Raw genomic sequence first — 120,602 nt, 5'->3', positions numbered from 1 at the left:
ACCCTCAGAAACGTCGCGGGGCCACCTGTTTCCACACGGACAGTTAACTGTTTCAGTATACGTAAGATGTGGTTTTATGATGTGATCCGGTGAAATGACCGCCTCCGTGGTGTAGTGGTTAGAGCGTCCGCCCGGAGAGCGGAAGGTCGTGGGTTCGATCCCCGACCGCGTCATACCAAAAGACGTTAAAATATGGTACTTGTTGGTCCCTGCCTGGCGCTCGGCATTAATGGGTACAACAAGGACTGGTCGGCTCGGGGTCAGTATAATGTGTCTGAGTGGGGTATTCATGCTTCACTGCGGCATGGTATCTCAGTGGGCTAGCACTATAAAACCAGCTTAAGTCTGGGCTAGTACAAGCAGCCGCACATACACACGCATGCACGTCGTCATATGAGCGAAATATTCTCAAGCACGACGTTAAACCCAATTTCACCTCACCTCCTGTGAAATGTAGACATTTATAAGCTGGTATAGTAAACACTGTTGAAAACTGGTTTAACTGAACGTACTCACTGATTGGGCTGTTACAACTGTTAACATAGCCGCCAAACCAACCTCACTCACCCTCCACTAAATATGATATTGTCCCTGAATGGTTCGTATCGGGGTACGTGTGGCGGCAGTGAAAGGCTCATTATGTGTTTGAAGCACTAGTAAAATATACAATTTGATGTTTTCAGAAGATTCTCATCTGACCCAGTTTTGAGCAATAAGCGCTGCGTTGCGGGATCGTATTACTTTTAAGAAAACACATTTCAGTCGCAACCACTAAACAAGGGAATTCTCGAAATCTCAGTATCTCCCAAGGGGTGGTATAGACAACTATCAGGATTTAATCTGCTACTGTGTTGTAACAACGCTTTCGGTTGTTTGATTGTTTGATGTGGTGGGGCAAGGGGTGGTATTACATGGGCGGATCCAGGAATTTTGAAAGGGGGGGGCTGAACCCCCCTCTGGATCCGCCAATGGTATAGACAACTAACAGGTGGAGCAAGGGGTGGTGTACACAACCAACAGGTGGGGCAAGGGGTGATGTAGACAACTAACAGGTGGAGCAAGGGCTGGTATAGACAACTAACAGGTGGATCAACGGGTGGTATAGACAACTAACAGGTGGGGCAAGGGGTGGTATAGACAACTAACAGGTGGGGCAAGGGGTGGTATAGACAACTAACAGGTGGGGCAAGGGGTGGTGTAGACAACTAACAGGTGGAGCAAGGGGTGGTATAGACAACTAACAGGTGGGGCAAGGGGTGGTATAGACAACTAACAGGTGGAGCAAGGGGTGGTATAGACAACTAACAGGTGGGGCAAGGGGTGATATAGACAACTAACAGGTGGGGCAAGGGGTGGTATAGACAACTAACAGGTGGTGCAAGGGGTGGTATAGACAACTAACAGGTGGGGCAAGGGGTGGTGTAGACAACTAACAGGTGGAGCAAGGGGTGGTATAGACAACTAACAGGTGGGGCAAGGGGTGGTATAGACAACTAACAGGTGGAGCAAGGGTGGGTATAGACAACTGGGGCAACAGGTGGTGGCAAGGGGTGGTATAGACAACTAACAGGTGGAGCAAGGGGTGATATAGACAACTAACAGGTGGGGCAAGGGGTGGTATAGACAACTAACAGGTGGGGCAAGGGGGTGGTATAGACAACTAACAGGTGGGGCAAGGGGTGGTATAGACAACTAACAGGTGGTGATATAGACAACTAACAGGTGGGGCATAGGTGGTATACTAACAGGTGGCAAGGCAAGGTGGTGGTGGTATAGACAACTAACAGGTGGGGCAAGGGTGGTATAGACAACTAACAGGTGGAGCAAGGGGTGGTATAGACAACTAACAGGTGGGGCAAGGGGTGGTATAGACAACTAACAGGTGGGGCAAGGGGTGGGTATAGACAACTAACAGGTGGGGGGTGGTAAGACAACTAACAGGGGTGGGTATAGACAACTAACAGGTGGGGCAAGGGGTGGTATAGACAACTAACAGGTGGAGCAAGGGGTGGTATAGACAACTAACAGGTGGAGCAAGGGGTGGTATAGACAACTAACAGGTGGGGCAAGGGGTGGTATAGACAACTAACAGGTGGAGCAAGGGGTGGTATAGACAACTAACAGGTGGGGCAAGGGGTGGTATAGACAACTAACAGGTGGGGCAAGGGTGGTATAGACAACTAACAGGTGGAGCAAGGGGGTGGTATAGACAACTAACAGGTGGAGCAAGGGTGCAAACTAACAGGTGGAGCAAGGGGTGGTATAGACAACTAACAGGTGGGGCAAGGGGTGGTATAGACAACTAACAGGTGGGGCAAGGTGGTATAGACAACTAACAGGTGGAGCAAGGGGTGGTATAGACAACTAACAGGTGGAGCAAGGGGTGGTATAGACAACTAACAGGTGGAGCAAGGGGTGGTATAGACAACTAACAGGTGGAGCAAGGGGTGGTATAGAAACAAACTAACAGGTGGGACAACAAGGGGCAAGGGGTGGTATAGACAACTAACAGGTGGGGCAAGGGGTGGTATAGACAACTAACAGGTGGGGCAAGGGTGGTGAGACAGCTATAGACAACTAACAGGTGGGGCAAGGGGTGGTATAGACAACTAACAGGTGGGGCAAGGGGTGGTATAGACAACTAACAGGTGGGGCAAGGGGTGGTATAGACAACTAACAGGTGGAGCAAGGGGTGGTATAGACAACTAACAGGTGGAGCAAGGGGTGGTATAGACAACTAACAGGTGGGGCAAGGGGTGGTATAGACAACTAACAGGTGGGAGCAAGGGGTGGTATAGACAACTAACAGGTGGGGCAAGGGGTGGTATAGACAACTAACAGGTGGGGCAAGGGGTGGTATAGACAACTAACAGGTGGAGCAAGGGGTGGTATAGACAACTAACAGGTGGGGCAAGGGGTGGTATAGACAACTAACAGGTGGAGCAAGGGGTGGTATAGACAACTAACAGGTGGGGCAAGGGGTGGTATAGACAACTAACAGGTGGGGCAAGGGGTGGGTGGGGCAAGGGTGGGTGATAGACAACTAACAGGTGGAGCAAGGGTGATATAGACAACTAACAGGTGGAGCAAGGGTGGTATAGACAACTAACAGGTGGAGCAAGGGGTGGTATAGACAACTAACAGGTGGAGCAAGGGGTGGTATAGACAACTAACAGGTGGAGCAAGGGGTGGTATAGACAACTAACAGGTGGAGCAAGCAAGGGACAACTGGTATAGACAACTAACAGGTGGGGGAGCAAGGGGTGATATAGACAACTAACAGGTGGAGCAAGGGGTGATATATAGACAACTAACAGGTGGAGCAAGGGGTGGTATAGACAACTAACAGGTGGAGCAAGGGGTGGTATAGACAACTAACAGGTGGAGCAAGGGGTGATATAGACAACTAACAGGTGGAGCAAGGGGTGATATAGACAACTAACAGGTGGAGCAAGGGGGTGATATAGACAACTAACAGGTGGGGCAAGGGGTGGTGTATAGACAACTAACAGGTGGAGCAAGGGGTGGTATAGACAACTAACAGGTGGAGCAAGGGGTGGTATAGACAACTAACAGGTGGAGCAAGGGGTGAGCATAGTATAGACAACAGGTGGAGCAAGGGGTGATATAGACAACTAACAGGTGATATAGACAACTAACAGGTGGGCAAGGGGTGATATAGACAACTAACAGGTGGAGCAAGGGGTGATATAGACAACTAACAGGTGGAGCAAGGGGTGATATAGACAACTAACAGGTGGAGCAAGGGGTGGTATAGACAACTAACAGGTGGAGCAAGGGGTGATATAGACAACTAACAGGTGGAGCAAGGGGTGATATAGACAACTAACAGGTGGAGCAAGGGGTGATATAGACAACTAACAGGTGGAGCAAGGGGTGATATAGACAACTAACAGGTGGAGCAAGGGGTGATATATAGACAACTAACAGGTGCAAGAGCAAGGGTGGGGCAAGGGGTGATATAGACAACTAACAGGTGGAGCAAGGGGTGATATAGACAACTAACAGGTGGAGCAAGGGGGATGATATAGACAACTAACAGGTGGAGCAAGGGGTGGTATATAGACAACTAACAGGTGGAGCAAGGGGTGATATAGACAACTAACAGGTGGAGCAAGGGGTGATATAGACAACTAACAGGTGGAGCAAGGGGGTGATATAGACAACTAACAGGTGGAGCAAGGGGTGATATAGACAACTAACAGGTGGATATAGACAACTAACAGGTGGAGCAAGGGGTGATATAGACAACAGGTGGACAAGGTGATATAGAGCAAGGGGTGGGGTGATATAGACAACTAACAGGTGGAGCAAGGGGTGATATAGACAACTAACAGGTGGAGCAAGGGGATATAGACAACTAACAGGTGGAGCAAGGGGTGATATAGACAACTAACAGGTGGAGCAAGGGGTGATATAGACAACTAACAGGTGGAGCAAGGGGTGATATAGACAACTAACAGGTGGAGCAAGGGGTGATATAGACAACTAACAGGTGGAGCAAGGGGTGATATAGACAACTAACAGGTGGAGCAAGGGGTGATATAGACAACTAACAGGTGGAGCAAGGGGTGATATAGACAACTAACAGGTGGAGCAAGGGGTGATATAGACAACTAACAGGTGGAGCAAGGGGTGATATAGACAACTAACAGGTGGAGCATATATGACAGACAACTAACAGGTGGAGCAAGGGTGATATAGACAACTAACAGGTGGAGCAAGGGGTGGTATAGACAACTAACAGGTGGAGCAAGGGGTGGTATAGACAACTAACAGGTGGAGCAAGGGGTGGTGTAGACAACTAACAGGTGGAGCAAGGGGTGGTATAGACAACTAACAGGTGGTGCAAGGGGTGGTATAGACAACTAACAGGTGGTGCAAGGGGTGGTATAGACAACTAACAGGATTGAATCTATTACTGTGTTGTGACAGGGGCTTCGGTTGCTGGATGTGGTGTGGTGGGACAAGGAGTGGTATAGATAACTGACATAGTTCCCCGTTTGGTGCCCACATTTTTGCTGCTGTAATTTCTACTTGTGTATCAAGCTGTTTGTACATGTGAAATTTCATTGTGATTGGATGGTGCGTTAAGAATGAATGGTATTGTAAATGTAAACCTCAACGCTAAATTCAAACCATTAGTTACCTCATTATCTTGTTCGTAGTTTATAGCCTGTGTTCAGCAGAAATAAATATGCTACATGATAACTGGGAGACGGAGTAACCATGCAATTACCGTGTTTGCTTCGTCGGACGAGGATCAGGGTTTCAGTTTTCCCACATGGGGGTAACGTGCGAAGCTTGTAAAAGCGACGATTATCATTCTCATTCACTAAATGTGTGTTTTTTCCTACATTTAGAGTAGTTTTCAAAAGAAATAAAAATAAAACCAGTATCCCCAGCTGAAACCAACCATCAACCCCTCGCGTATCTAATCAAGGACGTCCATATGGTTGACTAAGTACTATTCCTGTATCAGACAGTACATATCTACCTGATTTTCTCTCTACGCCACACCGACCCTTTTGATCACACTCTTTTCATTCGTTTTTCGCAGCGTGCGATATCTTAGCAACTAAGACGCTCTGATTAGAAGAAAAATGAAGGGTCGTCTCGAGCGCTTTCATGTCGATTGAAAAATATTGATTCACCTCTGGACAAATGTAAGTAGTAAACATGGCAGACAGAGGATCGAAACTAGTTACATTGTGATGATTAAAGCAAACTTTTTGCATGTATACTTCATACAAGCAGAAGAGGATGTTTGTATGCATTCTCTCGAAAGCTAACAGCCTTTGCACGCACCCTTGTGAATGTTTTTATCAGATCTCTCTGATTTATAATAGCATTTGATATTCAGTGCAAACTTGTATCTATCAATATTGATCGCGTTCTTTGTCATCCAGGATAGCGCGACGTTTAAAAGCAATGCAACATTTAATGCTATGTAATTATATATATTAAGGTAGTGTCTGAAATCGTTTATAGTCTGTACTTTTAACAATAGTGAAGTTATATTGGTGAAGAAAACTATCCTGTAGGTATTTCAGAATTTCTGGCGTCCTTTTTCACTACCATAAAACTGATAGACCTTTTCGAAAAAATAAGACCCACAAAACAAACTAACTCGAAAACCTAACACAACCAAATTTACTTGCAAAACCGACACTCATCTGAATAAAGAAACATATTGACCAGTTGGACACGTCATCTCAAGGACCCTTGAAACCATGGTCCGTACACCAGGATATCACCACAAGGTCATACTTAATACCCGAGACCATGGTGAATACGCCAGGATATCATCACAAGCTCATACTTAATCCCCGAGACCATTGTGAATACACCAGGATATCATCACAAGGTCATACTTAATTACCGAGACCATACATCACAAGGTCATACTTAATTACCGAGACCATGGTGAATACACCAGGATATCATCACAAGGTCATACTTAATTCCCGAGACCATGGTGAATACACAAGGATATCATCACAAGGTCATGCTTAATCCCTGACTCCATGGTAAATACAACAGGATATCATCACAAGGTCATACTTAATTCCTGAGACCATGGTGAATACAACAGGATATCATCACAAGGTCATACTTAATCCCTGAGTCCATGGTGAATACAACAGGATATCATCACAAGGTCATACTTAATTCCTGAGACCATGGTAAATACAACCAGGATATCATCACAAGGTCATACTTAATCCCTGAGACCATGGTGAATACACCAGGATATCATCGCAAGGTCATACTTAATTCCTGAGACCATGGTGAATACACCAGGATATCATCACAAGGTCATACTTAATTCCTGAGACCATGGTGAATACACCAGGATATCATCACAAGGTCATACTTAATCCCCGAGACCATGGTGAATACACCAGGATATCATCACAAGTTCATACTTAATCTCTAAAGCCATGGTGAATACACCAGGATATCATCGCAAGGTCATACTTATTCTCTAAAACCATGGTCAATGCTACCAGGATATCAACACAAGGCCATTGTAAATCCCTACTGCAATATCTAATACATTGGATATCCGCACAATCCCCCATTTCTCAAATCAATATATATCATTAGCGACGACTTGCCACGGAGACAAGGTCTGGCAAGCCCTCTATGTCCCAAACATACGAGCTGAGGCATGTGTCACAGTCAAACATCGATCTCGGCCTCTCTACCTTGGTGATTATCGTATTATTTACCTGTAATCATATAAGGAACACATCGACATCAGACTGTACGCTTCTACTGTGAAGAGTACAAAATAAGTTGAAATTGCCTCTCAGCAAATTATAACAATAGCGACAGACTGAAATACCATTTTACACGCATCTCAGCAATATTCAGCTATTACACAGAGGTGCTACGGTTGTGCAATAAATTGTTAGACCGACCAAGGGGTGTGCAGACATCTTGAGATGTATTCTGTCTAGCAGTCAAGACAGGGTGACGAGCCAGGGCCTAGATTTTCGAAGCTCTCTTAGCGCTAAGATAGTCGTAACTGCCATACACTAACATTAACTTACGACTATCTTAGCGCTAAGAGAGCTTCGAATATCTAGGCCCATGGCCTCAATCAGCCAGCAAGAGATTGGGCGGAAATATTCAACGGTGAACACAAGAATTGTCTAACTTATTTTGACAATTAACATTTTTACTCCGAGTGACCCGAGAATGTGTATGTAACTATGATGAAGTTGAAACAATGATGTTACATGTCTAAATATTCCTCCCATTCCATTATGTACCTCAACCTAGAGTACCAGCAGAGCATGCATGGGGGATCTGCTTGGAGCCATTGGAACACATTTTCCTATTATTTAGCGCATTCAAAGGGCTTAATATATTGATTTCAACGATAGCCTGCAAATCAGTATCAAACAGTGAAGATACCATTTGAGCTTATCCTGCCCCACCAGGGGCATCATTCAAACACATGGAAAGGCAAGCCAAACGCTCACCTGAAAATAACCACGAGAATATATGGTACAAAATAAGAAATTGCATCGGAGATGTTTCAACGCGTGGAGATATCCGTCACATGTCACATAAAACCTCTTTGAAAGCTTTACTGAGGCCTTGAATGTCGTAACATATTTTGACTGGGGTCATATTACCTGTTGTTAAATTGTTGGTAGAAATGGCATGCTGGATTATACAATATCTATTCTGAAATGTAGACACCTACGGCTGGACCTGCTGACATTAAGCCCGACACCCCACAGGGATATTTATGAAAGACAAATAGCTATACAAAACACAGCTACGTACAGCAGTTAAAAGAAACAAGTAATATTGCAAATTAACGTACAGTTCCACGATATTCAAAGTGGAAAACGTCTACCATTACTGCAACAAATGAGGTTTACAGATCTTAAACAGAAGGTCAAACGAGAAGGTGGATGACAGTTTATTAATCCTGTACATGCACAGAAGAGTTCGTCTCTACCGCCACAAGGAGAACGAACGTCACGGCGATGTGTTCAAGGCGTCGCACCGTTTGAAAGTGTCGACGTTGTGATTTGAGGTGAAATCGGTGACAATGTCGAGACACTTGCCAGGTTCTCGACCTGGTGCAACCTGGTGTGCTCCCCTAGGCCGAACGTGCAGAGTTGCGTCCCCTTGGTAATCCAGAAAGCTGTAACCGTCGGTTGTAATCCCGGTTCGCTCCAAGTATATTTCTAGATTTGTCAACACCATACTGATCCTTCGTGGAATCACTAAAGTGTTGAACGTCTGAGATATGACCTCCCCTGGCTTTCCTCCTGCATTAAGCTCGTAAGCTGTGATGTCATCGTATAACTGCTCAAAGTGAAACTCACTCACTCACTTCCTCATTTTTAAAGGCAACATTGCCAGTGGCGGATCCAGAGGAGGGGTTCAGGGGGTTCGGACCCATTTGGTTACTGCAATACGCTATAAAAGTTAGTTTCTATATTCTAACTAAACGTTCAATTGATAGAATTGTTTTTAAATCATCTTAAACGTTTCTGTCAATTTCGTCGTTTCCTCCCTGTTCGTCAAGCCCATCTTACCAGTTGGTAGACCAGTGGTGAAAGCGTTCGCATCTCAGAATTGAATCGGAACCAGTATACCAATCGTTAGATGCTTCATTGAACATTAGCTAGAAAACCTTTTCTGTAATCATCAGAGTCGTTTGTACGATGTCGACTACATATATATTGATAACACCGCTAAAAGGCGAGCGTATCTGGCTCCACGGTGGCCCCTGTTAAAACCACATTGTACTAATATCTACCGCTTTAATGACACTAAATTCCCATGTGGCAAAACAAGGGATCAAATATTCATCAGCAAAACAAATTGTATTGATCCTCCATCGACAAGTGTTTGTCTGAACAGTGTCATTTTCTGAAACTGACGAGAGGTTGATGGTCACGCATGCTTTGGCTGAAGTCGTAGTCTGACAATGTCTGGCGATAAAGCTCGCTGTTCACGTTGACCTTTCGTATCAGCTTGATTCCCAGACAATCGGCTCCTTACACAATCAGGTGATTGTTGAGGGTGAGGCATCGAGGTGGCACAAGGAATAGCATCGACATAATGGTAAGTTTGCATGTTGTATATCTGGACTGGCACGGTAAGGGCGGGTTGTAACTGTGTTGTATGGTTGTATTAGGGTGGGTTGTATCTATGAGTCTATGAGTAGTTTGCATGTTGTATATCTGGACTGGCACGGTAAGGGCGGGTTGTAGCTGTGTTGTATGGTTGTATTAGGGTGGGTTGTATCTATGAGTCTATGAGTAGTTTGCATGTTGTATATCTGGACTGGCACGGTAAGGGCGGGTTGTAACTGTGTTGTATGGTTGTATTAGGGTGGGTTGTATCTATGAGTCTATGAGTAGTTTGCATGTTGTATATCTGGACTGGCACGGTAAGGGCGGGTTGTAGCTGTGTTGTATGGTTGTATTAGGGTGGGTTGTATCTATGAGTCTATGAGTAGTTTGCATGTTGTATATCTGGACTGGCACGGTAAGGGCGGGTTGTAGCTGTGTTGTATGGTTGTATTAGGGTGGGTTGTATCTATGAGTCTATGAGTAGTTTGCATGTTGTATATCTGGACTGGCACGGTAAGGGCGGGTTGTAGCTGTGTGTGTATGGTTGTATTAGGGTGGGTTGTATCTATGAGACTATGAGTAGTTTGCATGTTGTATATCTGGACTGGCACGGTAAGGGCGGGTTGTAGCTGTGTTGTATGGTTGTATTAGGGTGGGTTGTATCTATGAGACTATGAGTAGTTTGCATGTTGTATATCTGGACTGGCACGGTAAGGGCGGGTTGTAACTGTGTTGTATGGTTGTATTAGGGTGGGTTGTATCTATGAGTCTATGAGTAGTTTGCATGTTGTATATCTGGACTGGCACGGTAAGGGCGGGTTGTAGCATGTTGTATATCTGGACTGGCATGTGTTGTGTTGTATATCTGGACTGGCACGGTAAGGTTGTATTAGGTTGTGGTGTTGTATCTATGAGTCTATGAGTAGTTTGCATGTTGTATATCTGGACTGGCACGGTAAGGGCGGGTTGTATCTATGAGTCTATGAGTAGTTTGCATGTTGTATATCTGGACTGGCACGGTAAGGGCGGGTTGTAGCTGCATGTGTTGTATGGTTGTATTAGGGTGGGTTGTATCTATGAGTCTATGAGTTGTTTGCATGTTGTATATCTGGACTGGCACGGTAAGGGCGGGTTGTATCTATGAGTCTATGAGTAGTTTGCATGTTGTATATCTGGACTGGCACGGTAAGGGCGGGTTGTAGCTGCATGTGTTGTATGGTTGTATTAGGGTGGGTTGTATCTATGAGTCTATGAGTTGTTTGCATGTTGTATATCTGGACTGGCACGGTAAGGGCGGGTTGTATCTATGAGTCTATGAGTAGTTTGCATGTTGTATATCTGGACTGGCACGGTAAGGGCGGGTTGTAGCTGCATGTGTTGTATGGTTGCATTAGGGTGGGTTGTATCTATGAGTCTATGAGTAGTTTGCATGTTGTATATCTGGACTGGCACGGTAAGGGCGGGTTGTATCTATGAGTCTATGAGTAGTTTGCATGTTGTATATCTGGACTGGCACGGTAAGGGCGGGTTGTATCTATGAGTCTATGAGTTGTTTGCATGTTGTATATCTGGACTGGCACGGTAAGGGCGGGTTGTATCTATGAGTCTATGAGTAGTTTGCATGTTGTATATCTGGACTGGCACGGTAAGGGCGGGTTGTAGCTGCATGTGTTGTATGGTTGTATTAGGGTGGGTTGTATCTATGAGTCTATGAGTTGTTTGCATGTTGTATATCTGGACTGGCACGGTAAGGGCGGGTTGTATCTATGAGTCTATGAGTTGTTTGCATGTTGTATATCTGGACTGGCACGGTAAGGGCGGGTTGTATCTATGAGTCTATGAGTAGTTTGGTTGTATATCTGGGTTGTATCTATGAGTCTATGAGTAGTTTGCATGTTGTATATCTGGACTGGCACGGTAAGGGCGGGTTGTATCTATGAGTCTATGAGTAGTTTGCATGTTGTATATCTGGACTGGCACGGTAAGGGCGGGTTGTAGCTGCATGTGTTGTATGGTTGTATTAGGGTGGGTTGTATCTATGAGTCTATGAGTTGTTTGCATGTTGTATATCTGGACTGGCACGGTAAGGGCGGGTTGTATCTATGAGTCTATGAGTAGTTTGCATGTTGTATATCTGGACTGGCACACGTAAGGGCAGGTTGTATCTATGAGTCTATGAGTAGTTTGCATGTTGTATATCTGGACTGGCACGGTAAGGGCGGGTTGTATCTATGAGTCTATGAGTAGTTTGCATGTTGTATATCTGGACTGGCACTGTAAGTTGTATATCTGGACTGGCACGGTAAGGGCGTTGTATCTATGAGTCTATGAGTTGTTTGCATGTTGTATATCTGGACTGGCACGGTAAGGGCGGGTTGTATCTATGAGTCTATGAGTAGTTTGCATGTTGTATATCTGGACTGGCACGGTAAGGGCGGGTTGTATCTATGAGTCTATGAGTTGTTTGCATGTTGTATATCTGGACTGGCACGGTAAGGGCGGGTTGTATCTATGAGTCTATGAGTAGTTTGCATGTTGTATATCTGGACTGGCACGGTAAGGGCGGGTTGTAGCTGCATGTGTTGTATGGTTGTATTAGGGTGGGTTGTATCTATGAGTCTATGAGTTGTTTGCATGTTGTATATCTGGACTGGCACGGTAAGGGCGGGTTGTATCTATGAGTCTATGAGTAGTTTGCATGTTGTATATCTGGACTGGCACGGTAAGGGCGGGTTGTAGCTGTATGTGTTGTATGGTTGTATTAGGTCTGTGGGTTGTATCTATATATCTGGAGTCTGTATCTATGAGTCTATGTTTTGCATGTTGTATATCTGGACTGGCACGGTAAGGGCGGGTTGTATCTATGAGTCTATGAGTAGTTTGCATGTTGTATATCTGGACTGGCACGGTAAGGGCGGGTTGTATCTATGAGTCTATGAGTCTATGTTTTTGCATGTTGTATATCTGGACTGGCACGGTAAGGGCGGGTTGTATCTATGAGTCTATGAGTAGTTTGCATGTTGTATATCTGGACTGGCACGGTAAGGGCGGGTTGTAGCTGCATGTGTTGTATGGTTGTATTAGGGTGGGTTGTATCTATGAGTCTATGAGTTGTTGTATATCTGACTGGCACGGTAAGGGCTATGAGTTGTTTTGCATGTTGTATATCTGGACTGGCACGGTAAGGGCGGGTTGTATCTATGAGTCTATGAGTAGTTTGCATGTTGTATATCTGGACTGGCACGGTAAGGGCGGGTTGTATCTATGAGTCTATGAGTAGTTTGCATGTTGTATATCTGGACTGGCACAGTAAGGGCGGGTTGTATCTATGGGCGGGTTGTATATCTGCTGGCACAGTAAGGGCGGGTGAGTCTATGTGTTGTATGTTGTATATCTGGACTGGCACGGTAAGGGCGGGTTGTATCTATGAGTCTATGAGTTGTTTGCATGTTGTATATCTGGACTGTTGGCACGGTAAGGGCGGGTTGTATCTATGAGTCTATGAGTTGTTTGCATGTTGTATATCTGGACTGGCACGGTAAGGGCGGGTTGTATCTATGAGTCTATGAGTAGTTTGCATGTTGTATATCTGGACTGGCACGGTAAGGGCGGGTTGTAGCTGCATGTGTTGTATGGTTGTATTAGGGTGGGTTGTATCTATGAGTCTATGAGTTGTTTGCATGTTGTATATCTGGACTGGCACGGTAAGGGCGGGTTGTATCTATGAGTCTATGAGTAGTTTGCATGTTGTATATCTGGACTGGCACTGTAAGGGCGGGTTGTAGCTATGAGTCTATGTGTTGTATGGTTGTATTAGGGTGGCTGTTGTATCTATGAGTCTATGAGTTGTTTGCATGTTGTATATCTGGACTGGCACGGTAAGGGCGGGTTGTATCTATGAGTCTATGAGTAGTTTGCATGTTGTATATCTGGACTGGTACGGTAAGGGCGGGTTGTATCTATGAGTCTATGAGTAGTTTGCATGTTGTATATCTGGACTGGCACGGTAAGGGCGGGTTGTATCTATGAGTCTATGAGTAGTTTGCATGTTGTATATCTGGACTGGCACGGTAAGGGCGGGTTGTAGCTGCATGTGTTGTATGGTTGTATTAGGGTGGGTTGTATCTATGAGTCTATGAGTTGTTTGCATGTTGTATATCTGGACTGGCACGGTAAGGGCGGGTTGTATCTATGAGTCTATGAGTAGTTTGCATGTTGTATATCTGGACTGGTACGGTAAGGGCGGGTTGTATCTATGAGGATGATGGTCATGTTGATGGTGGTGGCTGTGTCGTTGATGACACTCTACAGACTGATGAATCTGACTTTCATTCTCAGTTTAATGTTGTGTAAAACGAGCGAAACAGAAGATACACGAACAGTGACAGGAATATAGAATACCATGAACCAGGATTTATGAAAATATGTCAAAGTGCGCGTGTGCGCGTAAGTGTGCTCGTGTGTGTATGTGCTTGAGTGCATGTGTGTGCGTCGAACTCAGTTGCTTCGCTAGGGGTCTTCGTGGGTCGTGGGAAGTGGAATGGTGGGTTGGGGGGTGGGTCGAAACATATGCTGTATTCATTTATGTCTACCTATACTACTGACAACAGAAGGTTAGGTATATTATTGCTATTTGTACTAGTGTACACAGTGTGTGAGTGAATTCATCTTTAATGCCACATTGGCAATATTTCAGCCATACGACAAGCACACAGACTCCTGCATAGTTTACCGACTTGTCACAATTTCTCAACTGACTCAAATTAGGGCATAGAATGTATAAATCTGCCATTGTATATATACTCTTGAAAAAAGTAGGGGAACTTCATTTTTAATTTACGATTGATATAATTGGGAGATATATCGGAGTCAATCATTGTTGATATGATAATAATGAATGTTTGGAGAGTGCATCACCACAGTTGTTTGTTGGTACAGGAATCGCTCTTGAAAGATGATTGGTGTATGACGTGAAATGTGCATGTGTACGATTGCCATTTTCAAACAAAACAAACACTAACAGCTGTGTGATGCAAGATGATTGTCAAAATTAATGGTCTACAGTGACTTATCGACCTTGTTGATAACCGTCAAAATCAAGAATGACACCCAAAGCACGTGTATGGGGCGACTGCGTTTTGCACGTGCATCCCATATCGTTGGTGGCGATAAAGAGAAATGGTAGTGTTTCATAAGATGTCTTTGAGAAGTTTGATAACGCTTATACTTCCCATCCAAATTGAAAGTTCAGGTTCCCCTACTTTGTTTTGAAGAGAAAACATCACGCTAAATGGAATACGAATCATGCTGCAGCAACAATATGCACTTAAAAGCCTGTAACTTGGATTACCCGTTACTAATTACACAATATTTATCTTAAACAGTCAACGTTGGACCCAACGGATGTACTTAAGCTTCTTCGACGAACAAAGAACATTCGCAACGTCTGCATCGTAGGCAAAGTAGGTGTAGGCAAGACCTCGTACGCCAAGGACATCATAAAAAAAGCCAATGACAGTTCTCGGGGTGGTGCCAAGGTGGACAGACAGGGAGGAAGGAGGGGGAATGGAAGGGGGAACTCGTCCACATATCACGATGATGGTGGTACTGATAGTGATGATGAAGAGGAAGATGAAGACACTCCACAAGGAGTAACGACGTAAGTTTGTTAATCTGTTTCATTCATGTTTGCTGGAAAATGGGAAATAGCTCTTTGTAACTATTACTTTCTGTTACTTAATTTTAAAGGCAAATGATTCTTTGCGATTTACGTAAATGTAGGTAGACAATGAGTTTTGGCTATAGGCCCAAAATAGCTTTTTTCGGCAAAAATAGCTCTTCCCAAACTGTTGAATAATCCAGTTACCCGGTATATCGTATCCGTTGTTAAAATATATACACCCCGGACCCATTCGACATTAAACTATGGTTTTGAAAAATATAACAACACTAAAATAGATTACCCAATGCCATTTAGAAAGTGGTCAAATGTGACTCACGTTATATTTGGCATTACACGTCTTTCTCAGTGAAGTACAGATTCTAGTTCTCTTGTTAGGTTGAGTCCCATCTGGGATTCGAACCCACACTCTCAGAGTCACATAATATCCAACACACAAAGTCAGAGATCTAACCCACTCAGCCAACGCTATGTTGCTAAAACAGACGTCAATCAACTTACACCTTTTTATCATGATTGAAACAAGCAGCAATATCGCCAGTGGCCTTTGGACTTCCGCATGCTGTCCCAAACACAACAAGAACGTCCTACGGCACAAACACTTCCCCCAACGTCGTATTAATCAGGAAAACAATTATTTCAGCTGAAATAGTCTCGTTTGAATAAACTGAATGCGTTTTTTATTCTAGATACGTGCCAAACTCGAGTTCAGGAGAGAGCTTTTGATGTGTTGTTGGTTTTGAAGGTCATGCGCGAGATAAACTGTGTACAAAATGGAATCAGGATCCCTTGTGAAGTAACTTCGGTGTAGTTGGGTACACGTCAATGTGACGTCAGCATTTTATGAAGCTGTGCCAGTTTGGATTTATTGCACACAGCATTATTAAGAAGTACCTATTTTGTGGAGATTCACGCCTTCCCCAAAACAAGGGTGTTAACTACCTAGATAGTAATATAGAGTTAACTCCCTTCCCTCGGCCAGCTGGGAGATTCACACATAGACAATACTCAAGTAATTAATAGGCTTGGATGAAACATGCGAATCATTACTGTGTATTATTCCGTATCTCTTGTAATCAAATACCAAACTCAAATCGACAAACGCGTTTAATTTAAACACACTGGAAGACAAATAAGAAGTCTGATTGATTAATCTAATCGATATACTAAACAATAGGACCGTCGATGAATATACGGTAAGACCTGCTCATTACATAGGCACAAATCAATAAAATCGTTTGAAAGAATGCAGTTAAAGGTTTATTGATTTATACCGGATAAGAAACAGTGATGGCGCTCCTGTTTTAATTGTCATTGTGCAGTCTACCAACCCGACCCTTGTAGTTATGTGTTGTTGTTTTCTGGTTATGCATGAATGATTTTAGAGTAGGAGACCATGGCAGTGAAAACAACTCAGTTTCTGAATTAGTCTTACAAACGCTAAGACAAATATATCCAAGAAAGCCCATGGAAGTCTTAAATATGTGGTTAGTCTAGATTTCCACAGTTTCAGGTTGAAAATGAAGAAAGTCTCTGGGCTCCTTTTCATCATATTATTTCATCATTATTTATTAACCGTTTATTCTGTAACATTTGTTCATTTCATCAGTCTATTGGTGAATCGTAATGTGAACGTTATGCTCAGTACAGGAAGTTGAGAGATTTGGGGGCGGAAGTGTTATGGCTTGGGGTGCTTTCTGTGGGATTGCCCGTTCCGACTTCTGGTTATCCGTGGGAACCTTAATGCTGCAGGTTACCGCGACCAGGTGCTAGCCCCCGAACGTATTCCATTCATGACCTCAAATGGTCAAGGTCTGCACTTTCAACATGACAATGCCAGACCCCATGCAGCCATCTTGACCGGGAATTGCCTGCAGAAAGCAGGAATGAACGTTCTTTGCTTGCCGTCAAGGTCACCTGATCTCAATCCAGTCAAGCGCATCTGGGATGAGCTTAATTAATTGGTAGAGGTCTGCGCAGTCTCAGAAACCAACCCCAGAATTTGCAGGATCTTGGTGCTCCTTTGCAGGAACAATGGCGCTGACTCCCCAATAATGTGTTTACACGCATCAGACAGTCCATGAGCAGGCGCCAACGCACAGGGTGGCCACACACGCTACTGAACGTTTGAAACATCAGATTTAATTTCTTGTGACATGGCACTTTGTTTACGCCTTTTGTTGATACATTCTGTAACCACATGGAACCGGTTTTGGCATTGTCATTATTCTCAGTTCATCCTATCGACCATAACAAATAAATGATAACTGTATACCACATTCCTGTGCCGTTTCTTATATATATAATTTAATATGTGATTGTGAAGTTTCTAGTTTGACTCAGTATAGTAGATTTGTTTTTGTTCCTATCTTTACTGTGCTGTTTCTTGAAATGAGTATGGTAATGCCAGCACGATAAGGTGAGACACAGACAGGATGCTTATTCAGCCGTGTGTTACAACAGACAATGCAGGCTTTGGTTGTAGTGACTTGATACCAAATCTACAGGAGGCAGACTTGTGTAACATGACTCCCAATTCCGAAATTAACAGGAACGCCGTCCCACATAGAGAACGACGCTTGTCACGACTGACTGAACTGTTGTGTGTTTAGATACATTTCAATACGTTCAACCAAACTTCACTTTGTAAAACAGCTCCTGGATTCCTGTATGAAATCTAGTGATATAAATACCACCGCCAACTTAGTAATACAACTGTATTGCCCGAGAGGAAATTTGTTTCACACCTGATGCTTTGAAAAGATAACAATAGTCTTGTACAGGGGACAAACACATTTAGCAATTAAACATAGGATTTAAAGAGGTATTTGACTCAAATACAAACTAGCAGTAACAATGTATGCTGAGCCTGCTAAGTAATGAGGTAATATAATGGCGTTTTAAGGTGGATGGCAATTAGTGTTACTTATTTAAATTAGCAAATGAATGCTTTGCTGCTGTTACTTCTAAAACGAGGGGTTTAAAAACGGCGTCGGGATGGTAAAAATGTGTATTCAGCTCAGCTCGAAATGAAAGCAAATGTTTACTGAGAAAACAAAAGTTGAACTCATTAATAACATTGACGTTCATTTGGGAAGGGAAACATTTCGAAATATAGTACATGTATGTATCCACATCGGCACGAACTGAGCTCTTCTTCTTGCGGATCTGTTTCTTTATCCAGAATTTCTGTTCAAAATTGCGAAATGAAAACAAGGTAATTTGGCCAAGAGCTTTAACTGAAGCTTTAGATATACCAATGGTCTGACAGACAAAGCTGAACTGGACATAAAGCAGACCTATTCACCAAGATTTTAAAGAGGGTCTAACGTTCTTCTATCAAGGTTACAACATTCAAGGCCTCAGAAAAGCTTACGAATTGATCTTCAGTAACCGATGCTTGTAGTAAGAGGCGACTAACAGGTGGTCAGGCTCGCTGACTTGGTTGACATGTGTCATCATATCCCAGTTGCGTAGATCGATGGTCATGCTGTTGATCACTGGATTGTCTAGTCCAGGCTTGATTATTTACAGACCGCCGCCATATAGCTGTAATATTGCTGAGTGCGGCGTAAAACTAAACTCACTCGCAGTCACGTCAAATGTAGTTGCTACCCTGTGTTCAAGGTGCACCAGCGTCTGTTACGAGATACGGGATGATGACACTAAGCTGGTGACTGACTGGGACACAGACAGCAAGGAGTTTCTCATTACTCTCATTGACCCAGATGGTCACGTGGACAACACATCAGAGGTCACTTCCGCTCTCAGAATCACTGATGGATGCATCGTTGTTGCCGACTGCGTCACTGGTAACATGTTCAATTATATGTAAACAAATCAGCAAGTAATGCTTTTGCTATAAAAACTGGGAACGAGAGTGACACAATTGAAATCCATTTGTTCTAAAGTATAGCACAACATCAGGAGAACGGCGCCTTCACGTCCAGAGGATCTGCTAGATGTGAACTTGGGGAAAAAGAGTGAAAATAATAAAGATTAATCACGGAATCAGTATTAAGTTCTCGAATTAGTGTCAGCTATCAAGTTTCCATTCGAGGCACCTTAAATCACCAGACTTACATTATTCTGCTATTATTAGCGGTACTGGTCTTTTTCTACACATATACTCTGCAAAAATAGAAACGCAAAAGTGTTTTAGATGTATACTTCATGTGCTGCCTAAATAATGAACAGATCATAATCAATTGTTCAAGTTGTCACTGGCCGAGGTTCATCATGGTACGCATGAAACAATTAAATGTCTAGATATCTTGTATGGATCCATTAGAGTCCAGAACTGCCTAGCAGTGTCACCTAATGGAACCAATCATATTACGAATTGTATCCTTGGGAATGTTCACCCACTCTTCCTGCAGTGCTTCTGCCAACTGTTTCAGGATCTGTGGGTGGTGCTGACGTGATCGCAGAACATTCCATGGATGTTCGATTGGGTTTAGATATGGCGACCTTGTGGCCGTTGTCAGTCTTACCGTGTTGCGTCAGGCTGTGTCGTCATAAAAAAATGACGTTTGCTTGTTGCATAAGTGGAAGGACATGTGGCTGAAACATTTCATCTGTGTAACGTTGTGCCGTCAAATTGGCCAGGGTGTGTATCACGTCTGTTATACTAGTATGCGAGATGGTGGCCAGTCGTGGCATGTTTTCACTTGCTGTACAATTGTGATGACAGACAAAAGATAACCCACTGTTTTCATAACCCAACAATTCATGTTGCACCTTCATTTCATGTTGGTGGGTTTTGGCCGCTAAGATCCCACGTGGTTGCAGTTTTGTATGTCCCATCTTTTCGTATTTTTTTGCCGTACTTTATTCTTCACACACAAATCACAATCAACTCGACATGTGAAACTCATTTTTGATATTCTTTCGGTATTAATGTCAGGAAAAGTCCGTCAGAGATTTCAATTTTTTTTCTACTTTTGCGTTTCTTTTTTCAGAGTATATTTTTTTTCTATCTAGTAGTTATAACACTGTGGCTATGAGCGAAAAGAAATTCTATTTCTGCTCAATTAGTTCACATTGTCATACATGGCACATGACGTCCTTAACACGTCAACTTGATGTGAAGGTATAGGAAGTCCGACCGAGGCGCTATTGAAGCTGGCGTTTGTGGAGGAGATCCGCCCCGTGCTGTTGCTGACCCGCCTGGACGTGTCCATAGTGGAGCTGGACCTGGAGCCGGAGGAGCTGTACAAGCTGCTTACCAAGTATGTCTGGACTTTTAACAGGATCGTCGAGGTCTATGGCAGGCCGGAATACAAGGTAGGCAGCAAGGCATCATATTGTCAAGTATAGCTAGGTATAATAGTGAGTGAGTGAGTGAGTAGAGTGAGTAGGGTAGGGTGTGTGTGTGTGTGTGTGTGTGTGTGTGTGTGAGAGAGAGAGAGAGAGAGAGAGAGAGTGAGACATTGTACATACTAATCATAGGGGCACCGATGGTCCATAGTGTGTGCAGACTCAGGTCTGTTTTTGGGAGTTCATACTTCCCGGTTGTCCGCCAGACATCTGGACGATGACTGTGACTTTTGACCAATAAATAATGATCCTCGTCACCCCTCCCACACTGAGCTGAAACTGTGACAATACTAATACTGTTCACAGTGGCGTCAAAATCTTCCTATCATATTTGTATAATACTAGCGAAATCGCTGATTTGTATTACAATATCGAGTACAGACGACTACCATTAATTCTCGTAACCACGGCACACGTGAAGATCTGGGTTAGAACTGGTCTTCAGCAACTCGTGCTTGTCGTAAGAGGCGGCTAACGGGATCGGGTGGTCTGGCTCGCTGGCCTGATTGACACATGTCTTTGCATCCCAACTACGTAGATCGATGCTCATTGGTGATCACTGGAGTGTCTGGTCAAGACTCGATTGTTTACAGACCGGTGTCATACAGCTGGAATATTGCTGGGTGTGGCGTTAAACAACCAATAAGCAAACAAACATCTCCACGACATTGGTATATAACCTTGGTGACCAGTAGAATGTCATTACTTGTCACGTATCCAGATAGTATACAGTTTAAAGTTTCAGATGAAACGGATTTTTTTATTTTTACAACGTGTAACTGTTCCATAGCAATCGTTATGTGACTATCACTTCAGTTGATTCCTGAAGCTTCATTGCATTATGGGGAGTCGGGGTAGCATGGTTAGTCACCTGGGTTCGATTCCCCACATGGGCACAATGTGTGAAGCCCATTTCTCGTGTCCCCCGCCGTGATACTGCTGGAATATTGCTAAATGTGGCATAAAACTCCCCCACTCCCTCATTTCATTATGTGATAAACTCACACGTGATTTTATTTGTACCAACGTTCGTTAATGTCGCTTGTACCTTAGAAATGAATCAAATCAGCTAAGATATCTTTAAAACATATTTGGAGGTTCCCCTTACATAGACAAGAAAGTACCGTATTTATCCTATGCCTGGTTTTGAACGGAACTGCAGGCCATTAAGATCTCCCATGCAATGTTCAAGTACGACCTGTGCACATTTCCCGCTGCAGGTATCCCCTGGTGACGGATCAGTAGCGTTTGGCTCGGCATTGCAAGGATGGGCGTTCACCGTTCACGAGTTTGCCCGCATGTACACGGGGAAATTCAGGATCGAGTTCGATGACATGAAACAGAAACTGTGGGGTAATAACTTCTACAACCAAAGAGAAAGAAAATGGACTACCAACGAAAGCCCTAACACAACCCGAGGTTTCATACAATTTGTGTTGACGCCAATATACACAGTGAGCACTCCTATCTCAATCTGGAGGCCTTGAAGAACCCTCTGAAAGTTACTACTACCCTTTTTATATCAAATGAGGTGCAAACAAGCTTAAAAATATTTGGCTCCCTCTTTCCCGCTTCCCTAATTCCATTGCTGTCTGTAATCCTTAAGTCACTCGGGTACCATGTGATGTCGATTTAGGGAGATAACCGTTGCAGCGCTTTCAAAATCTATATATTCCCCCAATGTTTACGATAAATATATGTGATATTGTCATTTTTCTTATCGTCAATACTTCACGGGCTTGTATACACTACGTTCTTACGGTTGTGTCTGAGTATTCTTCTCACCGTCAATACTTCACGGGCTTGTATACACTACGTTCTTACGTTTGTGTCTGAGTACTCTTCTCATCGTCAATACTTCACGGGCTTGTATACGCTACGTTCTTACGGCTGTGTCTGAGTATTCTTCTCATCGTCAATACTTCACGGGCTTGTATACGCTACGTTCTTACGGTTGTGTCTGAGTACTCTTCTCATCGTCAATACTTCACGGGCTTGTATACGCTACGTTCTTACGTTTGTGTCTGAGTATTCTTCTCATCGTCAATACTTCACGGGCTTGTATACGCTACGTTCTTACGGTTGTGTTTGAGTATTCTTCTCATCGTCAATACTTCACGGGCTTGTATACGCTACGTTCTCACGGTTGTGTCTGAGTACTCTTCTCACCGTCAATACTTCACGGGCTTGTATACGCTACGTTCTTACGGTTGTGTCTGAGTATTCTTCTCATCGTCAATACTTCACGGGCTTGTATACGCTACGTTCTTACGGTTGTGTCTGAGTACTCTTCTCATCGTCAATACTTCACGGGCTTGTATACACTACGTTCTTACGGTTGTGTCTGAGTACTCTTCTCATACTTCATCGTCAATACTTCACGGGCTAATAAACACTAGGACTACGTACATCCACCACGTGTCCTTTTTTATCAATCATCAATGTTTCACACACTTCTGTACACAACATATTAATCACTCTATACAATCTAATCATCAATACTTCACGGGCTCATATAGTCTTTGTTCCTTTACCTTCCTCCTGTACTGTTGGCAAGGCTGTTCTCTGTATACCCTGGTCGAGTACATGAAGTCCACCCGTCCTCTTCTCCGCCGTGGTATTGCTGCAATATTGCCTTCACGCCATATTCCTTTCTCACTCCCACACTGTCAGCGTACATTTAGTTGTGATAGTCTTCGATATCCTGCTTGTATGTCGCTCATCTGTTTTAGTTATTCAACGTATGTACAAGGAACAGCCGAGATGATATCATCAAGTTCGCTGTCACCATGAACTTCTATCTCTCCGACTCCGAGAAACAACTCAGAAGAAATGACCTTTTACTTGTAGGTGATTTTACATTAATGTATAGTAGTAAGTGAAGTTGGTATAATTACACACACAGAACAGAACCGGTAGCCATTGCATTAACCAGCTTGATTTGTACAGTTATAATCATATGATCTCTTCCTCAAAGCATCATGTGTAGAAGTAACGTCTGTGATACATAGGGGATCATTATATATGACGTCGTTTTATCAACGTACTTCAGACATTACAACTTTGGTGTTTTGATCCTTGACCTTTATCATATGAATACCTGTGACAGGTACTTCTGAAGAAGTGGCTTCCCGCCGGTCAAACTCTCCTGAATATGATGGTGTTCCACCTGCCTTCCCCCGTCACGGCCCAGGAGAGGAAGATGGAGGTTCTGTATGAGGGAGACCTGACGGACGAGTGTGCCACCAGTACGTGTATTCTTCTGTCACTTCTTGCTAGGTCAATCCTTCAGAGCGCCCCTTACATTTTATAGATGCCTCAATCCTTTGATTCTTAAGCATAGGTGTCTCTTAATCTTCAAGCTGTTTGCTGACTAATATTCCAGTTTTATTTACCAGTCTCAAACCAATTCCCTTATGTCAATGACGTATTCCAAACCGATTAGGGATGATAGTATACATGCAGTATTTCTATGTATGATTCGATCTGCGATACATTCAGACACACTCAGCAAGATGTCCACATCTCCCACACCTTCATATATGAGGTGACTAGACAGGAGGGTGAATGTTTGGTTTGCCCGATCCAGTTATATATATGTGACCGTGATACGGCTGGACTATTGCTAACTGCTTCTACACTCGTTCAAATCCTGATTTGTCAAAATGAGAAATCTTTTTATGTAAAGATGAAGATTGAATTGTCATACATTGATAAACGATGGATGTTTGTGTCATGCAGGTATGAAGCAATGTCTATGTGTTCTGTGGGTATAAAGTAGTGTCTGTGTTCTGCAGGTATTTAGCAGTGGCTATGTGTTCTGCAGGTATGAATCAGTGTCTGTGTTCTGTGGGTATGAAGCAGTGTCTGTGTTCTGCAGGTATGAAGCAGTGTCTTTGTTCTGCAGGTATGAATCAGTGTCTGTGTTCTGCGGGTATGAATCTGTGTCTGTGTTCTGCAGGTATGAATCAGTGTCTTTGTTCTGCAGGTATGAATCAGTGTCTGTGTTCTGCAGGTATGAAGCAGTGTCTGTGTTCTGCGGGTATGAAGCAGTGTCTGTGTTCTGCGGGTATGAAGCAGTGTCTTTGTTCTGCAGGTATGAAGCAGTGTCTTTGTTCTGCAGGTATGAAGCAGTGTCTTTGTTCTGCAGGTATGAAGCAGTGTGATCCTAAGGGCTGCCTCATGATGTACATCACCCGTCTTGTGCCCTCGGAGGAGGACGGAAGCCTGTACGCCTTCGGTCGCATCTTCTCCGGTTCTGTCCGTTGTGGCCAGATGGTTTATGTCAAAGGACCGAAATCCATTACAGGGAAGAAAAACGAATCCAAAGAAGAGACCGTAGAGAGGTATTGTGGAGTTCAGACATTTTAGTTCGTATATCTATCGTCAGTCCAAACAGAGATTGTTATGTTGCTTGTTGATCCTTGAGGAGTCTTAACGCAACGTGAGTATAGCAAGAGCACATTTAAATATAAAATCTTCTGTACTTCTGAAAAAAGTTGTCATTATCAGACGACACAAACGGTCTTCTAAATGTGATATAAGTGCATTTTTTTTTGGTTCTGAGATGTGTTAAATGGCTGTGTTAATCTGTGTCCGTAGTTGAACTTCTCTGGTGTGTCTCTCCAGATCACCATATGCTATTCTGTGTTTAAGTTCTTGTTTGCGTTCCTCTTTCTGGAAAGGGCGAATTGGACAATTGTGAACCAATGACGTCATAACAGTAAGCCAATAATTACTGACAAGCTTTGACATATCCACATCTCTAAAATAATGAAAGAAACAAATAAACAAGTCATACCTCAACGACGGGATCAGCTTGCCCATGTGAAGGTCAAGGTTGTGGTTAATTGGTAGCTGCAAGGGTATAAATGAACATTCGACTACGTGGCAAGGTGACCGTATGTGAAGGTAATGAATAAACACGTATGACGTGTAAATTCGGTGCATCTCTGCTGGGGATTCTCTTTCCAACTTTCAAGCTCAACATCCGAGGTCAAAGTCCACTTGGTTATTATTCTAATGGGCTGTGTTTTAGTGTGGTCATGATCTACAAGGACGACCCAATAGACATGGACATTGTCCCGTGTGGAAACATCTGCGGCCTGTTGGGAGTGGACAAGCATCTGACAAAGTCGGGGACCATCACGACCAACCAGCACGCAGACACTATCAAGGTAGGTGCTTGACCATCACAGCGAACCAGCACGCAGACACTGACAAGTTAGGTGCTTGACCATCACAGCGAACCATCACACAGACACTGACAAGTTTGGTGCTTGACCATCACAGCGAACCAGCACGCAGACACTGACAAGTTAGGTGCTTGACCATTACAGCGAACCAGCATGCAGACACTAACAAGGTAGGTGCTTGACCATCACAGCGAACCAGCATGTAGACACTAACAAGGTAGGTGCTTGACGATCACTACAAGCCAGCACGCAGACACTATCACGGTAGGTGCTTGACCATCACTACAAGCCAGCACGCAGACACTATCAAGGTAGGTGCTTGACCATCACTACAAGCCAGCACGCAGACACTAGCAAGGTAGGTGCTTGACCATCACTACAAGCCAGCACTCAGACACTATCAAGGTAGGTGCTTGACCATCACTACAAGCCAGCACGCAGACACTAGCAAGGTAGGTGCTTGACCATCACTACAAGCCAGCACGCAGACACTAACAAGTTAGATGCTTGACCATCACTACAAGCCAGCACGCAGACACTATCAAGGTAGGTGCTTGACCATCACTACAAGCCAGCACGCAGACACTAACAAGGTAGGTGCTTGACCACCACTACAAGCCAGCACGCAGACACTAGCAAGGTAGGTGCTTGACCATCACTACAAGCCAGCACGCAGACACTATCAAAGTAGGTGCTTGACCATCACTACAAGCCAGCACGCAGACACTATCAAGGTAGGTGCTTGACCATCACTACAAGCCAGCACGCAGACACTAACAAGTTAGGTGCTTGACCATCACAGCGAACCAGCACACAGACGCTGTCAAGAGAGGCACTTGTTGCTTCATGTTGAAGTAAGTCCCATGCTAAATAATCTATTTTAATGTTGGCAGCACAGTTAAGGTGCTGATTGTATAAATAGTTTACGTCATAATGGGTCGCACATTTTGTATACCATTCATAATGTATGAGACTTTTTTAGTTCTAGCACGTGTTCAATAACTGTCACCTGTCTTCCATGCACAGCCAATACGATACACGGTGCCCCCAGTGGTAACCATGGCGATAGAGCCGCGACAGCCGCCGCATCTACCCACAGTGATGAAAGGCATCAAGCAGCTAGAGAAGATAGACCCCCGCCTTGAGGTAGAGGGGGAGGGGGGAAACAATTTCTGCGCGCGTGGTAATGTCGCTTAGCAGACAAGAATAGTGATGATGATGATGATGATGATGATGATGATGATGAGTGTTGTTTTACTCTGCCTTAAGCAGTACTCCAGCTATATCAGGTTGACCTATTAATCATTGGTAACAGACTAAGGCAGAGAGACCAACGACCCCACAGGAACCCGTTATCGGCATGTAGGTTAAACATGGACCATAGGTCTACACGCACGTCACATATATAAATATAAATCTTTACTCTATTTATATATGTGACGTGCGTGTAGACCTATGGTCTATGTTTAACCTACATGCCGATAACGGGTTCCTGTGCATTGTACACTAAATGATGATTATGATGATGATGATGATGATGATGATGATGATGACATCTGCAGACTGAGCTATCCAAGGAGGGGGAACTAAGCATCAGCGGCGTGAACGAGGCCCACATCAACCGAGCGCTGGAACAGCTCAGCCAGTTACTTGGCAAAGTCCAAGTGAAGACGAAGGGTCCCTTCCTTCCCTACCGAGAAACTGTGACAACAGAGTCGACAGAAATGTGCCGATCTCAGTCCCCCAACGGTAGCAACTACCTTTGCCTAAAGGCGCAAAACCTGCCCAATGGCATCACCGAAGACATTGAAAATGTAATGCTATGGTTACCACATACTGTTTCAGATAGTTTTATTCATTCATTCTACAGACTGAGGTACAGATTCATTCCTTAACAGTCATATATAAATACCCATATATTAATAATAATCATAATGTAATAATAGTATGATGTCCCGACACTGTTTAATGTGTAAGTATGATGTCCCGACACTGTTTAATCTGTTAGTAGAATGTCCCGACACTGTTAATGTGTACATATGACGTCCCGACACTGTTAATGTGTAAATATGATGTCCCGACACTGTTTAATGTGTAAATATGATGCCCTGACACTGTTTAATCTGTATGGATATGATGTCCCGACACTGTTAATGTGTAAATATGATGACCTGACACTGTTCATATGTAAATATGATGTCCCGACACTGTCAATGTGTAAATATGACGTCCCGACACTGTTAATGTTTAAATATGACGTCCCGACAATGTTAATGTGTAATATGAAGTCCCGACACTGTTAATCTGTAAATATGACGTCCCGACACTGTTAATGTTTAAATATGACGTCCCGACAATGTTAATGTGTAATATGAAGTCCCGACACTGTTAATATGTAAATATGATGACCTGACACTGTTCATGTGTAAATATGACGTCCCGACACTGTTAATGTTTAAATATGACGTCCCGACAATGTTAATGTGTAATATGAAGTCCCGACACTGTTAATCTGTAAATATGACGTCCCGACACTGTTTATTCTGTAAATAGGATGTCCCAACACTGTTAATGTGTAAATATGACATCCCGACACTGTTAATGTGTAAATATGATGTCCCGACACTGTTAATATGTACTTATTACGTCCCAAAACTGTTTATTCTGTAAATAGGATGTCCCAACACTGTTAATGTGTAAATATGACATCCCGACACTGTTAATGTGTAAATAGGATGTCCCAACACTGTTAATGTGTACAAATGACATCCCGACACTGTTAATGTGTAAATATGATGTCCCGACACTTTAATGTGTAAATTTTGGGAGGGCGTGTTCTGCTGTGTATAAAAGATAAAGAAAAATATATTTTCATAGACATACAAAGAAATTGATAATGACTGCTGTATTATTCATCTTAATATGCTGGAGAAGGGAGACACACAGAGATGATGGTGTGTGTTTCTTTGACTGCCAATATTGCGTTTAGCATGCAACATGACAATTAACAAATTAATGCTTTGGACAATGTTTTCCCACTATACAGCACTCTTGTTTGTGAGTCGGACAATCGATCCTGATATCTTTCAGCTAATCAATTTCCCAATGGGGGTTCAGGAGCGTTAACAGATTCACCATTTGTCCTGGGAGGACACCACTTTGCATTAACATTTAAAGCATAATTGAAATACTCAGTTCAGTTAAACCACTTCCGGCGTATCATAAACTTACGTATCACTCGGGAATAATCGATTAATCGATTTCTGAGGCATGATACCGCAGGCCTCCAACTCAATGTGATCTCACTGTGGTAGGGACAATGGTGGGTGTTGCAGGAGGTTTCATGCCTGTGTAGACATCCATGGGACCTATTCCCAAACCCATGCCGCCTTAAGGCAATTGTTGAAACTCCAGCTAACCATCGAGCAGAAGACAATAGGAATCCCGGCGTGTTTATTTGCTGGGAGAAATTAAATCGATAAATGATTATTTCATTGTGGTTTGAATGTAACTTCACGGACCATCAGAGACACTCTATAGGATAGATCCTAGACTGGAGGAAGGAGTGCCTGTTGACGTACGGTTGTATATGTCTACGTCAGACAGGAGGTCGTGCGTGTATGGACACTAGTATGACTCCTGACACCGACTACATGACTTTCAATTTCAAAAAGATCGCAAAAAGAGCACATATACATAAAGAAAATACTTATGCACCATTGCTGGCACGCTCCCGCAACTAGTAAACCTTGAAATCATGAAGTGATACCCTAAATTTACATCTTATTAAATATTTATTGAACATGTTAATTATAAGGGGTTTCCTTACACACAGGGCCACATCTTTATGGTCAAGTTTCAATTAGACACGTTGAACAGATACCCTATGGGTGGTGTTGATAGACGTAATGTAACGAAAAACGACTGGTTTTGTTACATTGGTTTGATCAAAGAAGACATGCACGTTTATAAAAAAAAACATAAGCTGCCGACAATAATCAGAAATACCTCTGTCAACGCCCTGTTAATGGGCTCAGTCTTGGACTTTGTAACCATGTATAAGAATATGTAGCTTTACTGCAATGGTATAGTAATAAATATTCCCATCTTGCAAGGCTAGATCAATTTTTGAAATGATGCAAATGCCCTCGATAGAGACCCCTAGCAGTACAGTAAAACGAGGTTCAAGTGGCACTTTTGGATTTTACGCCTCTTTTACCAAACCTTTAGCAACATCACGGCTTTGGACAACAGAAATGGACCTCGTGAATTTTACCTATTTCGGGAACTGAACCCGGACTTGGCTGGATGAACATAGGCTGAAAACAACGATTCTAGGACTAATACATAACTCCGTGACACTTATATCGCGAATGTATATACATAACGTATTTCGGCGGGGACAGTGAGATTTCTTATTTTTAATGAGCGGTTATTTTGCTTGCAGGGAGTCATCACCCCGTTCCAGGATGCTAGAGAACGCGCCCTGTACTTGGACAGTAAATATAGTATTGATCTCACCTATGCTAAGAAGATCTGGTGTTTCGGGCCGGAGGGCGTGGGGCTCAACTTGCTGATGGACTGCACGAAGGGGGAGCCCAAGTACCTACAGGACATAGAACCCACTGTGATTGCAGCTTTCCAGTGGACGACTAAGAAGGTAGCTAACTTGACACGCTAAGTCTATGATGTGTAAATGCCGTTTTCAACTGTATCTCATTACTAATATTATCAATTGTTTTAAAGATATCGGCATTATATTTAAAGATCTTAACAATATTTTTAAGATATTTTCAAAAGTTGAAGATTTTTCACTTCATATCTGATATTGAAAGCTGCATTACCGATATCTTGAAATAGCATAAAATAATTCAAGATGACTTGAAATAATATATACATATCTACAAACGCATTACAGATTTCATTAATTCGTATAAGATGTATTTGATTCAAATAGAGATATCGTTAATTACATTCAAGATATCTTCAGTTCTGACTGTGACTGATATCGTTATATCAATTGGTGATATATGTAATACAAGTAACAAAAAACAAATTATTCCGGTCCCCAAAAGGGTAAGAAATGATTTACAGATATCTTGAAATACTTCCGGCTACATATCCATTAATATCCAACAAACGGTATCGTGTGAGCTTGGCTCTGTCTTTACATCCCGCAAGTTGTTGGGAAAATCATTTCAAAAAGAGAGTTATCGCCCTTTCGAATAAAATCACCTAATCGAGATTTTTTAATGAGATCTGTTTTTAATTGCCGGGTATGTAAAATTGAATTTCGGATATCATTAAAAACATAAATTTGTTTGAATATTCAATTCTATTCTGATATTTACGTCTTTTCTGAAACCAATGATCACAGATATTGGGCTTGCCAGCGTAGAAACATAACCAATGTGAATCTGGGATTCAAACCCACGATCTAAAGCGGCCTTCACACGGGAAACTAAAGTTTGACAACTCATGTTAAAATTTTAAAAGTTGTCAAACTCGCGATTTCTCACGTCAAACACATGTTGTCAAACGTTCGTGTCATTTGAGCGCCATGTCTCTATCGGTGCGGTCACATGACAATTTTGTTGACTGCGATTGGTTGTTTCTGAACAACACGCGTTTGACAACACCGAAAGTTTGATGGAAAAGTTGGTGAGAATAGAGCCCGATCCTATTTCTCGACAACAGTTTGAGAACTCTGAAATTGGTGTTGGTGGCGAGTTGTTGGAATGTTCACACTCTCAAACTCGTGCTTTAGAGTTGACTTCGAAATCCTTCATAGAAAGCAATACAGGGTTGCGTCCCTTACCATAACCGTAACGTTGGTCTATAATCACCGCGTTTGAAGTCTGTATCATTATGGTAATCGTCCATGACAAAAGCTGAGTTATACCCAACTTACTCAGATACACATTGTGTAATCTATGCTGTGACACGTCGCCTGACTGAGGCTGTTATCCGTAGGGTGTGCTGTGTGAGGAACAGATGCGGGGGTCCGCTACAGCCTGCACGAGGTCATGCTGCACGCTGATGAGGAACAGCGCGGGAACAAGGAGATATTCCCTGCAGCCGCCAGGGCGCTAAGTGCAGCCACACTCAGAGCCAAACCAAGACTTATGCAGCCTATGTTCAAGACATACCTAGAGGTGCGTCCATTCTCTTTCTTTCTCTGTTCAGTGATGTTCTTAGTGGTGCTTGTTGTTCACATACTTACAGCTCATTGTGAAACTTTCGTACCAAGGCATTCTGTGAAACAAGGGCGGTGACATTTCTTACAAACTGCCTGTGAAAATAAATTCAACCATGACTTCAGTAAACACTGGATTGTGATTGGTTAATTAAAGTCATTCAGAGGTATATAATCACGTTATACAGGTCTCTGATTTTCCGTGCGCAATCATACATGGTTTACGGTAATGCACTTTTTTTTGTCTGCCCACCAACATGGCGGACACCAAACAACCTACCGATGCATCGATAAATTACGGCTATTTTGTACGAAAGCCCAATGCTGCCACTTTTGTAGCATAATATTTTTTTTCTGATACAATTCTCGTTGCTTCGAATATTTTACTTGTTACTTCGAGTATTTTCTCGTTATTTCAATAAGTTTCTCGTTACTTCGAGTTCTTTTCTCGTTACTTCAAGTTTCTATCAAAAACTTGAAATTTCAAATATTTTCTCGTTATTTCAAGTTTCTGTCAAAAACTTGAAATTTCGAGTATTTTCTCGTTATTTCAATAAGTTTCTCGTTACTTCGAGTTCTTTTCTCGTTACTTCAAGTTTCTATCAAAAACTTGAAATTTCAAATATTTTCTCGTTACTTCAAGTTTCTGTCAAAAACTTGAAATTTCGAGTATTTTCTCGTTATTTCAATAAGTTTCTCGTTACTTCGAGTTCTTTTCTCGTTACTTCAAGTTTCTATCAAAAACTTGAAATTTCAAATATTTTCTCGTTACTTCAAGTTTCTGTCAAAAACTTGAAATTTCGAGTATTTTCTCGTTATTTCAATAAGTTTCTCGTTACTTCGAGTTCTTTTCTCGTTACTTCAAGTTTCTATCAAAAACTTGAAATTTCAAATATTTTCTCGTTATTTCAAGTTTCTGTCAAAAACTTGAAATTTCGAGTATTTTCTCGTTATTTCAATAAGTTTCTCGTTACTTCGAGTTTCTTTTCGTTACTTCAAGTTTCTATCAAAACTTGAAATTTCAAATATTTTCTCGTTATTTCAAGTTTCTGTCAAAACTTGAAATTTCGAGTATTTTCTCGTTATTTCAATAAGTTTCTCGTTACTTCGAGTTCTTTTCTCGTTACTTCAAGTTTCTATCAAAACTTGAAATTTCAAATATTTTCTCGTTATTTCAAGTTTCTGTCAAAAACTTGAAATTTCGAGTATTTTCTCGTTATTTCAATAAGTTTCTCGTTACTTCGAGTTCTTTTCTCGTTACTTCAAGTTTCTATCAAAAACTTGAAATTTCAAATATTTTCTCGTTACTTCAAGTTTCTGTCAAAAACTTGAAATTTCGAGTATTTTCTCGTTATTTCAATAAGTTTCTCGTTACTTCGAGTTCTTTTTCTCGTTACTTCAAGTTTCTGAAAGAAAGTTGAAGGAACGAGAAAAATACTCGAAACAACGAGAAGGGGACGTCCTAAAACTCGGGCCGGGCCGAGCCGGGTCAAAGTGGGCCAAGTATATAATTGGCTACAACATTGATTATCGAAAACCATGTCTACAATTAATTAATCCAGCTTACATCCATGGCAATATGGGCAGCAGGAAGCCACACACATGTGTCATAATAACCTTATTACGAGTAAATCGCCTAAAACTCAGGAAGACGAGTGGCCTGTGAAAGTGGCCAAGCAAGGTTACGTCTAAAAGAGAAGTCGTTAAATGAAACAGGATTCAAAACGTATAAATACTTCAGTCAATCCCTATATACATTTCTGTCGGCCTGCAAAGGATTTTACAAATACTACCTCAGTTCACTGTTCATCGTATTTAAAGCATGCCCACAGGTAAATGATACGATCTTTCTCCCACACTTTGACAATTGTTCGGTTCTGTTTGGCCCGGGCCGTCAAAAGCTTCATAGATCTCACACACATGTATCTTGAATTTTGTTTAGATCCATAGATCAGTATTATATCTACCTTAATATAATTTTCAATGTTACAAAATGCCACATGTAAAGATTAAAGTGAAGCCCGTTTCCCCTCCATTCCAAACATATCCAGCCTCTATCAAAAGTGTTAAGTCTCTGACTTGTCCCGGGCCATAATAAGAAACTTAAACATCACACATGGATCCTGAATTGTAGATATATCTAGTTATAGCTACCTAAACCCTCTTTATGAAGTCTCAGATTGAAGTAATTTGAACGATCACGTTGCTCAAGCGGGGCCCTTAGCCTCATTCTCCACATGTCACAAGTCATCGGACCACTGTCATATGAATCCCTTTTCTCATATTTGTTTGGTCTGTAGCGTTCCATGGCAAATATCAAACCGATACCCATCGAATGTTACCATTTAAAAGTATGCCAGAAACACAGGCGAACAACCTGCCTAATATAAGGTAGTATTGTTGTGTTGTTGTTTTGTTAACCCTTTCACGTACGAATCATAATACTATGTATCATTCACACTCCGATATGGTTGTCAACATATATATGTAGTATGGATGCACTCAGTTCGTCCGTTGCGTCAGTTTTTAAAAGTAAAGAAAGAAAAGACATTGCCCACGCAAACAAACATGAAATAATAGCGACAAAGCGCCTTCCATATCCATAAGAAATCTCTTAGAAAAGCAGAGTCGATAGTAAACGTTCGGACTATATTATGAGTATTTGTAAATATCGAGTCTAGGCCAGACAATCAATTGGTGGACATAATGACAGAGCATATGTTTATGAATTACTAGATACCAGGTGTTCTCGAAAAGGTGTGGGTATCCTGTCCCACTATATGGACATCCTAGGGAATTGTTCACCTAGGAAAGATTAGGGAACGTATGGTACAAGTCTAAATAGGGAACTGCAACGTGTACCATTTGTCACTGGTGCAAAACATTTTGAGAATTTTGCTACCTTCTGTGATGCAAGTATCTTACCTTCACCGACTGCTTAGTGGTGGCAGATAAAGCAGCTGTCAGTTGGGACAGGAAAGAAGAAGATATGGTTTTAAGAACAAATCAACATCTCGCAAGGGGAAATGGGCGTATTTCAGAGACTAGCCATTTTGATTGACTCTGTTGGGAATGGAGAGGGAATAGGGCTTCATTTTAACGGACCAATCATCTTTACATGTGGCATTTTGTAACAATACAAATTGATATTTAGGCAGATGCAATACCATTCTATAGATATAAATACAATGCTGGATAAGGTTTAGGTTTAAGGTGCTTTTGGGAGCCCGGGCAAGACGGAACCGATATCATATAGCAACTATTTTGAGGATATAGAAAAGGGGGCATCACTTTACGCAACGTGTTTGCTTCAATCACTACGCAGTAACTCTAGAAAATTAACATAGCTGTAAGAGCTTTAACCTGTATTTAAACATGTCACATTTACCCGCTGACATTAGCCAATATCCACTTCGCATTAACATAAACGGCCTGTGCTGATTCTGCATGAGGTAATAAAGGTTAATTAGGGAACCTCAATATTTTAATTAAGTAAAGAAATGAAGTCAAAACACTGTCACTTCCTGCCCAGGGCGTCACACGCTAAGAGAAGTAAGTAACCTTCTCACATAGACATATCAAGGGAAACACATAACAACAAGACGGTGTCTTTTTTACGTGACTCTTAGTATGTAGTCATAGTTTTCTTTTTATTTCATCGTTAAACATACATTTTCAATCAAACTATACATTTGTGATGGCAGGAAGTGTTTCTCCCCAAATGTGTGGATTTCGTTTTAATATTCTGCAATCCATTTTTAGTAGTACCCGGTGACCCGACCGGGCCCGACTTTTCTTGGCCCGAGCTTTAGGTACTCCCAACGAGAAGTTAATCGAAGCAACGAAAAAAATAATTGAAGTAACGAGTAAATACTCGAAATTTCAAGTTTTTGATAGAAATTTGAAATAACATGTAAATATTTGAAATTTCAAGTATTTGACAGAAACTTGAAGCAACGAGAAAATATTCGAAGCAACGAGAAACTAATCGAAGCAACAAGAAAATAATTGAAGTAACGAGAAAATACTCGAAGCAACGAGTAAATACTCGAAATTTCAAGTTTTTGAAAGAAACTTGAAGCAACGAGAAAATATTTGAAATTTCAAGTTTTTGAAAGAAATTTGAAGGAACGAGAAATTAATCGAAGCAACGAAAAAATAATTGAAATAACGAGAAAATATTCGAAGCAACGAGTAAATATTCGAAATTTCAAGTTTCTGACTGAAACTTGAAGTAATGAGAAAATATTTGAAATTTCGAGTTTTTGATAGAAACTTGAAGTAACGAGAAAATACTCGAAGTAACGAGTAAATACTTGAAATTTCAAGTTTTGAAAATACTTGAAGTAACGAGAAAATACTCGAAGCAACGAGAAAAAACTCGAAGTAACGAGAAAATTATTGAAATAACGAGAAAATTATTGAAAAAACGAGAAAATACTCGAAGTAACGAGCACATAATCGAAGCAAAAAAATATTTGAATTGTAGCAGAAAAATATTTGTGCTACAAAATCACAGTGGCATACATACAAAAGTACTTCGCATTAGCTGCTTTCCGAATAAAAATTCAGCAAAACAAATATGTTTACGTTGATTCTATGTTATGTCAGAATAGATCCAGCAATAGACTGCTACATAATTTCCGTGTTATATTTATTATCAGCTTTCGTCAACGATATCGCCACTGATCTTGATCCGGTAACGGAGGATGCATTAACATCGAACGCCGAAGAAATGTTAATGCCTTCCGTCCACATAAATAAACAGTTTGGTTATCAATTCAAACAAAATGATATTTTGAAATTTGTTGTGTTTCAAATTTAGCGGTAGTAAAACACAATTACAGAATCTGCAAACCGTTCTGTTTAGCCCAACATATTTTTTTTCTAAAAGTATAATATCGTTGAAAAAGTTATTTAGCTTAGTCATGATCCCTCTTATCCATTACACTGCTTGATCTAAAGTAGTCTATTAAAGTATAATTAATTACCTTACCGTGTTTATGCCAGAGGTACACCCTCATGTCCTGATCCATCCTTTCGGAAATATCACCACAAATCTGGCTCTTTGACAACAGACTCGCGAACATGCCAGCGAATCCGATTCAGTTTGAAGCCACTAGGTCTCAAAACACTTTCCAAAATGTAGAAAATAATATCCGTAGAATCGAATTTGAGCACAAAGTACACACATGAGTGTGTAAGAGTCACCACAGCTGTCGCACGCAGACGTAGAGGTGCGTGAAATCGTCAAGTTGACAGGGCGCAAAATTCAACAGTATCTAAATTCGGTACAACACGGACTTCTCGTTACAGCAAAAGCGCCTCTACTCTTAAATTTTGTACCAGTACCAGTAATAATTAGATATCAAAGACTATCTCAGTTATACAATCAGGTTAACCTTGCGCAAACTGTCAGAGGCTCTCCTGTCGCATCTTTCCAAATTTGCACGTAAATGTAAACAATGACTTCCGAGAAAAGGTCAAGGCCATGAGGTTGCTGCCATTATTCTGGTGGGGAAAGGGTCTACGGTGGAATTTTCAAATGTGAACCAAGCTTTTTAAACTTATTTGATATATGTTTTCCAACTTATCAGTTAATGATTGGTGATTGATGCATTGAAAAAACAAAACGTGATTTGTTATTACTGAATCTGGAGTTTGTTAGTCATTGACGGTTTGCCACCAATCACCCCGTTTCGGGCGATGCCACTTGAGATTGGAATGCGAGGCCGCTTCACGTATTGACTCGTAACCAAAGAAAGAGCTCCACCTGAAATTGTTCATAAAATTGTCATGGTAGAATGGAGATAAACCAACTGTGTTGGAAAATCAGAGGTATATAAACAATTTAGAGCTATTATAATTTCGTTATATACCTCTGATTTTCCCACACAGTAGGTTTATCTCCTAAGTATACAACCATGTTTCATAGTGGCTTAAAATGAGAAAGAAATTATTATTGAGTTTTCGTGTGTCTAATTTCTTTTGATAGGCGGTTTATGTAATGACGATGTAGGTCAGTGAGTGAGTGTGATTTTACGCTGCTTTTGACAATATTCCAGCAATATCACAAAAATATGGACACAAAAAATTGGCGTCATTGTACCCATGCGGGGAATTGAAACCCATTCTTCGGCGTGACGAGCGAACGCTTCAACCACTAGGCTACCCTACGGCCCCGATAACGATATGTATCAGGTTCCAGCAATGTTATAGCAAGATCATGGCAACTAACCGAGTGTCAGTCAGACGCACCGGTAGCATTGCTTACGACTTCAATGACACGCAGTCACACATATATCCTCCTTTTATACATCTTTTATGCATATAAGACAATAGGGTCCCTGAAACGTCTGTGCTCAAAAACAAGTCAGAAGGGAGCATAAAATAAAAATTCATTTTATTTTTTCAATGTGGTCTAGTGATAACCAAACGTTAGTAGTTTGATAGTATTACCTTTTTTTTGTCCCTGTTCCAGTGCCCAGAGTCCGTCTCCCCGGTGGTGTTCGAGGTGGTCAGTGGCCGTCAGGGCCGGGTTACCAAGGAGCGGAGTGTCAAGGATTGGGACACGTACTACATGGAGGCTGACATCCCCGTCAGCAAGGCCTTCGGTGAGTGGCACACACAACCGGTATATGTACTACTGTCTCTGTGTGGCCTGACAGGGTCTTCCCTGTTTCAGTGTGGTCTGACAGGGTCTTCAGCAAGGCATTCGATGGGTGGCACATACAACTGGTATATATGTACCGCTTTCCCTGTCTCTGTGTGACCTGACAGGGTCTTCAATGTCTCAGTGTGGCTTGAAAGGGTCTTCCCTGTTTCAGTGTGGTCTGGCGCTTGGACACTTCCACAAAACATAAAAGGTGCTTCGTCTAAATGCTGTGTTAAATCATAGGAGTTACGTCCATCTTGGAGGAAGGTTCTATAGGCAGACGGGTTGTGTGCTTTGTACTGTCCGCGGTGATTTGCACCGTTGCTTAAAATCAAACGTGTTGCTTGCAGTGGATACGTGGCCATACGTTGGTATGAAGTGATGTCCCTTTTGTGGATCATGATACACAGACTACAATGGTGTATTTGATGTAGAAATCAGAGTTGGCTCAACTTCACTCTTTTTTCTAGGCTTTGAGTTTTATCTATCTTCCAGAGCATTGTCCATTATCACAATTAGAGCGGCCACCTTTAACATCCGCAATCTGTGAAACGTTCCCGATGTTGATGGAAAACGACGTCTCTGTCACACGATTATATAAAACCGCTTTAGACTAACCTGAATACTTAACATAGTGGTGGTACAGCTGGACACTAAAACATAGGACGGGAAACATTTACAGTTTTCAACTGATATATGAAGCAATGAAACAACAACGTGTTCATTTCAGGTTTAGATCAGGAGCTCTCGTCCAAGACTGACAACGCCGCGAGGCTAGTACAATGCACGTTCGGTCAATGGGAGACGCTAGCCGGCAGCCCACTGGACTACCGCTCCAAAACCACAGCTATTATAAGGGCCATTAGGAAACGTAAAGGTTTGGACCCGGAAATGCCGTCTGTGGAAGACTTCCTGGACTGAAGGGCATCCAGTGATTCAAGGAAGCAAGTAGACCTCTGGTCTCGAAGTCACGAGATATTTGTTAAATTGTTGTGAGCACAGAAGGCGATTTTTACGTTGAGCTATCTGATCACATCTTCACTTTTGAGTAATACGTCATTTCCTCTTGGCATATTTTCATAAGCAAACATAAATCTCTTGAATCGCCGCTGTATTACAGTTTAACGTGTTTCGCTTTTCTTTTGGAACTGTGTATATTTTACGTAGGGTATTGTGTGTATAAGATATTGGTGAACCAAATGGTTGAAGCGTTTACATGTCAACGAATACACGAGTACAACTCGAGAAGGGGATTATTGTCAACTGCAATGTTATTGTCGCAGATTATTAAAACTTCCTTGAACACCTGCTCACTGTTTCACACCATCAAGGTGTGTACATGTATATTGAAGTGACCCAGAAGTATTGGGCGATTCGATTTGCTGTGACGTCTTGTTTGACTTATCAAGTCCCAATCCCATGTAACCCATGTTCACCATCAGCAAACCTCCTGTGCTGGTCAAATCAAACACCTATTTCACACGTCTAGTTTTCGATACAACACAGCTGCTAAGCCAGCTAAGCTGCACCAAACGTTTATACAAATAAATGAAAGCCAAAATGGTCCTTATATGTGCATTTGTATGTATAATGCATCCATATGCATACATGATTTACCTCACGGCCCAACGAGGACATTTGTAACTTCCAGTCTGCAATTTTCAGAGAAACACCTGTAGCAGTCGAACCACGTGAGAGAGGGGTAATAAAGACACGTGTTGTTTGAGGTGTTCCGCTGTTTAATTAGGATATAAACGTACTGTTTGAACATCAGATCAATGTTAGACCGAATTGATAGTCTCAAAATGTCATTTGAAACGAAACGCGTCCAATCAAATTCGAGTATTTCACGTAGTCATGGTAGAATTATTTGTGTTTATCTGGTCCGGACTCGATGGTTCACAGACTACATGTCAGTAATATGTCATGATAACATCAACTCACTATACGGACTCTGATATACATGTATCATTCCGATAAGTGTTCAGTGTGCCGTGAATGACCGAGCCGATAACAGAGTATTGATTTCACCTCTTATATGCGTTTTCAGTCTGTCCATTTGTGGCTTATTAAACGGCCTGAGCTTAAAGCTTTTGTGTTTTCAAACATCGAACAGTGAAAGTTATATAATGGGTGAGTCTGTTGAGTTTAACGCAACTTTCAATTGTAAACTTGTTTATCGCAGCATTAACTGTATATACATAAGACTTAGGAGACAATGTATAGTTTTGATAATCCTATAGTTCAGTCACAAGAGAAGTTCCAAAACAAGTGACGGCATAACAGACCAAGTTAACTCGGTTCGCAACGAGACATCATTAAGGGACGATGGAAGCACGGTTGGTCCACTGGTCTGAAATGTCGTAAGAGTTGCGTCCCTTGGACATGCCTGACTACTAAGATAATGGGTTCGAACCCAAGATTCACCCTGAATATAATTCTCTACACCTGGGTTCAGTAACCCATGCTTGTCGTAAGAGGCGACTAACGGGATCGGGTGGTCAGGATCGCCGACTTGGTTGACACATGTCATCGTATCACTATTGCATAGATCGATGTTCATAATGTTGATCACTGGATTGTCTGGTCCAGAATCGATTATTTACAGACCGCCGCCATGTAGCTGGAATATTGCTGAGTGTGGCGTAAAACTAAACTCATTCACTCACTCTCACATCAAGAAATAACTGAAATACTATTCAAAGCTGCGTTAAACCATACTCACCAGATCGATCTTTGTAAAATTGCCTTTGTTCATTTTTTTTCAATATTCAATATTTACCAAGAAAAGTCATATTTATACAGAAGTAAATTTGTAAAATAGATTATCCGTATGTATAAAATATATGATATAAGTAATGCTTTATGTAAATTTCACTGTTGACTCCGCGTCAAAGATATGTCATTGTAATGTACTTTGCAGTCAACGTTTTTACAACCTGGCAAAGGATATCATGTATGCTGTTGAATAAATCATATTTTGTTTTACTGGAATCGTATTGTTGAATATTTTGTGAATGTAAATGTTAACCCTAACCCTAACCCGAACCCATATATAGGCAGAGGAAACTATTTCTTCGGGGAAACCCGCAACATATAACAAATTACAAAATTGGAGTGAGTGAGTTTGTTTTTAAACCGCATTTAGCAATATTCCAGCAATATCATGGCGGCGGACACCAAATGGGCTTCACACATTGTACCCAAGTAGGGAATCGAACCGGGTCTTCGGCGTGACGAGCGAATGCTTTAACCACTAGACTACCCCTTCGCCCGTACATAATTAGAGGTAATGTGCAATGTGAACGCTGGGGACGGTAGGTTTACCACTCGTGCAACATAACGGAGTTATCGGACTTTGAACGGCGGGTTCATATAAACTGAGGCAGTGAAGGCTTGGACTTTGACCATTCAGACAATTGTAAATTAACGCGCCCATCTCCAAGCGGCAGGGGTTGGAATGATTCACGCCTCAGAATTTTCGTCTGAATACGTGGCAGAAAACAGTATGACGGAGACTTACATCTTAGTTCCACTTAAATGTAACCATGGTGGGTTATGAAGAATTCCACAGCATACGTGAGTGACTGGATCTTATTGTACACAGTTGTAACTTAGAAAGTGTAAAGCTTCTAGAGGGGTGGAACTTGTGAGAAAATTTGAGCATTGTTGGTGTAGTGGCCATAACATTTCCTAATCTCGTGCTGGGATTCAAGCCATGGACCTTCTTATCTGAAGTCGGACGCCTTGTCCACATGAACCAAGAGTCTCACCCCGTCACCAAGCTGACATGGTAAGGATATCATCTGTGGGATGACGTCACGCCCTGCTGCATTGACATGCATGGTTAACATCAGATGTAATCCTCCTCCTTAAATTAACAACCAATCAATTTGCTTTCAGCTGCAACTGGTGTCGGAGGGAGAAGGTCAAAACGGGTTTAAATATAATTAAAACGGACTTGGAAAAGAGGAAAAATAGACACAACGCACAGCCATACATATACAAGTCATAACGCCACAACAAAAATGACAGAGCGGCCACTCAGAAAGATACTTACCCGACTATTGTTTGGCATGATTACACAATGCCATTCAGAAAGTGGTCAAATGTAACATATGTAATATTTGGGATTACACTTTCTAAGTAAAGTACAGATTATAGTACTTTTGGGTTGAGTCCCATGCGGGATTCGAACCCACACTCTCAGAGTCAGGCACCTAACCGCCAGCGTGGGTTCGAATCCCGCATGGGACTCAACCCAAAAGTACTAGAATCTGTACTTAACAAAGAAAGTGTAATCCCAAATATAACAAATATATTGTTTGGCATTAATCATAGTATATACATGGTATTTGAATCAAGGTAATATAAACTTTTGTTAGAATTTCACGACCAAATTCTGAAAAAAAGGTTATATTTAAAAAAAATAAAACCTTTTTTCATGATAAACCGATTTGTATGAAAAGCAACGATTTACATTTTTTCATTTTGGTACTTGTGGATCTGATGTTAGTTATGTTCATTAGCAATGTACATCCTTCATTTCAATATTATGGAACTGAGAGAAGACAAATCATACACTGTACAATATGATTCAAACTGCAATGACATGAGTTTGATCGTTTTGTTGTTACGAATAATCGGAATATGTCGAACTGCAGTTGTGTTTCATATATTTAACGGCTTTAAACTACCTTTATATATCATAAGGAATATCCATATCATTCGCCATTCATTTGAACTGATCTGGAACAGAGGCATACTTCTTTTGTACTCGGGGGTATCGTCCTGGTATTCAGGGTGAATAAAATTATTTTACGAGTTAACTGGTCACGGTGTTGCCAACTGTTGGACGGTTGTTTTACCACCCAACTTGTTCAAGCATAAAGGAGTTATCGGACTTACAGATATGGTTTCGTATTAACTATTCATTAACTATCGCATTAACAACGAATTAAGGGCAATAAATTTTGAGATTTGAGTATATATTTTTTGCATAAAACAAGAATGGTGACAGTTGGGTCATGTCATATACATATTTACTTAGACAAGCTAACTCGCTTTACATAAATATTCCAAAATGGCCGCGCCCATCGCGACAGCGAGAGAAGGTGGGGACGATTCACGACTTTACCCCCCGACTGTAGATGACAGTGACATAGATGTCAGTTATTCTATGTGTCTGTTCGTTAATTTTATGAGGATGATTAAATCTAGTAGTAGTATGTTACTCATGGCAACTGAATCTCCCCTGTTTACAAAGCTATATATAGAACAGACAAGCACTTTCACTAGATTCAGGTGGTTGAAACGGCCACCTAGTTGGATGGAGGCTAAAACGGCAGTAGAAACACGTAAAAACGGACAAAAAGCCATGGACTAAAGCATCACAAAATTAGATAAATAATCTTCGAATCTTCACTTCCATAAAGCTTACAGACTGCCAACTCAGTGTTTTTAATTCAATTGCACATATTGTATTGAGCATATTGAGAAAATAAAACATGGTGCATTGTTTTAGCTAACAAGGTCTACAAACACTTTTACAAAACATAAGAAACGTTATGTCATCCTAAGTCATCAGTACAAACAAGTAGACACCCCATAATATACATGGCAGATGCAATAGAACTCACACAGGTAGAACATTGAGATATAATCAGATGAAAAACAGAAACTGTATTTTTTCTGCATATATGAAACACAACAGTCTACATGCCAAGTTTATCCTGTTTTTGCTTCAGGCACAAATAACCCCGGGACCTGATGTAGTGACAATGGGGACAGTGGCTCGACGAATACAACTTGAAATATTGGTGATACTGGCAGCAACAGCGTATGTCTTGTTTGAAGCCTGGAGCACCTTCAGTGTACGATTATCAGCATGTGTTACAGGTAAGACATGATGAAGATGACTGTGGTTTGCTTGGTCCAATTATTATAGCTTCGGAATATGTGGCTTGGTCTCCAATATTTGATCAAATCATTAGGAATTATGTGCATGATTATTAGGGATTTTATGTTAATATATTTTCATAAGAGCAGTTTTTTTTCATAATAATAAAAAGGCATAGTCTTTGTGATAGACTGAAGTCGATACAAAACATGTTTCATTGGAAATGTTTTTGTTCATTAGTGTGCCTCTGTTGTCAATTTTTGACACTGACACTGAAAACCTACGTGGACAACCAGCAACCTCACATCAGGCAGCTGTTCAGGTAAACATGGTGAAACAAACCTTTCCTGATAAGTATGTATGTGTGTGTCTTTGTCTCTGTATGTCCCTCTTGTATCTGTGTACGACCAGTTTATCTTTAGTTTAATGCTGTGGTATTGACACTTTGAGCGGAACATTATGGATTAAATCTTCTGTTATTAATTTGTGAGTGCGACAAGATGTTATTGTGGTATTGTGAGAATTTCACATCTTTTGAGAGTGTTATGCTTAAGACCTATGCATTTGATGACTTTCCCAGTTGATAAGTCTCCATTTTCATTTATCGTAAGTGTAGCCTTGACAATCAGTTGTTCATGTTGTTTAGACTCAAATTAGACCAGACTGATTATAGTTTAGAGGTGTGTAAATGTGACATGTTTTCCAGATCAAAAGCAGACCTTGGCTACCTGTGTTCTATCCTGGTCCCACTGACTGTTGTAGCTGATCTGGTCTATATAGCTCAACACAATGTCTTCATCGACATGTGTGAGTATAGCCTCTCATCATCCCACATCATCCCCTAGTGGATAGGGTGTTCGTTGGTCATGCTGAAGACCAGGATTCTTTTCCTCACCTGTATAGTTAGTGAAGCTTGTTTCTGTTGTCCCCAACCGTGATACTGGTGGAATATTGCTAAAAAAATATGTGCTCACCCACTCTGTCTCATCTCAGGTCACAGTCTAATTCCTACACCAAATTGATGGAAATATTTCAGCCAAAAATATCTGTTCTACTGGAACCAAATCACTTTGATACTAGGCATTACTTCTTATTTGACCCGTGAATATCCGAGTTAGAATTGGTCTTCGGTAACCCATGCTTGTCGTAAGAGGCTATTAACGGGATCAGGTGGTCAGGCTCGATGACTTCTTGACACACGTCATTGTATCCCAGTTGTGTAGATCGATGCTCGTGCTGTTGATCACTGTATTGTCTGGTCCAGACTCACTTTTTTACAGACCGCCGCCATATAGCTGTGTGAGGCGTTAAACAACAATCAACCAATTTTCTTGTTGTGAATAAGACCTGTCTATGACTGTTGTCAGTTGATGTGATGTCACACCCTAGGGGCAGCACACCACCTGATACACATTATAAGTCAGCAGAAACAACATTCTAAGTAGAATCTAGAAATGGCCACTGACTGGTGACATGTTGTCCAATTGTAAGCAGCAAAGGGACTAAAAAATATATCGTACCTAAGGAAAACTATCAATACTCCATGTGAATGATCATTCATTCACTGTATTGTCAAACTGGGTCCAATGTACTGATTTGGTGTACAATGGTGTGTGGTGATATGGTTTGTTTACTGCCTAAAACTGATAATAATCTCAATCTTCCCTATATATCTGCTATCTTGATACATTGTATTCAAATTCATTCAATGAGCAAATGCCACATGATAAACTGAAATAAGGTTTTCTTCAGTGAAACAAAACATTCCTAATTAGGGCATCATTTTTTTTTTTATGTGTTTCACGTAGCCACCAAATTCTGAACATGGGTCAGTCGGTCGAAAAAAACAAAACATTAATAAAGACAAAATTATCTGAATGATGTTCTTGATTCTCATTTATTGTGATTCTTCTTTAGTTCTTACAATTCCTCTCGTTCTTTGGACTTGTGGCAGCAACTGATTAAAAGATAAATATTTTATATGACAAGGTGGTACGTTTTAGGTTCGAGTCCGGTGATGTTGGAATGGAAAAAAAATTGGGGGCGGTCGGCAATAAAATTGGAAGGGTCGATCGGGCAATAAGAAACACAGAAAATAAAAATGCTGCCCTTATGTTAATTGAAGGCTGATGGGATCACCTAAATGTTTGAAAACTTAATCTGCTTGCTGGTTTGAGTTATTTAACTAGTGAATTATCTCTATTTCTATTTATGTGTCAGTGGAATGGTTGGATGAGTATCGCAAGACACTGGACGACATCGTGGACATCTGGGGGCTGGATCATCAGCACAAGGCTCAAGTCTTTGACCGTGGGTAACAGCAAACATTTACAACATTTTCTGGCTAGAGTCAGTACTTTTCATATCTATTTACTATGCTTTTCTTGAATATTTTACATGAAATTGATTAGTGGATCTATTTGTCAGATTTGATGACTTGCTTGAATGTGTGCAATCATTGTTTATACTTTAAGTCATTGGATTGTCTGGTCCAGTTGACTATTTACAAGTTGCAGTCATTGTGTGGCTGGAATGTCACTGAATGCAGCATTCAACCACAAACAAATAAGCAGTAATACTTTCAACTTGATGGGTATTTTAAATATACGATAGAAAATATTAAACTTGGTTTACTTAACGTTCTTGGGATCAGCACCAATATGTTGTAGTTATGGTGCCTGGATATGTGATCATCAGATGTGACAAATCCTTGCTGTGAACAAGCCTGTCAGTCACCGTACCCATATATGTTGATTGTTGTTTATAAGATACAACCACTGGTCTATATAGTCAAGGGGGTGGTGGGGTAGCCTAGTGGTTAAAGGGTTTGCTTGTCACTCTGAAGACCCGGGTTTGATTCCCCACATGGGTACAATGTGTGATGTTCATTTCTGGTGTCCCAAGACGTGATATTGCTGGAAAATTGCTAATTATGTGTTGTAAAACCATACTCACTCACTCCCTGTATAGTCAAGGACTAATAACTTAACATCCACTTACATCTTCCTTAATCACTTGGAGGCATTCACCAGCAAAACTTCCTTGTGAGTCCACTTCAGCTGAATTGAAGCTAAAGTTAGGAACGAGGAATGTGGCGATGTCACTTCTGATTCAAGGGTATTGTGGGAAATGGGTGCAGGTATTTATTGCTGTACTATGAGGATACACTGGGTCAAGAGGTGACCATAATTATTATGTAAGGATATCAAGCCTTGGTCATACAGGCCATTGGTCAATAATATGAGCGACATGATTGTAGCTGTAGCATTGTACTCCTAGGCCAAATGAAAGGTAGCACCAAAATCAGGTAATATGATACACCTGGCTGTATCACCCATACTGCATTTCTTGACCATGTTGAGCACCAGTCCTTGTCACCGTCCATTAGACCATGTGGTTATACTCTTGCAGTTGGTCTATGAACATGTGGACACTGTTTCAACAGTGGAGTAAACCTTGTTTGTTTTTAGTAACTTGATACATTCTGTGGCTAGTTTCATATCAACAATAATTTTTGGAGGGTGTTGGTGTCATACTAATTTCTGAATAACACTTTTACTGCTCCTGTGAGGTCCTAAACGATAGGCGTGTTTCTAGCATTTGGCCTAGGACTAATTGCAGACTTCAGTGTACCAGCCCCTCAATAAGTCTGTTCAGATAGAGACCCTAAATCTCAGGGATGAGAATTTTCCGCGAGATTGGCAGAATTCCGGGAATTTCATAAGGCCAAGGGTCATTTTGTGAATTGTCCAAATCCGATAGATGCTAAACCCCTGGCTAGTTTTCAGAGTTTTTCTCAAAACTTCATTCTCATCCCTGAAATCTACTATGGCCTGCATTGTTTGTTATTTGAAATCTTTGGCAGCAGGTGTGTCGTGGGACCAAAGTTGAAAATGTACCTGTTAAGATGTGTTTTCAGATTCATACAAGTCCATTAGTTTGCCTTCCAAAGCTTCACAAGGTGACATTGCTGTCATGCCATCGTGAGAGGAAGCAAGAATAACAGATTCATTAACTAAAATTACAAAATATTTACTTTACAAACAACTTTAAGTCCATTCAAACAAACAATGTAAACAACACTCATCAATATGAATAAATACAACAGTCTCTGTTTTCTATAACAAACTGAAACCTATCATGAATATATACAATGACACATAGTATTTTGACAGTTTCAGGATTATGTAACCAAGACAACAGTCACACATTTCTCAGTCACATTGTTGCCAGTCAGATATATATGTGTGGATGTATCACAGAAGTACTGTCCTCACAGAAGTACAAATTGCGTCAGTCCTGAATTGTTCACTCCACCTTTTCCATTCTGGAAGTTTTCTGGGGGCCATATCTCTCCACGAAGTCAGACATGTTCTCTACAATGTTATACACTGGCTGCATCACCCTGTCCAAGATGGACTGGACCACGTGTGCCCATACCAGCACTGCCAAGAAAATCAGCCTTTTCAGAGTAGCCACAATGCCTTGGAATGACACTTCTTGGGGGGACCTTCCTGGCCTCAGCTTGGACACCTTCAAATGGTGCCAAAAGCGAGTGCCACAATTTGGCCAGTGTGTGGTAGCCCAACAGGAGGAAGAGGAAGACGTACCTGAGCCCCAGGTAGAATGTGCTCTTGATGAAACCCATTGTCTCTGTTTCTGAAACAAAATGGCGTTTTACTGTAATTTACCGAAAATGTATGTCAACTATTGGGCATTGCATTTGTACAATGACATCCTTTGACGAGTCAAATTTAACTATCTATGTGTACGTACATGGATTTGGTCAGACATATAGCTTGGATTCTACTTAGCGAGAAAATCCTACCATCTTATCGTACATACACCTGACACTAGAATAGAATAAGGACCCTTCGATAGTGGAACGTAGACGGGGGTGTGAGATAGCTGAATGAAGACTAGGGGTTGTACTACCAGTACTAGACAGTGGTGGACTGGCGTTATATTCAATAACTGAATACCGATCGGTTTTATATTAGTAGAACATCAATAGTATGAGCGTGCGATAGTTGAATTATGATCGGTTGCGCGTTCGATAGGGAAACATCAAAAGGTGTGTTCCGATAATTGAGTAAAGCCCAGCGTTGTACTATCGCTATTACTAAAGCCATTTTGCGGGCATATATCCGATATTTAAATGACAGGTTGAGTTACCTAAATTAAAATACAATGTATATATGACAAACTTGCTCACGCTCAGAATAAGTCATATCCATCGCTCTTCAAATCTGCTGAGTTAAAAAAATCACTAGGTGTGTTAGATAACACGATAACTGAAGGCGTTATGTCATGGTCAAGTTCATCGTCGTTAAAGTGTTATACAGATTTAGATCACAACCGACCATAGGCGGATCTAGAGAGGGGTGCGCACCCCCCACCCCACCCCCTTTGTGGTGAAAGTTTGTTAAATGACCATTGAAACTCTGGTGAAAATGAAGTGTGCACCCCCCCTTTCTCAAAAAGCTGTATCCGCCCCTGCATCCAACCATAGTTATTAATGTTCAAATGATACGTCAGACATAGGTTCTTCCACGATTATAGAACAGAACGTGTAATATATGATTTAGTCTTACCTCAGCTGAAATCTGTTTCAGGTTTGCTCACTAGGATTGAGAAGAAACTGAGCGCGATAACGTTAGTTGGGTATTTATAGTTGTTTTAGCTCGACAGGATTGTCTGGACTCCGAGCCACACGCATTCATAAATGCCCGGGTTGTCAATTTCAGCCGGGGAGTGACCATTAGTGACGTCACGTTCAGCCCCCGTGGAGGACGTGCACAAGTTTAGCACGTGCAATATTGATTACAGGATTCCAAAATACATCAAATTTTCAACTACAGCAGATATTTGTATGGTCTTGATATTGATGAAGTCATGTTTGATGTAGTATTTCAGTGGACGTAAGACGTTTAGATTCCTGTTTACGTGACCTTATCAACACACTCATTTCCTGGTCGTGACCCCACTGAGGACTTTAGACCTGTGATTGCTGTTGGGCGAAATTCTCAAGGGTTGTTGGATCAACTGATAATTATGCAAGAAACAGGCCACCTAGCCTTGCTCCAAGGCTGTACTGAATGCTGAGCCCATGGATGTATTGTAATTCTAGCCTTCGAGGTGGCAAGTCTGGATAAGCGGACAGTGACCTCAGTCTGTTAGTTATTATTTATTAGAAATTATCATTTTAACTATTGATTTTACCTTAGAGACTTGTGCAAGTTTACACGCCATCTTGCATGTCGCTTTTAGGATATGTCTTACTATTTCCGGGATGATTCAGGGACTTTATCATGGACTCTGATTCAGAGTTTGTCACCTTATTCCGTGTGTGCGAAGACACGTATTTGTCCCTGACTTGAAAAAATGGTTGCATTTTTCCTCGGACCTCGTTTTTGAGATGACCTTCTGCGTGTTTATGGTATTCAGTGATCAAAGCGCAAGTGACACACGATCGGTCAACGTGAATGATGTACAGCAAGTGAGCGAATACTGCTTTAAGCCGCATGAGCAATTTAACAGCTATTGCCGAGATCACTCAACGACTTATAACTTTTAATGTATCCTGATGGGACGCTCCAGGAAGGTGAAGACACTGTCTGACGGCACTGTTTTGCAAAGAAATATCCAGTTGAATGACTGACTCAGAAGTAAATAGTTACGGATCCGCTGTACACTGATATTTGTTTTTTAACTGGTATTTGTTTTTGCTACAAATGTAAATCTATGTACTCTTGCTTACAACCCGTGAAGATCCGGGTTAGAATTGGTCTTCAGCAACCCATGATTGTCGTAAGAGGAGACTAACGGGATCGGGGGGTCAGGCTCGCTGACTTCAGTCTTGGTTGACCCATGTCATCGTATCCCCAGTTGGTACATCGATGCTCATGATGTTGATCACTGGGTTGTCTGGTCCAGACTCGAGTATTTACAAACCGCCGCCATATAGCTCGAATATTGCTGAGTGCTGCGTTAAACACACAAATAAACAAACACACAAAAATACTTTATCTAAACTTGACACATCGTTTTCCTAATCTACACAACCATGGAGCAGTATTACTTGTATATCAACTTTGAACAATATAACAATCTATTCATTATGACACGTCGTCTCTATTAGAAGGGGCGGTGGGGTAGACTAGTGGTTTAAGGCGTTCACTCGTCACGCCGAAGACCCGGGTTCGATTCCCCACATGGGTACAATGTGTGAAGCCCATTTCTGGTCTCCCCCGCCGTGTTATTGCTGGAATATTGCTATAAGCGGTGTAAAACCATACTCACTCACTCTATTAGAAATCAGGGATACTTCAGTTTAAGATTTGTACATTTCTCAATTAGGCTCTTGACAAGTCCGACTTGGTTGATGTCATGGAGAAGGCATTAATATCTTGAACGTGCTTCAAGTTATAAAATTCAACTTGCAGAGGAGTTTTGTATCCACATTCCAGGTAATCCCGAAGATAGGTGAATAGTTAACTGATGAGAACTTTTAGCTTTAATTACCGGAAGGTAATGACTGAAAGTATCAGAATGACATCCCAACAGCCTCTCCACAACTTCGTGTTTACTTTATATTATCCAGTCGAAATGCTTACAAAGATAATTTTTCACCAAGTATATTCGAAATTTGTGACATGATTATGGAAACAACAGACTTGTGAATGTGTTGTATGAATGTATGGCCCTACACAGTGACCTAGGATAGGTCCCCAGTACCCCATGCATTACAGACCTGACACGAGGAGTGTGTTGAGTGACATAGAACCCTGACCGCGTCGGGCGTTTGCTGTTGATCATTGGTTTCCGTGTCCGAAACGCGAATATTATCATGTCGATAAGCTGGCTTATTGCAGACTGGCGTCAAACAACCACCCACCTGTTACCTGGCTATTTATTTCGTATCACCTTGAATGGTAAATCTAACGTTAGGCTGTGATGATAAGCGCCGTCACCCTACCCTCCATGGGCCTACACTACAGGAGTACTCACTTGAGTCAGTCTGGTCCTCGGACTTGCACGAAAAGAAGGACATGTTGGTCAAGCTGTTGGACAGATCTGTAACAGAGGGACAAATGCATAGGATATTTGTAAATGAGGTCTTGCATCCCGTACAGAGGACATCTGTACGTACCGTAATGTCCATTGCATCCGTACAGAGGACATCTGTACGTACCGTAATGTCCATTGCATCCGTACAGAGGACATCTGTACGTACCGTAATGCCCATCGCATCCCGTACAGAGGACATCTGTACGTACCGTAATGTCCATTGCATCCCGTACAGAGGACATCTGTGCGTACCGTAATGTCCATTGCATCCCGTACAGAGGACATCTGTACGTACCGTAATGTCCATCGCATCCCGTACAGAGGACATCTGTACGTACCGTAATGTCAATTGCATCACGTACAGAGGACATCTGTACGTACCGTAATGCCCATCGCATCCCGTACAGAGGACATCTGTACCTACCGTAATGTCCATCGCATCCCGTACAGAGGACATCTGTACGTACCGCAATGTCCATTGCATCCCGTACAGAGGACATCTGTACGTACCGTAATGCCCATCGCATCCCGTACAGAGGACATCTGTACGTACCGTAATGCCCATCGCATCCCGTACAGAGGACATCTGTACGTACCGTAATGTCCATCGCATCCCGTACAGAGGACATCTGTACGTACCGTAATGTCAATTGCATCACGTACAGAGGACATCTGTACGTACCGTAATGCCCATCGCATCCCGTACAGAGGACATCTGTACGTACCGTAATGTCCATCGCATCCCGTACAGAGGACATCTGTACGTACCGCAATGTCCATTGCATCCCGTACAGAGGACATCTGTACGTACCGTAATGCCCATCGCATCCCGTACAGAGGACATCTGTACGTACCGTAATGCCCATCGCATCCCGTACAGAGGACATCTGTACGTACCGTAATGTCCATTGCATCCTGTGCAGGACTGTTGTACGTTACGTAAAGCCACGCATCTCGCACAAGGGAACATTAGTATGTATCCGAAATGCCATATATACTGTACGAGTAAACATATGTACGTGGCGGTCACGCATCCCATTCAGAGCATCTGTACATAACCTAAAGACCATGAACATTGTACAAATAAAATTGCATGAAAGCATGCTCATTAAACTGGCTGGGTAAAGTTGTGTTAACAATGAAGTGGGTGAGTGGGCATTTAATGTCGCTTCTGCAATAATTCAGCCGTACACCGACGAAAACGAGTTTAATCACAAACTAATCATTGTCATTGTGACAAACCGGACCGATAATCTTGGTATCACGATCCGATAAGTGTGCATATGAGCTTTTCTCAATACGTAGATGCAATGTCTGCTTCAGCTGTTCATTATCGTGTGATGTTCCCACATTATCGTGTGATGTTCCCACATTATCGTGTGATCCCACATTATCGTGTGATGTTCCCAATACGTTTAGACAGGGGTTCCTCAAGAGACTTCTTGAATATAATACTTAAAACTAGACGTATCAAAGCTAATATCAACTTCACTACTTAAATGTGACGTTTCGGTTTAGTAGTATCTTTGTTAAACACGTAAATCAACAGTTGGATGGGATGGTTATACACATGTATCATTAATACCTGGCAGTTCAACACGTTCGCCATTTTATGCAGGATTATCTGTTCACATTATCTTGTATTTTGCATAATGCTTCCATTTAACTGCGACAGTTGTCCGGGTTGTGTTGGCAATACAGTCCGTATCGACGTATACGCATAACGTATCCATTACACGTTATAACGGAGTTCACGTTATACAGGGTAATTCATTCGTTTACGTTAGGTTTAACATAGAGCTCGCTGGAACCTCTATGGTGTCTGGATAACGCGCGGCTTATAAGATAGCCAGTTTCAATATTCCATTACGTTAACGCCAGGATAGTGAACCGATCAGTTTATGGTGTCTGGTTAGCGGTGGGCTTTTGAGACAAGCAGTTTCAATCTTTCATTATTTTTACATAAACTCTTGAGACCTATTCCGAAAATAATGCGATTCAAAACGTGATTTTTCTTTCTCAGGAAGAGGTAAACAATGACAAGAGGTTTAGTTTAGGACAGATCTGTAACGTAATCTAACCTCGAACACGTGACTCACGCTGTGCTATGTCCTCTCCACATTCTTGCGTCATCGTGGTCGACATCCTCACAATGGATATGCCCCTCTTAAGCGCATTCTTCTGGCCGATGGTCAAACCGAGATTTTCTATGTCCGAATCGGACAAGTCCAGGAAATCCTCTTCCAAGACGATGTTGTTGGTTTCGAGACTTTTCACGGTCTTTTTGTTTAGTTGCCATTTGTCAGAGAAATCCTTCAAGAAGTCCATCTCCATCGTGATGCTATCGTCTGCGTCTGGATTTCGGCTTGAGGCTAGAAGATGTACGCAGCGTTGTGCATATAGGGCAAGGTCAGGCGAGGGTCATCGACTGGTCAGCTGAACGGTCAACACTCCTCTGCATCAGCACAAAACCACTGGTAACCAGAAACCGGTCGCAGTGCAGGTTTTAGCGGTGTTTGTGTTTACGAGTCGCCGGCGTTACGTCACAGGTGTTATAGATTCTTGAAAAGCGTTGCGCAACTGACCGTAACACTTGCAGTGTTTTCGCGTATTGTTATTGGTAACAGACGATGGATGTGGTAGTCACTGGCCCATGACTGACACAACTCCGTGTCCTTAAACTCGCCACTAAGTTACTGAAATACGTTTAGCCTCAGGGGAAAAGATAGATCTCTCTTTTAGGTTGATGTAAGGGTTGCCATTGTTATGACGAGACTTATAACGGACCTACCAGCAACGTAGTTTCGATATATTGTGTAAATGAATATATTGTGGCAGTATTTATTTACCTGATTGAGCCCGGTCTTATGTATAAACGGCTTTGGCTTGTTATGTCCTTGTTAATAGCGTCAGCTTTAGAGTAGAAACGGGCTCATGCCGCGATTTATTATGATAATTAACTTGTAGCCGTCTGTCACAGTCGAATGTCCGTTTTGTTTCACAACCTGTTAATTATGTTGCAAGTAAGTGTGAAAAACTACCCGTTGTTGATGCGTTTTGTATGTGTATATAAAAATATATGAAATGAAAGGCTGATGTAGAAGGTGTCCATAGCAACCTATAAGTGGTCGTAAACTGTAGCCAACCTGACATCCACGCACACGAACTTCTGAAAAAACGTCCTACATGAAAAACACGAAAATTGGAAATCTATTGTTGCAAATTCCAATGCGTCGCATTCATACACCAAACGACCACGTTTGGCCTTCTGTAGGAACATGACCATTACTTAATAATTACGTACTTAACTTTACCGTATGGTTGCCGAGAAGTGTTATAGTTACATAAAGGATCCAGAAATGTTCAGGGGTGTGGGTTCGAAACCCCTGAACCCCACCTTGGCTCTGCCTTTGCAAAACATTTAACTTCAATGTGGTCTTTAGTCATTTTCAAAAGGGTTGGGTTCGAACCCCCTGAACCACCCCCTCTGGATCCGCCACTGAGTTAGACATTTGTGGTTTTCTGATTGACTGAAATAGTGGGAAGATTGAAGGTATTGTGTACCATATAGAAATCTCTGTCATAGTTGCTTTCTGAGAAAGAATATTCACTATTTACTGCAACCACTTTGGAAAACAGCAAAATGACGTCAGCTGATTCAGTTGGATGATCGATCGCTTGAGGCGATTGTCAGTTGGATTAATCCAGTCCAGTGTATCAACCCTGATTTTACAACCATTTCCTGACAACTACAGTGTTTGATATGAGTGATCCATTGACTTTGTTCAATGATTGCTGTTCAATAACACAGCTGGTAGAGCAGATATCTATATGATTCGACAGGGAAGGTATATTTCTAGCCGATGTTAAGGTATTTAACCATATCTCATTTAATCATATGTACATAAAGATGCACACTAATTGTGTAGACCAGGATGAATGTTTCCATGCATGGTCAAATAAATAATTAATTGTTTTTGTAGTAATATGAATCCATCATTAATACAGTGAATGTGACCTAATGGATAAAGTGATCATTTGCCAGAGAAGACCATTGTTCAAGTCAGCATGTGTACAATGTGTGAAGCCTTTATCTCGGGAAGGGGCAAGGCAATTTTCAAGGTCACTGCGACACTTTGAAGATTTCAGCATGTTATCCCAAGAACGGTTCACTGGGTTTTCTTCATAGACTTTCAGAATTCTCTTGAATGCTTTTTGATCAGCAATTTCTTTATTACTATTTTTTTGCATATTTCATACACCATGACATTCATGTCAAGGTCAAAGTGAGTCTTTAAAATATTTGTGTGTTTGAACAGCTGCAGATCAAGATATCAAGAGAGGTTGACTGATCATGTTTTTGTTGACATTTAACTTCATCTTAAACGACGACCTTCACTTTCATTACTTTTTAAGTTTGATTTGATAATTTGCGGCAGGGGATTATGTCACCTTAGTGACAACTGCTTGTTCTACCATGGACTGATAACAAGGGGGGCCCGGGAATAAACAGGTTCCAAGTATACATATGTATTACATGTTTCATGATTTACCAGTACCCATTGTACCAGATCATTGCTCGTGCTTTCAGTCACTGGTGTGTCAAGTCCAAACTTGACAGGAAAAATTTCCGCCCGTAAGCCCCGTTTTTTTATCATTGTATGCCTAAGAATAAATGGTTTTCATAGAAAGCCTACCTCAACCCTAACCCTAAACCTAATGTAAGACTTGGGTAATTGCTGTTATTGCATAACAATTACGTCTCACGGGAAAAGGGATGGGCAAGTGTGTCTATTACGCGAAGTGCTCCAGTCAAAGATGACACAACACAAAAAGACAGTAATAATATATATTGAAATAAAGGTCTTGGTAACAGAGTTGCAAGTTCCGACTGCACAGTCCAGGTGAAACCTAAAAAACAAGCTGGCTTGTTGTCACCTCGACAGTGCAGGCAGAAAGAGCCATTGTGCAAACACAATTATGAAAATTAACAATAATCCGACTGATATGTAGGATGTGACGACAATACTTAATAGGGGCAACAATATTATTAAAGGACAAATAAATACAATATTGGTACAAAAGTATATGTGCATATATGAGCACACAATCCCAAAGAGTATTTACATAAATACCTTTAATTACATAACCCAAAAGAATCGTCACACCCCTCCTATCAGAGGATTTACATAGGGCCCCACCTGAGGTGAGGTGAAGGTCACATTAATATTAAGGGCCAATGGGAAATATAAAATACATATATATACACAAAGTGGGGCAATATCTATACCCAACACATTTGGAATATATGATACAGAAAACCGGTTGATTGATATACACAATAGCCACGACAGGACACCTGGCCTGTAATGCGACACATGTGGCTAAGGGAAATGGGGTATGACTGCCTGTTGGATGATCATACTAGTCAATATGAGGCTAGCTCCAACAGAATGTCAATACACCCAGTAGGTACACCACTTGGGGCTACCCAGAATAAACACCTAATTGTAGTAAGTAAATTGACAGTATGTAATAAACGGATATTACATAAATTATATTACTACGATATGTAGGTATATTATTGGCCATATAATATAATACATTATATTATTATTGAATAAACTGTGACTTCACTTTCACATCAAGTGGGGGAACATACTAAAATATGATTGATATAGTGGCATGGTACCGGTAGTCAATGCTATGTTAAGATAACCATGAAGCAGACGACGGACCCTAGTTTTGTTTACATCCGGTGCAGCCATTTTGTAATGGAGCCGGACGGGAGCCGGAGAATGCCGAGGAGAGCCGAAGACAGCCCAGGCTGTGTGCTGCTCAGTGGAGAGGTCAGCACTGGTCAGTGAGCATGACCGCCACTAATTGGTTCCAGCTGACACCGTGATACTCCAACTGAGCACATGGTTTGGAAACAGGGACAGTGATACAGAGACTTTTTAATTTAGATTAAAATGGCATAAAGAGTTCTGTTGTTAGCAGCAACAAGTTGTAAATAAATGGAATTTTGAATTTAGCAATGAGCTAGAGACAATTTTGACTGGCAGGTCAAATAAGCAAATTAATGCTAAACACACAAAGTACCTTACTAAACTGAATTTCTAGATGAAAATATATTACAATGAGTACATGTCATTTATTCTTGCCATCGAGTGCACGTTTGGACAGTCACAGATGAGTGACCTTTAAGCCAGTTTGGCACAGCAAGAATAATTGATGACAGTGACCCAACACTTGTTTTAATAGTAATTTATCAAATTAAATAATACATTAATTTAAAACCATGAGATAATTACTTATCCTGCTAACAACATAACTATACATAGGAATTTAATACAGAAGACCCAGTTGCAATATCGAAGCAAAACTGAGGTTCTTACCTAAAAACAAGCTGGCTTGTTGTCACCTCGACAGTGCAGGCAGAAAGAGGAAGATTTCAGGCTTGGGGTCCCACTCCCTCTTGCCCCTGTCATGTGACAACATAGCCCCTGGGATTGGCTAAAAACTGTTGCTATGGAGACCATGGCACCAGTGCCTTGAGCCCCAGAACCCTATCAGATAACTGGTAAAGGGCAGGATATTGGGTTACTTGTGCAAAAGACTAGGACAAAATATCCAGCCTTTACACTCTCCCCTTTAAGGAAATTTTGTAACCCGGATTGGAATTGATAAATACAAATACATGATTAAACAATGCTTCAGCTGAACAATCATTCGTGTAACCCTCTTGTATCACACATGTATGACCTGAGAATACTTCTTAAGTAAATGGATCCCAGGAAAAGAACCTAGTGCTTAAATGCAGCTGGCGCTGGGATCTACGAGGAGCTTCCGGCAAGGTCATGATAACAGTCTCTCCTCACAGGGGAGAGACTGAAGTGGTTCCTCCGCAGCAACTGGATCACTTATAGCAGAGTCCACAGAGTTCTCAGATAGGTCTGGCTCACCACCAGATGATTCTACCAGATCACAAGGGCGATGGCGATGTATCCTCATTGTCCGGATCTTCAGGCAGCCTATCTTCTTTTTGATGTAGTTCTCCTGAGTCCCCACTCTCCATGGGTTCTGATGGAGCAGCTTCAGCTTCCACTGCAACCGTTTCCCAGGTGAGGGGTCCTGCAGTGGTTGCCTCATTCTGCATACCGGGAACCACTTGGATTGCGGGGACTTCCTCTACAGTAGGTTGTGAGTATGGCAGCACCTGCTCTTGTGGTTCAAAAGGTTGAGCCTCAGGGTTCAAGCTGCTAGTGGGTACAGCTCTAATAGGTTCAGGCTGTGGGTACCATACATTGACAGTGTGTAGTTCGTCTTCAGAGGATTCCAAGATGTCCTCCGGTTGTTGATTTCGGTTCTGGATCTGGTAACAGGTCAGCCTCTGACATTGGTTTCTTTCTGGTTCATCCATATCTAGGGGCAATGAACCAACAGGAAGTAAGAGGTTGCGATGGTAAGTCTTCGAGGGCCCGTCTCCATTTTCTGGTCGAACGACATAGACAGGCAGTTCACCTTGGTGACGTTCGACAATGAAGACTCCGACTTCCATCTGTCAGCGATCTTATGTTTTCCTTTGACCCCAATGTTACGGACAAGAACCCGGTCACCTGGTTCCAATGCTGCTGCATGAGCCTTTCGGTCATAGTAGCCCTTGTTGCGAATCGCTGACTTTTGGGCATTCTCCCTGGCCACTTGGAATGCAAACTTGAGTCGGTTCCGCAGATCTTTGACATACTGTTGAGGTCCTTTTGAAGTCCTGCTGTCAGGATCTGTTCCAAACACCATGTCTATTGGTAGCGTGCATGACGCCGAACATGAGGTAGTATGGAGAGTAGCCTGTGGTGTCATGTACAATGCAGTTGTATGCATGGGCTAGAGGTCCAACATATTTTCTCCAGTCTTTCTTTTGGCTGTGGTTGAGAGTGCCGAGCATATCCAGGAGGGTTACGATTCATCCTTTTCGGTTACACCATTGCACCTTGGATTGTATGGTGGCGTTCTTATTTTCTTGATGCCAGCCATATCGCACAACTTCTTGATAACTTTTGATTCAAAGTCCCGTCCTTGATCCGACAGTAGGTGCTGAGGGTAACCATAGTGACAGATGAGGTTTCCCCATAAAGCTTTGGCTACAGTGGTAGCTTTCTGATCCTTTGTTGGAACTGCCATTGCGTACTTTGTGAAGTGGTCCGTGATCACCAATGCGTTTTCAAAGCCACCTTTGTCTGGTTCGATTGACAGGTAGTCAATGCAGACTAGTTCAAAGCGGGACAGATGGTAAGATGGCTTCCAGTGGTGCAGTTTCTTTCCTGGCTTTCCTCCTGATGCATCTTTCACAGTTTGAACAGTAAGTTTGGATGGAGGTAGCCATGAATGGCCAGAAGAATCTCTGGCGGGCAAGGGATAAAGTGCTGTTGCTGCAGGGATGTCCAACTTGATCATGAACTCCATGAATTGCCTCCTTGCGATATTGTTTGGGGATGACCAGCTGTTGTCGTTCTATACCCTTGGCATCAGTGACCATTCTGTAGAGGATGTCATCTTTAATTACAAGCTTCTCCAGTTCTCGCAGGTAGACATGCATGTCGGGATGGATTTTGGATTTCTCTGCTTTGCATGATCCCTCCTTTGATTTGATTACTGACATGATTTGACAGATATCCGAATCCAGGCCTTGCGCTGTTTTCCAATCCACTGACGATGTCCCTCGATCATGGACTGTAGGGGGCATTACCAAACTGTCAGGAACTGCTTTCTTGGAACAGGAAAGAGCTTCCACCAGAACAGGTTCTTCCGTGCTGGACATGACAGCGTTTTGAGAGTATGCCATGCACTTCTTTTCTTGCCTGCTTATTTCTTTGAGATTTCCTTGCTGCCTACCCTCTGAACTGCTGTGAATGCCATGACATTGAAGAATAGCCCGGATTGAGCATGAGGAACACTCCACCACTCCAGATTCTGGAGCATCGAGGGGTGTGCTCCGAGCAATCAACCAGTCTATTCTTTCAGTGTCCTGTTTAAACTCTAGATCTTCTTCTTGAGCTTCCTGTGGCAAGCGGCTTAAAGCATCTGCATCAGTCATCTGCACTCCTGGTCGATACTTGATGTTAAAGTTGTAGGCTGCTAGGGCTGCTAACCATCGGTATCCCATGGCATCAACTTTCGCAGACTTCAGGACATATGTAAAGATTGTTGTCTGTTACGACTGTGAATTCCGAACCATACAGGTAGTCATGGAACTTGTCAGTAACAGCCCACTTCAATGCTAGAAATTGGCTTGTGTGCTGGATAATTTGCCTCACTTTTAGAAAGACCTCGGCTTGCATAGGCGATGACTTTCAGGCTACCGTATTGTTGTTGGTAAAGGACAGCTCGAGTCCAGTGCCACTGGCGTCAGTGTGAAGTTCAAAAGGGCAGACAGGTCAGCATAGCCTAACACAGGAGGAGTGGTTAGTTTTTCCTTGATCTTCTCAAAAGCTGTTTGGCATTCCTCTGTCCACTTATCCCCAAAAGGCGTCTTCAGGGTGAGGTTGTTTTTCCCAGGAGTTCTTCCCGAGTTTTAGCATGGTCTTCCTTGGAATGTAGCCCGGCTGTCAGTGCATTTAATGGTTTGCAGAGGCGACTAAATCCTTCCACAAAGCGACGGTAGTACCCTGCAAACCCAAGGAAGCTTTTCAGTTCACCAATGTTGGTTGGGACAGACCATTCCTTTACAACGTTAATTTTGTTAGGGTCTGGTGATATTCCTTCTTTGGAACACACATGACCAAGGTGGGTCACAGTTGTTTGGAAGAACTTGCACTTCTCAGGGTCCAGCTTGAGGCCAAACTTGCGGTCGAAGCAAGAGTCTGGAACAGGCGATCTTCATGTGTGGGGATATCTTCAGCAAAGACAATGAGGTCATCCATGTAGACGACCAGCTCCTTAAGATTCATGTCCCCTACACACCGGTCCATCAGGTTGAAGCGTTAGAGGGCTGTTCACAAGACCCATGCTCATTCTCTTGTATTCAAACAGTCCAAATGGGCACACAAAGGCAGTGTACTTTGCTGATTCATCATCCATTGGGACAGCATAGAAGGCGATTTAACGTCAAGCTGGGTGAACCATGCAGATCCATGTAGTGCTGAAGAGATCTTCAACCTTTGGAATAGGATATGAATCCCGAATTGTCCTAGAATTCAACTTCGGTGTAGTCCACACATAGTCTTAGCTTTCCTGACTTCTTGCGAATGAGGACTATTGGACTAGCAAAGGAGACTTGATGAAGGCTGAATGATATCAGCATCTATTGACTGTTGTATGTGGCGGCGGCAATCTTCAAAGTCCTGAGGTCAGATTAGGCTGAGCTCTCTCCTGAATGGTGAGTTGTCTGTCAGTTTAATGGCATGAGTGGCCTGCTCTGTCTTCCCAATTTCACAATCATGAGTAGAAAACACATCTCTCATAGCATGAAGCTTCCCCGATGATCCTTTGCCTGTCTTCTTTTGGCAAGGGTGAGTCACCAAAGTCAAAGTTCAGTTCTGGTGATAACTCCCCTGTGGACATCTGGGCAGCATTGCAGTGAACAGGTGGCTTGGCTGCTTCTTCCTTCTTCAGACGGTTATACACCCAGTCAATGGGGTGACGTCCTGGGGAGGTACAAGTCAGCCAGTGCTTTCCGAGGAGAGATGGTTATGTCACGAGATGATACATTGTGGACAAATACTCTTATTCTTGGGACACTTCCTGTGACAGACACAACAGCATTCATGACTTGAAGTCTGTCTCCATACAACTGCTGATGGTTAATGCTTTCCTGGATCAGAACTGTTTGTGCAGTAGATGGAATATTGACCTTTCTTGCCGTGTGCAGCGGATCTCCATAGTTTGTCCTGCTGGTACAATTATCCTTTTCCTCCCGGTTAGTCGTTACTGTTCCTAAGAAGTCCAGAAGGGTCAGAAACAATGCTGCTGAAGATGTGGGCCACTTCACTCTTTATTGGCAGGGTGCATAAATAGGGCTGATTTCTTCGCTTCTGGCATTTTTCTGCTATCCTCCTCGAACGTGTTGGTGCCGACTACAACAGGGATTTCGAGAGAAGGAGGTATCTGGGCACACCAAAGGCGATGGTATGTACCTCCTCATTTGTACCAGCAACTTCCTTTGGCAGTGACATAGTAAGCCGGACAAAGCCATCATATGGAACAGGTTGACCTCGGCACCATCTACTTTCAATGGGATGTTCTTTAAACTTTCGACTGGCAAATGGGACAGATGTTTCTTGTAGAAAGACCGGCAAATGGTAGTCACTTGAGAACCACTGTCCAGAAGTCCAGTACAAGGTTTTCGCTTAGACCCTAAGTCTTGATTCACAAGCGGGGCCAACGAGTGAGCCTATGAGGTCATCAGGTGTTTCACTTTGAAGATCTGATTTGACCTGGGTGTAACACCTAGCCAGCACTTGGTCTGATCCAATAGTCAAAGTTTTGTTTCCACAATTTTGTATTTTGACAATGATGCAGCCAGAATTGTCCACTCCTGTTGAAATGATGTTAAGTTTGGGAGGTACTTGATGGGGCTCAGGTTTTCGAAGCTCAACTTCCTCCAGGTATGGGGAAATATTCTTGCCCCTGAGCTCCATGGTCCTCTCAGGTGGCAACTCGATCTTTGCAATTCTGGCAGACATACAGGTCCAATAGATATCGTGTGGTCATTGTTTGTCTTGGGACCGAGTTGGTATCGTCTGGGCCTCTGGTCCCTTTACTGTTTCAGAGGCCCGGTGGAGTTTAAATCACTCTTTTTAGATGAGCGATTGTGTCTCTTCGCCTCTTGCCTTCATTCGTTCCCAGACCAAAGCTGGATTCGCTGGACTTTGGCATCCCTGTCTCTGATGATTATAGTCTCCACAATTGTGACAAAAGCTCCAGACTCTATTTCTCCTACACACCCTTGGAACGTGTGTCCTTGGGATTTGAGGTTGGAGCATCTAAAGTCTTCGTGCCAGATGTTATGTGGGACTTAGACATCAAGGATTGCAATACCTTAAGTTCAACTTTGAGGCTTTCATATTCTGAGGAGCCCAGAGCAGGTGATGCATTCTGGACATGACTCCGAACCTTACTCGCCCGTGAACATGGCATCGTCCATCTCGACTTCTTTGACAGCATCAATGAGATCAGGGAGGTCTGGGGATGATCCTTTTGGGAACTTTAGATTAAGGAGCCCATAAACACTTTGGTTCCTGTTGGTAGACCGAACTGATGAAGGCGCCGTGCTGTTGGCATCTTCCGTCCTAACACCCCCATGGGCCAAAACCTTCTGTAGCTCAAGCTCCAGGCGGATTAAGTACTCTGATGGTCTTTCTGCAGGCCTGGGTGTCATGGCAAAGAACTCCTTCAGTGTACTCATTCCCATTGTATCCTAGATACAGCTTCCCTAAGTAGGTGGCGAGGTCCACTGCTGTCTTGTCCTCTCCGGATTCCTAAAGCCATATCGAAGGCTGGAGACTGGAGGCTGCCGAGGAGTCTCTGTCGCTTCCCGGTCTCTGAGAGGGCCTGATCTTCCATTACGATCTTCGCTTGTTTGGCCCATTCTTCAAAGGCTACCTCTCCAGCTTTGATGGGTCTTGCACCAGAGAAGGTCTTCAGTCTGAAGTAGCTGGATGAGGGGCGATCCCAATTCACCAGCACCTGTTGTGGGTCTGGAAAATTACAGTGCTACCGCTATACCACAACCCCAGCACTCGAGCTTGCAACATTAGAGTCGCTAGCGGCTGGGGATTCTGAGTGGGCAGCAGCAACCTCGTTAGCCGCCAGAACAGGTGTGGGAGTTGGTGGATTTGGTTTATGGATCCGGGCGCTGGTCGTAGCTGATGGAAGCTGTCGTAATAGCAGTTGGAACTGTTCCAGCATCTGCGACTTCATCGCCTCCATCATCAGGGCCGTCTTCCTGTCCAGGGCCTGATCTACTGCCCTGGCCACGACGTCTTCTAGAGAGGATCCTTCCCGAACCAAGTTCACTTTCATAACTTGGTACTCCTCCTCTCTGATGAGTACAGTGTCCCCAAGCTTCAGAGGGACTTGAGGGCTCGGGAACTCCACGAGGTGCAGCTGATGAATAGAATCAAGCACCTGGAGAACCCGTACCTTCCCATAGCAAGGGGACAACTCCTCCTCAACCGACTCCGTTTTTGTTTCCTCTGGGAGCCCAATTATTCCAATTGATCGCTTGGGGTCAAATTTCATTGACAACATAGTGTCCAAGAGCTCAGAGTTCGTGAGCGAGGACATGTTGACAACAATAGGAGATGAGGTTGAGGTACTGAGAATTCTTAGTTGACTAAGGCAACTAAGGGTAGGAGTATAGATACAAAATTATGCCTTATGTGCCAATGAGTGTATATCTTTGACCTTTGAGGAGTACTATGAACGCTTGCGACACTTGGCCCCGTTGCTAAGCCAATGTAAGACTTGGGTAATTGCTGTTATTGCATAACAATTAATTCCTCACGGGAAAAGGGATGGGCAAGTGTGTCTATTGCGCGAAGTGCTCCAGTCAAAGATGACACAACACAAAAGACAGTAATAATATATATTGAAATAAAGGTCTTGGTAACAGAGTTGCAAGTTCGACTGCACAGTCCAGGTGAAACCTAAAAACAAGCTGGCTTGTTGTCACCTCGACAGTGCAGGCAGAAGAGAGCCATTGTGCAAACACAATTATGAAAATTAACAATAATCCGACTGATATGTAGGATGTGGCGACAATACTTAATAGGGCAACAATATTATTAAAGGACAAATAAATACAATATTGGTACAAAAGTATATGTGCATATATGAGCACACAATCCCAAAGAGTATTTACATAAATACCTTTAATTACATAACCCAAAAGAATCGTCACACCCCTCCTATCAGAGGATTTACATAGGGCCCCACCTGAGGTGAGGTGAAGGTCACATTAATATTAAGGGCCAATGGGAAATATAAAAATACATATATATACACAAAGTGGGGCAATATCTATACCCAACACATTTGGAATATATGATACAGAAAACCGGTTGATTGATATACACAATAGCCACGACAGGACACCTGGCCTGTACGACACATGTGGCTAAAGGAAATGGGGTATGACTGCCTGTTGGATGATCATACTAGTCAATATGAGGCTAGCTCCAACAGAATGTCAATACACCCAGTAGGTACACCACTTGGGGCTACCCAGAATAAACACCTAATTGTAGTAAGTAAATTGACAGTATGTAATAAACGGATATTACATAAATTATATTACTACGATATGTAGGTATATTATTGGCCATATAATATAATACATTATATTATTATTGAATAAACTGTGACTTCACTTTCACATCAAGTGGGGGAACATACTAAAATATGATTGATATAGTGGCATGGTACCGGTAGTCAATGCTATGTTAAGATAACCATGAAGCAGACGACGGACCCTAGTTTTGTTTACATCCGGTGCAGCCATTTTGTAATGGAGCCGGACGGGAGCCGGAGAATGCCGAGGAGAGCCGAAGACAGCCCAGGCTGTGTGCTGCTCAGTGGAGAGGTCAGCACTGGTCAGTGAGCATGACCGCCACTAATTGGTTCCAGCTGACACCGTGATACTCCAACTGAGCACATGGTTTGGAAACAGGGACAGTGATACAGAGACTTTTAATTTAGATTAAAATGGCAAAAAGAGTTCTGTTGTTAGCAGCAACAAGTTGTAAATAAATGGAATTTTGAATTTAGCAATGAGCTAGAGACAATTTTGACTGGCAGGTCAAATAAGCAAATTAATGCTAAACACACAAAGTACCTTACTAAACTGAATTTCTAGATGAAAATATATTACAATGAGTACATGTCATTTATTCTTGCCATCGAGTGCACGTTTGGACAGTCACAGATGAGTGACCTTTCGCCAGTTTGGCACAGCAAGAATAATTGATGACAGTGACCCAACACTTGTTTTAATAGTAATTTATCAAATTAAATAATACATTAATTTAAAACCCGCAGATAATTACTTATCCTGCTAACAACATAACTATACATAGAATTTAATACAGAAGACCCAGTTGCAATATCGAAGCAAACTGAGGTTCTTACCTAAAAAACAAGCTGGCTTGTTGTCACCTCGACAGTGCAGGCAGAAAGAGGAAGATTTCAGGCTTGGGGGTCCCACGCTCCCTCTTGCCCCTGTCATGTGACAACATAGCCCCTGGGGATTGGCTAAAAAACTGTTGCTATGGAGACCATGGCACCAGTGCCTTGAGCCCCAGAACCCTATCAGATAACTGGTAAAGGGCAGGATATTGGGTTACTTGTGCAAAAGACTAGGACAAAATATCCAGCCTTTACACTAACCCTAAACTTTATAATGCTAAATCTAAACCCTATAAATAATCATAATAAATGAATACATTTCAAGCGGGGTTTACGGGCTGAACTCTTAACCAGCATTAGACAAGGTGATATTTTATGTTGTAGACTACATGCACTCCATGTTGGGCTGTGCCTTCCTGGTGTCCTACCTGGCAACCCTGGGGGTTATCAGCAACAGAGATCGCAGTAAACGTCCCCTGTTACCTGCTCGTTATGGACCACATCAGTGCTTCTCACAGCATCGGGTATTTCAGCTGGCGTTATATTGTCCATGACAGGTGTGTGGCATTTACTTTCACAACATTGCTTGGGTACATGCTGCTTTCTTTTCTTCACAACTTCAGCGACCCGTGAAGATCCGGGGTAGAATAGGTCTTCAGCAACTCATGCTTGCCACAAAAGGCGACTATGCTTGTCGTAAGAGGCAACTAACGGGATCGGGTGGTCAGGCTCGCTGGCTTGGTTGACACATGTCATCGGTTCCCAATTGCGCAGATCGATGCTCCTGCTGTTGATCACTGGGTTGTCTGGTCCAGACTCGATTATTTACAGGCCGCCGCCATATAGCTGGAATATTGCTGAGTGCAGCGTAAAACTAAACTCACTCACTCACTCACAACTTCAGCACTTCTGTATCAGAATTATGACATATTAGATCTTACTTTCAAATGGTAACATAAAATCTCATAAATAACTATGTTGTTGCGTGTTTTTACAGAGTCCTTGTTATGAATGTTGTGCATCCATAGTCATCATATCATCTGAAAAGGACATGGGAGATTAGCTCACTTTCTAAAGTTTCTGTAATGTTCGAAATCCTGAAGTAACGTGTATAGCCTCACAGCTGCCAGGGTCAAGGGAGATAACTGACCATGACTGGCAGTTAACTATCCAACTGCCAAACTGGACATTAATTATGTACTTATATTTCTGAAAAATAGTAAGTATGTTGTCTCTGACATTGCAGGTACCATGGCAACAATGATGATGGTGCTGGTGCTGTCCCTCCTTGTGATTTTTGTTGTCATCTTCCTTCCAAACCACCTCCCTAGGACCTTCACCTTGGGAGAGTTGTCCTGCAGCATCCAGCTCATGGCTGCACTGCTGTGGAAGGCAGTGTATGTCTACACAACTGTGAGTCTTCTGTCACATATCTTCACTCCTTTACCTTTACAGAGATTTACAGTAGCTACTTTGACAGTAAGGAGAGGTGCAGTCCAAATTTTGGTTATGATATTTAAGGTTTTCCTTATCATGACTCATATCATTGGTTCTCTCCCCTTCTGCTCGAAGCACAGTGGAAGCCTGTCTCTATGTTCCCAAGAACAGTAAAAACACCTCACCTGAACAGGCCTCCACGCGCCCATGCACACCAACGTCCCCATAACTCATCACTCTCTGTTCAATAATCCAGGCTAATCCTATTTCATTTTGAGAATTGATGCTTGGATCTTCTTCATATATGCTTTGTACATCATATCCAAAAATACATTTTTTAAGAATAAATGTAATTGATAAATTTGAAGTAACAAAAACTTGTCAGCTAATAACTTGAAAGGTATTGGTTAAATGTTTTAAAATTTGAAAAAACCAGCTTCTTTGTTTAAGGAGGAGTAGCAATGCAAAGTTTGGTTCCTATTTTATCATTTCTGAAGAGTTTATTCGTCAATTTACATATTTTGAAGTTTAAAAAGTCCAAGGGAACTTTTGTTCAACAAATAACTTTGAAATATACTTGAATGGATTGTTTTTTTATTTTGGGATCACCCTCCATATTTATGGGAGAGAAGTGAGGAAAGGCCCACATCAAATTTGTTCAATTAAATACATGTACCTCACAATCATTGCATGGACTGTTTTCAGATATGGGTAATGGCTTTTTGTTCATAGGAAAGAAACAGATCTTGTATGTTTGTCAAGATTAATCATTGTCCAGCTGAAGGTTTCTATCTGTTTATATGCATCTGTTCAGCAGTTTGTATCATGAACACAAAATGACAATGATAACTGCAGCTGAATTATGCAATTATGCATGTAGGTTTTTCATGTGTCTCACACTGCTCTTATTTTACAGAGGGACATCACCAACTTTAAAATATACAGCATAGATTCATTGCAAACAGTAAGTTCAACTTTCTCAGAGAGCACACAATGGGATGATAGTATACTGAAAATATGCATTCAGGCCAATCTCCTAAGCAGTGCCACTTTGTAATTGAAACATTAAAATTTTATCATTTTGAGACTGAATTGATTGAAATGGATGAAATACTCTGAAAGTAAAACCCTAGTTAGATTAATCTGTGAGTCAGAGCTTAAGACATCATTTCACATAATTGTGATACCATGCCATTATTGACGTCTTGCAAAAGGAATAATAATTTGTACATACCCTACTTTCATACATACTTTTGGTGATGTTTTCAGATTATATACATCGCCATACTTGTGATCATCGTCCTGTACGTCCTCCTTCCTGCACATCTCCGTGGACAACGTCCGTGGGTGTTCTATGTGGTGTTCATATGTGTGTCAGTAGCGTTGGTTATCCCCACATCATACATGGTTCTCGGACGGATGTTGTCACGTGGATGTTCACCAGCATATTCTTACATCCCAAAAGGGTAGGTGATGAGGTAGTACTGTGGAGGACAACAGCACCAGTCCTGCTCTCTGGCAATCCCACAGAAGGGTAGTGCATCAACCAACATTTCTAACTCACCCTTTCTCTTATAAACATGCATCTTCATTTTTTGGTTTATTTTGATGGTCTGAACATGTCTCAAATTTTGTAATTTAAGGTTGACCTAATCTCAGTTATAGAAATCTGATATTTCATTCCTCATCTGAGTAAAATGGTATCTGTGCCAGAAAGGGAGTACATGTATTTGTTTTTCACTGTGGGGTTTCTTTTTGTTGAAATTGAAAAAGATATAAAGCCAATCATTTTTGTAAGCTGAAATTTGATTGGCTCAAGAATCAAAGCGTCTTTCATTTGGGTCGGGTGGTCAAAGTTCAGGTACGATCCACTTAATACCACATCCTGTGGAGATATGAGGGCATCTGGATCAAATATATGCACGTAGAGAGGAGTGGTGTCCGTGTAAAACATCCAATGTTTATGAGCTACTTCAGTGCCAGAGTGAGCTCTCTATGCCCTGTAGCTGAGTTAAGCTATGCGTTCTGCTGCAGGTGAGTCTACTGCTGTACTGGATGGTGTGTTCCGTTGTGGCGGCCGTGTTCAGCTTGTGGCAGGGGTCAGCCACAGAAGGAGACCGCAGCAACACCATCACCCGCAAGTCATTCCATCTGGTCATAGTAGTCGTGTACATTCCAGGGCTGATAGTGGATGCAGAGTTTCTACACCTTGCATCTGTGTGTGCTGGCGCCATCCTGCTGCTGCTTGAAGTGAGTCCATACTCGTTACTTGTCCCCAGCACGTGTCAGATCCATCTGGTGAGGACTGGATGTCAGATCAGTACATGACATCACCGGTCAGTAGTTCGGAGCTGTATTGGAACTTACATTATCAGTTCCATAAAGACACCAGCAGTGCAGTATGTCTCTCCTCATGTTAACCAGTACATTCTCTGATCCAGGGCAGTGGGGTAGCATGGTGGTTAAGGCGTTCGCTCGTCATGCCAAAGACCCGGGGTTCAATTCACCACATGGGCACAATGTGTTAAGCCCATTTCTGGTCTCCCCTGCCGTGATATTGCTGGAATATTGTTAAAACCAGCGAAACTAAAGTCACTCACTCTGATCCAGACTTGTGTACAATACAGTATCTTATACTAGTAACAGTGCTGTCACATCAACAACATTCTGGTAGTTTCTCACTGAAAACACGTTCCATGGAAAGTGCAAGATTAAGAACACACATCAGTTAACAAATGTGTGCACTTATGCTAAACATTCTTAAGACCGAAGGGGTAGTTTTTACAATATATTTAATTGTGTAAATATATAGTCTACTGCGTTCATCTGATAGTGATGTAGCTTGCAGTGACTTAGCAGTGACCTTAGGGCCTCTTCTTCCAGGCTGTGAGGGTTCACACTGTACCACCACTGGGCCAGCATATTGACAGCTCTTTCAAGATGTTTGTGGATGATAAGGATGAAGGCCGTGTGATACTGACCCATATCTACCTCCTAGTGGGCCTGTCTCTTCCTCTCTGGATCACCAACATCCGGCCCATCAATGGTAGGTATAGGGATACAGGCTTTTACACAACACATTAACGCATCCAGTGCATACAATGTTGGTTGGTTGGTTTGTTGATTAACGCTGCAGTCAGCAATATTCCAGCTATATGGAGGACATCTGTAAATAATTGAGTCTGAAGCAGACAATCCAGTGATCAACAGCATGAGCATCAATCGACGCAGTTGGGGCATACAATGTGTTATATGCAGTAAATTACAAGGATTCAAGGGGACCAGTAATTTTAGTTTGTTCTAACCATAGTTTGTTATGTACATTTTGAGTCAAATATACCGCTAATGGATAGGGGTGAAACGGTACACTCTTACCACGGTACGGTACGTATTGCTGTACAAGGCCTTCGGTTCAGTTCGTTTCGGTTCGATATATGAGATATGATCATTATGCAGAAAATTGACATCTTGCAAAGAAATGCATAGATTTTGACAAACAATTTGAGTTCTAGACATTTTAGAAAACGTTTAAAAAGGTTAATAAAATGACAGTACGAAAATCGAAAATACCAAATTTCTGGATTGCATTACGGTATACCGAACCGAAGGCAAAATACCACGGTTCTACCAATACTGCGGTATACTGTTTCACCCCTACTAATGGACAGGATGAAAACCACTCCATTATTTCATTCAGTTCACTATAAGCATGTTCATCAATAACATAGTTTACTTTATATATAAGTGCACATATTTAGGAATATATTTTATCCATAGTGTGAAAAGACCCTACCCAGTAGGTATTCCAAGTTTGAATAGTTCCCTTAGAACCTATGCTGTTAGACAAAGGCAGCTGACTTGGATCTGGTAGTCAGGCTCCTTGGCTTGGTCCACTATAGATCTCGTAACCCAACAGCATGAATTGTTGCTCCTACTATCAGTCACTGGATTGTCTGGACCAGACATTATTTACAGGTTGCAATCATTTAGCTAGAATATTTATGAGTGTTTCCATTTAAGTTATACCATGTGATATCCAACAGCTTGTGAAATGTCCTTGCAAGTTATGGCTTGACCCTATGTGTGTGGGATCTTCTTCATGCAGGTATGAATAGAACCAGGGTATATACTTCAGGGTTTTCCTTGGTTTATGATTGAAAGGATGCTAAGTTCTACTGAGGACATACTTTGCCTCAGGTAACAAGGAAGTAAGAAAGAGAACACTGTTCATCAAACTGTTTCACATTGTTTCAGGTGCTCTGCTACCCATGTACAGTGGAGTTATCTCCCTTGGTGTGGGCGACACTGCAGCATCTGTAGGAGGTGTTCTGTTTGGTCAACACAAGTGGCCAGGTAGCACAGATTTTCACTCCTTCTTCTCAAAAAATAAACTCAGTCATAAACCAGGCCAGTGTTAATTGTAATTATTTCACAATGATCAAAGCTCCAAGTGAGTTTATATAAGATGCATTAGCTGTAAAAACAGAAACCCACATCTGAGAAACTACATTGCCCATTGAAATGTGATGAGTGTATTTGTGACAGTTATATTATTTGAAAACTTCAATGACCCTGTAGATAAGAATCTGTATCTCAAGTTACATTTATGAATATGTGTTATATTTGAATGAATTAAGAGAGTGTGTGCAAGAGAGAAAACGAGAGGGGTGACTGGGGGCTAGATGCTTTAATGACTCATGTTATGTCTACAGTTATTACTAAATATGACTGTAAAGTGGCCATGTTACAACCTCCAGTAAGTGATTGATGGTGCCCTTATGAAATACTTAGCACTAAACAAAAGCAGAAGTCTAAGAAAATAATCAAACAGGTTCTTTTTGAGAGATTCCAGGGTGATACTTTGCTTCCAGGAAGTAACAAGTCCCTTGAAGGAACAGTCACATGTGCCATCAGCCAAGCTCTAGTCTTGGGCTGCCTCACTCTCACAGGTCAGATACTGTATATATACTATTCACACTTTGCTAAGGACCAAATCAGAGATTCAACAGAAAACTATGATGTGGGGTCAAATTGGATTTAAATATGTAAGCTTATTGTAAGCATGGATACTAGGTTTCAGTGTGACATTTCATCTTGTGGACCCCATACCTGCTATTGACAGGTGTTGTTTATTTGTCAATGACTCGCTCCATGATTTGCAAAATGGTTGATTGGTGCCATGAAAACCATTTTTATGGTTACTCGTGTATCAAGTGCATAAGGTTAGATTAAAGTGGTTGTTTGCTTAAAGAGGGGTTACCATATCATTATTTATCCAGTTTTAAATGGATACAATTTCAAATTATGAATCTACGTTTAAGTAAAGTTGTGAATTTTTGTGATCCTTAGCAAAGTGTGAGTAGTATAGATGGGTTGTTTGGGGAGGTCACATGCAGAAAAAAAGCACCCGAGGATCCGATCTCTTTTGGGTTTTTGGGGTTTGTTTTTTTTGCATAATGACCTCATCGAGATTAATCAGTTGTTTTGTTGTATTACAATTACAATTCATTCTTCACTGAACCAATTAAGCATGGAACCCTGCCTTGGCTCTACAAAACAGAATGTTTTGTCATTACTTTATGGTTTAAGATGGTTTATCTACAAAGGCTTTTATTCACCTCTGATGTTTCACATTGTAATTAATTAAGAAAATGGCATACTTTATACTGTGAATTGTATAAAAAAGAAATTATCCAACTATCCAACCCATATTTCAGATTGCTGTTTTAGAACCATATCATTTGTTTTTTCGGGAATTAGTATGTGGGAAATAGGATCTGCATGTACAATCAGTGCCACTTACTGTCAATAGATTGCAATACAGTATTTGTCAATACACAGCCCAAGTTAACAATGATCTGTAAGAGTAGGTTTCCTATTTGTACTTTCTATATGAGTTATGAGTTTGCATAGTCAAATATTTGGATGTGTTGAATCCACTTGCCAATGCTTGTGGAAACAGACAACTGAAAAATTGAGGGTCTGCTCCAAAGGCTGGTTGGTGTGGACAGCACCAGAAAGATGACCACCAGGGACAGCCACTCATGTGTGACTGCCTGTGTGATGCCTTGAACACAGACATCACTGGTCTTGCTGATTCCTACATGCAAACAGTATTTCTGGCCTGCTTCATGACTAGAAAATATTTTAATAACCACCTAACAACCAGCAAGTATCCTAGTCCATCTTTTCCTACAGATATGTTTTACACACTGTAACCTGGGTTTTTTTCAGGGGTAGTGTCAAGTCCACTCAGCCTCCCCCTGGTGGTAGCAGTCGTCCTGTCATCCTTGTTTGAAGCTTTTACCCTGCAAGTAGACAACCTGGTTCTACCCCTGCTGACATATTCTCTGCTGTGTATGACATGACGAATGTTTGTTTGTGGTTTAACACAAAGCAATATTCCAGCTATGTGATGGCAGTCTGTCTGTGGAGTCTGGTCCAGTGATCGACATTATGAGCATCGATCTGCTTAACTAGGATACAATGACCTGTATTAGCCAAGTCATAAGGCCTGACCATCCGATGCATTTAGTGGTCTCTTATAACAAGCATGGGACGCTGTAGACCAATTCCAACCCAAATATTCATAGGTCTATGACAGAATGAGGAATAGCATCAACTCATCATTTCCATACACTGGTGTACACTATGGTTCCTGGTTCAGGATGATGGAATGAATGTTGCTACACTCTGTGAGAGAACAATGACGCACCTATCCTGCTGAAGAAGTATGGCATTTGTCAGCCATCATTGCCATGTCATTGCATACAGTAAACTTCCTCGAACTTGTCTGCACTCATGTTCCTATGTAGTATTTTCCTGGATGCCAGCCATGTCAGGCAACACACCTTGTGCTTCCATGCATGACGTCATGTTGGACTGCAGGGTATACGGGTATACCTGGCTTTTCGAAGGATATGTATTGCAATATTTTTTCTGAGAACTGGTATATTGGGTAAATAAGATATATGAAGTTTTTGTGATTATCTTTATGGTTTAAATTGAAATCTACACATACTTACATTCACAACACATGTTTTCCTGTGTTATTCAATGACAAAACAGCATACTGTAATACTATAACTTGTATAAAAAGGAAAAGGACTATGCAACCTAAGTTTGAGATCGCTGTTATCAGAACCATAACCATGTATGTTTAGCGACTTATAATGTAGAAAATAGGATTGACATGAACAATTAGTGTCACTCGCTGTCAATAGGGGTGCCTGAATTGCAATATTGTGCAGTATAATTTATTTGCCAATGCACAGCCCAATCCAATGTTGTTATGGGTATTGTTTATATGTATTGATCATACTTGCATAAAGATCATTTACACTTGTTACATTTATTTTAAACCTGATAATAAATTTGATTTTACAAATAATGCTTTAATCATTATATCTCAGGAAGGTTTAGTGTGTGAGGTTATCCAGCATGTTTACCAATGTTTGAGACCCATTGCACTAGCGCACCAAGAAAGAGCCTCACACTTGCAGGTTTTCTGATAGTGAGTGAGTGAAGCTGTACATCAGGTTTACCAATGTTTGAGACCCATTGCACTAGCGCACCAAGAAAGAGCCTCACACTTGCAGGTTTTGTAATGGTGAATGAGTCGGGTTTAGGCTCATTTTAACTGTATTCTGGTAAAGCACAGGGGAGTCATCTTACTGTGGGAGGAAAGCCCTATGCAATGCTGCTTTACCACTTACGTGAAACTTGGGAGCGTAGTGCTGACAAATTTGAAAATATAATCTAGGCAACCCGGATCCGAACCCACGAGCATAGGTTTCAGATGTGCCCAAGGGACGCAACTCTAGTCAGCGCCTTAGACGACCGGTTGAGGCCCTTGTTCGCGAGAGAAAGATGTAACCAGTGTAGGAGGGTGTGGGGTCATCCCACAGATGACATCCTTGCCATGGCAGCTTGCTGATGGGGTTAACCTCTTTGGTCATGTGGACAAGGCGTCCGACTTCGGATCAGAAGGTCCGTGGTTTGAATCCCAGCACGGGACTCGGAAATAATATGGACGCCACACCAGTATTACATAAAGACGAAACGAGAGAGTGTTTAATCTGATCGCGTGTTAGTAGGCCTACAGTAATTGTGTTGTCCTCTATTAACGTCTGCCATTTTTAGTGAAATGTAAAAAATACTGAAAAGCCAAGGGACTGCAAATCGGGATTTCTTGTATTTGGATATAGATAGAGTAGGTTACGGGTTAGGAGGAGGCATCGTAAGGGTTGCCAGGGTTGCTGACTTGGTTGATAGCGTGTCACTGGATTGTTGTACCAGATTATGTAGGCACCTGCCATACAGTGGCGATGTTGACAACTGTGAAGTTTAACAACTGACGCCCACATGCAAGTGTCCAAGGCCTTGACGCGCTACAGCTTCTATAGTGGACATAGATGATATATGTATATACACAGTCGTTAGTTTCGACAGACGAACAACGCCAAGAATAGCAACGCATCGAATTGCTGGCTGATGTGTTATAATTTTAATATTGTTGACCAGATGCACAACACAACCATCAGTAAATGTATATTATTTTGTCAATGGTCAATATGACAATGTATTTTGAGTCAGGAATGATAGTTTCCATAAATTAGCTATTGGTAAGATAACATCCCAGTCCACAAACAAGCATCTCTATGTGTGCGTGCTTCCGTTTATGTTTGTTAGTTAGTTTGTTGTTTAACGCCGCACTGAGCAATCTGTTGACATGTGTCAACCAAGGCAGCGAGCCTCACCACCCGATCCTGTTCGTTGCCTTTGACGTGAGTGAGTAAGTTGGGTTTTACGCCGCATTTAGCATAATTCCAGCAATATCACGGCGAGGGATACCAGAAATGGACTTCACACTTTGTACCCATGCTTGGAATCAAACCCGGGTCTTCAGCGTGACGAGCGAACGCTTTAACCACTAGGCTACCCCACAGCCCCTCGTGGATTGATGAAGATCAGTTCTAACCCGCATCTTCAAGGATAGCTTGTTCAGAAACAGAGCTGAATAATTACCTGCGAAAATCATGTTTGCATTCATGTCGTTCTGGCCTTCCTAGTATAAGACCAGGAAATATCCATACACATATATAAACCCGTGAAGATCCGGGTTAGTATTGATCTTTAGTAACCCATGCTTGTCGTAAGAGGCGATAACGGGATCGGGTGGTCAGGCTGGCTGACGTAGTTAACACTTGTCGTGTCCTTGTTGCTTCGATCGCTGCTCATGCTGTTGATTACTGGATTATCTGGACCAGACTTGATTATTTACAGAGTGCGGCGTTAAACTAAACTCACTCACCCCATACACACATATGTCATATACCTGGCTGCAGTACACAGCAAGAACCGTGTAGGGTGGATCACACTTTCAAGTCCATGACAAACAGACGAAAGATTTTTCACTATATTTTGAACAACGAAATAATTTACAACAAAGTCTGCCTTTTGTTTCTTAATGTTTATTGCTAAAGAAACAACTGTTTTCATAGTAGCTTCTCTAACATCTACATTGGCGAGTCTTGAACCAGCAAGACTATCCATCCAACAAGTTACACATCAAACAGTACAGTAAATAACACCAAAAGCATGGCCAGCTGTTGACCGGTAGTTTGTCTGACCAAGGTTGACAGCAATCATGGCATCAGACATCACCGGCAGTGTTTGTGGTCATCTCATCATTGTCGATTCCGTCAACCTTTATCCAACAAGCAAACCCGTAAGAGGTAGAGAGTGATATGATTTGTTATGGCTTGTAATAACATCAATGAATGCATATTATTCATGACCAAATAACATTCAAACTGTCTAAACGTCTGACATAATGCCCTTCACCGTTGCCTCATCGAAACCGAAAAACTTCATTGAGAAGTCAGCTGAAACATGTTGGGATACATTCGCTAATATTCGTAGACTACCCTATATACGTCCATTCTTTTAGCGAGACTAACGTCAAAACGCAATGTATATCAAAGGTAAAACACATATAATCTGTGACTTGTTCTAAACGAAAACAAAATACAAAATGAACAATATGTAATTCGAGTATAATTAATAGCAAATTCTCACTCACTCACTCACTCGCAAACACACACACGCCACCTCCACCAAGAGGTGCATCTGCGATGTAGTCGACCAATGGAAAACAAAACCGAAGACACGTGTTTCTCCCTGCACTTCATGACTTGGACATGTTATCTATAGTTATCTAACACGTGACTTGTTATCAGTTACACAACGACAACAACCTTTCATGATGTCGATATCGCAAGTACAAACTTCCACGATGAAAAGTCAGCCATTGGTGTTTGTTTAGACAGGCCATACATGAAAGCATGTACAAGAAGAGAGTACGTGTATATTACCTACGAGGGCGAAAATATCGGGGTTCATAATTTTCATACGATGCCCTAGGGCAAAATATCACTTTGTCATGGTGACGTGACGTCATGAACAATGTCATGACATCATGTTTCTTCTGTGACATTGCGTTCTACATGCGGCGACGGCGGGTACCCAGCCTATGTTTGAGAGTAGATTTGGGTTTATTTTCCTCAATTTGACGACTTCGGTAATAAACAGAATATCATATTCGTGCCCATATCATACTATGTTTACTACACATGTGTCTAAATGTTGGTATTTCCCGAGCGAGAGCGAGGGATATTACGATATTTAGGCACGACATGGGCACTAATATAATATCCTCTATCTAGAAAGTTGCCTTCGGGAAGACATCTTCAGACATCTTCGTTATAATACACCTTAAGCCCCTCGCACTCATTCTCCGCACTGCGGATTACTACACGCTGTACCTGCGGATTAAGGGGTCCCCATAGTAATGCAGTCTAGGTTTGGAACTAGAACCTGTTGATCTGCTGCCATTGTGTATTATATAATTGGGTGTCAAAATGTTTTGTTGTTTTTTTACATAGCGAGGTTTAACAGATAAAGTTTCGTTTGATGTATGTACAATGAAATGAGGACAGAAGCGACGAGATAACCTCTAGAACCCTTGCAATCTACTGAGCTGACAACGGCGTTTGAAGTGGCCTATACCTTCGATGATCAAGGACACGAGTCCTATTTAATGTCCTATTTCATGACCCCAGGACCTTGTGTGATAGCATGACATCGAGAACCAATCATAGCTTGTGCTATTTCGTCATTCGCATTGCAACAACTTCGACATTTACCTGCAATCTAGTAGTGCATCTAGTGCTGCAATCACCTGATCATACGCCCTTGAACAATAAAACAAATAGAACCTACAGCAACTAGTAGTAGCAGCAGTAGAAGTAGTAGAGTAGTACTGCCGCTCCCTCCTACTGATTCAAGTCTAAGTACCACTACTGTTGATAGAGACAGACATTTAGTCCCGTAATGAAAGTTATCATATTTTAATATAAATATATTTACAGTGTCTCTTGAGTCTGTCATTGAACAATAAGTCCTCTTGAGGTATATAGCAGCAAGTAGACAAACAAAATATCGTATGAATCATAAAGCTGTAGACAGATATGATGTCACGGGAAGATAACGCAGGTGACATGTCTGGGCCTAAAGTAGGCCATGTTTTCATAAAGATATGGGCAGGGGTAAACCGCCCAGTCCAGATTTTAGATCGTATCCGAGAACATTTCGTGAGACGCGTACACAAGCCAACCTCAGCTTTTACCTAGCTGTAATAGGACATATTACAAACGATATGGCTTAGTAACAAATGTTGTATGTGGGACAGTGTTTTCAAAGTAAAGTACAGATTTGAGTGTTGGTGGGATTGAGTACCAACTGGGCAGTGTGCCAAATAGTTTCCAACTTTTGACAGCCAGTAGGGCTAGCTATGCCTGAAAGTTACTAGCCCACAAAATAATTCACCAGCCCGAAATTTGAATGTTGAAACTAAGCCAAATGTTACAAAAAGGTAAAATACCACTATTTATCAGGTCATAATCTTGCATGATTTAAAAGTGTATTATAAGTTAAGAAGTCGGAGAGAGTGATATATTTAAAAAAACGACCCTTTGAAAATTCAATGGCCGGTCGGGCAAGTGACTGTGGAGATTTACTGGCCCCTCTGGATTTTTACAAGCCACGGGCAAGCGGGCCAGCGGCTATTTCGCACACTGCACCTGGGATTCGAATCCTAACCTGTCATAGGTTGTCAGAATGTCAATTTTGAGGACGTCACTGTGGCTGAGAAGGTTAGAAAACTGACTTTGTGTGCTGGGATTTTGGTGCCTTTCTTTAACAGTAGGAATCGGATGGGATTCAGCAAAAATAACTAGCAGAATGTGAACTATAGTGTGAAAGTAGTATTTCAAAGATATCATCTGTTACATCTGACCAATATTTAAAAGATATTTTGTATCCAGAGATATGAATTCCATCAAACGATTACATAAGCCTCATGACATGTAGCTAGCATACACAAGCAACTATCCATCATTTAAGTGGAGCGCTGGGGAAGCGAACACTCACTCACTCACTCACTCACTCACTCACTCACTCACTCACTCACTAAGCGAACACTCACTCACTCACTCACTCACTCACTCACTCACTCACTCACTCAAGAATGCAATAAATGTCAGTTAACAAGACCTAGTTATGCTGTTTGCAGTAGCTGTTCAGCCAGTGTTCAAGCTCCGGTAGACTGTACGACATCGGCCCGGAGCCGCCTGCATATTCTATGACGCCATCCAAAATCACATACAGACGCTCTGGCAGGGCAGAGTATTTTCTGTTGGCATTATTCGACATGTCATCAATAACTATGGGACAAGTTACATTTTCAACTTTCAATAAACTGGTTCTGGTCGCTCTCTCCTCCAGCCTGGTAGATGCATTCACGTGGTATTTGTTCCCGCGAAAATGCCAGCCATCAACTGGATGAGCCTCTTCTATGTAAACCACTAGGAAGTCCACGCAGTGACTAAACTTGTCCACTATTTTGTTGAACTTGCCCAGCTTGGCTATGAACGGAGGTCAGCTACAGCTTCCAAAATTGAGAACCAGAGGGCGCCCCTTCTTCATGAAGTCGAGCAGACGATGTTTGGTTTTGCCGTCTGCTGACCAGACAACCGCATCAGGTGGTCTCTTATCCTGCTCACTTTCTTTGAAAATTTCAAGTTGCAAGTGGTACGGAATCAGTCTCCAGTATTGCCAAGACAGCATGGTCCACAGAACCTCTTCTCCGGAAACTGTTGTGCCTTCCATGATTTTATCAGCGAGACTTATTAACTTTCTTTTCAGGGGCTGGAATACTAGAGAGAATTGCAGCACAACAAACTTGAGGAATGTCCAAGCGAATAAAGACAAGAGCAGCTTTACTTTACGGAGAATCCAAATGGCTTCTTCAGCCATGATTCAGCTTCAGCTTCACCGGCTGCAGTGACACTTCAACTGAAAATGCAAACATATAAAATATACAAACATTATTACCATGATGAAAGAATCAACGAAGAACATGCTCTCGAAAGTGAGTTTGTGAGTTGAGTTTTACGCCACACTCAGCAATATTCCAGCTTTGTGACGGCAGTCTGTAAATAATCGAGTCTTGACCAGACAATCCAGTGACCAACATCATGAGCATCGATCTACGAACTGGGAAACAATGACATGTGTCAACCACGTCAGCGAGCCTGACCACCCAATCCCGTTAGTCGCCTATTACGACAAGCATAGGTTACTGAAGAACAATTCTAACCCAGATCTTCACGTTCACGTCTGTTCACGAAAGACATGTAATTGCATAATCCAATGCTGGTTACATTTAGAAGGGTAAAAACGTACATTCACACATATGTCACTCTCTACGTTTTGTTCTTTGACAAAAAGATGGTACAAGTGTCATCAGTTGTACTTTCCGGGATACATACTAACATCCGACTCATTATGTCGGTATGTTTTGTATCAGCTGTACACAGGCTACAGGTGAGTAGGCCACTGAGACAGGCTACAGGTGAGTAGGCCACTGACACAGGCTACAGGTGAGTAGGCCACTGAAACGGGCTACAGGTGAGTAGGCCACTGACACGGGCTACAGGTGAGTAGGCCACTGACACGGGCTACAGGTGAGTAGGCCACTGACACGGGCTACAGGTGAGTAGGCCACTGACACGGGCTACAGGTGAGTAGGCCACTGACACGGGCTACAGGTGAGTAGGCCACCGACACGGGCTACAGGTGAGTAGGCCACCGACACAGGCTACAGGTGGGTAGGCCACCGACACAGGCTACAGGTGAGTAGGGCCACCGACACAGGCTACAGGTGAGTAGGCCACCGACACGGGCTACAGGTGAGTGGGCCACCGACACGGGCTACAGGTGGTAGGCCACTGACACAGGCTACAGGGAGTGGGTGGCCACCGAGTGCACACGGGCTACAGGTGAGTAGGCCACCGACACAGGCTACAGGTGGGTAGGCCACCGACACAGGCTACAGGTGAGTAGGCCACCGACACAGGCTACAGGTGAGTAGGCCACCGACACGGGCTACAGGTGAGTAGGCCACCGACACGGGCTACAGGTGAGTAGGCCACCAACACAGGCTACAGGTGAGTAGGCCACTGACACAGGCTACAGGTGAGTAGGCCACCGACACAGGCTACATGTGAGTAGGCCACTGACACAATAGGAGATGACGGTATTCAATCTCCCTGAAATTTCATCCGACGTGAAATAATAAAATGACATAACTGTGCTCTCATAAAAGAACAAAGGTCGCCTTGAGTGAGTGAGAGAGTTGGGTTTTACGCCGCTTTTAGAACTAGTCCAGCAATATCACGACGGGGGTCACCAGAAATGGGCTTAACACACATTGTACAAGTGGGGAATCGAACCCGGGTCTTCTGCATGACGAGCGAACGCTTTAACCACTAGGTTACCCCACCGAACTATACCTATTAAAACATCGTTTCAGAAGTGAAGGTACAGTAACTCAATCTACGCCCTAATTATTAACACTGGTGCCAAGTCGCAAAGCGAAGCTTGGGCAGCGCATGTTACGAAATTCTACCAGTCTATCTGAGAGCGCTGTAGACTATCGTTGAGTTTGCAAAGCGCACAGTTTTAGAATGGCTTTCAACTGCTTATTCACGAGTTATGGTAGTTTATCTATGATCATATATCGTTCAATAACCCAATCCCCACCCACTGTCCTAGTCACCTGAACCAGCCTGAATCAGCTCGTTTGATCTATGTTTAAAATAAGATTCCGAATCACATCGCATAAACACGGCGATAAACGCAAATATATTTTTGAGAGGCATTTAGAAGTTGGTGAATATATAAGACGAGTTTATGGATTACGTTTCTGGGCTACTTCTTACCCCTTCTTCAGGTGATTTAAAGTGTGATATACAGCTAATTAAGTGACAATAGAGGCATGTTCCAGGTTCCAGGAAGTATACACCTTGATCTCTATTAATCTCAGTGGTTAATCTCCTGATGTTGAGGCTTCTAGTATCACCTGCTGAAGGGGCAAGAAGTAGCCCAGAAACGCTGTGTTATACAATAAACAAGAAGTTGCCATCCGTATACTCGTCTTATATGCAAATATATTTGTCTAATATTTCCACAATAAAATATTTACCTCAAAATATGTAACATCCCAAGACGTTGTGTACATGGCATTCCCTATAAAGTTTGTGTAATCGAAAGCATATAAAATGTGTGTACCATTTGTCGATGAAAAGACAAATTTGGTCATGACAGCTGACAATGTATTAGTGTTATCGCTGGTAATTATTTTCTCAACATGATAGAATCCATATTTGCATCAGCGAGGTTAAATACTTTGAGGTAAGCGAGGGCTGTTATAATTCCTACGGAAGTTCACGTTCATCAGCTGATGAAGACAGCGGTTCACGGGGTGAACATTTCTACTAAGATTTCAAAGAGCGTCAATATACATCAAGGTTCCAGCATTCAAGGGGCGGTGGGGTAGCCTCGTGGTTAAAACGTTCGCTCGTCACGCCGAAGACCCGGGTTCGATTCCCCACATGGGTGCAATGTGTGGAGCCCATTTCTGGTGTCTCCCCCGCCGTGATATTGCTGGAATATTGCTAAATGCGGCGTAAAAACTAAACTTACTCATTCACTCACTACAACATTCAAGGCCTCAGTAAAGGTTTAATGGTAAATATGTGAAGGGTATTTCCACATGTGACGCATCATTAACAAAATTCGTGTCCCTAATTTCACGTGTAGCATATGGTCCCATGTGTGTATTGTTAAAACAACCTTTGCCTTTGCAAGTTGTGACGACATCCAGTGATGGGGCAGTTTTTGGCGCTGACGTTGTACCATCACTATTTGATAGTGATTCACAGGCACATGGCACTGATACAGCCCGAAACGCTTCTCTTAGCAGATACTTCTTATGAATATGGAAAGACTATTGTTATAGTAATATTGAACATTTGAAGTCATTTGAATTTACCAAATAATATCAAAATGTGTTCATTGACGATCCCTTACACACGATTTACCCAGTCAACGATGCATACGGAGTTGGTAATTTTGTTTTAAATATAAAGGGTACACAAAGTGTGAGGGATGCTTTACCTTGTAACATACTCTTTGGAGTTTAACACTTAATAGCAACAGATTTCACTGTGCTCTAAACTTAAAAATGACAAAGTAAGTTACACAGGTTAATCTGAAAATAGTTTGTTTTGCTTTCGTTATTTATATTTATTAAATTATTATGCATTAATTTATTTTTGTATTTTGTATTTATTTTGTATTTATTTATTTATTTTATTGTATGTTATTTGTTGTTTTTTGGGGGGTGGGGGTGTTTTTCTTGTTTTGATTGTTTTTGTATTTGTTTTGGTGGGTGGGTAGGGGTTAGTAATTGGTTTGGTTTTATTTTGTATTACCATACACCTACATACAAGTTCTGCTTATCGCTGAACATTAAACTTTAAATTCAATTAAATTTTAACATAGATACTCGTCAGAAAATACTCACATGTCCACACGTCAGGAGCTGCTCCTTCTCAGATTCAGGATGAGTGTTCATTTCTCCCTCTCATGTGTGGGGGTATTATATGAAGGCGTGCGCACCAATCGGCCACTCAGATCTCACCCTACCTAAAGTCCACGGATTCTCCGGCAAGACACTTTGACCAAGGGCAAAGTTTTGTGGGTGATGCGCCGACCCAGTGACACGCATATTTCAATAACTATATCCAATACATGATTTAATTAATAGTCATTTCAGACACGAAGCACATGTCAATAATAAAGTGTTTATTTGGACTATAACTGCGTGTAAATAGCATTTATCTGACATGTCACTTTAAGACATCGATTGCCAAGTTAATCGAAGTGGGATTCATACTTTATGAAAATGTATTCCATACATTTTTATTGAACATGCGATATTGACAGAATGTGTAAATGTGTTTAATAGACAGTTTTGCCTTTTGAATTCTGTCCAAGCAAATGTAAATGACTTTATGTAAACTCATGGTATATAATGATTATTATCAGCTGTCCTGTAAGTGTACCAGCTGTCAGATGACAGGTCCACAGGCTGATAACACGGAGTTCCTGAAGCTAGGGCAACACCCTTGGGATCTTCATCGTGTGTAGATCCCACAGTGTCTAGGTTTAATAAGAAACAGTTGTTATCAGACTTTACGTGACGGTGTGGTTTATTCCCGATCACAGGCCAGGGCTTGCGCAATTGTTTTGGGTTATTGCGTACAAATACAATGAATCATTTTACCAATCCTCTTTACTGACCGAATCGTTAGTTTTACGTTTTTATTCGTACTGAATTTATTCATTTTAATTTGGGGCTTGGGACGAACAGTTATAAACCTGCGAGAAACCAATGAAAACAATCATAATTAAGTAAATTTATATTCTAACATATTTATTCGATATATTATGAATAGTTGATTTCTGCAGGTGTATAAGCAATAAATATAAAAGTCGAGGTATTTCTTCTTGCCACATTTCCTTTATAAAGGAGATTTGGCAAGAAGAAATATCTCGACTCATATTTTATTTATATACATTGTTTTAAAACGGCCAATTGGCTTGATATACATCCTGCACACCCTTCACCAACAGCTTTGCTCCCTTCATGATGCAAGGCTTCTTTCCACATCGAATTTTTGTCGTCTGCTTTTAACAGGGGAGGTTACTCAAGACACTCAGTGGCTCTAAGTAATTAAATAAAGGAGTTGTTAGACGCTGTGAAGTGACTGATGTAATATGGAAAAATATTAACCCTTTAAAAATATAATCAGGTTTTGGAATGTCCTGAAGAAATTATTTAGAACACTTAAATTGTTTATCGGGCAACTCGTCACAGTGCGGGAGTATATCCTGTAGAAGAATCTAGGACAGAGCGGGTGGGGCGGGTCGCGATTGTGACATGGGCAGATAGGACATATAAACAGTTTACTTAGTATCAGGAATACTATAGATACATACTCCCAATAAAAATGCGGGGACTGTTAAAACGATAGTGACGGTGTAATGACGATACATGTCTGTACAAATATTCTAGGCACATAAAGAAACTGTGCGTACAAAAAAATTTAAATCTAAATTTATCAAACCTGTGTAGACACATAAGGATTTAAACTCAGAGATTAGTGACATGTATCCAACATGTATGCACGTGCCACGTTCCGTGACGTCAGTGGGTTCGTCCTTGAGACGTGCAATACGTTGTTGCACGTGCATTCCGGGATAGAGAAACAGAGCAAATGAATGCCACACAATACTGTCACTTTGGAAAGCTCAACCCCTGCGCTTGTGATCGTTCAAAAAATTGAACGGCTATTGAAACGCATAGCGTGCCAAGGCTCACGTCTGCACAACGTCATGAGGCCATTGGGATGGTCCGTGGGGGGAATGTCTCAACGACAAGTGGTTGCACATTTCCACTGCCACCGGAACACCATTTCTGCAGTGGTGGAACACAAATGACGTCATCGATCGGCCATATTCTGGACGTCCACTTGTAACAACGCCAAGACAGGACATATGGATAAGGGTGACCCATCTTCGCCACAGGTTTCAGACTGCAGTGATGACTGCCCGAACCATCCCAGGACTTCGCCGTATCCACCCCAACACAGTTCGACAACGTTTACGTCATCACGGGATCAGACCACGACGTCCCGCCATACGGCCTATCCTGACACAACGTCATCGACAAGCTCGTCGAATGTGGTGCCGAAATCATGTCCACAGACCCTTGATTTGGTGGAGAAATGTTGTTTTTACAGATGAGTCCAGGTTTAACATTTCCCATAGTGATGGACGTCAACGTGCCTATAGACGCTTGGGAGAACGTTATGCACAGGCCTGTGTCTTGGAGAGGAATCGCTTTGGTGGTGGTTCCGTGATGATTTGGGGTGGAATAACAGCACGCCAAAGAACTCCTTTGGTGATTGTTCAGGGCAACTTAACTGGTGCTGGCTACAGGGATCAGATTCTTCGACCTGTGGCAATTCCTTTTCTGCAACGTCATGGCCCTGGGTTAACATTCCAACAGGACAATGCCCGCCCTCATACGGCAAGGGTTGCACCACAACGTTGACTTACTGCCTTGGCCTGCAAATTCACCGGATCTCTCTCCGATAGAACATGTTTGGGACGAGATGGATCGACGTCTACGCCGTCTTCCTCATCCGCCAGATAACGTCCTTGACCTTGCAACATAACTTGAGAGAATCTGGCGTGACATCCCACAAGCCTTCCTTGCACGTTTGATAGGCTTTATGCGTCGTCGATGCACTGCTGTTCTCAATGCCGATGGTGGACATACCCGTTATTGAGCTTGTGACATGGTCGTTTGACCCCTGTCCCGCTTGTGGACTCGTGACGTCATTGTGATTGACTTTTCAATTGAAATTCTCCCGACTTGTTATGGTCTCATGATCCCTCCTTTAAGGTTTATATGTACCTTTGACATTGTTATCGTACTTATCAACTGGGATAATATTTTGACAATGCACAGTTTCTTTATGTGGCTAGTATATTTTAGGGCGTGTTGATAAATCTAGTGTGTCCACCATGTTGGGCGATAAATGCACGACAGCTTGTTGATTAACTGGCGTATAGTTGCCTGTGGTATTGGCCAATATTCTTAGCTGACCACAGCTGGGCCACGTTGGTGGGTCTCTGCTGCACACGGTGTCAGCCCGATCTGTCGACAAATGAAAAATAGGATGTTGCTAACCGTCGACAAAACTCAAAACCCGGAGTGTCGACATCGCGTGGTCAACATACCGTGACCGTGTTAATTAATGAAAGAGAATGTTTGCCTAGTGGTTTGCAAGTGGCTATGGCGGCTACAGCTATGCTCGTATCATGAGTAAATGAATTAAGTTGATTAAAGAGAATGTCTTTTAACAATTTGCAAGAGAATTAAGGTTGAAAAAACAGACTATTATTTTACGTTATGCGAGTGGAAGGATTACCATTTTGGAGTTTAACATGCAACAACATCCGGAAAGAAACAGAGAGCTTACAAATTATTTTGTGATATTAGGAGTAGAAGGAGCTGGAATTTTGCTAAGTGTGAAACAACTAACAAACAAACTACGATGTATCCGGCATCATTCCCCCAGACAATGTCCATACAACATTGTAAAGTTCACTTACCAGACTATTGACATCAGAAGATGTCATAGCTTCAGCAGCTTCACACTGAACACCTTGAACATCCACTAGAGGCATAAGAAGCCTTTAGCAGTAGAAGTACGTGTATTTGTAAACAGGCAGAAAGAGCATAGGCGAATGAGGGAGACACCCTGCACACCGTGCACACTATTGAGAAAAGGAGGGGTGCACACTTCATTTAAACCCGAGTTTCAATGGTCATTTAACAAACTTTCAACACAAAACACACACCCCTGCAAACACACACACACCCCTGGATCCGCCTATGGGCAGAATGGATCGTCAATATTTCGTGTATGTGTTATCTCGGAGTGGCAATATCATTATATCGATAGGGGTGGAGATCAGGGAACAGACCCCCAAGGCCGACCCACAGCCGAATTGGAAAGTAGGTCAACACGGTATCCATCCACCTAGCCGATGTCCTTACGCTTCATATTGACTACTCCATATTACCATTCGAGTTGCTTCACTAACAAAGTGTCCCACAAGGTGTCCATGATATAGCTGGCATATTGCAGTCCATTGTGTTCATGGACAAATATACTAACAAACTATTTATGAATGTGAAAAAAATGTATCAGCTAAGTGATCGAATAATCAGTACTGCTATGACCAGAGTAGCCTGTTAAAAGTCTTCCTGTAGTTTACGCTAAAAGTGACTGCATCTGATCTCCTGTGTAAAAGTAGTTTGTTTACAATGGGAAATGTGCAAGAATCGCTTCTGTAATGTTGGTGTCCTTAATCTGTGACAAAGAAAAGCAGTAAGGTCGAACAATCCCCTTCGCTATAGCACCCAGGGAATGAATGTGAACATTTCAGTCACAAACTATGGTTATAACTTGATTGACTAATGCTTGGTCCTAGCATAATATAACGAGGCCCAAAAGTGTAGCTCTTGAAGAAATGACACATTCTCGCCGCTGTATATCCTAATGACTCAACCCTTTTTCAAAGCGAGATTGTGCAAACGTGAGATATTAGAGATATTGAGCGGTTGGAAATCTGTTTCGTTATGACTATGACTCACCGAAACTTCAGTGTTATTTCACATTTTTTCCAAATGTTAAACATACACAGACATTTTTGTCCCCATCTTTATCCTCCCTCATCCGATCAGCAGCCATTTTAAAGAATATCATCACATAATTAAGTTATGTACTTGAGAAGAGACGACTACTGGAATATGACGTCATGGTGAGTCATTTTCATTTGATCATGTTTGTTTGCTGGTATATTTAAAGCAAAATGACCTACAAATGTAGCATGACGTTTTATACTGGGTATTATCAGCTGTACAATAAAGATGTTGAACTGTTTGTATTTTGTTTCTTTACCTTTGGTTTGTCTGTTGTTTTACGCCGCACTCAGCAATATTCCAGCTATATGGCGGCGGTCTGGGTCTCTACCGGACAATATTGTGATCAACAGCATGAGCGTCGAGTGTTGTATTTAATAGAAAAATATTGGCATTTAATTTTCATGTTTTCATGCCTCTTCACGTACAATCCGCCGTAAGAGATACGAGGTACAGCATGCCACAGGGTTATAGGTCACTCGATTTATGTTGGTAAATGTTCTCTCTTTCTGCACAACCGGGTGATTAAGGTGGTAGTGACATTGATCAGGCGAACAATTTCCCAAATCATCGTGACTGTCAACTCGGAGATACTTTCTGAGTAACTTCAACACATTTCAACTAAATATCAATGTAACCTCCACTGATATGAAACATATAGACTTGTCTGTTCAGGTAAATGGCGGCGGTCTGTAAAATCTCGAGTCTGGACCAGACAATCCAATGATCAACAGCATGAGCAGCGGTCTACGCAATTGGGATATAATGACATGTGTCAATCAAGTCAGTGAGCCTGACCATCCGATCCCATTGGTCGCCTCTTACGACATGCATGTGTTGTTGCAGATCAATTCTTACCGGATCTTCACGAGTTATAGTATGTAAGTATACAGACATGAAATCAGCATCCTCAAGAACTTGACTTTTTCTGCTGGTTCGCAGTTCGGAGTTCAATCCCATGGAAAACCCGATAACACCTTTATGTTGAATAAGCTAGTAAAGCGGGTGCCTTGCTCAGTTTGCAACAATAACTGTAATACACTTTGACACAAATGAGTGAGAGAAAGGATTTGGGGACTTCTGAATTTTAATACCATTCACATGTTCAACAGTATTTACATGTTAGTGGATGTACACATTATCCTGTAAAGGTATATTACTAGATAATCGTTTGGATCTTGTGATCCTAGGTGACAGCTCTCCTGACATCACACGTGACCCCAGTATTTCTGATCACGTGGTCATACGCGGTGGTGTCAACTAACATCAGAAAGCGTACAGAAGACACACCTGTAAGTCTTTTAAGTTGATGAAACCTTCATAATAGGTAGCCTATTGCTTAGTGTGTGTGACACCGCAGTTACCAATATTCCAGTGATACCCGAAGTCTGGAATATGTGGCAAGTCTAGATTACTTCCGTTTCAGTTTCTGAAAATGATAAAAGTCTCTTGGCCCCTTTTGAATATAGTTTATGTATATAATTTAGGAACTGTTTTTTTTTCTGTAAAGTATATTCGTTTCAGAGACCAGGCGTTCGTCAACCGAACGGCCTGAAGACAGTCTGAAGAACCACACAATGTCGGACCTCAAATGATCCACGCCGCCAAGCATAACCAAGAATGGTATATGCTGATCTAGCGAAGAGAGATTTAGGAAGACAACCTGAAATAATCTGATTGAGATTAAATAAAATCATCCTTCAAGGCACCTACAAAGCTCTTGACTTCAGCCGAGCGCTGAGAATGGAATGAGTTGTTAAATATTATGCGCTGGGATCTGTAAAAAGAAACTAGATGTAGGAGTGCTTATGTTTCAACTAGCGCCCTCTGTAGGCGCTGAGCCAGTCGTCCACTAATTGTGTATTGTATTTGCCCGGCCCTCTTCCTCCAGCTAACACAACCACACCATCTTGGATAATGTACAGCCGCTCTGGGAGGGAAACATACTTCCTGCAAGCATCATCTGTTAAGTCATCCAGAATTGGGGGCATCTTAAATTCTCGTCACTTAGCACCATGGCCGCCTCTAATCTGTCGTCCATACTTTGGGCAGTTCCTATTTGATACTTTGGTACACTCTATCCTGTAAAGGTACAGTACTAGATAATCCTTTACACCTTGTGATCCTAGGTGACAGCCCTCCTGACATCACACGTGACCCCAGTATTTCCGGTCACGTGGTCATACGCGGTGCTGTCAACTAACATCAGAAAGCGTACAGAAGCACAGCTATGAGCTTTTGAAGTTCATGAAGCCTGCATAATAGGTATTGTTTAAACTGCAGTCTTATTGCTGAGTGTATGACACCGCAGTTACCAATATTCCAAAGATATCCGAGCGGCTAGTCTGTCATACAGACTCTGAAACAAATCTACCAATGCAAGTCTAGAATATGTGGCAAGTCTAGATTACTTCAGTTTCAGTTTTCTATTCATATTATTTTATGTATATAATTTAGGAACTGTATTTTCTGTAAAATATGTTCGGTTCAGAGTCCAGACGTTCGATTACCGAGCGGCCTGTAGGCAGTCTGAAGAACCACACTATGTCGGACCTCCAATGATCCACGCCGCCAAGCATAATCAACAATGGTATAGACGATATATGCTGTCTATATATGTAGGACTGCGCATGTTTCAACTAGCGCCCTCTGTAGGCGCTGAGCCAGTCGTCCACTATTTGTGTACTGTATTTGCCCGGCCCTCTTCCTCCAGCTAACACAATCACGCCATCTTGGATAATGTACAGCCGCTCTGGGAGGGAAAGGTACTTCTTGCAAGCATTATCTGTTAAGTCATCCAGAATTAGGGGGCATCTTAAATCCTCGTCACTTAGCATCTCGGCCGCCTCTACTCGGTCGTCCATACTTTGAGGGGTTCCAATTTGGTACTTATTATTATTCAAATTCCATCCGTCGGTTGGGTGGGCTTCCTGTATGTAAATAAGAAGAAAGTCAGCGATATGTCCATACTTTTGAACAATGTCGTTGAACTTGGCCAGTTTGGCCATAAAGGGAGGTCAGCTACAGCTTCCAAAGTTGAGAACCAGAGGGCGCCCCTTCTTCATGAAGTCCAGCAGACGATGTTTGGTTTTGCCGTCTGCTGACCAGACAACTGCGTCGGGGGCTCTACACTTCTCTTCAGGATGGGAGCCTGCATCCAGTAACCATTCTTCTAGAATCAGTTTCCAGTTTTTCACCTTGAGGATCGACTCGTACACGTCGGTTCCATTCACCGAGGTATCGGCTAGGCCATTGTCTAGAAAATTAATAAACAGTCGTTTGACCGGAGGAAATATTCTTCCGATGTTAGCGAGAGTGACTATCGTCACAAACCTCAACAGTACAGCCACGGTCCCCCAAATGGTCTTCAGTATCCGAGATGACATTTTGCCCTAAAAGAAGAAAAGCATTCATTTTGTTTAACAGAGGATAAAAGATCGCTAGCTGATCTTTTTCATACACACACACGCACGCACACTCACACGCACATGCACATCAACAGAGACATTGAATAAGTGACGAAAAAAGCATGAAGTATATAACAGTGAAACGTTTGAATTAATGAAAATGTAGTCTCATACGGTTGTCAAGAAATGTTTTGATACGCTCCCCTACACCACAAAAACATAATATACAGTTGTTATTTAAAGTCGCAACAGACAAATCCCAGTGACGTTTGGACCAGAAATGATAGGTCACCAGAGGTCCTGCGCGTACACAGTGAGTTACTACGGCTGAGTTTTCTAACATTCGTTTAACCTCAGACCAGAGCGCAGTTTTGGTTTCGATTTTTAAAAATCCTTACTCAAAGTTAACCTCAGATGAAATACGTTTATGAATCGAGAGATAAGGAAATGTGAGAACCTCTTATGCATTGCTGACCTTATAATCTACAGCCAACAGAAAGTGTAGATGTACGCTACAAGTCCTAACTGATTTGTATCAAACAACGTCAATAGCGAACACGCTTATAACTTACTGACGTATATAACGGGCTGTGTTTTAGGCCCGACCACTTGATGTATATTTTAGTGGAAATGTATATTTTAAACGAACAGCGATTACAATGAACTAAAATTCGTGGTCCCTTATATTTACCTGTAGTTTACTGCATAGCCTGTCAGTGTAAGACTGAATGGAACAACAGACAAATCCTGGAGTTTACCTAGCGCACTTCCCCGTGTAGTCGCCTGCACAGCGTCGAATAACTGTTTTCGGGAGTTGTGATTAGACTTTGTTCCCAATCATTATATCACCATGACTCAACTGTTATCAACAGTCGTGCAGGTAGCGGTTACTGCTGTAGACACATATACTCATGCCAATAGTGGTTGTCACACACACACACACTACCCCCCACCTCACACCCACCCCACACTCCCTCTCCAAAAATTAAAGGGGGTGACAACCATTATTGGCATGAGTATATATATATGATCACATAATTAGCATCCTGTTTCTACTACGACTACTAACGAGATCTATATTTGCCACGATGAGTAACCTGTATTAGAATGGCTGATATCAGTAACTCAGTCGGATCCATACATGCTCGACTATTACCTAACGTAGTACAACTTACCTGTTATGTCACAATTAATCACTTCGAATATATCTCAAACTTCCTGTGCGGACTGTTTCGAGATCACTGAAGCTTTCTTCGATAAGATGTAGAACGTTAGTGTGCATGTCTTGCGTCTGTGCGCCTTTTGATAGCACTCCAGAGTTGCCTCCCTTGGCTGGCTTTATTTTGTTTTGAATTCCTGCCTTGTCACTACAGCTATATGTGTAGCTTCGTATAACTTTAAAACAAGAGACCAAAACAAGTACTGCCTTATCACTACAGCTATATGTGTAGCTTCGTATAACTTTAAAACAAGAGACCAAAACAAGTACTGCCTTGTCACTACAGCTTTATGTGTAGCTTCGTATAACTTTAAAACAAGAGACCAAAACAAGTACTGCCTTGTCACTACAGCTTTATGTGTAGCTTCGTATAACTTTAAAACAAGAGACCAAAACAAGTACTGCCTTGTCACTACAGCTATATGTGTAGCTTCGTATAACTTTAAAACAAGAGACCAAAACAAGTACTGCCTTGTCACTACAGCTTTATGTGTAGCTTCGTATAACTTTAAAACAAGAGACCAAAACAAGTACTGCCTTGTCACTACAGCTATATGTGTAGCTTCGTATAACTTTAAAACAAGAGAACAAAACAAGCACTGCCTTGTCACTAAAGCTATATGTGTAGCTTCGTATAACTTTAAAACAAGAGACCAAAACAGTACTGCCTTGTCACTACACAGTTGCTTCACTAACAAAGTGTCTCACAAGGTGTCCATGATATAGCTGGCATATTGCAGACCACTGTGTTCATGGACAAGTATACAAACAAACTATTTATGAATGTGAAAAATATGTATCAGCTAAGAGATCGAATAATCTGTACTGCTATGACCAGAGTAGCCTGTTAAAAGTCTTCCTGTAGTTTACGTTAAAAGTGACTGCATCTGATCTCCTGTGTAAAAGTGGTTTGTTTACAATGGGAAATGTGCAAGAATGGCTTCTGTAATGTTGGTGTCCTTAATCTGTGACAAAGAAAAGCAGTAACAATCCCCTTCGCTATAGCACCCAGGGAATGAATGTGAACATTTCATTCACAAACTATGGTAACAGCTTGATTGACTAATGCTTGGTCCTAGCATAATATAACGAGGCTCAAAAGTGTAGCTCTTGAAGAAATGACACATTCTCGCCGCTGTATATCCTAATGACTCAAACCTTTTTCAAAGCGAGATTGTGCAAACGTGAGATATTAGAGATATTGAGCGGTTGGAAATCTGTTTCGTTATGACTATGACTCACCGAAACTTCAGTGATATTTCACATTTTTTCCAAATGTTAAACATACACAGACATTTTTGTCCCCATCTTTATCCTCCCTCATCCGATCAGCAGCCATTTTAAAGAATATCATCACATAACAAAGTTATGTACTTGAGAAGAGACGACTACTGGAATATGACGTCATGGTGAGTCATTTTCATTTGTTCATGTTTGTTTGTTGGTATATTTAAAGCAAAATGACCTACAAATGTAGCATGACGTTTTATACTGGGTATTATCAGCTGTACAATAAAGATGTTGAACTGTTTGTATTTTGTTTCTTTACCTTTGGTTTGTCTGTTGTTTTACGCCGCACTCAGCAATATTCCAGCTATATGGCGGCGGTCTGTAAGTAATCGGGTCTCTACCAGACAATATTGTGATCAACAGGTTGAGCATCGAGTGTTGTATTTGATAGAAAAATATTGGCATTTAATTTTCATGTTTTCATGCCTCTTCACGTACAATCCGCCGTAAGAGATACGAGGTACAGCATGCCACAGGGTTATAGGTCACTCGATTTATGTTGGTAAATGTTCTCTCCAGAATGTTTCAGTTTAGTCAACTTCAGGAAATGTGCAAGATCATTGATGTACTTGAAAAGGGTTTCCTGCACTTGTGGAACTGCACAACCGGGTGATTAAGGTGGTAGTGGCATTGATCAGGCGAACAATTTCCCAAATCATCGTGACTGTCAACTCGGAGATACTTTCTGAGTAACTTCAACACATTTCAACTAAATATCAATGTAACCTCCACTGATATGAAACATATAGACTTGTCTGTTCAGGTAGATGGCGTCGGTCTGTAAAATCTCGAGTCTGGACCAGACAATCCAGTGATCAACAGCATGAGTAGCGATCTACGCAATTGGGATACAATGACATGTGTCAATCAAGTCAGTGAGCCTGACCATCCGATCCCGTTGGTCGCCTCTTACGACAAGCATGTGTTGCTGCAGATCAATTCTTACCCGGATCTTCACCAGTTATAGTATGTAAGTATACAGACATGAAATCAGCATCCTCAAGAGCTTAACTTTTCCTGCTGGTTCGCAGTTCGGAGTTCAATCCCTTTATGCTGAATAAGCTAGTAAAGCGGGTGCTTTGCTCAGTTTGCAACAATAACTGTAATACACTTTGACACAAATGAGTGAGAGAAAGGATTTGGGGACTTCTGAATTTTAATACCATTCACATGTTAAACAGTATTTACATGTTAGTGGATGTACACATTATCCTGTAAAGGTATATTACTAGATAATCGTTTGGACTTTGTGATCCTAGGTGACAGCTCTCCTGACATCACACGTGACCCCAGTATTTCCGATCACGTGGTCATACGCGGTGCTGTCAACTAACATCAGAAAGCGTAGAGAAGACACATCTGTAAGCCTTTTAAGTTGATGAACCCTGCATAATAGGTATTGTTTAAACTGCAGCCTTATTGCTTATTGTGTGTGACACCGCAGTTACCTATATTCCAGTGATACCCGAAGTCTGGAATATGTGGCAAGTCTAGATTACTTCAGTTTCAGTTTCTGAAAATGATGAAAGTCTCTTGGCCCCTTTTGAATATAGTTTATGTATATAATTTAGGAACTGTTTTTCTTCTGTAAAGTATATTCGTTTCAGAGACCAGGCGTTCGTCAACCGAACGTCCTGAAGACAGTCTGAAGAACCACACGATGTCGGACCTCAAATGATCCATGCCGCCAAGCATAACCAAGAATGGTATATGCTGATCTAGCGAAGAGAGATTTAGGAAGACAACCTGAAATAATCGGATTGAGATTAAATAAAATCATCCTTCAAGGCACCTACAAAGCTCTTGACTTCAGCCGAGCGCTGAGAATGGAATGAGTTGTTAAATATTATGCGCTGGGATCTGTAAAAAGAAACTAGATGTAGGAGTGCTTATGTTTCAACTAGCGCCCTCTGTAGGCGCTGAGCCAGTCGTCCACTATCTGCGTATTGTATTTGTGCGGCCCTCTTCCTCCAACTAACACAACTGGGGGGCATCTTAAATTCTCGTCACTTAGCACCATGGCCGCCTCTAATCTGTCGTCCATACTTTGGGCGGTTCCTATTTGATACTTTGGTACACTCTATCCTGTAAAGGTACAGTACTAGATAATCCTTTACACCTTGTGATCCTAGGTGACAGCCCTCCTGACATCACACGTGACCCCAGTATTTCCGGTCACGTGGTCATACGCGGTGCTGTCAACTAACATCAGAAAGCGTACAGAAGCACAGCTATGAGCTTTTTAAGTTCATGAAGCCTGCATAATAGGTATTGTTTAAACTGCAGTCTTATTGCTGAGTGTATGACACCGCAGCTACCAATATTCCAAAGATATCCGAGCGGCTAGTCTGTCATACAGACTCTGAAACAAATATACCAATGCAAGTCTAGAATATGTGGCAAGTCTAGATTACTACAGTTTCAGTTTTCTATTCACATTATTTTATGAATATAATTTAGGAACTGTATTTTCTGTAAAATATGTTCGGTTCAGAGGCAATCTGAAGAACCACACTATGTCGGACCTCCAATGATCCACGCCGCCAAGCATAATCAACAATGGTATAGACGTAGGAGTGCGCATGTTTCAACTAGCGCCCTCTGTAGGCGCTGAGCCAGTCGTCCACTATTTGTGTACTGTATCTGCCCGGCCCTCTTCCTCCAGCTAACACAATCACGCCATCTTGGATAATGTACAGCCGCTCTGGGAGGGAAAGGTACTTCTTGCAAGCATTATCTGTTAAGTCATCCAGAATTAGGGGGCATCTTAAATCCTCGTCACTTAGCATCTCGGCCGCCTCTACTCGGTCGTCCATACTTTGGGGGGTTTCAATTTGGTACTTATTATTATTCAAATTCCATCCGTCGGTTGGGTGGGCTTCCTGTATGTAAATAAGAAGAAAGTCAGCGATATGTCCATACTTTTGAACAATGTCGTTGAACTTGGCCAGTTTGGCCATAAAAGGAGGTCAGCTACAGCTTCCAAAGTTGAGAACCAGAGGGCGCCCCTTCTTCATGAAGTCCAGCAGACGATGTTTGGTTTTGCCGTCTGCTGACCAGACAACTGCGTCGGGGGCTCTACACTTCTCTTCAGGATGGGAGCCTGCATCCAGTAACCATTCTTCTAGAATCAGTTTCCAGTTTTTCACCTTGAGGATCGACTCGTACACGTCGGTTCCATTCACCGAGGTATCGGCTAGGTTATTGTCCAGAAAATTAGTAAACAGTCGTTTGACCGGAGGAAATATTCTTCCGATGTTAGCGAGAGTGACTATCGTCACAAACCTCAACAGTACAGCCACGGTCCCCCAAATGGTCTTCAGTAACCGAGATGACATTTTGCCCTAAAAGAAGAAAAGCATTCATTTTGTTTAACAGAGGATAAAAGATCGCTAGCTGATCTTTTTCATACACACACACACGCACACGCACGCACACGCACACGCACACGCACATGCACAGAGACATGGAACAAGTGACGAAAAAAGCATGGAGTATATAACAGTGAAACGTTTGAATTAATGAAAATGTAGTCTCATACGGTTGTCAAGAATTTTTTTGATACGCTCCCCTACACCACAAACACATATACAGTTGTTATTTAAAGTCGCACCAGACAAATCCCAGTGACGTTTGGACCAGAAAAGATAGGTCACCAGAGGTCCTGCGCGTACACAGTGAGTTACTACGGCTGAGTTTTCTAACATTCGTTTAACCTCAGACCAGAGCGCAGTTTTGGTTTCGATTTTTTAAAATCCTTACTCAAAGTTAACCTCAGATGAAATACGTTTATGAATCGAGAGATAAGGAAATGTGAGAACCTCTGATGCATTGCTGACCTTATAATCTACAGCCAACAGAAAGTGTAGATGTACGCTACAAGTCCTAACTGACTGGTATCAAACAACGTCAATAGCGAACACGCTTATGACTTACTGACGTATATAACGGGCTGTGTTTTAGGCCCGTCCACTTGATGTATATTTGAGTCGAAATGTATATTTTAAAAGAACAGCGGTCATAATGAACTAAAATTCGTAGTGCCTTTACCTGTAGTTTACTGCATAGCCTGTCAGTGTAAGACTGAATGGAACAACAGACAAATCCTGGAGTTTACCCAGCGCACTTCCCCGTGTAGTCGCCTGCACAACGTCGAATAACTGTTTGCTGAGTTGTGATTAGACTTTGTTCACTATCGTTATGTCACCATGACTCAGCTGTCAACAGTCGTGCAGGTAGCGGTTACTGCTGTAGACACATATACTCATGCCAATAGTGGTTGTCACCCACTCCCTACTCCAACCCCACACACACCCCACAACCCCACCCCACACTCCCTCTCCAAAAATTAAAGGGGGTGACAACCATTATTGGCATGAGTATATATATATGATCACATAATTAGCATCCTGTTTCTACTACGACTACTAACGAGATCTATATTTGCCACGATGAGTAACCTGTATTAGAATGGCTGATATCAGTAACTCAGTCGGATCCATACATGCTCGACTATTACCTAACGTAGTACAACTTACCTGTTATGTCACAATTAATCACTTCGAGTATATCTCAATCTTCCTGTGCGGACTGTTTCGAGATCACTGAAGCTTTCTTCGATAAGATGTAGAACGTTAGTGTGCATGTCTTGCGTTTGTGCGCCTTTTGATAGCACTCCAGAGTTGCCTCCCTTGGCTGGCTTTATTTTGTTTTGACTTCCGGACGTATGTTCGAGAAAACCCTGCATCGTTCTGAGAGAATAATGAGGGAGCCTGGCTTTGCTAGACTGCTCGAGAACTGTGTAAGAGCCTTATAAGGGCTGGTTGTTGCGTTGTGCGACGGGACTTTTCACATGACTGGATTCATGTGCATCTGTCTGCCACCGTCAAGTTGATCAACATTCAAGACTGACCGTGCTGGCCTATTCGTCTACTGTCATTGTAAAAACCCTTCAGTCAGTATATCTGACTCACTGTAAATGTCAAGATTCTAGTGAGTCAATATTTTAGATTTGTGACCCAATATTTTAGATTTGTGACTCAATTACATTGTATTAGATATCTGTATTGTCATTCATTGTAGCTTGATCATTGTTTGCTCAACATATTATTGAATATTTTAGACTTGTCTGTCTGTCTATTTTGCTGGTTCACAGGGGAGTCTTAAAACTTATTAACCGTAACACTAAAAACAAGAGAACAAAACTAGTACTACAGCTATATGTGTAGCTTCGTATAACTTTAAAACAAGAGAACAAAACAAGTTCTGCCTTGTCACTACAGCTATATGTGTAGCTTCGTATTGCTTTAAAACAAGAGACCAAAACAAGTGCTGCCTTGTCACTACAGCTATATGTGTAGCTTCGTATAACTTTAAAACAAGAGAACAAAACAAGTGCTGCCTTGTCACTACAGCTATATGTGTAGCTTCGTATAACTTTAAAACAAGAGAACAAAACAAGTGCTGCCTTGTCACTACAGCTATATGTGTAGCTTCGTATAACTTTAAAACAAGAGAACAAAACAAATACTGCCTTGTCACTACAGCTATATGTGTAGCTTCGTATAACTTTAAAACAAGAGAACTAAACAAGTACTGCCTTGTCACTAAAGCTATATGTGTAGCTTCGTATGTCTTTAAAACAAGAGACCAAAACAAGTGCTGCCTTATCACTACAGCTATATGTGTAGCTTCGTATAACTTTAAAACAAGAGAACAAAACAAGTACTGCCTTGTCACTAAAGCTATATGTGTAGCTTCGTATGTCTTTAAAACAAGAGACCAAAACAAGTGCTGCCTTATCACTACAGCTATATGTGTAGCTTCGTATAACTTTAAAACAAGAGAACAAAACAAGTACTGCCTTGTCACTACAGCTATATGTGTAGCTTCGTATGTCTTTAAAACAAGAGACCATAACAAGTGCTGCCTTATCACTACAGCTATATGTGTAGCTTCATATAACTTTAAAACAAGAGACCAAAACAAGTACTGCCTTGTCACTACAGCTATATGTGTAGCTTCGTATAACTTTAAAACAAGAGAACAAAACAAGTACTGCCTTGTCACTAAAGCTATATGTGTAGCTTCGTATAACTTTAAAACAAGAGACCAAAACAAGTACTGTTATAGTAAGACGCTGTCTCTGTTCAGGTAGTAGTGTCTGTTATAGTAAGAGGCTGTGTCTGTTCAGGTAGTAGTGTCTGTTATAGTAAGAGGCTGTGTCTGTTCGGGTAGTAGTGTCTGTTATAGTAAGACACTGTGTCTGTTCAGGTAGTAGTGTCTGTTATAGTAAGACACTGTGTCTGTTCAGGTAGCAGTGTCCGTTCTAGTAACACACTGTGTCTGTTCAGGTGGAAGTGTCTGTTAAAGTAAGACACTGTGTTCAGGTAGTAGTGTCTGTTATGGTAAGACCCTGTCTCCGTTCAGGTAGTAGTGTCTGTTATAGTAAGACACTGTGTCTGTTCAGGTAGTAGTGTCTGTTATAGTAAGACGCTCTGTCTGTTCAGGTTGTAGTGTCTGTTATAGTAAGAGGCTGTGTTCAGGTTGTAGTGTCAGGAACACCATGCTTCACTAACTTGACGCTCAAAATCCTTCTCCTTTTCACCAGGTAAACATATACTTGGTATGGAAATTTACATTGATTGCATCACTATACATGTCTAAATAAATTGTCAAATGAATCTTTTCTATTTGGTTGAATAACAATTAGTATTTTTAAAATCGATGACCTTTCCTTGAAAGCAATAAGTAATATTGTTTTACCTGGTCATTCCGCTATATTATCATCTCATTCGTTGTGTTGTCTTCCTGAAACTGATCGTCGAATCTCAGAATCGCCCTGATTATGAGTTTAGATTTGTCAGCACAAAATGCATCTCCACGAGCTGCTTTACTGTGGGTTTTACCAATATATAATGCTAATGGTGAAAATACGGATCAAACACTAACCTCGAACTCAACTCGTTCATTCACCCTGACTACCGAGACGAGGTCCCCCCTAAAACAGTATTTATCTGTTCTCGATCTGGTCAAAGTTACGGAAATTAAAATCCTTATTACTATGGGAGCCCTAAGCTGATAAAGAAACGACTGACGGGATCCTGTGGTGATACTGGCTGATTTAGTTGATATATGGGATATCCGATATATTGACCTGTCCAACATCTAGACCATCTTTTGTACAACACTGATCAACCATAGAACTCATATATTTCATGACAAAATGTGTTTTGAGAAAAAAAGATTCTATGTCTGCCTTCTAACAACATAATAATAGTCTTGAATATGTTTGAAATGGACACGTACCTGAGAAAAAATCAATCTGTAAACAGTTCCCAGCCAAAGGAGCTGAGGTCAGTAGGCCGCCGACCGTTAATTTGTCCGGAGGGTATAGGTATATATACTCCCCATCAAAACTCACTACTCGGTAGTGTAAATGTAGCCACTTACTTAAGTCAACTCTTCTAAACTAGATTTTGCAAAATTTTCCATACTGTTTAAAGTTACTGTTTACACATGAACTGATGTATTGTAAAACAAATTCGTAACGTGAAAGATTATTGTCATGATTGAAATGATGAAACTGAGTGAAAAGTAGCGAATTTTTAACAAACTATTACACCACAACACAGCTGTTCACATGCACGATATTTGCACATGCTTTTGAGCAATTTAATGCATGATCCTCGTGCTATTCATCTGCATAAAGTTTGCAGTTGGTTCCCCAAAGTTATATAGTGGAGAAATTCATTCACTAAACGCCAAAAGAAACGTTACCCTCCTTCCTTAATGACGGAGGTACCTATCTTCAGCTGGTGTTGTGAGTGGACGTCCACTTCTTGGTCTGTCTACGGGGACCTGTCTACGGGGACCCCAGTCAGTCTGAAGCCCTGAATAAGTCATAACCGTAATACGATGGCATCCGAGGGTGTTGGCAACAGCATTGTATGTGGACCCCATCTGCACCATTACGATGACTCTTTCTCTCTCTCCAGCTGTTAATCGTGGCATATTTCTCGTACTTGTGTATCATATCATGCATTCTAGTCTCTCTTTATACCCTATAGAATCATTATATATGTGAAATGAATGCAAATACTGCCTAAAAATTGCTGCGATTTGGCGATTGATATTGCTATGTATAAACAAAAAAAGGAAAAATTTTACTTTGCAAGCAAAAATGTTAACAAAGATAATTCTAGATGTTCCTAAACATTTGTTCACAATAAAAAAGACACGTTTTACTTGTTTTCACTAATGCAAATTAGCAAAACAAGTTTTAAAAGACTGAAATCATAGGAATGATTATTTTACAATTTTACACACTCTACGTCAGTTGTTTCTTGTTTTAATAGTTGAAAAATGGTGATTTTAAATGGTTTATCTTTATCTCTAATCAGAATTTTATTTCAACCTTTCTTTTGGACATCTAAATCACTGTTATTGGTTTATTTCGGCATGGACGAAAATAGGACAATTGAACTCTTCTAAAAAATATGCATTTCGCCTAAATATAAATGCATTTGAGATTTGTTTGCGTTATTTGCATAAAACTGTGTTTTTAAGCTTTTTTTGTAAACTAATACTTTTTAACATATCTTTCATAGTTTTTAAGTATTTCATAAATGTAGGAGGGTAACGTTTCTTTTGGCGTTTAGTGTATATGCATAACATATCTTCAATATAGCTTCTACCATATCTTCAATATTAGCAAGATCCGAACCCTCTTAGACTTCAACACCGCCCAGCTTCTAACGACCAGCCTTGTTCTCTCTAAACTTGATTACTGCAACTCCCCTCTATTACAACATTCCTCAACAGCTCCTTTCACAACTCCAACGGATTCAGAATTCAGCCGCCCGTGTTGTTGCCCGTGCACCAAACTGTGACACCTATCCTCCAAACTCTTCACTGGCTTCCTGTATCAAGCAGAATTCAATACAAACTTCTTCTTCTTACACACAGCTGCATCTATGAAAACATGTTTTCTCAATATCTTAAAAGCCTCATTCATCTCCATGTTCCAAGCCGATTGCTCCGCTCGTCAAACTCCCTACTGCTTACACAGCCTCACGTCAAAACAGCCATGGGATCAAGAGCGTTCTCTGCTGCAGCCCCCTATCTCTGGAACATTCTACCACTCACCCTAAAAGAAATAGAATCTGCTGATGCTTTCAAAACTGCCCTCAAAACTCATCTGTTCAAACTCTCTTTTCCATAGACATTGTCTACAATCTTTTCTCTTCATAGCGCCATTGAGCAATATCTTTTGGAAATAGGCGCTCTATAAATCAATTATTATTATTATTATTATTATATAGTGAGTGCTTTCAGTGAGTCTAAACTTTTCATGGGTAGTATATGTTTACTTGGCGTTGCGTTTTGGCGCAACATCCGCACTGTCCAAAAAACGTAATCTTATGCCTGTGCCTGGACCAGACAATCCAGTGAGCAACGATCTACGCAATTGACATGTGTCAACCAAGTCAGCGAGCTTGACCACCCGATCCCGTTAATCGCCTCTTACGACAAGAATGGGTTGCTGAAGATCAATTCTAACTGAGATCATCACGCTTCACGAGTTATACTATGTAAGTGAATACAGGCATAGTATCATCCTCCTCAAGAGGATTATAGGTCACTAGATTTATGTTGGTAAATGTTCTTTTATTCGAGTTTCTCTAGAATGTATAGCTTTAAGTCTTCTTTAGTAAATATGCAAGATCATCGAGGTGCTTGAAAGAAGTTTCCTGCACTTGTGGAACTGCACAACCGGGTGATTAAGGTTGTTGTGATATCGATCAGGAAAACATTTCCCCAAATCATCGTAACTGTCAACTTGGAGACACTTTCTATGTAACTTCAACACATTTCAACTAAATATCAATGTAACATCCACTGATATGAACCATATAGACTTTGACCGCGTCTGTAAATACACGTAGTAGTCCTATTTATGTTGATAATATGTTGGTTAGTTGGGTTGTTGTTTAACGCCACACTCACCAATAGTCCAGCTATATTGTGGCGGTCTGTAAAAAACTCGAGTCTGGGCCAGACAACCCAGTGATCAACAGCGTCAGCATCGATCTACGCAATTGGGATACAATGACATGTGTCAACCAAGTCAGCGAATCTGACCATCCGATCCCCTTTGTCACCTGGGTTACTGCATGGGTTACTGCAGATCAATTCTAAGCCGGATCTTCACGAGTTATACTATGTAAGTGAATACAGACATGAAAGCAGCATCCCCAAGAGCTTGACTTTTCTTGCTGGTTCGCAGTTCGGAGTTCAGGCCCATGGAAAACGAGATAATACCTTTATGCCGAACAAGCTTGTAAAGCGGGTGCCTTGCTCTGTTTGCAGAATTAACTGTAATACACTTTGACACAGATGAGACACAGTGAGAGAAGGGATTTGGGACTTCTGAATTTTAATACCATTCACATGTTCAACAGTATTTACATGATATTGGATGTACACATTATCCTGTAAAGGTATATTACTAGATAATGGTTTGGACTTTGTGATACTAGGTGACAGCTCTCCTGACATCACACGTGACCTCAGTATTTCCGATCACGTGGTCATACGCGGTGCTGTCAACTAACATCAGAAAGCGTACAGAAGACACACCTGTAAGCCTTTTAAGTTGATGAACCCTGCATAATAGGTAGCCTATTGTTTAAATTGCAGCCTTATTGCTTAGTGAAGAGAGATACAGGAAGACTAGCATACCACAACCTGAAATAATCTGATTAAGATTAAACAAAATCATCCTTCAAGGCACCTACAAAGCTCTTGAATTCAGCCGAGCGCTGAGAATGGAATGAGTGGTTAAATATTATGCGCTGGGATCTGTGAAAAGAAAGTAGATGTAGGAGTGCGCATGTTTGAACTAGCGCCCTCTGTAGGCGCTGAGCCAGTCGTCCACTATCTGCGTATTGTATTTTTTCGGCCCTCTTCCTCCAGCTAACACAACCACACCATCTTGGATAATGTACAGCCGCTCTGGGAGGGAAACATACTTCCTGCAAGCATCATCTGTTAAGTCATCCAGAATTAGGGGGCATCTTAAATTCTCGTCACTTAGCATTATGGCCGCCTCTATTCGGTCGTCCATACTTTGGGCGGTTCCAATTTGGTACTTTGGCACACACTATCCTGTAACGGTACAGTACTAGACAATCGTTTACACGTTGTGATCCTAGGTGACAGCTCTCCTGACATCACACGTGACCCCAGTATTTCCGATCACGTGGTCATACGCGGTGCTGTCAACTAACATCAGAAAGCGTACAGAAGACACAACTGTAAGCCTTTTAAGTTGATGAAACCTGCATAATAGGTAGCCTATTGTTTAAACTGCAGCCTTATTGCTTAGTGTGTGTGACACCGCAGTTACCAATATTCCAGGCTAGTCTGTCATACAGACCCTGAAACAAATCTCTACCCAGTGCAAGTCTGGAATATGTGGCAAGTCTAGATTACTTCAGTTTCAGTCTCTTGGTTCCTATATAATATAGTTTATGTATATAATCTAGAAATTGTTCTGTAAAATATGTTCCTTTCAGAGACCAGACGTTCGATTACCGAGCGGCCTGATGACAGTCTGAAGAACCACACTATGTCGGACCTCCAATGATCCACGTCATCAAGCATAATCAAGAATGGTATATGCTGATCTAGCGAAGAGAGATTTAGGAAGACTAGCATACCACAACCTGAAATAATCTGATTCAGCCGAGCGCTGAGAATGGAATGAGTTGTTAAATATTATGCGCTGGGATCTGTAAAAAGAAACTAGATGTAGGAGTGCGCATGTTTGAACTAGCGCCCTGTGTAGGCGCTGAGCCAGTCGTCCACTATCTGTGTATTGTATATGAGCGGCCCTCTTCCCCCAGCTAACACAACTACACCATCAAAGATAATGTACAGCCGCTCTGGGAGGGAAACATACTTCCTGCAAGCATCATCTGTTAAGTCATCCAGAATTAGGGGGCATCTTAAATTCTCGTCACTTAGCATCTCGGCCGCCTCTACTCGGTCGTCCATACTTTGGGCGGTTCCAATTTGGTACTTATTATTATTCAAATTCCATCCGTCAGTTGGGTGGGCCTCCTGTATGTATATAAGAAGAAAGTCAGCGATATGTCCATACTTTTGAACAATGTCGTTGAACTTGGCCAGTTTGGCCATAAAGGGAGGTCAGGTACAGCTTCCAAAGTTGAGAACCAGAGGGCGCCCTTTCTTCATGAAGTCCAGCAGACGATGTTTGGTTTTGCCGTCTGCTGACCAGACAACTGCGTCGGGAGCTCTACAATTCACTTCAGGGTGGGAGCCTGCATCCAGTAACCATTCTACCAGAATCAGCTTCCAGTTTTTCACGTTGAGGAACGACTCATACGAGTCAGTTCCACTCACTGAGGAACCTTCATGGATTTTGTCTAGATACCTTATAACCCGTCGTTTGACCGGTGGACATATTCTTCCGATGTTAACGGTAATAATTGTCGTCACAAACCTAAACAGTACAGCCACGGTCCTCCAAATCGTCTTCAGTATCTGAGATGACATTTGGCCCTAAAAGAAGAAAAGCATTCATTTTGTTTAACAGAAGAGCTAGATTTCATCATCCGATCTTGCAGGGGCACTTTGTGATAGCGAGAGGTTGTCGGTGTAACATTTCGGACATCGAGTTTATCTTGTAACCCCCTATCAACAGAGACATTGACACAAGTGACGAAAGAAGCATGGAGTATATAACAGTGAAACGTTTGAATCAATGAAAATTAGTCTCATACGGTTGTCCAGAAATGTTTTGGTACGTTCCCCTACACCACAGGAACATACACAGTTGTTATCTAAAGTTGCACCAGACAAACCCCAGTGACGTTTGGACCATAAACCCTAGTGGGAGATATTATGAGCAACGAGGTACGGTCAGCGAGCTCGAACACCCGATCAATCAAGCTGCCCCTTGCTTCACGCATTGGTGTTGAAGAATCATGTCACAACTAGAATCCCAGCTGTTACCTGGGTTACCAGAGGCCCTGCGCCTACACAGTGTTGCGGTGAAGAGTTGCTACGGCTGTGTTTTCTAACATTCGTTTAACCTTGCGCAGCAAGAGCGCAGTTTTGGTTTCCATTATAGAAATATCCTCACATCTCAGATTAAATACGTGTACGAGATAAGGAAATATGAGAACCTCTGATGCATTGCTGACTTATTTTATAATCTGCAGCCAACAGAAGTGTAGATGTATGCTGAAAGTCCAAACTGATTTGTATCAAACAAGGTCTATAGCGAACACGCTTATGACTTACTGACGTATATAACGGGCTGTGTTTTTGGCCCGTCCACTTGATGTATATTTTAGTCGAAATGCGTATAACGAACAGCGATTACAATGAACTAAAATTCGTGGTCCCTTATATTTACCTGTAGTTTACTGCATAGCCTGTCAGTGTAAGACTGAATGGAACAACGGACAAATCCTGGCGTTATCCCAGCGCACTTCCCCGTGTAGTCGCCTGCACAGCGTCCAGTAAGTGTTTTGTGGTCATGATGAGACTTTGATCCCTATCGTTATGTAATCATGACTCAGCTGTTATCAACAGTGGCACAGATAATGTTTTTTGCTGTAGACGCATATTTGCTCACATAATTTGCGGCCTCTTGCAACTACGAGTACCAACGAGATCTATATTTGGCACGATGAGTTATCTGTAGTAGAATGGCTGATATCTGTAACTGAGTTAATCAAATGTATCTTGAGAGTTCATGTTTGTGCTGTTCCTGGAGCTGAAGCTTTCTTCGATAAGATGTAGGACGCCATTGTGCATGTCTTGCGTTTGTGCGACATGTTCTAACGTGGAGTTTCTGAGTATCTAACAATACGAGGACAAATCTAGTAATGCCTTATCACTACAGCTGTATGTGTAGCTTACATTACACATATAACAACAGTAATATTGCAGTGTTTATTTTCTCCTTAAGTCATAAGACAAAACAAACACTGCAATGACACTGTGGTTATATGTGTTGTTTCGTATGATATAACCACAAAACAAACACTGCAATGTCACTGTCGCTATGTGTGTAGTTTCGTATGATATAACCACAAAACAAACACTGCAATCTCACTGTGGTTATATGTGTTGTTTCGTATGATATAACGACAAAACAAACACTGCAATGTCACTGTCGCTATGTGTGTAGTTTCGTATGATATAACCACAAAACAAACACTGCAATCTCACTGTGGTTATATGTGCAGCTTCGTCTGCCATAACGACAAAACAAACACTGCAATGTCACTGTCGCTATGTGTGTAGTTTCGTATGTTATAACCACAAAACAAACACTGCAATCTCACTGTGGTTATATGTGCAGCTTCGTCTGCCATAACGACAAAACAAACACTGCAATGTCACTGTCGCTATGTGTGTAGTTTCGTATGATATAACCACAAAACAAACATTGCAATGTCACTGTTTTTATATGTGCAGCTTCGTCTGACATAACGACAAAACAAACACTGCAATGTCACTGTCGCTATGTGTGTAGTTTCGTATGATATAACCACAAAACAAACATTGCAATGTCACTGTGGTTATAGGTTAGCTCCGTATGATATAACCACAAAACAAAGACTGCAATGTCACTGTGGTTATAGGTGTAGCTTCGTTTGATATAGCGACAAAACACAGCAATGTCACTGTTGCTATATGTGTAGCTTCGTATGACATAACGACAAAACACTGCAATCTCACTGTGTGTTTTTTGTAATTTCGTATGATATAACCACAAAACAAACACAGCAATGTCACTGTGGTTATGTGTGTAGCTTCGTATGATATAACCACAAAACAAACTCTGCAATGTCACTGTGGCTATATTTGTACCTTTGTATGATATAATCACAAAACAAACACTGCAATGTCACTGAGGTTATAGGTATAGCTTCGTTTGATATAGCGACAAAACACAGCAATGTCACTGTTGCTATATGTGTAGCTTCGTATGACATAACAACAAAACACTGCAATCTCACTGTGATTTTTTTGTTGTCGTTTCTCTATGATATAACGACAAAACAAATACTGCAATGTCATTGTGGTTATATGTGTGGCTTCGTATGATATCACCACAAAACAAACACTGCAATGTCACTGTGGTTATAGGTGTAGCTTCGTTTGATATAGCGACAAAACACAGCAATGTCACTGTTGCTATATGTGTAGCTTCGTATGACATAACGACAAAACACTGCAATCTCACTGTGATTTTTTTGTTGTAGTTTCGTATGATATAACGACAAAACAAATACTGCAATGTCATTGTGGTTATATGTGTGGCTTCGTATGATATCACCACAAAACAAACAGTGCAATGTCACTGTGGTTATAGGTGTAGCTTCGTATGACATAACGACAAAACAAACACAGCAATGTCAATATCTGTACCTTCGTATGATATAACGACAAAACAAACACAGCAATGTCACTGTGGTTATATCTGTAGCTTCGTATCACATAACGACAAAACAAACACAGCAATGTCAATATCTGTACCTTCGTATGATATAACGACAAAACAAACACAGCAATGTCACTGTGGTTATATCTGTAGCTTCGTATCACATAACGACAAAACAAACACAGCAATGTCAATATCTGTACCTTCGTATGATATAACGACAAAACAAACACAGCAATGTCACTGTGGTTATAGGTGTAGCTTCTTATGATATAACGACAAAACAAACACTGCAATGTCACTCTAGTTATATGTGTAGCTTCGTATGATATAACCACAAAACAAACACTGCAATCCCACTGTGGTTATATGTGCAGCTTCGTCTGCCATAACGACAAAACAAACACTGCAATGTCACTGTCGCTATGTGTGTAGTTTCGTATGATATAACCACAAAACAAACATTGCAATGTCACTGTTTTTATATGTGCAGCTTCGTCTGACATAACGACAAAACAAACACTGCAATGTCACTGTCGCTATGTGTCTAGTTTCGTATGATATAACCACAAAACAAACATTGCAATGTCACTGTGGTTATAGGTTAGCTTCGTATGATATAACCACAAAACAACCTCTGCAATGTCACTGTGGCTATATGTGTAGCTTCGTATGATATAACGACAAAACACTGCAATCTCACTGTGTGTTTTTTGTAATTTCGTATGATATAATCACAAAACAAACACAGCAATGTCACTGTGGTTATGTGTGTAGCTTCGTATGATATAACCACAAAACAAACTCTGCAATGTCACTGTGGCTATATTTGTACCTTTGTATGATATAATCACAAAACAAACACAGCAATGTCACTGTGGTTATAGGTGTAGCTTCGTTTGATATAGCGACAAAACACAGCAATGTCACTGTTGCTATATGTGTAGCTTCGTATGATATAACGACAAAACACTGCAATCTCACTGTGTGTTTTTTGTAATTTCGTATGATATAACCACAAAACAAACACAGCAATGTCACTGTGGTTATGTGTGTAGCTTCGTATGATATAACCACAAAACAAACTCTGCAATGTCACTGTGGCTATATTTGTACCTTTGTATGATATAATCACAAAACAAACACTGCAATGTCACTGTGGTTATAGGTGTAGCTTCGTTTGATATAGCGACAAAACACAGCAATGTCACTGTTGCTATATGTGTAGCTTCGTATGACATAACGACAAAACACTGCAATCTCACTGTGATTTTTTTGTTGTAGTTTCGTATGATATAACGACAAAACAAATACTGCAATGTCATTGTGGTTATATGTGTGGCTTCGTATGATATCACCACAAAACAAACACTGCAATGTCACTGTGGTTATAGGTGTAGCTTCGTTTGATATAGCGACAAAACACAGCAATGTCACTGTTGCTATATGTGTAGCTTCGTATGACATAACGACAAAACACTGCAATCTCACTGTGATTTTTTTGTTGTAGTTTCGTATGATATAACGACAAAACAAATACTGCAATGTCATTGTGGTTATATGTGTGGCTTCGTATGATATCACCACAAAACAAACACTGCAATGTCACTGTGGTTATATCTGTAGCTTCGTATGACATAACGACAAAACAAACACAGCAATGTCAATATCTGTACCTTCGTATGATATAACGACAAAACAAACACAGCAATGTCACTGTGGTTATATCTGTAGCTTCGTATCACATAACGACAAAACAAACACAGCAATGTCAATATCTGTACCTTCGTATGATATAACGACAAAACAAACACAGCAATGTCACTGTGGTTATAGGTGTAGCTTCTTATGATATAACGACAAAACAAACACTGCAATGTCACTCTAGTTATATGTGTAGCTTCGTATGATATAACCACAAAACAAACACAGCAATGTCACTCTGGTTATATGTGTAGCTTCGTATGATATAACCACAAAACAAACACAGCAATGGCACTCTAGTTATATGTGTAGCTTCGTATGATATAACGACAAAACAAACACAGCAATGGCACTCTAGTTATATGTGTAGCTTCGTATGATATAACCACAAAACAAACACAGCAATGTCACTCTGGTTATATGTGTAGCTTCGTATGATATCACCACAAAACAAACATTGCAATGTCACTGTTTTTATATGTGTAGCTTCGTATGATATAACCACAAAACAAACACAGCAATGTCACTATGGTTTTATGCGTAGCTTCGTATGATATAACCACAAAACAAACACTGCAATGTCACTGTGGTTTTATGCGTAGCTTCGTATGATATAACCACAAAACAAACACTGCAATGTCACTGTGGTTATATGTGTAGCTTCGTATGATATAACCACAAAACAAACACAGCAATGTCACTATGGTTTTATGTGTAGCTTCGTATGATATAACCACAAAACAAACAGTGCAATGTCACTGTGGTTATATGTGTAGCTTCGTATGATATAACGACAAAACAAACACAACAATGTCACTGTGGTTATATGTGTAGCTTCGTAAGATATAATCACAAAACAAACAGTGCAATGTCACTGTGGTTATATTTGCAAAACAGAAACAGTTCAACATTTTTATTGCGTATCAATGCCCATTGCCTCCCAGAAGTGTCATGTTAAGGTCACCTTTAGCGGACCTACGCTGACGATATAATACTGAGGGTCGCTGCGATTCCAGTTTGGAATTATATAGATCAACACAATTTAGTCACGGATATATATATTGGATATCCGATATATTGATCTGTCCAATATCTAGACCATCTTTTGTACAACACTGTAAACCATAGAACTCATATATGTCATGACAAAATGTGTAATCTTATGCCTGTGCCTGGACCAAACAATCCAGTGATCAATAGCATGAGCATCGATCTACGCAATTGACATGTGTCAACAAGTCAGCGAGCTTGACCACCCGATCCCGTTAATCGCCTCTTACGACAAGCATGGGTTGCTGAAGATCAATTCTAACTCGGATCTTCACGCTTCACGAGTTATACTATGTAAGTGAATACAGGCATAGTATCATCCTCCTCAAAAGGATTATAGGTCACTAGATTTATGTTGGTAAATGTTCTTTTATTCGAGTCTCTCTAGAATGTATAGCTTTAAGTCAACTTCAGCAAATGTGCAAGATCATCGAGGTGCTTGAAAGAAGTTTCCGTCAATTGTGGAACTGCACAACCGGGTGATTAAGGTTGTTGTGATATCGATCAGGCAAACATTTCCCCAAATCATCGTGACTGTCAACTTGGAGATACTTTCTGAGTAACTTCAACACATTTCAACTAAATATCAATGTAACCTCCACTGATATGAAACATATCGACTTGTCTGACCAATAGTCCAGCTATATGGCGGCGGTCTGTAACAAACTCGAATCTGCACCAGACAATCCAATGATCAACAGCATGAGCATCGATCTACGCAATTGGGATACAATGACATGTGTCAACCAAGTCAGCGAGTCTGACCATCCGATCCCCTTTGTCGCCACTTACGACAAGCATGGGTTACTGCAGATCAATTCTAAGCCGGATCTTCACGAGTTATACTATGTAAGTGAATACAGACATGAAAGCAGCAACCTCAAGAGCTTGACTTTTCTTGCTGGTTTGACAGTTCGGAGTTCAGGCCCATGGAAAACGAGATAACACCTTTATGTTGAATAAACAAGTAAAGCGGGTGCCTTGCTCTGTTTGCAACAATAACTGTAGTACACTTTGACACAAATGAGTGAGAGAAGGGATTTGGGGACTTCTGAATTTTAATACCATTCACATGTTCAACAGTATTTACATGATAGTGGTATATTGATGAGGTATATTACTAGATAATCGTTTGGACTTTGTGATCCTAGGTGACAGCTCTCCTGACATCACACGTGACCCCAGTATTTCCAGTCATGTGGTCATACGCGGTGCTGTCAACTAACATCAGAAAGCGTACAGAAGACACACCTGTAAGCCTTTTAAGTTGATGAAACCTGCATAATAGGTAGCCTATTGTTTAAACTGCAGCCTTATTGCTTTCTGTGTGTGACACCGCAGTTACCAATATTCCAGTGATATCCGACGGGCTAGTCTGTCATACAGACCCTGAAACAAATCTACCAATGCAAGTCTGGAATATGTGGCAAGTCTAGATTACTTCAGTTTCAGTTTCTGAAAATGATGAAAGTCTCTTGGTTCCTATATAATATATTTTATGTATATAATCAAGAAATTGTTCTGCAAAATATGCTCCTTTCAGAGACCAGACGTTTCATTACCGAGCGGCCTGAAAACCGCTCTGGGTGGGAAAGATACTTCCTGCTAGCATCATCTGTTAAGTCATCCAGAATTAGAGGGCATCTTAAATTCTCGTCACTTAGCATCGTGGCCGCCTCTACTCGGTCGTCCATACTTTGGGCCGTTCCAATGTGTTACTTTGGTACACACTATCCTGTAAAGGTACAGTACTAGATAATCCTTTACACGTTGTGATCCTAGGTGACAGCTCTCCTGACATCACACGTGACCCCAGTATTTCCGGTCACGTGGTCATACGCGGTGCTGTCAACTAACATCAGAAAGCGTACAGAAGACACAGCAGTTACCGATATTCCAGTCATATCCGAGCGGCTAGTCTGTCATACAGACCCTGAAACAAATATACCAATGCAAGTCTAGAATATGTGGCAAGTCTAGATTACTTCAGTTTCAGTTTTCTATTCATATTCTTTTGTGTATATAATTTAGGAACTGTATTTTCTGTAAAATATGTTCGGTTCAGAGACCAGACGGTCGCCCGGCCTGACGACAGTCTGAAGAACCACTATATGTCGGACCTCCAATGATCCACGCCATCAAGCATAATCAACAATGGTATTGACTATATATGCTGTAGGTGTAGGAGTGCGCATGTTTCAACTAGCGCCCTCTGTAGGCGCTGAGCCAGTCGTCCACTACTTGTGTATTGTAATCGTGCGGCCCTCTTCCTCCAGCTAACACAATCACGCCATCTTGGATAATGTACAGCCGCTCTGGGAGGGAAAAGGTACTTCTTGCAAGCATTATCTGTTAAGTCATCCAGAATTAGGGGACATCTTAAATCCTCGTCACTTAGCATCTCGGCCGCCTCTACTCGGTCGTCCATACTTTGGGCGGTTTCAATTTGGTACTTATTATTATTCAAATTCCATCCGTCGGTTGGGTGAGCCTCCTGTATGTATATAAGAAGAAAGTCAGCGATATGTCCATACTTTTGAACAATGTCGTTGAACTTGGCCAGTTTGGCCATAAAGGGGAGGTCAGCTACAGCTTCCAAAGTTGAGAACCAGAGGGCGCCCTTTCTTCATGAAGTCCAGCAGACGATGTTTGGTTTTGCCGTCTGCTGACCAGACAACTGCGTCGGGAGCTCTACACTTCTCTTCAGGATGGACGCCTGCATCCTGGAACCATTCTTCTAGAATCAGTTTCCAGTTTTTCACGTTGAGGTACGACTCGTACACGTCAGCTCCACTCACTGAGGAACCTGCTACGCCCTTGTCTAGGACCTTCGTAAACCATCGTTTGACCGGAGGACATATTCTTCCGATGTTAACGGTAGTGACTATCGCCACAAACCTGAACAGTACAGTCACGGTCCCCCAAATCGTCTTCAGTATCTGAGATGACATCTGGCCCTAAAAGAAGAAAAGCATTCAGAGGATAAAAGTGGAAAAAGATTTCGTTAGTTGGTCTTACGGAGGCACTATGTGATAGCGAGAGGTCGTCTGTATAACATTTGGGACATCTCAAGAACGAAGAGGATCAAGTGTATCTTGGAACCCCCTATCAACAGAGCCATTGAACAAGTGACGAAAGAAGCATGGAGTATATAACAGTGAAACGTTTGAATCAATGAAAATGTAGTCTCGTACGGTTGTCCAGAAATTTTCTTATACGTTCCCCTACACCACGGGAACATACACAGTTATTATTTAAAGTAGCACCAGACAAATCCCAGTGGCGTTTGGAGCAGAAAAGGTAATGGGAGATATAATGAGCAACGAGGCACGGTCGAACCAACAAAAACAAAAACAAAAACGAGACACGCCCCCTTCTCAATCAAGCCGCCCTTGCTTCACGCATTGGTGTTGAAGGATCAACTCGAAATTAGAATCCCAGCAGATACCTGGGTTACCAGAGGCCCTGCGCCTACACAGTGTAGCGGTTAAGAGTTGCTACGGCTGTGTTTTCTAACATTCGTTGCCTTCTCACCAGAGCGCAGTTTTGTTTTCGATTATTAAAACAGAATACTTACTCAAGTTAACCTCAGATGAAATACCTTTACAAATGGAGAGATAAGGAAATATGAGAACCTGTGATGCATTGCTGACTTTTTCTATAATCTGCAGCCAATAACAGGTGTAGATGTACGCTTACAAGTCCAAACTGATTTTTATCAAACAAGGTCTATAGCGAACACGCTTATGACTTACTGACGAATATAACGGGCTGTGTTTTGGCCCGTCCACTTGATGTATATTTTAGTCGAAATGCGTATAACGAACAGCATTTACAATGAACTAAAATTCGTGGTCCCTTATATTTACCTGTAGTTTACTGCATAGCCTGTCAGTGTAAGACTGAATGGAACAACGGACAAATCCTGGAGTTTACCCACCGCACTTCCCCGTGTAGTCGCCTGCACAGCGTCGAATAACTGTTTTCCGGAGTTCTGATTAGACTTTGTTCCCAATCGTTATATCATCATGACTCAGCTGTTATCAACAGACATTTTCATACAAAAAACTGTCTGTACAAGTATGGCCCTGGAATGTTTAATGTTGAATTTATTGGTGAATGTGAACATTCAAAATGCCATTTTGCGTGTCTTACACGATTCAAGGTCAATACCAAGTGTAACCTCCGTGTGACTGTATGACAGCCAGCACCCTCCTTCCCATACCCACTGCCAGCCTCCTGATCCTCTGAAGGGTCAGTCTATGCCATTCCTAGTGTAAAGCAGCTTCCAATTGGGCCAGGTTCTGTACAGGAGGATCCCTTTCTTGCACATGACGACCAATCATAGCTCAGATATGCTCCAAAGAGTTAAAATCGGGGCTCATTCTATCGTGAGATATGCCAGGGGTTTGCCAAAGTTCTTTGTGTATATATGATCACATAATTTGCATCCAGTTTCTACTACGACTACCAACGAGTTCGGTCCATACGTGCTCGACTATTACCTAACGGAGCAAAACATACCTGTCACCATTTAATCACTTCGAGTATATCTCAAAGTTCCTGTGCGGACTGTTTCGAGATCTCTGAAGCTTTCCTCGATAAGATGTAGAACGTAAGTGTCCATGTCTTGCGTATGTGCGACATGTTCTAACGTGGGACTTCATAGTATGTAAAAGCAAGAGACCAAAACAAGTACTGTCTTGTCACTACAGCTATATGTGTTGCTTCGTACAACTTAAAACAAGAGACCAAAACAAGTACTGCACTGTCACTAAAGCTATATATGTGTAGCTTCGTTACAACTTTGAAACAAGAGAACAAAACAAGTACTGCCTTGTCACTACCAGCTATATGTGTAGCTTCGTATAACTTTAAAACTTAAGACCAAAACATGTACTGCCTTATCACTACAGCTATATGTGTAGCTTCGTATGACTTTAAAACAAGAGACCAAAACAAGTACTGCCTTGTCACTAAAGCTATATGTGTAGCTTCGTATAACTTTAAAACAAGAGACCAAAACAAGTACTGCCTTGTCATTAAAGCTATATATGTGTAGCTTCGTTACAGCTTCAAAACAAGAGAACAAAACAAGTACTGCCTTGTCACTACCAGCTATATGTGTAGCTTCGTATTACTTTAAAACTTAAGACCAAAACATGTACTGCCTTCTCACTACAGCTATATGTGTAGCTTCGTATGACTTTAAAACAAGAGACCAAAACAAGTACTGCCTTGTCACTAAAGCTATATGTGTAGCTTCGTATAACTTTAAAACTAAAGACCAAAACAGGTACTGCCTTGTCACTACAGCTATATGTGTAGCTTCGTATAACTTTAAAACAAGAGACCAAAACAAGTACTGCCTTGTACCTACAGCTATATGTGTAGCTTCGTATAACTTTAAAACAAGAGACCAAAACAAGTACTGCCTTGTCACTAAAGCTATATGTGTAGCTTCGTATAACTTTAAAACAAGAGACCAAAA

The 120,602-nt window shown here is 41.6% G+C and overlaps 3 protein-coding genes and 8 long non-coding RNA genes across 13 annotated transcripts; 4 read left to right on the top strand and 7 right to left on the bottom strand.

Moving 5' to 3' along the window:
* Window positions 1-9,430: 9,430 nt before the first annotated feature.
* Window positions 9,431-41,249, top strand: LOC124255821 (translation elongation factor 2-like). Its single transcript, XM_046689755.1, is given in 16 exon segments — window positions 9,431-9,621; window positions 15,017-15,291; window positions 18,940-19,124; window positions 20,405-20,598; window positions 21,852-22,085; window positions 23,364-23,477; window positions 23,741-23,879; window positions 24,782-24,977; window positions 25,670-25,808; window positions 26,853-26,972; window positions 27,389-27,640; window positions 30,274-30,486; window positions 31,800-31,824; window positions 31,827-31,981; window positions 38,504-38,636; window positions 39,408-41,249. Coding segments are annotated over 16 exon segments (2,568 nt in total). The 5' UTR covers window positions 9,431-9,618; the 3' UTR covers window positions 39,599-41,249.
* Window positions 41,250-43,730: 2,481 nt separating this feature from the next.
* Window positions 43,731-76,590, top strand: LOC124255809 (dolichol kinase-like). 2 transcript variants are annotated; one of them, XR_006892767.1, is made up of 10 exons: window positions 43,731-43,844; window positions 44,425-44,575; window positions 44,817-44,898; window positions 45,283-45,383; window positions 46,797-46,886; window positions 68,154-68,326; window positions 69,016-69,182; window positions 70,123-70,170; window positions 70,476-70,672; window positions 71,241-71,375. XR_006892767.1 is itself a non-coding variant. In XM_046689743.1 (8 exons), the coding sequence occupies exons 3-8, from the start codon at window positions 70,574-70,576 to the stop codon at window positions 75,572-75,574; spliced, it is 789 nt and encodes a 262-aa protein (XP_046545699.1). In that variant the 5' UTR covers window positions 69,019-69,182; window positions 70,123-70,170; window positions 70,476-70,573; the 3' UTR covers window positions 75,575-76,590. The 2 variants fall into 2 exon arrangements, 1 of the variants encoding a protein (XP_046545699.1); XM_046689743.1 differs by lacking the exons at window positions 43,731-43,844; window positions 44,425-44,575; window positions 44,817-44,898; ... (1 more) ...; window positions 46,797-46,886; window positions 68,154-68,326 and adding exons at window positions 72,090-72,252; window positions 73,461-73,559; window positions 74,078-74,155; window positions 75,441-76,590 and having other exon boundaries at window positions 69,019-69,182; window positions 71,241-71,456.
* LOC124255812 lies at window positions 46,599-51,809 on the bottom strand. Its single transcript, XR_006892769.1, has 3 exons — window positions 51,799-51,809; window positions 51,138-51,139; window positions 46,599-46,685 (listed from the first exon to the last, which is right to left on the bottom strand). It is a non-coding gene; the product is annotated as an uncharacterized LOC124255812 (long non-coding RNA).
* LOC124255811 lies at window positions 48,593-51,021 on the bottom strand. The gene is made up of 2 exons (XR_006892768.1): window positions 50,171-51,021; window positions 48,593-49,235 (listed from the first exon to the last, which is right to left on the bottom strand). It is a non-coding gene; the product is annotated as an uncharacterized LOC124255811 (long non-coding RNA).
* Window positions 52,469-55,125, bottom strand: LOC124255810. The gene is made up of 2 exons (XM_046689744.1): window positions 54,746-55,125; window positions 52,469-52,652 (listed from the first exon to the last, which is right to left on the bottom strand). The coding sequence occupies exons 1-2, from the start codon at window positions 54,978-54,980 to the stop codon at window positions 52,546-52,548; spliced, it is 342 nt and encodes a 113-aa protein (XP_046545700.1). The 5' UTR covers window positions 54,981-55,125; the 3' UTR covers window positions 52,469-52,545.
* A 2,073-nt stretch (window positions 76,591-78,663) lies between the features above and the next one.
* LOC124255813 lies at window positions 78,664-79,381 on the bottom strand. The gene is made up of 2 exons (XR_006892770.1): window positions 79,291-79,381; window positions 78,664-78,915 (listed from the first exon to the last, which is right to left on the bottom strand). It is a non-coding gene; the product is annotated as an uncharacterized LOC124255813 (long non-coding RNA).
* Window positions 79,382-92,023: 12,642 nt separating this feature from the next.
* On the top strand, window positions 92,024-93,311 carry LOC124255805. The gene is made up of 2 exons (XR_006892764.1): window positions 92,024-92,105; window positions 93,045-93,311. It is a non-coding gene; the product is annotated as an uncharacterized LOC124255805 (long non-coding RNA).
* Window positions 93,198-95,259, bottom strand: LOC124255804. Its single transcript, XR_006892763.1, has 2 exons — window positions 95,053-95,259; window positions 93,198-94,346 (listed from the first exon to the last, which is right to left on the bottom strand). It is a non-coding gene; the product is annotated as an uncharacterized LOC124255804 (long non-coding RNA).
* A 2,749-nt stretch (window positions 95,260-98,008) lies between these two features.
* Window positions 98,009-101,555, bottom strand: LOC124255803. 2 transcript variants are annotated; one of them, XR_006892762.1, is made up of 2 exons: window positions 101,409-101,555; window positions 98,009-100,214 (listed from the first exon to the last, which is right to left on the bottom strand). It is a non-coding gene; the product is annotated as an uncharacterized LOC124255803 (long non-coding RNA). The 2 variants fall into 2 exon arrangements; XR_006892761.1 differs by lacking the exon at window positions 101,409-101,555 and adding an exon at window positions 100,921-101,142.
* Window positions 101,556-107,291: 5,736 nt separating this feature from the next.
* LOC124255802 lies at window positions 107,292-110,726 on the bottom strand. Its single transcript, XR_006892760.1, has 2 exons — window positions 110,318-110,726; window positions 107,292-109,458 (listed from the first exon to the last, which is right to left on the bottom strand). It is a non-coding gene; the product is annotated as an uncharacterized LOC124255802 (long non-coding RNA).
* On the top strand, window positions 107,294-116,983 carry LOC124255806. The gene is made up of 2 exons (XR_006892765.1): window positions 107,294-107,372; window positions 116,855-116,983. It is a non-coding gene; the product is annotated as an uncharacterized LOC124255806 (long non-coding RNA).
* The last annotated feature ends 3,619 nt before the right edge of the window (window positions 116,984-120,602 follow it).

This window comes from Haliotis rubra, unplaced genomic scaffold, assembly GCF_003918875.1.
Source record: "Haliotis rubra isolate DU_JTF1 unplaced genomic scaffold, ASM391887v1 Scf61, whole genome shotgun sequence".
Classification (NCBI taxonomy): domain Eukaryota; kingdom Metazoa; phylum Mollusca; class Gastropoda; order Lepetellida; family Haliotidae; genus Haliotis; species Haliotis rubra.
This window is presented reverse-complemented; position numbering and strand designations above follow the sequence as displayed.

Bases quoted from the DNA above. Each gene is read 5' to 3' on its own strand.
- LOC124255809 (XM_046689743.1), top strand. From the start codon at position 70,574: ATGTGTGTCAGTAGCGTTGGTTATCCCCACATCATACATGGTTCTCGG. The intron at 70,673-71,240 runs GTAGGTGATGAG...GTTCTGCTGCAG, and splicing joins TATTCTTACATCCCAAAAGG to GTGAGTCTACTGCTGTACTG. The intron at 71,457-72,089 runs GTGAGTCCATAC...CTCTTCTTCCAG, and splicing joins CCATCCTGCTGCTGCTTGAA to GCTGTGAGGGTTCACACTGT.
- LOC124255810 (XM_046689744.1), bottom strand. From the start codon at position 54,980: ATGGAGATGGACTTCTTGAAGGATTTCTCTGACAAATGGCAACTAAAC. The intron at 52,653-54,745 runs GTGAGTCACGTG...CCTCTGTTACAG, and splicing joins TGGAGAGGACATAGCACAGC to ATCTGTCCAACAGCTTGACC.